Source organism: Artibeus jamaicensis, unplaced genomic scaffold (genome assembly GCF_021234435.1).
Source record: "Artibeus jamaicensis isolate MK-2021 breed Jamaican fruit bat unplaced genomic scaffold, CSHL_Jam_final contig_866, whole genome shotgun sequence".
NCBI classification, from domain to species: Eukaryota; Metazoa; Chordata; class Mammalia; order Chiroptera; family Phyllostomidae; genus Artibeus; species Artibeus jamaicensis.
In genome coordinates, this window is record NW_026521994.1 from 759,644 (window position 1) to 891,180 (window position 131,537).

A 131,537-nucleotide genomic window follows, 5' to 3' on the forward strand; every position below is an offset into this window, starting at 1 on the left:
AGCATTTTCTTTGCGTGTGTGTGTGCCAGCAGTGATGCTGCCAAATTGCTGTGAGATGGGAGAACTGAATTGGAGATACCACTAACAAGTGGTTCCATTTGCTTTCCCCAGGACCACAGATGATCCTAGAAGTCTGGAGAATTCTGGACATTTAAAGGCCTTATCATGGCCTCATCGGCCTGACTTGGGTAGGTAAACCTTTGCTCACAACTGGCTGAGGCACAATGGCCCTGGGTGCCTCTGGGGGCCTGTGGAGGGACACTGGGGCATAAGCCAGTTTTGCAAGGGGAGGGGCTGAACATCAGTCAGTTTTTTTCTAGGTTGTGTTGTGGTAACAGACACACCATAGTGTGCCCCAAATAGGGGCTTTACAATAACAAGTTTACTTTTCGCCCACATTATATTTTGTCTGTGGTGGCTGTGGGTTGACTGTGGCTCTGCTCCACGTGTCCTCTTTATTCCAGGATCCTTGCAAAGCAGCTGTCCCTACTTGGGACATGACATAACCAAGGCAGAGAGCAGGAAGAGAAATGACAGAACCACACAATAGCTCCTAATGCCACTTTCAGTCACATCCCATCGCCCAAAGCAAGGCTCCCTGCTGAGTCAATGTGACCCCTCCCACAGGAGGTGCGGCAGTGACCTGCCAGTGGGCAGTGACGCAGACATCTCTCCTGGGGAAGGGGCAGTGACTAATCTGGACCGAGAACACAGCCCGTCATGGGCCGGAACTGTGTGGCAGAATCATACCAGCTCCCCCTACTAACCTTGTGTGGTTTAGGCACATGCTTTCTAAGAGTCTGTGATGCCTCTGGAGAAAAAAGCTCCCCAAACTGGATATAAAAGTGTGGCTGAGGCTGCAGAAGTTCTATAGGAGTGCAGAGAAAGGAGGGGTAGGTACAGGTGAGCTGGTCAGAAGACAATTCTACCCCTTGCCCAGCAAACTCTTACTCTTTTTTCAGGCTCCAATTTTAAATGTTACCTCCTCTAAGGAGCTCTGTGGGATTGAACCCTGTGGGACAGGTTTGTGCTCTTCCCCATGCTCCTATGCCTTTTGCTTTTCTCATTTCATATCTACCTCCCTGTGTGTGATGTCTGTTCATGTGCCTGAATCCCCAGAGAGCAGAAGTAAGCTGGAGCTGGCTCCTACCTGCTCGTGAGAGTTAATAGCATACATCTCTTCCCAGTTCCATGTTCATTCAGTGGCACTACGTGGGCAACCTGGAATTGGCCATGGTCAGAGTATTTGCATCGCCAACAGCAGCAGATGCTACAAAGAAGGCAGAGGCAGTTGTTAAAAACTTGAGGTCAGCCATTGCCCTGTGGCATGAACAACACGGGGGCTGGGGTTTGCCTTCACCCCAGTCTTCCTAGAATGTCTGGCGGGGGCACTGGTGGCTCCACCAGGAATGCCTGGCTAAATGAGCGGCCGGGAGAATGAGTGAGGGAGTGGGCAGTGGAGTAGAGCAGTGAGCAAATGGATGTTTAGCTGGACGTCTGCCTGTTTTTCCTCCCCGACCTCCCGCTTTTCCCAGGGCCCTGGCGGGTGCTCATCGCCCAGGGGAGGCATGTGACAGGGCAGACACGGGAGGCCTGCAAGTCGTTCTGGCTTTTGTTCTCCACCTCTCCTTGCTTTTGGAATTGAGAGTGTTTACAGAGGAAGTCAAGGAGAGGGAGGGATAAACAGAGTGTCTGGAAGAAACTTAAAGGGGAGGAGAGGAGAGGCGAGGCGAGGCCAGGCTCCCGGGTCCTAAGAAACTTTGCTGGGTGGTGATGGGATCCCCAGGAGGAAGGGTTGTGGGTACACACAGGACCCAGTGCCTGGCGGTAGCAGTGGGCAGCCAGGTGTGCAGGGCCCTGTCCCCAGCCCCACACCTTGATATCACGGAAGGTCCCCAAGACACAGGGGTGAGAAATTAAGTTATAGGGGAAAAGAAGCGACAGATCTTGCAGGGCCAGGTTTAGGCATTGGCACCTGTTTCCTGTAAGGGGCTGCGGAGTAAGTAGTCTCAGCTTTGTGGGCTGTACGATCTCCATCACGCTATTTAACCCCTCCAGTGCAGGGCAAACGCAGCCACGGGCATACGCAAACGAATGAGTGTGGCTGCGCGCCAACCAAACTTTATTTATGGGCACACATTTAAATTTCTTGTAATTTTCATGTGTCTTAAAATATTCTTCTTTTGATCTCCCCCTTCAGATCTCCCCCATCCCCGCAACCGTTTAAAAATGTAAAAGGCAATCTTCACTCACTGGTGGGTGGCTGGTTTGATTTGGCCTGTGGGCTGTCGTTTGCTGACTCTGATCCAGAAGACTGAGTGTGTGGAGGAGCTAGTCCGACAGCAAGTGCCCAGGGCGAGTGTGCCAGGACAAAGGGGGTGGATAGCACGAATCTGTCTGGAGAGAGAATGTGCCTTCCTCTCTGCCTTTGCAGCCTCTGCCCCCTGGCCCTGCCCTAGCTTCCTGGGCCCTGGGGCATTCTGCAGGCATCCAGGTGCTGGCCTGTGAGAAGCTGGGTCCTCCGTGGGTGGGTAGATGGGTGGCTGGGTAGCTGGACTCAGCGAGGCGGGAGGCTGGCTGTGTTCAGTCTCCGGGAAATGAGTGTGGACACGGCTTGGGCCCAGTGGGGCGGCCCACCCTGGTCTGTCCAGATCAGGTTCCCGGCGGCGTCTGAGCACTATAAACATAATGGCTGGACAGGCCACCTCTCCTGAGGCCCAGTGGAGGCGGCTCTGCCCAGGAGGAAGGCAGGATTGGGGCTGACAATTTGACATAAACCACGGGGCAGTGTCCAGTGGCTGGGGGAGCTTGGAGCCCCCCTCTCCCATGCCCCCATGCTCACTTTAGTGGCAGCTGCTCCCAATTACTTTCCCCAGTGGAGCCAGGGGTCTTTGGAGTGGGGAGAATGTGAGGGATCTTCCAGCTTCCCCTTCTGAAAGGGGTGGTGAAACTGAGGTCCAGAGAGAATTGGACACTTGCTTAAATGGGCAGTCATTGCCAGACTGGGGCTAGAAGCTTGGTCTCCAGCAGCATTAGACAGGGCTCTGGACCCCTCCCAGATGATCTGGAGATGCAAGACTCTTCAGTGGCTCCTGGGACCCTGTCCCTTAGCCTTCAGCTGCCCTGAGGCCAAGATTCTTTTGGACCCACTGAGGAGCACTGGAGTTAGGAGACCTGCTCGGCAAGCCCACCACTAACTGAGGGGCCTTACACCCCGTGAGTCTGAGCATGTTCATTTCTAGAAGAGAAAGCAGGCTGGGCATGGTGAGGTGACTTGCCCAAGGTCATGCAACTAGTCAACGGGAAAGCCAAGATTTAGTCAAACTCAGGCCTGTCGGATTTCTAAGTCTACATTCTTCACAGTGACCCCTCATTCCAGCTCCAGCCCCGGACTTGTTGTGGAACTGCAGGCAAGTCCCTCCCCTCTGAGCAGCTGTGGGCGGCCTCCAAGGGCCCTCCAGGGAGAGCACGTCTGTGACAGATGCAGGCACACGCACACTGATGTTAGCACACAATTGCATGCATGCACGGACATGACATACATGTGTCAATACTTGTAGCCTCTTGGTGACATGCACATCAGCTCCCGTGTCCAGGTATGCTCTTCTCCGAGGATGTGCGCATACTCTGCACGCACTCACATGTGCATATACACACGCACACCCCTACACGCACACTTTTCCACTACAGCTCTGGCGGGCGTGGCGCCACCCAGACTCGGGATTAACAATCCTCTCTGGGGTTTTTACACTTTCACCTTCTTGTTCCTGACACATTTCAAAGTTCTGTTCAGAGTAAGATCTGAGGATGGGGGGCCGAGGGGCTGGAGAGTGGAAAAACAGGAGATTTGGAAAATTCCTGTCATTTTTGAGCTCTTTCCAAAGACGCCCACGGGAGCCACAGTGAGGCCTGCCGACGTCCAGCCTCAGGCTGGCCCCACTGCCAGGGAGCAGGCCTCCCGCCTTCACCACCCCCGCCCCCCACCTTCCTGGCCTGTTGAGGGGACCTGCTGGAGAGCACTGTGCATGCTCCGCTCAGTTCTCCCCAGACCAGGCCACCCTGGCTGTGCATGCCCTACTGTGGGCTGACGACCACCGCAGCTGACATGGAGCGCTTGCTGAGTCCCACGCACCAAGTGCAAGCTGAATGTTCTAAGTGCTTTATGCCTATTAATTTATTTTTTCAATGAAGCCTATGGCTATGTCTGTCTTGCAGAAAAAGAAACTGAGGCACAGAGAGATGAAACAACTGGCCTATGTCACACAGGCAGAAAGTGGAAGAGCCAGGATTTACATCCCAGCAATCTGGCTTCAGAGGCACCATCACGTGCTAGGAGTGCCCCCTGGTCTCCTGCCGCCAGACTGACCCCACTAGCTCTCCTTCCGCTGCAGCTGGAGGGTCTTGCCTAAAGCCCACATGTGTCCCCTGGATGATGCAGCTTCCTTCAGGGTCCTGGGCCCTATGTCACAACAGTTCTCCCTGGGGGCAGCCAGGGCTGTGAGTGAGAATGCTGCGCTGTGCAGTCGACTGAGGTCCTGCAGTAGCTGGCGCAGCAGCCAGCAGTGGACACATCTTTGTCTCCAGCCCTGCTTGGCTGCCTGCCCACCTCTCCATCCACATGGTGGAAATGCTGAGGAACAAGGGCCTTCCTGTCTTCCTCTCTTTGCCCCTTTTCTAAAAATAAGCTGGAAGCTTCTCCTTATCTGCCCCCAATTTTCTCCTGCTTGACCCTAATGACCCTATGCCCTCAGATGAGGCCACATGTGTGCCCACTGCTGGACAGATGGGTTGACCCCTTGGTGCAGATGGTGGGAGCCAGGAGCCTGCCCTGGCCTCTGCCCCAGCCCAGCCGGCCCCTCCAGCTATGCCCTGCCTGGAAACAAAGCACCAAGCCCGCCCTGGTCTGGGGTGGGGTGAGGGAGAAATTGTTTGTAACAGGAAGCTCCACCCAGGTTTTATGAGCTGTCATGATAACAATAATCATCACCCACATTTGTAAACACTAACCACTTGCACATGTTATCTTCTTTAGTCCATGCAAATCAGATTGGTATCATTGTTCATACTCAGAGCACAGAGAGGTTTGTTTACTTCCCTGAGGGTGCACAGGGAAAGGGCGGAACCAGGATTCAAATGCAGATGCTCTGATTTAAAATTCTCCCTCTTGTTTGCTGACATCTGTATCAGGGAGTAGTTTTGCAGTTTTGTGCCCAGTGATCTGTGTGCTGTTCTTTTGGCTCCTATTGTAGAGGCTTCTGTGTGTGTCAGGTGCTGTGCTGGGAGCTCCGCCACGACCTGGGAGGCAGGGGTCGTTAAACTCACTCTGAGGAGGAGGACACTGACATTCAGATGTTGTCACGCATCTTGCTAAGGCCGTTCCGCAGGAAGAGCTAGCATCACAGTTTGGATTGAAGGCTGCCTGACTTCAAAGTTTTTCTTCTGTGAAACAATTCACGGCAGTTGGCATTATGTGCTTCATTTTAATTAACTAATTTGACACAACAGCTTCCCAGTGTCTACTCTTTGCCAAGTGTAGGGACGCAGGGATGAACAAGATGCATGGATCTGCCCTCGTGGGCTTAGTGATCTGGCAGGAGATGGATGGGTAAACGGCAATTATGGTGCAGGCTGATAAACCACTATTAGCTGTAATAGTTAGCTTTGCACGCTGTTTATAGCTCACTGAGGGCCCCAAATGGAAATCTGGCCATTTCCATGTCTGCTACAAGTGGTCTAATGGCTTCACCGTTGCTGTAGCATCAGTTCTGCATCTTTTGCCTGGGACTCAAGGCCTCTGTGACGTGGCAAAGCCACCTCTGCACCCTCAGCCCTTGCTAGCCCCCTGCCTCACTGTGCTCCAGCATGACCATCCTGCGGGGCCTCGGCCTGGGTTGCCCTCTTCCCCACTCCCAGCTTTCTCCTGGTTAACCCTTGCCCTGTACCACTCAGCTCAAATGGTAACACTCCGCCCCCTCCCCATCCCACCAGGCTAGGTGGGAGGGAGTTTCCTGTTCTTGAAGAACCAAGATGGTTATTGTGAACCAAGGATGGAAGATCAGGGCGAGGAGACAGATCACTTCACCTCTACAGGCTTCAGTTTCCTCTTCTGTAAAATGGGCTCAAAAAGCAGCCCAACTATAGGGAGATAAAGGCTTTGCTCGAGGGAGGCCCAGTGACCTGTGGGGGCAAAGAGGAGGAGCGTAAGCAGCCTGTGAGGTCAGGAAAGCTTCACCGAGGACTTGATACTGAGGATGAGCCTCGGATGGTATTTCTTTAATAGTAACACCCACTTCGTGCTCACTCTGTGCCCGTGCCGTTTGCACATGCTAAGCCCTTTAGTCCTTGCAACAGCTCTGTGAAGCAGTTACTGTTGTGATCCCCATTTTACACATTAGGAAACTGAAGTACAGAGAGATTAGGTGACTTGCTTGGGGTCACACAGCTAAGAAGAGGTGAAGCCTGGATTCTAACCCAGGCACTTGGCTCTAGCGTCCACACTCCAACCACCTGGTCATCACAAGGGACCAGAACAGAAGTGGAGGGCATGGCTCACTTCCACCCAGGACGAACATCGTTGTATATAGTAAAACAAAGTAGGGTGCGTGCTCTGGTCCCTTCATGTTCCGGTGAACAGGGCAGTGCCTCCTGGGCCCACACATGCAGGGATGCTGGCTTCAACTCCACCCACCCCTGGGCTGCAGAGCCCATCTCTGTGGGCCCCTAGGCCCCGGGGCACCTCCTGCTCTGTGTGGGTAGGAGCCTTGTCTGACCAGCGGTGGCCAGGCCTGCACTCTCCCTGGGGGCAACTGCCCAGTGTTGGAGGCAGGTGGAGGGGGGCCTTCTTCTGCTTACTTCACAGTGAGGGACCTCAGACCCAGCCAGAGGGTAAAGGACTGGTCAGTCTCCAAAATGGCAGCTTGAAGCTCAGCATCTGTGTAGCAGTGGGGGTGCCCATCACCTCTGTTTCGTGTGCACTGCCGTGTGCGGAGGATTGGTGGGAAAACCTCGGCTGAACCTCTAACACCAGGCCTGCCTGCAGTGTGCACTCAGTGCCGGGCTCAGAATTCAAGGCTTCTGACTCCCATCCAATACTTTTTCCACTTCGTGGTGCCCATCTAGTCCATTCTTTCTCCAATTTCCTCCTCCTCCACATAAATATTTGTGGGAACAAGGAAAAAAGGAGAGAGAGGAGGGAGGGAGAACAAAGTGGAGGGAGGAAAGGGATCGTCCTGATGTTGCTCTAAGGGTCCTGAGTTCTGGTTCCTGATCTTGAACAAGTCATTTCATGTGTCTTGGGTTTTTTCTGTATCAGAAAAATGGCCCATGAAAACCTCCTTGGGGCCCAGGCAGGAAGTGCCTTTCCTTCCCTCAGGATTTGGGTGAATGCCTGCAGAGGTCACCTAGAAATGGGGTGGTGGGGGAGGGAAGTGGGGTGACTGTCCCGCCTCTGTCCCACCTGACCTGGCCGTGGAGAAGTGGCCGTGCCTGCTCCATGCTGCCCTCCGCTGCTGGGGAGCTCAGGACCCAGCCCCGGGGCAGCTTATTCTCATTCTTCGGTCAGCACCCGTGTCTCCCTGCACCCACTTCCCTGCCCCCAACCCCCCAAACCCGAACTGCGGCAGGGGCCTGGATGCTAAGTCAGTGGAATTATTTTTCTGACTGGCCCCCTGACTCAGGAAAACAAAAAAAGTGCTCCACATTGTAGGCACTTTTACTGCCTTCAAAGCACTTTTTCTGACTGTGCCCTAAGGAGGTATTCACAGCCCATTGTTCTGATAGAGAAAAGGACCAAGACACACAAAATGACTTGTTCAAGATCAGGGACCAGAACTCAGGACCCTTAGAGCAAAATTAGGCTGATTCTCTTCCTCCCTTCATTTTATTCTCCCTCCCCCCTCTTTCTTTTTCCTTTTTTCCATGAATATTATGTGGAGGAGGAGGGGAACAGGAGAAAGAATAGAGTAGGTGGGCATTAGGGAGTGGAAAAAGTATTGGACGGGAGTCAGAAGTCTTGACTTCTGGTCCCAGATTTGCCATCGATTTACTAGGTCACCTTAAACAAGATACGTTCTCGCTTTCAGACCCAGGTTATGATAATACTTTGGTTATATATTACATAAAATATAAATACATTTGTTTGTATTGGGCTTTTGGTTCATATTAATAACTTGGGGAAAGGAGTTGTCACTTCCATCCTTTTATTGTACTTGGAAGAATTGTTGTAAGAATCTAGTCATTAAAACTTTATTTTTTGTTCTTATGTCTGCCTGCCCATCTGACCATTAGCATCCATCCATCCATCCATCCATCCATCCATCCACCCATCCATCCATCCATCCATCTTCTGTCTCTCTGCTCTGTGTCATTCACAACAAGTGAAAAGACCATGCTATTTAATTCCTGGCACAACCTTCATCTACTCCAGGAGATTTCCCGGCTTTTCCTTGTGGAGACCGACTACCCATCCCGGTTTCTCCCCGGACAATGTCTGTCCCTCCAGTATCACACGCGCCTGTTTGCCTTTCGTGACTATGAGTCTTTAACCAGACTGGGTGGTCCCAAAGCTGGTCCATCTCAGTGTTGTCAGCGTTGCCCAACCCTGAGCGTCCGTGAACGTTCCCTGAGTTCACGGCCGTCGGGCCCATCCCAACCCCACCCCTAATTCATCCTCAGCTTTCCGGAACACAGTGAGGAGCGCAGAGGGTCTTCATAACAAACGATCGCCTCTAATGGCCTCTTTTCTTTGGAATCTCTGTCTTATTCTTCTTATAGAGAGGCCTTCTCACTCCCCCTGCAGCAATTCAGAGATCGAGTCCCACCCCTGGTTACAGAGCAGGTGGAGGAGACTTGAACAGAGGCGTCGTCTTGTGCCAGTAAGCACTCCACAGGGTCTGCCCGCAGAGCCCTGCCGCACTGGCAGTGGGCGCTGCATCACTGACCTCCCTGCCCACTTCCCAGCCTCTTCCCAGCCTGCCCAACCAGGCCTGCCAGCCCTGCTGTACCAAGGCTCGCTGGCTGTCCTGGCCAGACACCGGGGCTGGGTGGGAATTGGAGGGTGGGGAGTTTATTTTCTGCCTCAGGCCCGTTCCAGAGCTGCCAGACTTCTGCTGGCTGGCTGGGCTAACCCATTCTTTCCCGGTTCTGGCCAGCTGTGGTGGTCCCCAGAGCCACTCTGAGTGACAGGGGTCAGGTGTCCCCCTGGTGCCTGCAATGTGTCACTGGGAGCTGTGAGCTGGCCCCCCAGCTTCTCCGCTCCCAAGGGCCGGTCCCCACAGGGAAAGGGCACTTGATGGGCGGGCCATAGACGAGCTGTCAGCAGAGGTGGTCCCACTCCTCCTGTTTCTCCCCACCCCCTCCCTCAGAATCCTGCTAACTCTCAGCCACACTGGAAGAATTAAGGGCCGCTGGCAGAGGGAGATGGCTGGGTCTCATGGTGGGGACCGTGCATAAGTCCTAACACATTGGCACTGTGTGTGTGTGCTGGCCGCGGGGAGAGGACCCTGGCTGGGACGTTGTCCTGGGGACTTCGTGTGCAGGGCCTGCCCAGAAAGCCTTCCTCCCTGACTGGCCTCATAGCCTTTCTGGACCAGGGAGAGGCCTCTAGTATTTTTCTTTTTCTGTTTTGCATCTGTTATAGATTCTGCTCCTCGAGTGTAGAAAGGGTCCAGTTTGGGATCTGGTTCTTGGGTCTTGGTTTGACAATTCTCTGCACAACCTTGGAGATGTCCTTTCCTCTCCAGGTTGCCATTTCTTTGTGGGGCTGCAAAGGTCCGAAGAGCCACTGAGTTGGTCACCAGAGACACAGATCTTCACATTTAGGAAGGGCCTCCGGTCTGCTCTCTTTTCCCTCTGCAGCCATCCCGGGAAGCTGGTACTCTCACACCCACTTCACAGATAAGGAGACAGTCTCAGGGAGGGTAAGGAGCGTGCTGGCAATCACACAGCAGGGGTGGAACCCAAGTCTGTCATGGTGCAAAGCCATGCTCTGTCAGCTTCTCTGTGCCTTTCCAGAAGTCCAGTGTTCTACAGGTCACGAGTGCCTGCTGTGAACCTGACCCCGCAGGGCCTGTGGTTCACAGTCAGTTCTGCCAGGCGGGGTCTCCTGTGCCTAGCGGAGTGGTTTGGGCAGCCAGGGCAGCAGGAGTGGGCACAGCTGGGGTCCAAGGACTGCTCTCTCAGGGAGCAGGGCTCCAGATAAGAATCTTGGGGACAGGGCTGAGGGGGACGGGGATCACGTAGATGCCCCACCGCTGCAAAGTCCAGGCACAAACTTCCTGCCTCCCCCCTCTTTTTGTGATGATTTAATTGGTCCTCTGTTCCTCTCATTGAGAAGTAATAATAGTTAAACATTGTCTAGGGTGCCAGCTGCTTGCCATGTGCTGTGTGAAGGCTTTTTTTCACACGAATGTTGTTATGGAAGTCTCACAGCCGCACTGTGGACATTCAGAGATGAGGGAATGGACTCGGTGGGGTGGAGGCCCTGGATCAAAGTCTCTGGCCATGAGTGGCTGAGCAGGGATTTGATCCCAGTGCTGTGTGGGACTGGGTTGCCCTTGCTGCCAGGCCACTTTCTGGGGAAGCAGGAGAAGCAAAAGCCACCACCCTTCCCAGCCCAGCCCAGCCCAGCCCAGCCCAGCTCAGACGGGAGGCAATTAGATGGGCCCTGTGAGACATGGGAGAACTTGGGTCAGGACATCGGGGCATGCCCAGCCCTCTCTCTGGTCCTCAGGTGGCAGAACTGCCAACAGACCAGTTTCCGGAGGTTCCTGGGAGGTGTGGAAGGGCATGGAGGTATCTAAGGGCTGGTCTCAGGTAGAGTGAGGTGGACAATTTGGTGCACGGACCACCAGAAAAGGCATGGCTGCTCCAGTCTGGACGGGACACTCATCTTTCAGTGGTGATGGCGCCTCCAGTGCTCACCTCGCAAAGCACCAGGCCCGGAACTGGCGACACATGGATTCGATTGCTTGGGAAGTCTGCCTGGGGGGCCTAGGGTAGGGCAGCGGGGGTAAAACAGCTGATTGGCCCCAAAATAGCACAGCCTGGAATTCTGAGGGGCTTGAGGGCGCCCCACTCCAGATTTGGAAGCGATCTGGAGTGTTCTTTGTAGCCAGCACCCTTCGTGGGTGGCTCTTCGGTGACTGAGCAGGCACCTCGTGGTAGCTGCACCAGGGCAGGACAGGTCAGGGGTCTGGTCCCAGTGCAGCCTGTTCCTGGCTGAGTGACCTGGGCAGGGCAGGCCACCTTCTCTGGACCCCTCCTCTTCCTTCTGCTCTGGCTGTCTGATAAATCCTGCTCTGGCCATCTGGCAAGATGGTTCGGAGGATGCAGTTGGACAAATGTAAATTGTCACGTGCTGTGTACGTGCCTTTTGTTGCTACAAAAGGGAGGACACCCTGGGAGGGCCTATTTCACGATAGTCTCTGGGTGTTTGTGACAAGCCTAAACTCTCTTTGATGAAGTTCACAGCTTCCAGTGCCTTCCTGTGTCCCAGCCTCTTATCTTCGATGGTCCCTGTCACTTCTTAGTAGAAAATGCTTCCTTTGAGTGAATTAAAATCAGAACAGTCCAACCACAGAATGAGCTGCATGGAAGTAGTGAGCCTTCTGTTATTCAAGAAAGAGTCAGAGAAATTTCCCTGACAGGGAAATCACCTATGGCCTAGACTAGATGTTGCTGAGCTTCCTCTGACCCTCAGAGTCTGGCCGTCTGTCTGTAGGGGCGGCACCCCCCTGCTCCCCCTGCTGTGGGAGTGCCTTGTCCGGATCTGAGGCAGACGTCCCACCCCCCACACCTCTGCACTGCTCTAGATTAAACAGCCTCAGCTCACGGGCTGCCCGTTCAGTGCTCAGGGTCTAGTCCTTGCTGCACCCAGGCCTCCTCTTCTGGGTGTTCTCCAATGTGCTGGTCATATAAACCTCAGGCTCACAGTTTCCTCATCTTCTAAATGGAGATGCTAATGCCTGGCACTCCAGTTTTGCAGAGCTATGTAGGGAGGAGATGACATCAATTCACGGGTGCCTCAGAAACTACCAAGTCCAGTTCCATTTCAATGATTCTTTTACTCTAGAGAGAGTAGGCTGAGGTCTAGGGAGAGTAGACAAGTTCAAGGGCACAGATGAGTCAGTGAGAGCTAGTTCTTGCTTCCAGGTTTCTCAGAGTTAAGTACTGGAGGGGTCTGACATCACAATTAGGACCCCGAGTTTGAGTCTTACCACTTACTGGCCGTGAGGCTAGAGGCACACAGCCTTTGGGCTGTGCCCATTCTGCAACCCCAGCTACTCTGCTATAGTTTTCCTATCAGGACATTAGAGTGTTGCCTTATGGAGTTGCTGGGGCAGGCAGGGGGGGATTGGACATAGTCGCATGGGGAGGAGGCCAGACTCTAAGGCCTGAGGCTGTGGGTGGCAGCACAGGGTGGGCAGGTGGGAAATGCTGAGTGCTCAAGGTGGGGAGTGGAGGGGCTGGGAAGTCAGGGACGCCTCTGGAATGGGAAGGGAACAAGGTCTGCCTTCAGCAGGGCTCCTTGTCAAACACTCATCCTTCAAGTCTTAGCTCAAAAGAGCCACCTCCCAAAGTCCTCCCTGGGTCATGAGCAGAGCCGGCCCCTTCTCTCGGGCTCCCTTACGTTTTGTGACGCTTGCTGACAGAGAAGCTTTTTAAGACTGTAGGGGAGACAAACAAACCTGGGATCAAATGCTTTGCTAATTGTATGACCTTGGGCCTTAGTTTTCTCAACTGTGAAATGGGCACTGCCAGAATCAACCTCATGGAAGTGCTGTGAAAATGACGTGTTTTGGTTAATATTAAGAATATGCCAAATAAATGGTAGCCATTATGATGACGATGATGATGATGATGACATTCCTTCACTCACTCATTCGAAAACCCTGGACACACCTCTCTGAGCTCCAGACAGGCACAGGGACACAGCAGGCATCCAACAGTCCCTGACTCCGGGAAGCTTAGAATCTCGGCCACCAACCTGCAACCCCAAGGTGGGGCAAGCTGCAGTGGGCTTCTCTAAGACCCTGAGGACACACAAAACAAGGCTCCCAGGTTGCTGGCAGCAGTCAAGGCTTCCTCCAGAGGTTTGAACTGAGAGCTGAAGGTTGAGTTGACTTTTGTCAGGGTGGCAAGTTGGAGAAAGTCACCCCAGGCTAACAGCACAGCATACTCCAGGCCCCTGCGGTGGGAGGGTCAGTGGGGACCCCTAGGCAGATTGGGGTGGTTGGAACATAAAGTGGAATTCTACCAATGTTTGGGGACTGTCTGCTCACCCAGGTGGCCGTGGAGAGTCAAGGCCGTAAGGAACCTTTAGGAGGGGGCGAGTTTGGATGATGATGAAGATGTGTGACAGTGATTTGATGTCTGGGAGGCACTGTTCAGGCCCTGTCCCCCAGAGAGCTGCCTGCAATGGGCTGGCAAATAGCCCCTCGGGTCAGGATGTGCAGGCCCTGGGAAGTGAGGCCACTCAGTGCTCCAGGTAATCAGGATGGCACTTTACAGTCAAGAATGCCCAGTCCCTGATTTCCAGCCTGGAAAGGTCCAGCGGTTGCTGAGCTCTCCACTATGGGGCTGTGTCCTCTGTGCCTAGCACAAGGTGGCACTGAGCAGGTGTTCATAAATGTCAAAAAAGTCAGACTGAGGTGGCCATTCAGATGGAGAAAGGACCCACAGGGAGGGGCAGGGTCTCACAGTGAGACAGAGTGGCCCCGCCCGCCAGCAACAGCTGGCCTTCTCTGTTCTATCCACTTGGTCAGGCTCTTATTCTTCCTTCAGCTCGGTGCACAGAGTCCTCACAGAGGAGAGTCCGAGCAGGCTTAGCTGGTAGTCACCTCTGCCCTCCCCAGGTTCTGAGCCCTGACCCTGAGGACTGCCCGTGGGCCAGCAGCAACCTTCCAGGGCCTCCTGGAAGTCATCCTGGTCTTCTTGACAAAAGGCATCTGAGGCCCGCCAGCTCCTCCACCGCCCAAGCGGGAAACACAATCCGCCGATAACGATCTAATATTTATACAACGCCTTTCTACCAGATGCATCCCAACAAAGTTTACAAGCTGTCCAGGCTGACAATGTGTTCCAGACCCACTCCCTGGCCCCGCCCTGCCCCCAATCTCCAGCCTTTCATCCTCGGGCCCCAAAGCCAAGCCAGCAGATACTCCTGAATCCACCTGAGGGATGGGGAACCCAGCTGGGCATGGAGGGGCCAGCCATTCCCATCCTCTTTCTGGGCATTGCATGACAGAGAGACATGACTGGGGAAAAAAGCTATCCAGGGGAAGGTAGGCTGCACTTGGGGTTTGAAGTTTGGCCAAGACTCACAGCACCCAGCCCTCCACAGCCTCAGACTGCGGGAGGGACACAGAGAGGGCCTGCGCGAATGTACCTCCTCAGTCACTTCCTCCCGGGCCAGCTCCATGAATGGGGATTTGTGTTCATTCCTGCCCATAAATGGCCCCTGGTCACCAGGGCCGTGTTCTGTGTCAGAGTCCCTGACCACCGGCCTCAGACAAAACCTGCTTTGTGAAGTCTGGGTGGAAGACAAACAAATGATTATTACCTTCATTTATCCCCTCCCCGACCTTCTTGTCTTGGCCTGCAGTTAAGACCTTTTTTCTCTGTCAACAATCTTGACTTTGTTCCCTGAGAAGGAAACAGCTCCCGGAGGGACTCGCAGAGATGCTGCTTGCAAGAAAACCATTTGGGAGCAGGGCGAAAAAAGACAGAGGTTACAGGAAATGGCAGACATTTTTTGTTGAATTAAACCATTAGGAGTGACCCCCAAACCAGAGCGAGGCAAAGGGAACAACTGGATACATTTAGGTCAGGACAAGCAGCCAAGTGAGGAGCTGAAACCAATTACCATAAATGAATGTTTCTCTTTTATTCACGACCACCATGCCTGTTCCCAGGATGCTCTTGGGCGTCTTACAAAAACAGATGAACTCTCTGGTTTTGTTCGGGGAGTTATTAGCTAATGCAACTGTTGGGCAATTTATCAAACATTAACACATGCTGCAATTAATGACCAAAAGTTGTCATTGGCTGCTCCAAGGCCACAGGGGCAGTCTGGACTTCAGAGCTCAGGGTAAGGTCTTCTCCTTGGTGGGGTCACTTGCTTAGGCTGTTGGTGCCCTAAGAGAAGCAGCTGCCCTTAAAATCTGCCCCTTCTGTAGGGTCCTTACAGCCATGACACTCCATGGCCACCTGGGTGAAGAGATGGTCCCCAGACCTTGGTGGAATTCTGCTCTATGCTCTGGCCACACCAATCTGCCTGGGGGTCTCCATTTTCCTCCCACTTGAGGGCTGTGGAGTATGCGGGGCTCTCAGCTGGAGTGACTTTCTCCAACTTGACTACCTGGCTAAAGTCATCTCAACTTTCAGCTCTCAGCTCAGATGCCTCCTTCTCCAGGATTCCTTCCCCGACTTCTGCTGGCAGCATGGGGGCTCCTTCTGCATGTCCTCTGGGTCTTAGAGGACCCCACTACAGCTTGTGCCATATTGGGTTAGAATTGTGGGTTTGCAGGTTGGGGGCCTACGTTCTTAACTCCACAGGGTCAGGGACTGTTGATCCCTGCTGTGTCCCTAGTGCCCGGCTAGAACTCAGGAAAGGGGTGGGTCTAGGGTTTTTGAATGAAGAAACGAATGAGTGGATGGTAGATCTATGTAAGCAGTGCCCTCCTGGGACTCCTATAGTCCTAGGCTGTCTTACTGTCCACCAAAGAAAAGGGATCATGGTTCTCCAGCTGAGAGCCACGCGGAGGCACCACATGGGAGGAGGAAGACCTGGGTTTGTGGCTTGATGCAGTTGCTTTCTCTTTGCAGGCCTCAGTCTTTTCATCTGTGAAATGGGTGAGTAACCCACCTCTGGAAAAGCTGCAGTACATGGTTTTGGGGGCATTCCCAATCCAAAAGTGGGGGACAGGGAGCAAACTGATATAAAGCTGTCTCACTGCTTGCCCTCGAGTAATTGTAGCTCGAAGAAAGAAGTAGTTCAGCTTCTTTATAGACTTTTGGATAAAGACACTCTGTCTGGGGTGGGGAAGAGCTGATCTTCAGACTCATGAAGAGTTGGGTCCTGCTCACCTATGCCCTGGCTGTGTGATCTCAGGCAAGTCCATCTTTTAGAGTCTTGCTTTTGATTCTGAGAAATGGGACAATAATGTCAGTGTCTGAAAAGTGCCTTGTCTAGCCCCTGACCCAGAGCAGGGACTCCTTACGTAGTAGCTTCTATTGTTGCCACTAATTATGTATTAACATGCTGTGGGGTGAGGTAGTGGGCTGAGAGGCTGAAAAGGCAGCCCTCAGCCCGTCATCCTCTCTCTTGTTCCTTGCCAGCAAGATATTTTGTAGGAGTTTCAGTGTTACAGAATTAACATTCTCCCTTTCTGCTAATGCCACTAAAATGTGTTTCCAACCTAGCAGCGGCCCCTGTGCCAGACTGCAGCAGGCCTTTCCAGGCAGAGCTGTACTGCCCCTGGCCGGCTGGGGCTGACATCTGCCAGCAAAGCAGACCACCTTCTCGGATTTTCCGTTTGCAGCTGGGAGGGCGGGCTGACAGAGCAAATTACAAAGCAGTCTCCAGCTCCAGCTCCTGACGGGGTGGGGCAGGGCCCTCCTGGGGTGGGCAAGGCCCTGCCAGCAGCTGGCTTCAGATGGACCTGGAGCAGCAGGTACCCACGGGCCAGGAAACACAGGAGCCCCAAGTGCCCCCGGGGCCAACAATGACAGCAGGGAAGGATGCAGGGGAGGCACAGAGGGAGGGTCCTCCTGGCTGGGGGAAGGACTAAGGTGCGAGTCCTCTCTCTGGACTTCACACGGGCTGCTTTGCGGCTCTCAGTCTCAGTTTTTTCTAACCGTGAAATGGTAACAAATGTACACCCCCAGTTCTTTATCTGGCATGCTTGGGGCCAAGTATACTTTGGAAGACAGAGTTTTTCAGATTTTTAGAAAGTAATGTTGTATATACTGTACTTCATAAAACATGCGGGGGGGGGGTGGGGTAAAAGGAGACCCTGTAAACAAACCCGTGGTGATTTTGCAGTGAAACATATGAATTGTCATGTTAAGTGTAAAGACCATAAACAGCCTCATATAGATTTGGTTTGGGTTTTTTGACACCCAATGCATTTCCGAAAATTTATGGGACAGCCCTCCTTTTCCAGAGCGTCCAGGACTCCAGAGTTACGGGCAGGAGGCTGCGCCCCCACAGGGCCTGTGGGGCAGGGTCGTGGTACGGGCGGCAGGAGACAGCGAGTGTGAGGCAGCTGGCAGACTCTTCCAGGAAATGGGAGGTACTGCTCCCCCAGACCTGCAGCTCCGGCAGTGATGCTTCAAAGCCCTTTTGGGGCAATTCTTTTTTTGGCAACAGCTTTATTGAGATATAATTTATATACCAAATAATTTGCCCACTTGAAGTATTCCGTCCGATGATTTTTGGTACAGTCAAGGAACTGTGTCGTCATCAGCATAATCAGTTTGGGGACATTTCGCCACCAGCAGAGAAGCCCCGTGCCCTTCCCTCTCGTCTTCCTACTTGTCCACTCCCCCCAGGCCTAACCGTGACCCTCCTCTCTGCCTGTACGCGTTGCGCATTCTGGACATTTTATATAAAGGCAACAATACAGTATGTCATCTTTTGTGACTGGCTTACTTCACTAAACATGGAATTTTCACGAATCATCTATACTGTGGTATATGTTAGGACTTTATTGATTTTTTATGCCCAAATAATATTCCATTGAGAGGATATACCATTTAAAAAAATCTATTTGTCCGTTGCTGAACTTTTGATATGATGCTGCTATGAACACGTGTATGTAAGTTTTTGTGTGAATGTATGTTTTTATTTTTCTTGGGCATGTGCCTAGGAGTGGGCTTGTTGGGTTGAATGGTGACTCTGTTGAGCTTTTTAAAGAAATGCCAGCCCGGTTTGTGTAGGGACTGCTTCACTTTACATTCGAACTCACAGTGAATAAAGGTTCTGTTCTCTCCACATCCTTGCCAATATGTGTTTGTGTCCGATGTTTTCATCATCCTAGTGGGTATAAAGTGATATCTCATTAAGGTTTTGATTTGCATTTCCTTAATGACTAATGGGGCTGATATCTTTTTGTGTGCTTGTTGGCCATTTATATATCTTATTTGGAGAAATGTCTTTTCAGGTCCTTCATTTATTTAAAAATAGGGTCATTTTAATTTTTATTACTGAGTTTCACAGGTTCTTTATGTGCTCTAGATATGAGTGTCTTATCAGGTATGACTGTAAGCTCCAAGCTATCCTTCCTCCTGGTGACGCGGTGCCCTGGGCGGGGAATGCTCTGCCTCACCCCCAGTGTGCAGCAGAGACTCATCCCGGCTCTGTGCCTGTGATCTGCCATCCCCATCCCCCATCCCCAATCCCCCTTCAAACTCTGGGCTTCCCACAATATCTCCAGCCTGCCCTCAATGTCTTTATTGACAAAATTCTGACCAGGCAGTGGGTAGAGAGGTGGAATCCTTAGTGTTCATTCTAGACCTTGTCCAGCCCAAGTAACAATCTTTCAAGATTCTGTGGTTAGTTGGGAGCCCCAGTGATATGTCTTGTCTCTGGGGCCCGAGGCACCACCCCTGGATGTTGAAGAAGCTATCACCGCAGCACCTTCCCTTTCCTGGTACTTGGCACATCCTAGAGCATGACCATCTGGCCCAGGCACATGGGACCTGCCTCCCCATTCTGAGGAGTAGTGGGCTGGGAGCGTTGGACAGATGGGCACTGAGATGGACCAGAGCCAGAGCTGGGCCTGGCTCTGCAGCCTTGCCCTGTGCTCTTCCTCCAAGAAGGCACACACACCCCTGTTGCTATGCCGGCCGAGTCCCTTACGCTGTGAGCAACTTGATATCAGCTTGCAGAGCCCTTAGAGACCTCTAAAAAGAAGGAAGCTACTTGGAACCATTTTGCAAGTTCATTAGACACAATTTTAAGACCCAAATGGGCTTCAGGAGGTCACAGAAATAGCTGGTGGTTTATTTCCAGCCAGTGTAATTTGACCAATTCACTTCAATTTATTATAACAAATAGATAAACTAGATACAATTTCTGCCTTATCATCCACTCATTCATTTATTCGTTCAGTGATTCCCTCACTCACTCATCACTGCCTTCTGTGATTTGTTTGTTCATTGGTCCACTCATTCACTGCCTCTTTCATTCATTGCTCAGATACCTGCATAGGTGCACTTCCTCCCCTCTTTCAGGTCTTTTTCTCAAATGTGACATTGTTAGAGAGGACCCTCATTCCCTCCCCCACCACAAGAAAAACCCTGTTCCTGCTTTATTTTCCTCCATAGCATCTTTCAAAATATTGTCTGATTTACTTGTCTTATGAATTGTTTGACTCTGCAGACTATTATCAACAGGGATTTTGTCTACTGCTTTTATTACTAGAGCCTCAGCGCTTAGAATAGTGTCTGGCATGTAAAGGACTTAAGAAATATATATGAAACTGGTGAATCCACTCATTAATTCCCTAAACCCAGCCCTGAGAGTCTGCCGAAGAGAGGGTTGCTTCTGAAGGGGGTCGGGATCCAGGACGGGGGCTTGGGGTGGAAGCCTGTGGACTGAGTGAGCTTTGAAGGCTGGAGATGCTTGTGTTAGCAGAGACACTGATGGGTAGTACCTCCAGGTTGGTGGGGCAGCTAGTGCAAAGCAAATGGAAAAGCCCAAATGGTGGCCAATGGCTGAAGTGGTGAGTAATTGAATGTGAGGCTGAGGGCGAGGGAGCTTTGGGGATGACTCAGGTCGTGTGTGGGAAAGTCTGGGTGGAAGGTGATGTCATCGACCAGGGGAAACTTTGGGGGCTTCAATAGGAGGAGGAAAGATGATGGCTTCAAGATCTCCCTTTCAAAAGCAACTTTCAATTACAATTTTACCCACATTTCTTGTGTTGGGTTGATTTTATTTTTGGTTCATGTTGCCAAGCGCCAGGAGAAGAGGGTGTTTTGGCCGCCTCATTCATCTCTGCTGTCTTGCGTGTAGGTGTCTGTGAAATGTGGCTTCTTGGTGCAGATGCACAGGGGGTTACACAATGGAAGACCCGCCCAGGGGCTTTCCTTTGCTGCAGTCAGCGCGGCTCGGGCTGCGGCGAGACTTGTCCGGGAGATGAAGCATTAGCATTTGACACTTGGACCCGATTGCCTCCAAATGATTGTCTGCCTTTTGAAAATTATAGGTAAGCCTGCTTTGGAATTTTGAGCAAACATCAGTCACGTCTCCACAGCTATGGATTTTATGTGAAATTACATAAAATCCCCCAAAGAGAAGAGGGAGAGGAGCAACTAGGAAGACTTCTTGGGGGAGGAGCCTTTCAAGGGCTGTTCCCCGATGGAGTGAGCAGACCTTTGTGGGGAGCCCCAGGGGTGGGTACCAGGAGGCATTTTTAAAGTATCTTTTATTGATTATGCTATTATAGTTGTCCCATTGTTTTCTCTCCTTTATCCCCCCTCTGCCCTGCACCTCTCCCTCCAGCATTTCCCCCCTTAGCTCATGTTCATGGGTCATACATGTAAAGTCTCCCTGCAGGCAGACTTTTCCAAGGATGGGATGGGTGGACGTGAGAAGTAGTGAGCTTTCTGATCCATCCAGTGCGCAGGCAGAGGTCAAACGGCCGACTACTAGAGAGGCTGCAGAGTGGCTTCCTGTTCTGCGTGGGTAGCTGGAATGGATTTTTTCTCTGAGGTACTTCTGAGCTCATATTCTATGCTGCTTAGAGATTACAAGGTTAAATATGCCACATCACTGGCACTGGCCGATGTGGCTCAGTTGGTTGGAACATCATCCTGTAAACCCAAGGGTTGTGGGTTTGATCCCTGGTTGGGCCACATACAAGAGGCAACTGATTGGTTTTTCTCTCTCGCATCAGTTTTTCCCTCTTGCATTGATGTTTTTCTCCCTCTCTCTCCCACCCTTTCCCTCTCGCTAAAATCAATAAGTGTGTCCTAGGGTGAGGCTAAAAAACATGTCACATCATCACCCCTCTCCTGACCCTGAGACACCCAGTCTTCCCAGACCCAAACCCAAGACTGTGAATGATGGAAATTAAGGTGTCAAGAATAGGTCATAATAAAAATGTTCCCACTAATGAAAACAACAACGAAAAGGACAGAGCTGGTGTCACCGCCATTTTGTAACACCCAAGGGGTGAATGGATCTAGACACTGGGCAGCAGTGGCTCTGACAGTCGCAGGAAGAGACCCAACCAGACGCTGCCTGTGCACAGTCCCACCTATGGTCCTGGCAGAGGGGTCTGCGCCTGTGTCCCACCTACCCGCCGACTCCAGCCAGTTCGAAGGGAAAACAGAGGACAAATAGACATGACGCGTGCACCATGAATATGCACTCAGCAAACTCCAGGCCGTGGAATCTCTCCAGGCCAATGGGCCGGGGGTCTTCAACAGGTAGGGCATCAGGAAAAGTAAGGGATGGAAGTGAAAAGCTGGCAATCAGGAGAGACCTGAAAGATTTGGTAACTATAGAAAAAGGGCAAGACTCTATCACAGTGCCCAGGGATGTAGATTGGAATGGTAAAATTCTAAGGAAAAGCAAGGAAGTTATAATGATAACAGTTAGGGCTGTGGTTACTTTCAGGGAAGGGAGGGGCTTACGGCTGGGGTGAGGCATTCAGGGGGCTCCTGGGGCGGCTGGCACACCTCTGTTTCCTGATCTTCATAATGTTACACGGGTGTTCACCTTATAATGATTCACTAAACTCTATGTTTGCTTTGTGTGGCTTTCTGTTTTTTGTTTTTGTTTCTTTTACAACAAAAAGGTTTAAAAAAGTAAGTCGCATAGGCAATGATTTGTATTAGTCCTCACAGGCCAGTATGTGGGCATCCCCTTGTCTGCTCTGAGTTAGTGACCTTGACGGGTTGTGGCCTGTGTGGTGCAGCCTCCTGGACACTCTGAAATGCAGAGATAAAGACCTACGGAGAACGGAGGGAAACAGCTGAGCAGAGAAAAGCCATTGCTTAAAAACAGAGCGACAACAGTAACAAGAAAGAAGTCCACGTCTGAAGTTTGCATTCTCCAGTTAGCCTGCCTCTGGTGGGAATCGGTGGGAGTGCAGGTTGGGGAAAGGAGCATGCGGTGGGGGGGGGGGGGGGGGGGGGGGGAATTGGGGGCTTGTGAGAGGCCCGAGGCTGTCTCATCCTTCCCATCCCAGGGGCCCCCACCGCCTGGCAGCATTGCCCTGGGAAATTCAGCATGTCCCCTGAGTCTCACAGCCTCCTGGGAGAGGTAGTAATTGGTTTCCTGTGAGATAAGGCGAAGGAACATATTTAGATAAAAACAAAATCAAGTTCAAATCCCTTAGGGGGCAACATGGAAAGGGCCTGGAGCCCACTTAGTGGCGCCAAGGCTTACAGTCTGGTGAACAGGAAGCCTGGCCATCTTGTGCCAGACACAAGCAGACTACCAGGCCACCACCAAAGTCATGTGTCCTTGTGTGTGTGTGTGTGTGCGCGCGTGTGTGTTGGGGGCCCTCGAAGGGTCAGGCCTGACCCCTGCTCTGAGGGGCTTAAATAAGGGTTCCCTAGGTTGGGCCAGGCAGAGAATATAGTAGAGAAACTCAGCTCTGGGGGATGGGAGCCCTGGCATTGTTCTGAACAGTGCTGTGTGACTTCAGGGGAACCACATGACTTCTCTGTTCTTCTGTTGTCTCCTGTGAAAAAGGAGGAGGTGGAATAAGATGGCTCCAGGGATCCCTCCCAGTTTTAACAGTAATGGACTCTAAATTGGAGAATTTCTGGGCTCATATTTATTTGACCTTCATCCTGGGAACCAAAGAGCTTTATTTTCTACAAAAACTCTCCTGCTTATGCTCACACCTCTCTCCTGGGGAAGATGCTGAGCTGCCTTGCCATCTAACCTTCTCATGCCTTACCATCTCTGAAGAAAAGTTTTCTTGACTCACTCCCAGAGTCTGAGGGGCCTACACACCTTGTGCAAATCAGAAAAAGGTGCTCTGAGCAGGCCCAGTGCAGTGGTATCGTAGTTTGGCTGGTGGAGAGTAGTAGATAGTGTTCCTGTGTAAACTAGAAAGAAGAGCCCCTTTGTTCAGAGGATCCAGCCTGATGGCCATGCACACAGCTTGGGGAGCAGAACAAGCGCTGAATTTCAGCCCTCACTCTCCTCCTGGACAAGGTGTTTTGGACAGCAAACCACTCGTACAACTGCACATGATGGACTGTTTTACTGACCTATGTTCCTGAAGGGACCAGACCTGCGTTCTTGCTCCTATAAAAACAAACAAACAAACAAACAAACAAACAAACAAATGTCTTCAGAGAACTTCTCATATGACCTCCAGTGCCCAGTATAGGGCCTGGGAGAGTAAGAACCAAAAGGAAGCCTTTCACATGTCTCAGCAGCCCAAATGCAGGCTGCAGCCACCTGGGGGACTGTCGGAACCTGAACTGTCCCAGCAGATGCCCTCACCTCCTATTCATGGGGAAACAGAAGCCAGTATGTGGCATCTCCCTCAGCTTCCCGCCACCAGAGCTGAGTCTAGTAACGTCCTGGCTGTATTCTTCCTCCCTGGTGGTCTCCAACCATGCTGCCCTCTCTTTCATCTCTGGCATTTCTTCCTCCCACTTTCCCTACCAAACTCATCTATTCATCTTTCGTGTCTCCCTGAAGCATAACTTCTTCCAGGGCCACGGGGAGGTGGCAGAGGGCTCCCCCGACACCCACACCCCTCACCCCCTGTTATGAACTCCAGTAGTTTTCTGTACTTTTTCATAATACTTGCATTTGTAATTTATTCCTTCAGTTTCTTTCCTTCCCCTGTCAGCTGCAAGCAGCCTGTAGGCAGCTATTCATTTGCTCCAACTGCAATTGTTAGCCTCCAGCCTGTAGGTGGAAAGGGCTCTGGGGGAGGGACATGGTCTGCGGCTGAATAGACGAGTGACCCTGTCCGTGAAGCGAGGTGTACTTTAATTCTTGAGTGAATGCTCTGAGCTCCCTGGGCTCACTTCCTCTGGCCTCATCTGCAACGTGGCTCCCTGGGCCCCACACATATAAAAACGGAAGGGACAGTGCAGATGGTCCAGGCCCATCTCGCTGCCCTGCAGTTTAGGAATCTGAGAGTCAGAGGGAATACGGGAGGAACGAGCCTGCCTGAAGTCAGGTACTTATGCCAGGGACCGGGGCCTGTGCGGGAGACGCCGTCCAGGGGACAAGTTCTTGGTAGCTGCTACTAATTACAGCGCACGATGCCTCCACACGCACAGCACTTCGTAGTGTCCGAGAGCCATCGCCCACCTCACACCGGCTCTGCGTGAGGCAGTCCACGGAGAGCTGGCTATCTTGACGTTCGGTGGGAGAAGTGGAGCCCAGCGCCTCTTGTGTGTGGTTGGGGCTGCTGCTTCCCTCTCAAGTCCCCAGAGAAGAGCACCTCAGGGGCTGTGCCATATAGGGGCCCCCAAACCAACTTCATGGAGAGCCAGGTGTGTGTGTATGTGTGCACGTGAAGGGGAGGGGGCAGGGAAACAGCATCAGCTGAGATGGAAGAGGGAGGCGGGGCCAGGCGTGGGGCGGCCCAGAATGCCAAGGTAGGGAGTTTGTGTTTTGCCCAGCAACAGAAGGGGAACCATGGACAGTGTTTGATCCAGGGAATGACCTACTCGGAGTGGGTTTTGGAAGGCTCCTCTCGTATGTGTCAGGGTAGCCTGGTAGGTGTGAATGTGAGGCAAGGCAGGGGAGGTGTGAGGATGACTTCTGTCCTTTGTGGGGTGGGCTCTGGAAGGCTGCTGGGCAGGGCGGGATTCGAACAGTGGTGGGGAGATGGGGAGGAATGTCACCAGCTTTGCCTGTGGAAGAACAGTGTGCTCACAGTTTGGAGCCGTAAGGCAGTGGGCCAGCTTCCGGCCTGGGTCTGGGCTGCCTGGCCCACACTCTGCTGCAATGAATCCCACCCAGACCTGTCTCCACAAGCACCAGCCCTCTGGCAAGTGGAGAAGGCTGGGCAGGGCCAGGCCCTCTGGGTGCTGGGAACCCACAGGGACATCAGGGAGAGGCATCAGGGTCCCTTCACCGTGCTGGCCGTGGGCACCCAGAGAGCTGTGTGTGCAAGGTCTGTGTATGTGAGAGACATGTATAAGAGTGTGAGGCTGTGTGTGTGAGCAAGAGGACATGCATGGGACTGGGTGTATGAGGGACATCGTGTGAGACCATGAGTGCACAGCATGAAACGTCATGACAATGATTGTGTGTGTGACTGTGTGGGTATAGCTGTGTGTGGATGTGTATAAGTGTGAGTGAGCCTGTGATGTGAATGTGAGTTTGTGTGTGTATGTGAGTATCTATCCAATATCCTCTCAGGATGTTGGATAGATTAACATGGATGCTCTCTCATCTTACATTCAGAGCATGCAATGAGGCCCAACTCATGACCAAGCTCTAGAAGGAAAGCCCTGTGACTGAGGTGAGCAAAATTATTTCTCAGAGTTCCCAGGATAGGTGCTGTGTAGGGTGTATGGGTGGGACTGTACCTTCTATGTGCACAGCCAGGAGCCATGTGCAGAGAACACACTTGCTCTCTGGTGATAAGGTCCTCCCCAGTAAGCCACTTTCTGCAGAGATGCATTTGAAATAGGCCACAGGCAGGTGGGGGAGACTGAGGGCTGAAGGTGAGGGGCCAGGGGTCCTTGTGTCAGCCTGCAAAGGCTTCAGAGGCCCTCCCTCCTTGACCAGTGTTCACCTCAGTCCACAGGCATGGCATGGGGCTGAGAAGAATCCCCATGCCACCTCCCTGCCGGGAGCTTGGCCCACTGTGCCTGCTGCCTGTAACCCAGGCTGCCCCCTTCTCTGGAGCTGGGCCCAGGGCTGGGGTCAAGCGGCTCAGGAAAGCCTTGCCACGTGAGCAACTCTGGGATCCTGCAAAAGCCCTGGCTGTCGGATGGGACAGCAACTTAAATCCCAATTTGGCTCTTTCGGTGGAGACAGCCCAGTACTCAAAACAAAACAAAACCTTGACTGGAGGCCAGGAGACATGGCCCAGAGGCCCAGCTCTGTCACAGACCTGCTGTGTGACCTTGAGAAAGCCCTTTGCCCTCTCAGGATGTTGGAGAGATTAACATGGACGCTCTTTCATCTTACATTCAGAGCATGCAATGAGGCCCAACTCATCACCAAGGTCTAGAAGGAAAGCCCTGTGAGACTGAGTTGAGCAAAATTATTTCTCAGAGTTTCCAGGATAGGTGCTGAGTAGGATCTAGTACAGGACCGGCACATAGTAGGGCCTCAGGAAGTGCTTGATGAAGTGGAGTGGGGAGTCATGCCTTCTAGAAAAAGGCCTTGGGATCTAAGCTCCCAGAGACTAGGGTGGGGGCAGTTCTCCCCAGGCTCCGGGAGCCAGGGAGCCAGGACCTCCACTAGCCCTCAGGGTATCTTTGTGTGAACTAGAAAAAGGTGCACCTGTGGGCGGATGCATCGTAGCAAAGGTGGAACCATTAAGCCCTCATGCCCATCCCCCCCCCAAAGTGGGAGGCATTATTAACCTCACTTAAGGGATGAGGAAGCGGAGGCTCCTAGAGAGAGGTGAGTGCTGGAACAGCAGGTAACGGGCAGCAGTGGCCACCTGACCTGCCCGTGTCCGCCCAGGGCTGACCTTCCCCGGCAGGGTAGAGGATTTTCACAGTGTCGCTTCCTGAGAGAGTGGGATTAAGGGGAACTACTCGGGTGGGCCAGAGCCGGGGGCCAGGGGAAGGCCAGGAGGAAACCCAAAACCTCCGCAGCTGTTTCCAGTTTGCCAGCCGGACTGCGTGGGGCGCACGGTGAGGATGGCGGTGTGCACCTCCCTGTCCCCTTCTGGGCATCTCTGTCGTGTGTTTGTTCTCTTAGGCTCTCAGTTTGTCTCTCTCTTGCTTAAAAAAATACTTTTTTATGTCACAGAATCAAGGAAATTGTCAAGGTGTCTGATCCCCCTGAGAGGGGGATGTACTGGGTTCCCCTGGCCCCAAGTTCTTTTCTGGTCTGCACTGGATGCTGGTCCACCCTCGAGGTGCAGGGAGGCAGCTCTGCTGCCAGGAAGAATGGCCATGAAACTCAGGGCTCAGAACTCAGCGTCAGGACAGTAAAGGGCCAGCACCCGAAGTCATGCCAAGGACCTTGGGGACATCCTTCACCTCTTGTCCAGGCTCTGCTGCTCCATGCTCCAGACCTTTCTTTCCTGGGCATGTCTTCCATCCGCTTCCACCCTGACTCCCCAGTTTACATGGGGAATCTCCTTGAGAGGCTGGTTCCACCTCTGACTTCATCTTCAGGCTGAAGGCAGGAAACATCTCATCTGAAAGCCTGGCTCCCAGGAACTGACCCCTGGAGACAGCTCAGACAGGAATGGGGTGAGGGCGGGGAAGCAAGAGTCTGGGGGTTCCAGAGTAGATGGACCCAGGTGCAAATTTCACTTGGCTGTTTCCTGGCTGTGCTCCTTTGAGCAGTGTACCCTGAACCTCAGCTATGGAATGTGGATGTGCTTGGGCAGGCAGCATGCACAGTGCTTGCTGCAGAGTAGGCTGTGGGATGCAGGGTTGCTGCTCCATCCCCTTCCAGCCCAAGACTTGATATGACCCCAGCACTCTCCTATTCTGATGCCTTCCATGGCTCCCCAGCGCCTGTAGAATAAAATTCCTCCTCGCCCTTTGGCAGTACAGGCCTTCCACGTGGCTGTCAAATCTGCCTTATCCCACAAGCACTTGAGAGAAGCCGGAACAACACACTCTGCATCCCCCCACAGCCATGCCTTTCCTCAGGCTGCAGCCTTCGCCAGGGACACCTGTGCCACAACCTCCCACTTGTCCACATATTTATGCGACTTAAGGCCTGCAGGTCTCCCATGATGTCTTCTCTAGCCATTCAGCCAGAAGAGGCTCATTTATTTGTTGCTTCCCTTGACTGTGCAGCATCATGAAGAGTCAACATGAGTGTTAGGTCCTGAGTAGAAACTAGGGACAGAGAAAGAGCCAGACCAGCTGTGTACTTGCGAGGCTTCCTCTGGTGAACAGGGGAAGGAGCTTCGCCCCTGAGCATCTGGAGAGGAGCCGGAGGGCTGCTGGCGACAGGAGCACGAAGGGAGGAATGGCTGGGGGCGGCTGGTGGAAGCGGCAGCAGGCACACTTCTGTGCTCCCCGCAGCAGGCCTCCCCACCCAGCTTTCACCACTTTTCAACTCACCGTCAGTAGAGTTCCTTGGTCGAGACTTGGGGTTTAGACTCCAAGTCACAGGCCAGATGCCAAGGCTACTGGGTTACCACTTAGGCAGGAAAGCCTTGCCAGCTCCCACTTGTGCACCTTGAGTCCAAGAAACTCCAGATTGCCAATGGGGGAGGGGACTGTCAGTTACACCCACACTGGAGTGTCTTCTGTTACTTCCTAGTTTTAAAACAATGGGCAAAATTTTTAACCCCTTTAAGCCTGAATTTCTTCCTAATAGAGAACAAGGGTTATCAAACATTAGTGTGTATCCCCTGGAGGGCTTGTTGAAACAGACTGCTGCGCCAGTGGAAGGCTCCAGAAAGAAATAGAAGGCCGGGGAGAAGGCCAGGTGTTCATCACTTCCTCCTCTACCCACTCCCCGCTGGGCACTGGCATAGGTACTGCTGCGTCTTCTAGTTATGGCCAGAGCCCGGCAGCCCCTCTCCCAACAGTGGCCATGACTCTCATTAGTAAATCCCTTGAGGGGATGGGGTGGTCATGGCTGGTCCCTGGACACTTTACTACCCCATGTTGGTTCCCCTATGCCTGCCAACACCTCTGTAAATAGCCCTTTATTAAATTCTCTCGAATTAACCCTCTGGTTGAACCATCTATTTCCTGCAGGGAACCTAATGGACACACTCACACATCACTCACCCTGGTTCGATCTAGTGCTTTATCCCTGTAGAGAGCTACCAAAGACATGGAAATGAATCAATGGATTTGTGGGAGCTCAGATTCATGATTGAGAGCCAGCTACTCATTTTGCCAGTGGGAGGAAAAGAGAGCCAAAGTGGAACAGGACAAAGTCATATCATAGAGCAAGAGAGGGACCAGATGGCAGAGAACTTGGGGCTCCTAACTCCTCAGCCCCACAGATGCTCAGCCCCAAAGCATGGATAATGGCTTTAGTCTTTCATAGAAACTTGTGTGTATGTGATATGTCTAGTCTCTGACAATATTATAAATTATTTGGGGCAGAAATCTTGACACATATTCTAAACATCCCCAAGCTACTCAATACATGTTTTATAGATTTCACAAACATTTCTGAGTACCTTATAACAATAGTTATCATTTGTTGAGAGCTTCCTACTTATCAAACACAAAATTAATTACTTTATATACATGTTCTTATCTAATTCTCATTTTATATATGAGGAAACTAAAGCATAGAGAAGTTAACCAATCTTCCTGAAGTCTTGGAGTTAGTGAGTGGCAGAGTGGGCTTTTCTTAAGCAGCTTGCTCTCCTGCTCTCCCAGATGCTGAGAGTTCAGGGACTCAGCCGACATGACCTCCATTCTCAGGGAGCTCGGGAGTGCATGGGAGAGATATGTGTGAACAGATATTCCAGGGGCCCACGAACCTAAACGTACAAACTGATATCTGACAAGACGACACAGTAATGCTGGGTTCAGGACCCCACTCCAACACTGAGCCCTGGAGATGCCACAGATTCAGAGATATGTGGATTAGTTTCAGATAAGGACTCTGAGGGGCTGCAGAAGGTGGTGGACTCCTTGGGATATGAGGGCTGTGTAGAAACCTGAAGCAGAGGAGTGCAGGGCTCATGGACGAGGCAGGCTATGGAGAGGATCATGTGGCATCCTTGTATGTCCCCCACATTGACCTTGATGGGTCACTGACCATCTTGTTGCCACTGAAGGAAAGCACACCAGTGATAGTGATGATAATACGTGAGGGAATGGATCAGCCCCTGAGCACTGCACCTCCCCAGTCTCCATCACGCCTCTCTCTGAGATGTAGATGGCTGCACTTGAAGAAAACAGCATTCCAGGAGGGAGAAGAACATAAAATAAGCAGAAGTGTCCCCATAGTGATTAAGTGGGATATTGAGAACATGACGTAGGTCCTAGTAGTTGTAGAGGAGAAAGACAGAGGTATTCTGGATATAAGAAAGTTTATTACCAAAAATCCGAATAAAACTTCTAAAAGGTGTATGTGGGAAGAAGAATACTGAACCCAGAAAAGAAGATGGTGCAAAAAGCAATACTGGGAAAAGAAAAGCAAGTATGAAGATAAATTTAAGCCAACACTGACTGAATCAAGGAGTTCATCATCACCAAGCCCTTATTATATGAAATGTTAAAGGGACTTATCTAAGAAAAAGAAGATAAAAAAGATGAACAGTGAAAGGACAGCAAACTCACAGTTATTAACAACCACACCTAAAACGAAAGCAAACTAAGAGGACAGCTAGATCAGGAGTGGAACCATAGAAATGAAGATCTCATGGAGGGTTAGCAACAGGGGAGTGGGAGGAGGAAAAGGGGGGAGAAGGTACAGAAAATAAGTAGCATAGACGATAGGTAGAAAATAGATAGGGGGGCAAGAATAGCATGGGAAATATAGAATCTAAAGAACTTGAGACACATGGTCATAAACTAAAGGGGGGAATGGTGGGGGAGGGATGTGCAGGGTGGAAGGGAATGAAGGGAGGAAATAGAACAATTGTAATGGCATAATCAGTAAAAAAATGTTTTCCCCAGAAGCTTGTTGACAAAATGAGTTCACAGCCAGTCTAAATGGTAAAAAAATTAAAATAACTCTTAATTAAAAATTATAATATAATATTAATTGTGATAATGAATTTGAAGGTCAAAAGTCAAGGTAAAATTAAATTATTGGATACTAATATTATTTAAGGATGGAGGAAGAGTTAAATTGAATAATTCTAAAGTTTTTGCATTGTTGGGAAGGAAGGAAAGTAGAATTTGATTTTAGATTTGGTTAAGTATCGATGTTAAAAATTTAAAAGTAACTAGTAAACAAGTAGAAATAAAATGTGTAAATTTTAAGCCAGTAAAGAAAAAGTAAGTTAAAAAAAGCCTTGGTTAATCCAAAAGAGGACAAAGAAAATAAAAAGAGAAATAGAGGAGAAATAGTGTAAGCATAAAGCAAAAAATCAGATGGTTGACATAAATCCAAATAGATAGATGAGAAACTTCACTAAGTGTAAATGGACTAAAATCTCCAGTTAAAAGATATGAATTGTCATATTGAATTAAAATGAGCAAAAGAGTCTCTGCTCCTATTCTGCATATATGCTGCTTATCCAAGACACACTTAAAGTGTAAGGACTCTTAAGGTTGAAAAAAGGTTTGAGAAAGATATTGTGAAGGTAAATGAGATTGATAAATGATTTCTGAATTGCCAAATCCAGCAATGTTTATTAATAACACATTGTGACCTGTTGTGTTTTTTTTTCTATTAATGCAAAGATAGTGTAACATTTAGGAATCTATTAACTCAATCTCAAATATTAACAAATCAAAAGAAAAATACAATTATCTCAATAAATTCAGAAAAAGCATTTGGCAAAATCCCATGGCCATCTATAAGACTCTCAGTAAACTATTATTGTAAATGATATGCCTTAACTTGGAAAAATGACTCATTAACCAAAAAGTCATAGCAAACACGGTATGTGATGGGGGAAATTTTGAAGTACTCCCTTTAAAACCAGGAATAAGGTAGGGATGTTTGCTATCACTGTTTTTATTCAATATTAGCTAGTAGGCTAGTAAGGCGAGACCAAGAAATAACAATCAGACTGTGAATTATTATGATATAATGATTTATGCAGAAATCTAAGAGCATCTACAGACAAACTATTAAAATTAATTGGAGCTCAATAAATTTGCTGGATATAAATAAGATCAATATAGAAAAATCAGTTGTGTACCTATATGCCACAACAAAGTGTTAAAAATGAAATTTTAGAAAGGTAGCATTTATAACATGAACATACAACATAAGGTACTTAGGAATAAATTTAACAAAAATGTAGGAGACTGTTGGGAGAAAACTATAACACTTTATTTTAAAGTATTAAGGAAAATCCAAACAAATGGAGTTACACATCATATTAATGGGTAGGAAGAGCCATAACAATAACTTTTTTGTAAATTAATAAATTTATTGAAATTAAAATAAAAATCTCAACAGCTTGCGTGTGTGTATGTGTGTAAATTTAAAAATTCAAAGGACCCATAGACACAATGGGGGGATTAAATATGGAAGGTGGGGGCTGGGTAGGGCAGGGGAGAGTAATGGGGGGAAAATGGGGATGACTGTGATTGAACAACAATAAAAAAATAAAAGCTGATTCTCGGACTTATATGGAAGAGTTAAGATTCTATAAGAGTTAAGAGATAATTGAAGAAAACAAACAAGGTTGGGCTAAATTTTCCCTAGCAAAATGTAAGATGTTTTAAAACCTTGGTAATTATAGTGACATTGTGTACATCTGGAATAGATATGGCTGGGTAAGTCAACATATTTCTCCTCCTAGAAATCATCCAAAAGCAACAAAAAGAATTAAAAAAACAAACTCTATTTTTGGCAAGACGTGAGGACAGGTATTATCCAAAACTCCCAAATATGTGTAAGAACAGCCCAAAGAAGCTAAGATTAGAAAGAAAACAAACAGGAGGAAATGAAGGAAAAGTAACTCAGAGAAAGATTTTTTTTTTATGAGATTGGCAAACTATTCTTCCTCAAGTTAAGGGGTATGTCCAAAGATGCAAAAACAATATCGCCTGTTTTTAAAACCAGATGCAATGACTGAAGTAAAATGAGCTAAAGAGAAATCCCTTCTTAGAACTGACTTAGTTGAGGAAAGCTAAGGAGTCAGGGCTGCACAGAGAATGATAAGGATGATCCCTCTGTAGAGGCAGCTGGTTTCCATAGCAGCAGAGAACAAAACCCTGTTTGGAAGCAGCCACCTGAGATTCTTCCTTGCTACCCCCTTTTCTTTCCCTGACCATAGCATCCTTCTGTCAAGGGAAGTCCAGGAAAACCAAATCCAATTTAGTTAGTGCTAATGAGGATACTTAGTGCTATTATAAAGATAACAACAAAAATCTAATGAAGCATGATGTAAGATACTATAGGAGAGAAAAGAGAAAAAAATATTCAGGAAAGTTTATTTTTCTTGAAAAGGGTAAAGACTTCTCTTAAGGAAAAGTTTCCAGAGAATAGATGAAAATTGGGAGCAAAGATTTTATGAGTTAAAAATATCTTAATGAAGCAGCACTCTATGAAGACACTGAAGCAAAAATGAAAGGACACAGGGAAGAAAGGACAATAGCATAGGAGGAGATAATACACAAGCTGACAAAGATCAAGAGAGAAGTAGAAGGAAAGAAGTCATCCAGAAATGCAGAGAACTCAGAAAGAGAACAAAGAAGAACAGACATTGAAAAAACACATTCAGTGACCTGGAGAATCAACATGAGAGAGGCAAACAGGATGAAACAGAAATAAAGATTTTATAAAATAGGGTTTGAGAGAAAATTATTGATATAGAAAAGAGTCAGTGAAGATCCAATTTAGGTGCTTTGGGAGTTCCCAAAGCAGGTAACCAAAAGAATAGCACTGAAGAATGTTAAAAGGTTATTCAAGAAGGTTATTTCAAGAAGATTTTCATGAAACCAAGTACACTGGACTCTATACATTTATCTGGAATGGTCACACCAAGACATAGCCTAGTGGGTTTATTCTACTTCACAGATAAAGGAAGAATTTTTTGGTTACCTGGTTCAGTTTAGGTCATGTAATAAGAGGATAAAAGCTTAGAACAGACTTTGATTTATTCAGATTAATTTTTAATGTTATTAGGCATTGGAATAAATCTACAAGAGCCTCAAGAAAAGAAAATGAGACCCAGGGATTTTTCTTTCCATCCCAACTGCCCTTCAAGCAGTGTTTCATTTTAAAGGCTATCATCAAGCAATATTTAACATGCACGATTTTAGATGATAAACCAACACTGCATTAGAGAGATTAGAGTAAAAAACTACAGAACCAAAAGCTGTGGAAATTAAGTTGAAGATCAGAAAATAAATTGCACTCTTAAAAATATAGAAATCAATAGAAATGTATTAGGCACAACAATACAGACTGAGGGGAATAGGAGTAAGGACATTGGATGTGGAATATTGACTATTTGCCTCAACGTTTATAACAGAGTAAAAGCATCAAATTTGAAGCTGACAAATCAAGTAATTGAAATGTAAGCCTATTGAAGAGTATGTAGCTATACACTAAAACATAATGTCATTGACAGGAATTGAGGAGTAGAAGAGAGGAGGGGAAGAAAGAAAGAGGGGAGGGATGATTTTATCATCATTCATAGGAGGGAACTAGTAGATGTCGCCTAAAGAAAGAGTACTAAAGGATGCATATAAATTATAATTGTAAGTGTAATCACTAAAACAAAAACAAAAAAATTCTATCAGGAAAATTTCACATGCAAAAATAAATCAAAGAGATGACATAGTAAAGAACTTGAAAATGAGTTTCATATTGAAAGATGTGCAGAAACCAAGACCAAATATACCAGTCATATCCATAAATGTGAACAGGCCAAAATCACCTATTAAAAGAAAAAGATTTTCAGATTGGGTCACAAAGGAAAAATGTTATGCTTTATAAAAGAGACCCACGAAATAAAACTATTTAGCCATTTTAGATAGGCTAAAAGTAAAGTTTTCACAAAGACATGCCAGTCAAATCAAGCACAAAGAAAGGGACACAAGCCAAAGAGACTTAAATGGGTAAAAGGCGCATTATCATGTAAAGTTTGCAGTTTACAATTAGCATATTTATTAGGCATCTATTGCTGTATACCAAATCACCCTAAAATTTAGCACTCAAAAACAGCAAACATTTATTGCTACACAGATGAAGAAGTCTGGAGCGGCTCAGCCTGGTGGCTCTGGCTCAGGGTCTTGAATGAAGTTGCAGTCCAGCTGCTGGCCCAGGGCTGCAGGCAGCCGGGCTCACTCACCTGGCCATTGGCAGGAAGCTTGGCCCGCACAAAACATGGCAGTTGGCTTCCCTCACAGCAAATGACAGGGTAGGGTGGGGATATCAGGTGCAGAGAGAGGGCGATATTGAGAGAGAGAGAGAGAGAGAGAGAGCACACCCAAGATTATACTCCCCCCCTCCTCCCTTCCCCTCTCTCTAAAAATAAATAAATAAAATATTAAAAAAAAAAGAAAGTCATGGTATCTTTTATAACCTACTCTCAGAAGAGATATGTATCATCACTTCTGCCATATTGTATTGTATTGGCCATGAAGACCAAGCCTGGTATAACTTGGGAGGGGACTACACAAGCATGTGAGCGCCAGGAAACATCATCCATAGCAGTTGTGTATATTGATCTACGCACAAAATAATATTGGATCAACATTCATAAAACTGAAACATTAGGAGAAATGAAGAAAAATAAGTCATAAACACACTAGTGATGGGAGACTTAATTTAGCAATTTTAGTACATAATAAGGCCAGTGGATAAGTAAGAATAGGGAAGACTCAGTAACATCGAAAAATCTGCGTTCTAAAAATAGTAATCTACCTTTTTAATTCAATTGCCTATAAAATATGCATGAGAATTAGTATTAGGAAACAAAGTAAACCTGGATAAACTACAAAAAGTGAAATTGGTTTAAATAATAAGTCTAAATGAGATATTTAATCCTAAAGTCAGAAAAAAATAGTCCCCCTCCCTGGAAACTAAAAAAAACAACAACTATACCAATAAAAGCCCTGGGTCCAAGAGGAAATAAAAACCAAACTTGCAGTGTATGTAGACAACTAATTGTGATGGAACACTACGTGTCAGAACCCACGCATACAGCTAGTTGTGCTCCCAGGCTGGGGCTACTAGCCAATGAGTGGTAGGTCTGATGGAGGCCATAGTTTCTTTTCTTTTTCAAGATTTTATTTATTTATTTATTTATTTATTTTTAGAGAGGGGGAGGGAGGGAGAAAGAGAAGGAGAGAAACAGCAATGTGTGGTTGCCTCTGCCATGCCCCTTACTGGGGACCTGGCCAGCAGCCCGGGCATGTGCCCTAGACTGGGAATCAAACCCACAACCCTTTGGCTGACAGGTTGGTGCTCGGTCCACCGAGACACACCAGTTATGTGAAGCCATGTTTTCTAATACCTAAATGTTATCAGCAATAAAGTGATATTTTGTCCTCCATCTGTGTTATTCCCAATTAATTCAGAATTTGGGCACAGAGAGGGGTTATTTGTTGGGCTTCCCTGAGACCCCCATACTACTAAATGATCCAGTGGGACAAAAGAAAAAAAATTAGAGCTATAAAATCTGGGAAAAGCATCATAAAGCTATCAGTATTCACAGATGATTGTATTCCTGGAAAACCTAACGAACCTACTGAAAAACTGTTACCTGCAGTAAGAAGATTTTGTAAGATGTATATATAAAGTTCATAAGCAAGAATCAAGTACTGTTATGTATCAATATAACCACTTGGAAGATAAAAGGAGAGAAAACATCTCATTTACAAAGACAATACAACAACAGCACAGGAAACTACTTCGCAGTAAAGTTAACCTGCAGGAGCAAGACCTACACCCAGAAAATGTTGAAACACTGATAAGGCCACGAAGAAGACCGGAGTAAATGAAAAGGCCATGTTTTTTGCTAGGAAGACTCAACACCACAAAGATGTCATTTGTCCCTCAGTTAATTTCTAAATTTAATGCAATCCCAATAAAACACTCATAATTTAGAACAAAAGACAAGCTAATTCTGAAGTTCATGTGAAAAAATAAAGGAATGATACATTCAGGACAACTCGGAAGAGTCACATCAAGGGACCAGCCCCACCAAACACGAAAACATATAAAAGTCCCAGTGATTTACACAGTGAGGAACTATTGCATAAATAGCAGGCAGGACAACAGCCAGAACAGAAAGCTCAGAAAGAGAAGTGAATACACATAAGGGAATTTAGTATATGAAAAAGCTGACCTCTAGACTCAGCGAGGAAATGATTCACTGTTCAGTAAACGTGGTTGAGAGTCATTGGTTGGCCATGTGGAGAAAAAGTGAAGTTAGGTTTACATCTTGCACTATGCCCTAGAATAAAATTCAAATGAATTAAAGATTTAGAAGTGAAAATAGTGCCACAAATATGCTATTTAAAAATGAGAAAATCCTTTTATAATTTTGGAATAGAAAAGATTTTTTAAATTATAGCTCAAAATAGAGAAGACAGAAAAAATAGAAAAATTTAACTGCATTAAGGAATTCTTTATGACAAAATATAAACAAAGTCAAAATAACTAAATGAGAAGTAATATTATAATAGTCATATTTCATTGAAAATGAATTTCCCTAACTTAGAAAGTGGTCCTAGGGATCATAGAGATAAAGAATCAAATACTCACTAGAAAAATAGGCAAAAGATATGAACAAGTGGATTACAGAAAAAGGTTCTAGCTCACTCATACTAACAGAAATGTGGATTAAAACTGCACTAAGATATTGTGTCTGCAGGCTGGAGAACCAGGAAGGCCAGTAGTGTAATTCAGGTCAAGCCCGAAGGCCCAAGAACCAGGATGTCCAAGGGCAGGAAAAGATGAATGTCCCAGCTCAAGGAGAAAAGAGAGAATTTGCCCTTTCTTTGCGTTTTTGTTCTCTTCAGGTGCTCAGTGGATTGGACGATGCCACCCTGCACCTGATCACCTGAAGGGTGAAGCAAATGCTAATCTCTCCTGGAAACTCCCTCAAACACCCAGAAAAAATGCTTTACCAGCCACCTGGGCATCCCTTAGCCCAGTCTAGTGGACACAAAATCAGCCATCCCATCCTCGGACCTAGAAGTTCCATTGCTAAGAATCGACTTTAAAAATGGGTTTGTACATGGGAAATGACATATGCAGAGTTCTTTGTGGTAGCGAGGCTTAAAAGCAACCTAAATTCTCATCAATAGAGAGAGAGAGAAAAAAAAAACTACAGTATACACATTATTTCCAAACAGAGGAAAACCATGCAATTGTATAAAAACAATGAAGTTCTCAATGTACTGACATGAAAAGATGTCCAGGATGTAGTGTTAGGTGAAAAGTCTAGCGTATAAGATGCATGACCATTTGCGTAAAAAGAGAGAGGAAAGAACATATATTTATATTTGCTTAAATATAATAAGTGTGTGTTTCTCTGTTTATAAGTGGGATGAGGATGAATGTGGGAAGGAAGCTTTTTGTTTTATACCTTTTAATTTTGTCCTATACCAATGTGTTACCTACTCAGGTCATTTAGTGTAATTTGTAAAAAAAAAGTTATATATATAATATTTAGCACAGGTTCAGGTAATCGGGTAATGGATCAGAATAGAGACTAGAAACAGACCCCCACTTACCTGGAAACTTTTAACACAAGAGAGGTGTCATCCTAAAGCAGTGGGAAAATGGTGGACAATCCAATCAATTGTGTTGGAAAAATTTTGATCTATATGGAAAATGTAAAACCGTACCACTAACTCTCATTCCGCACAAAAGCTAATTTTAGAATCAATATGGAAAAATACGGGAAACAAAAACTTAACACTTTTAGAAGAAAACAAAGGAATATCTTTATGGCTTCAGGGTATGAAAGGATTTCTTAAACAATTCACAAAAAAATACAAACAATGGTGGAAAAAGATGGATAGATTTGACTACATTAAAATTTAAACATGTACGTGCATCAAAAGACACTATAAACAAAGTAAAAAGAGAAGTCACAGACCAGGAGAGGGAATTTACAACACATATAACCGAAAACGGTGATTTCTAGCCAGAATATATAAAAAGACCTACATATCACTTAGAAAATGCAAAGGACCCCACTGAAAAATAGTCAAAATACAGGAAGAATCAGTGCACAGGAGAGAAAGCCTGAATGGTGAATACGTATTTGAAACAGTGCTCAATGTATTACTAATTGCTGAAAAGCAAAATAAAACCACAAGGTGGATTATAGTACACATGAATCAGATTTGCAAAAATGTGAAAACCTGACCGTTTCAAGTGCCAGAGAGACTTCGATGGAACAATGGGAGCGCTCATACACTGTGGGAGGCTCACACACTGTGGATGGGGCCTAAACTAGCAAGACTCCTTCGAAGAGCAATTTGGCAGTATCCGATAAAGACACACATGCATTTCCTGTGTGTGTGAAATTCTCACACAGGAATAGTCTCTGCAACATTGTTTGAACGAGTGAAAAAAAATTGGATGCAACTTACACATTCAAGAGCAGAATTGATGAGTAAGCGGTGGTTACATTGAAAGGGAACTATATAGCCTTGACAATAAAAGAACCAGAGCTACATAAATCAATGTGGATAAATCTCAGAAGTACAAGATTGAACAAAAACAAAAACAAAGTACGCACAATGCAAAATACAGTTGATGTATTAGAGAACTGGACACTTGGAACCTATACAATTTTATTAGCCAATGTCACCCTAATAGACTTAATAAAATTTAAAAAACAATATTAAATAAGCAAATTGCAAAAGGATCTATCGTAGAGTAACATTTGTATAAAGTTTGGAGGCTGGCAGAAAAAAATGCCATATACGTTTCTGCTCACATGAACTCTGTATAAGGTGTGGAGGGGGCGTTCCCAAAGACACGAATAGAAAGGGTGGAGCATACCAGAGAGTGGGATTACCTCTAGTGGGGAAGAAATGAAATGGGCCTGGGAGAGGTCCTCACCGGCCTCCACTGTTTGTGTTGTTTTATTATCAATCAGAGGGTGGGTATGTGGGTGCTTGTTTCTGTATTCTCTCTATCTTCTGGTAACAGACATATTTTAAAATTGCAAAAGATTACTCATGCTTTAACAACAGAAACAACTAATAGAAAATATTTTTGTGATAGCTACAGAAACTATTAAAGATCTAGATGTTAACTTATTGTAATGCCAAACTCAGTGCCGCACTAGTCAACAAAATCCACCCTGCCCCTCCCGCCCCCCGTTCTTGTTTGGGGGCAGTTGACGGTGTCTCAGTTTTTGCAGCCAGCGCCTGGGAAGCTCTGAGCACAGATCTCACACACGGCAAACACGGATTAAATGGGATCAATTATGACGGTTTCATCCACCACCCCGTGAGGTGGCCTCTCGCTCTTTGACTTTGTTGGGGATTTCTTAAAGGTCAGGGTACTCTGAATGTTAACAGAATAAACAACACATCACTTTTTATTCATCAGGGGTGTGTTGCATGTGTGTGCATGTGTGTATGTGTGTGTTGTTTCAATTTATGAAAGAAGAAAAGGGACCTAGAGATGAAAAGTGTGTGAGCCACGTCACACAGCAGGGCAGTGGCTGAGCCAGGGCTAGAGCCTGGGGTGGGGCTCAGAAGGAGGAGGAGGGAGGTCGTGAAAGAAGAGGAAGAGATAGGAAGGGAGAGGGGGAGAGAGAGAAGAGGGAATAGTGAGTCCTGAGGAGGCAGGACTCCACTGGAGCCTGTCTGCTGGCTCGCTCTGGATGGAAAGATGGAAATGGAGCACCTGTTCTCTCTCGCTCCCGGTCGAGGATACCTCGGCCTCCTCTCCTGGGGGAATTTACTTGGCAGCCTTCACGGTACCATTTCATTTTCTCAGTGCAGTGGAGTCCTTTGGCCAGCTGGGCACTTCCAACTCTCATTGTATTTCCCTGCATTCTCATGGAAAACCACGGGGTTCCTAACCTGTCCCAAATACAATGTCAGTCCCTGGGAGTTTCAATCAGAAGCCCCGGAGTTTGGTGAGAGATGAGTGCATGCCCCCTGCCTTCCCGGGTCAATCCTGGTGAGACACTGAGTCCCAGCAGAACAAGATCATCAGAGAAGTGAAGTGGGTCTCCAGCTGGGGAAAGGCCACCAAGGATCTCAAGACCCGTGGGAAGGGCTCTCCCACTTGCTGTTGTAGACATCCCCACTGTGCACTTCACCTGCCCCGCCAGTCAGACACGACCACACCTGCACTCACGGGAGGTGAAGGGCCGCTCTCGGAGATAAGGTTGGAGACTCCTGATGGAAAACACTGCACCTCTGTTGAGGGCACTGCATCACAGATGGAGAAGAGACAGGTCAGCTCACATGATGCTGGGGATGGCCTCTCACTGTGGTGAGGCAGGAGGAAGGACCAGAAGGTGGGAAAGGGCATTGGTCCCCTCCAGAACTCTGCATCCTGTGTTGTACAGCCTTCACACAGCCACACAGTGGGGATTTCTAATTCCAGTGCACAGAAAAGGAAAGTGAGGCTCCAGGAGGTGACGGAACTTAGCAAAGAAGCATAGTGAGTGTCTGGGGCCAACAGTGGCAGAATTGAGACGAACCTAGAAACAACTGATTGCAAAACCAGCTCTTTCTGCTAATGTTCCATGATGCCTTATGCTGAAATCATATGGAATGGAATAATATCAGAATTGCTGTCTGAAAAAGAGGAGTGCAGAATTCAGGGGAGAAGGTTGCAGCCACAAAGACAGCAATGAAATCCTGTAGCAGGATCCTAGAGGCTGCTCTGGAGAGACTATCAAGAAGTGATATGGTCCAGGTCTCAGTCTTCAGGCTGCTGCCTAGGGACATGGGTCATCTGGTCTTGTCTCTAAGTTCCTCTCCTAGGTTATGAATACTCAAGCCCATGAGCTCTCTGAAAAACCACTGCTTCACGTCTAAGACTGTGTTCCCTGCATTGCGACCGTCATCCCACTTTGGAATGTGGAGGTTGACCCATGGCATGACTGGTGATGCTAATTTCAGGCATGGACATCTGTGGTCCCCCCATGAAACCCCTGGGAGGCAGGGGCCAATTCTTCAGTAAAGGGAATGGAAGTATAGGGTGGGTAAAAAGTAGGTTTAGAGTTGTGAGTACATGAAACAGAATTCATTCTTGTATTATTATTATTTATGAATCGTTGTACTGTTTTCCACGTGAACAACTGCAAACCTCCTTTGGCCCCTCCCTGTATTTTAGCAGTATGGTGGCCAGGGCACGTGCCTCCAGGCTCAGGGCACAACCCTCAGTTGGAAGCGATGGTGCTCAGGGGAGCAGAAGCAAGAGTCACTTAAGTCATCATCTCTAGACCATGGTTTCCACAGTCATGTTCCGACTTCAGTGCCTCCTGGGTATGTGTGTGCATGTGTGTATGTATGTGTGTGGTGTGTGTGTTCAAGGTGGGTGTGTATGTGTAATTTTTGCTGTGTGCAATGACTTTATTCTCCCTCATCCTCTTGTGTTAAGTCACCAAATTTTACAATCTTAGAGGGAGAGCTGTAGGCCCTTCCATGAATCCCCCTGTGTCTCAGACAATGCCCAGGTTCCGCTGCAGAGTACACTGATTCTCCCTGGCCTGATTCCCATGGCTTCTTGGCCTCTTCTCTCACCATTCCTAATCAGGACCCCCACCTCCTCTTTCCCCAGGCGCTTGCCATTCTCAGATTGTTCCAGGCTCACTTACATTGTATGCTTTTGCACATAAAATCTCTCTCCTTGAAATGTTCTTTTACTTTCATGTGTCTAGCCAACATAGTCAAAGTCCACTTCTTCCAGGAAGTCTTCTCTGACCTGACCAGGGTGGGTTCGCTGTGTGTACCTTGCCATGGAACTTTCCCATGCTCACCGTTGCCCATGCCCCACTGTAATTATCCATTTCTGTGTCTGTTATTCTTCCACTAGACTTTGACCTCCTTGTGAGAAGAGGGGCTAATCTATCAGTGCATTTCTAGAGCCCCACCCAGGGCCAGACACAGTGTGGGTGTTCAGTGAGTGTCTGAGGAATGAATTAATGAATAAACAACAATGTCAGGGTTATGAAGGCTGGCCCCGAGTACCTGTTGCCGGGATTAGAATTCTAATTACTATACTCATTGTGTGTGACTGTGGGCAAGTGACTAATCTTCCTATGCCTCAATTTCTCATCTGTAAAATGGAGCCAAATGGGGTTATGAAGACTCACTGAGTCAATATATAAAAAGGACTTAAAATGGTGTTTGACACATGGTAAGTAGCATAGTAAATATTAGCTGTAATTATTACTGCAACGAAGTCATTTGTTCATTTATTCAATCATTGCTAATTTTCTTTCCATAAAACATTTTATCTAGCACCTTTTCTGTGTCAGGCATTGGGGTAGGCACTGGAGTCATGGATGTAAATCAGGTAGCTCTCGTCTTCAACACGGGCAGGGATCAGGGGAAACAAATACAGGTATCGGTAATTACATCCCCAGGGAGGAGCATGGCTCTGGGCAGCAGACAGGCCTGTCTCCTCTTGGCGCTCACTGAGGATGAGGCAGTTCCAGGGAGAGGCACCTGCATAAATGAGAGCTGGACCTGGGAGGTCCTCCGGGTCTGGGAACCCCCGAAATCCAGGGCCTTTGATTTTTCGTTGACTAATGCTGCATTTCATTGAATGGAAGCTTCCTGTTAAATCAAAACAGATGAGGTTTTAAAAATAATTCTAATTGATTCCATCCCCAGAGTTCAAATTGGTAGCTCTCAGCCCCAGCCAAGAGAGGAGTCGTGTGTGCATGTGTGTGCACACCCAGCTTTGCACAGACAGGTGACAACAGGGGCCACTTTTCAAACACTTATAGTGCACCTGTCACAGTGCTAGGCATCTGTCCTCCTTGATTTCCTTTAGTCTTCATTCCACCTGTAGGAGGTAAGCACTGTCACCAGCACTGTTTAATAGTAAAGAGACTGGGGCTCAGAGAGGTCAAGACGCCTACCCTAGGTCATAAGGCTGTTAAGTAGCAGAGTTAGGGCTTGATCTTGGTTCTTTCTAACTTTAAAGCAACACATAATGAGGGATTATGAGAAGAGTGAGACCAGAAGGCAAGAGAGAGTTTCCAGGCTTGTGCTGATGACACACGGGATCTGAGAAATGTGTGATAACAATATAATAATGACAGATGCCATCTGGTGAATCCACCTACTGCATAATGTCCTTGGCTATTTACAGATACTAAATCCCCACACTATTTCCGTGAGGTAAGTATTGTTATTCCCAGTTTACAGATAAGGAAATTGAGGTTCAGAAAGATTAAAATAAACTTCCAAAGTCATATCACCAAGAAGTGTTTCTGGATCTCAAGCCCTTGTTTCTCTGTGGATATTATGTACATTATATGTATGTTTATGTATGTCAGGGACATATGAATTATGACTGCTTCTTCAGAATATTCTACTTAGTTCTATACCGTAAAACACCTGTGAGCTGTTTCATTCCTTTATCCACTTGGTTACTCGAGACCTGCCCTAAGACTGACTCTTTTGCAGGTGCTCGGGACACCTGACCACAAGTCCGAACAGAGACCAAGACAATCAAGGTCTCTACTATCCAGGAGCTGTGGTCAGAGACAGACCAAAGGCCCTGAATTAAGATACAGGGAGGGCTTCAGTTGTTGGGGAGCAGCTATTTTGGTAGGTTGATTTAGGAGTGGGAGACATTTGCGAAGATAAGAGCTGACCATGTGATGTTTTAGGGGAAGAGCATCCCAAACATAGGGGGCATGCCAAGGTTCTGAGGCTGGAATAGGCTTAGTGTCTTTGAGGATCAGAAAAAGGAGGGGGTAGCAAGGAAATAAGGTAAAGGCAGGTGCCTGGATTAAACAGTGTCTGGTAGAGCAACACAAGGAAGTTGCATCATATTTTAATTGCAGTGGGAGCCAATGAAGAGTTTTAAGCAAGGGTATCACTTGAGCTTGTGAGCCAGACTATAGTGGAAGATGTTGGGGAAGGAAGGGGGCAATGTGGCAGCAGAGAACCCTATCAATAAGCTACTGCAGAGTCCAGGGGAACCATGGCAGTGACTTGAGTGAGATGTCTGCAGCAAGGTGGAGAGAGGTGGAGAGACTGGGGACATGTTTCTGAGGAAAGAGCTTTCTGATAAAGGATGGAAGGATCAAAGATGAGTCCCTGGGTGAACAGTGGAGCCTTTGCTGAAAATGCTGGAAGACCAAGGAGGAGATGGGTTTTGGGGCCAACTGAAAGTTGAATGGTGAAGTGGGAGCTGACAATTAGATGTCCAAGACCATGCACCTGGAGTTCATGGCTTATGGGTTTAGATTAGGGTGTCATCAGCACATGGAGAGACAACATTTAAAGCCAATGGACTGGCTGAGATTATCTAAGGGAATGTGGAGGACAAAATTCAGATGAGCCAAGGTAGAGTGGATGAACCTTCCCGAGTTGGTCATGGTCCTCTTTCAGACTGGCGGGTTGGAAGTCTGGCCTCATTTGGATCTTTTAAGGCAAGCAGGAAGAAAGCAATGGGGCTTCCATGAAGGTCGGGGTTTTGTTCAGAGCTCTGTTATTTCTATTATTTCCTAACTTAAGTGTTCAGTGAGCCCCCGTTTATTTACCTGTATGATGGAACAATAATGTTCATCAGAGAAGGGGATGAATGAATGACTGTGAAAACAGTACAAACATGAGGGGCTCTGTTGTTGCTTTGGGGTGTCCCAAAAAGGAAACAAGATGGTTCAGATATGTTGATGTTCAAAACTGGTTTCTCTCAAGATTTCAATAGACCATGTTAACTGCAGATCCCAAACAACTTCAAATCCATCCTAACGTGCCTTCCTTTTGATACTTTCTCTGGTTGCTCATGGATGCGCCTCTCTTGGATGTTCCCTGGGGAGTTGGGGGAAGAGGAGAAGGGACTTACCTGATTGCCAAGTTGGGGAGAAAGAACTAGGCTTGAGTGATTTAACTTCCGCCTTCTCTGAGGGATCAACCTACTTGCAGAACAATTGTCCAGGCGACCCAGCCTCTTATCTGCCAGGTCCACACTCATCTTACATATGAGAGAGCCAAACCCAAGCCCTGTGGGCCTCTACTTTCTCTCCACTCCTTTGCCTTCCTCCCTGAAGATGACAGGGAGTTGGCTAGAGATATAGCTAGGCACCTACTCAACTCAAGTTCATGTGAATCTCTGAGGAGATGAGACAACCACATAAGAAACCACTGGGAACAGATCTAAGAGGAAGGGGAACCCAGACTTGGAGTGTGCCACTAGGACCCCCCCTGGGGTCAGGGTTTGGGTACACAGTGGAAGGAGACAGCCAGGGACACACCACGACAGACCTCTCCTCTGGGCCTAGACCCTCACATCCCAGTTGCAGAGCAGATGTCTCCACTGGAGCCACCAGGTTCTCGGCCCAGCCAAGCCCACCATCTTGCCCACACACCCCAGTGACCACTGTGTGTGGAGATAGTGGCCACTCTTCTCTGTCTCTTTGCAGACTGTGGGTGCTGTGAAGGTAGGGAGGGTGCCACACTCACATCTTTTCCCTCAGTGGGGAGTATAAAGCTGAAACTAGAACTGGCCTGCGGAGGAGAAACTGAACGAGGGGACCAAGGCGGCAGGCCCCGGGGCTGTAGGAGCAGTGGGGAAGACGGGAACCAACAGGTGGGCTCGAGGTCCCAGTGGGACACAGGGGAGAAGTGACTGTCGGGCCCAGTCCTGATAGCACAGCCCACACAAATGGCTCTAGGACTTTTTGAGAAGTGTGGGAGCATTGTGTGCCTGGTCACCCCTAATTCTAGGACAGGAGTCAGAAACAGGACCGGAGGAGTTGGCCATTTACATGGGGAAATTGTAAATGGGAAAGATAAACATTGGAAAATTAGGCACTGACCCATGGGCTCACCGCTGGGACAGGGAAATTTGAGCCGAGCTCATGGAAAAACTATAACCAGAGTAGGCCGAGCTGCACCATCCCAGAAAAGCAGATGGGGGCAACCATAAAACCTGACCCCTCTGAGTCAGCCAGGCCAAGCCAGGTGCTATTTTTAGATGCTAGTATTATTTTAAAGCATTCCTCCTCCTTGAAACGCTGCCCTTTGCCCTGGCATGCAGTGTGGTCAGGGCACGTCTCCTGACTTCCCTGGGTCTCCACCTCTCAGTCTGTGGAATGGGGTAATCTCTCTCTCTCCCTATCAACCGTCAAGGGTCTGCTTGGGATAAAGAGAGGTGATTTGCTAGAACATCCTAGAACTCTGTGATTTTGATTCATTTTTAGCCCTGCATTGGGAGGGAGAAGACTATAGGCTTTGGAGCTAGCATCACAGGTCTCAAATGTTCCTAGCTCTGTGACGTTGGGCCAGGTTCTTCAGCTTGGACATCTGTAAAAGGGGGATGCGGTGGGAGTGAAGAGCCTTCTCCAGCCTCACCTTAATCTACCTTTCTAACCATCTTGCTCAGTCTCCCCATCTGTCCCCATCTGTGATGACTCTGGGGTGCTCTCTCCCCTTCCTTCCAGTGTCCACACCCCCTCAGCCACTTCACACACGTTCACTGGGCACCTACCTACTCTCTCCCAGGTCATGCACTGGGAGATAAGTGCTGGGCTGTGGAGCCAAGCCTGGGGACCCCAAATGCTTCCCACAGGTGTAGTGCCTGCATGGAGCCCGAGAAGAGAACAGGGGTTCACAGGAGGGGAATCTGGGAGCAGATATTCCAGTCCAGCGGGGCGGTGCAGGCTAGTGTGCAGAGGGAAACATGCAGCCAATGAAACAGCACTTTGGGGTTTTGGGCCCATGAAGTGTAGGGGGAGGTGTGGGATGGAGGGGCCTGGGGAGGTACTTTAGGAGTAATGAGTTTGTACTTATTTTGCCTGAGAGCAGTGGGGAGCCACTGACTGTTTTTAAGCAGGGGAGTGACAGTCACATTGCCATCCTCCCTCCCTGTGGGCTCCAACCTGACCAGAGGCCACGTGCAACTTTTCTCTGGGTATCTCAAAGCCACCGTGCCCAGCACGAACTTGTTCATGCCCATTCTCACACGGCCTCCGGGTCCTTGTCGTAACCCTCTGTTACCATGTCCTCAAGGGTCGGACAAGTCCTTGAAGATTATTTGGTCCAAACTGGCACTCACAGTTGGACAGATGAGATCCAGATAAGGGTGGATCCAGGACTGGAGCTGGGCCTTCTGACTCCCAGTCAGGACCCTGCCCACCCCATGCCTTGCCTCTCAGAGTCTGGAATGTTCTGGGCATGGTGGGAGAGGGTCGTGCCTGGAGATTTGTGTGAGCTGTATCACTTCTTGGGATTCAGGCATTCTCTTGAGAGACCCCCTCGTATCCCATCTCCTCCTATCCATTTTAAGGGCAAGTTGCTTGTAAAACAGTCAAAATTAAGTCATTTATAGCAGAGGAGTTTGAAGCGAGTTATAAAAGCCTATGGCTCGGGGGCAGGGCAATTGTTTTTCTTTTTCCATCTCTCTTTTGACTTTCTTTTCCACTGGTAAACTGGAATTGTCTGGAGCCCAGTAAACTCCTGAGAGGTGAATGCCAGAAAGAGCCCGACGTGGAAAACTGTGGGGAGCGGGCATCTCCCAGGCACTTCCAGAAAAGGCTGGGCCGGTGTGCTACACTCCCCCATCCCCCAGAAAAGGAGGCCAGGCTTTCTGACCCTGGATTCCCAGGTCGGTGGTCTGGGCAATGTCTCTGAGGAGTTTCTTAAGAAGAGAAGCTGTGGAAGAAATCAAGGGAAACTAGGTCCTTGTGTTAACCCTCAAATGTCATGGATTCTAGAGTAGGACAAGTCTTTAAAGATTATCTAGTCCAAACCCCTTCTATAAATGGACAAAATGAGATCCAGTGAAGGGAAGATTCAGGGCTGGAGTCTGGGGTAGATTCAAACTGAAACCAGAGTTTGGGAAAGAAAGATCCCCACGGGGACCGGGAGGGGTAAAGTCTGGCGGGAAGAGGCGCTTTCAGGACTGTCAGCACCTCCCCCTCAGTGCCCTTCTTCCCAAATTCGGATGCTGTTCCCTGACCTGCCCCTTGGTGGTGAGGGTCAGAGATTATGGCATGTGTGACGGCATCCTGAAAGGTCTCCTGAAGAAAAGGAGGCATTCTGAAGGTCATCGTTACTGTTTCCGACAGGCAGTGAGGCTGGGTCCTGAGCCCTGGAAGAACCTGAGCAGACAGAGAGCCCAGCCTGAGCTTACCCAGAGCAGGCACCCTGGCCTATGGTCCTGTCCTGAGGCTTTGCCATCCAGGATGATTACTGACCTATCCTCCCATGTGGGAGACCTACAGGCACAGCCCTTCTCCACGTCAGGTCTCCATCCATCACCCTCTCTTTGGGTCCTTGCCCTGGGCCTGGGAAGCAGGTGGGGCAGAGAACATTTTACCATCACAGAGCAATTTGCCCAAACCCAAGCAGCTACTAAGCAGAGGAGCCCCAACTTGCACAGGCCAGCATTCTGGCCATTAAGATCCCAGGTTTCCTGGCAAATGAATGCAGCCTGCAGCCAGAGTTAGCATCACTCAGTGGTACTTGCTAACATTTCTCCATACCTACACTGGGCCAGGTGCTCTTTTAAGCACTGGAGGAGCAAAGCATTGCACTTGTTTAGTCCTCAAACCAACCCTGTGAAGCAGGTGCTTTCATCATCCCCTGTTTTTATCCCCATGTGAAAATGGAGGCACAGAGAAGGCAAGTAACTTGCCAGAGATCACACAGCCAGGAAGTAGCAGAGCTAGTATTTGAACCAAGGCAACCTGGGTCCAGACTCCGTGTTCTTAAACACTACTTGTAGGCAAGCAAATTCTCAGGGGGAAATTTCCTGGAAGAAAGTGGCATGTGATGAGCATCTTATTCTTTGTTGAGATCAGCCCTTGTCAGGGGGGCTGGAGAGCCCCAGGCCTGTGGGGGAGAAGGGCAGCAAGTCAGAGTTTGAGCACCAGCTTGTTTAAGTCTCTTGGTGCTGGGGCACCTCATGTGTCATGTGCAGTTGACAAGAGTGGGGCATCTCCAGCCACCCCAGGGCTCCTTAGCTCCCTAAGTGGCACCACCATCCACCAGCTTTGAGAGTCAGAAACCTGGGCATGACCCTGGTCCCTCCCCCTCCCCTACAGCCAATCCATCTGTGAGGCCAGTCACTGCTTCCCCAGAGTACCCGTTGGATTTGCCCACCTCTCTGCCTGCCCTGCTGCCACCCTCCTGGATGAATAGCCTCTCAGGGGGCCTCCCTGCTTCCCCTCTCACCCCACCCACAATCCATTCTCCACACAGCTGTTGGAGGGATTTTCTTAAAATATAAATCAAATCACATCAGTCTTCAGCTTAAAACCTCTTCATTGCATCTAAATGAAATCCAGATTTCTGGTCATGGCCTAGAAGGTCCTGCATGACCGGCCCCTGTTAACCTCTCCAGCCTCACCTGTGCTGTTTTGTCCCTCGCTCTCGATGCCCCAGCCCAGCTGCTTCAGTTCCTGTAGCATACCAAGTGGTATTCCTCCTCAGGGCATTTGCACATGCTCTTTTCTCTCTTTCCAGAATAGTTGTTTCTCATTCTTCCTGAGGTTAACTTCTCATAAATGCTACCTCCTCCGCAGTGTCCTCACTGGTTACCCTCTTGCTGGTTTCCTTCGTATCACTTGCCATGACTCAGAATTACCTCAGGGCCTTGTTACCAGGCTCAGAGAAGGCAGTGTCTGCCCTGCGCCTTGTCAGGGTCCAGTGTGGGGACATGGAGGGAGCAGGGAGAGCGTCCTGAAGAGGGGCTGTGAGCTTGCCTTGAAGTGAGTCGTTTAGATGGGAGGATGGAAGGTGAAGAGGGAGTCCAGGGAGAGAGAACACATTTAGAAAAGCTTGGAGGGAGGGGATCTGTTTGGCGGGCCTAAGAAGTGGCTGGGGTGGGAGGGGACTTGTGGAGGAGGATCCTGGCAGGAGGGCAGAGCCAGGTGTGAAGCCCTCCTGCTTTCCCCCCTGCACAGCGTCAGGGCCATGGCACTATTAATAGTGCTGTCTGCAGGGGCTGCGGTGTGCCTGAACTTGGAAATCGGAACCAGGGAGCCTGGTGAGGCCTGGCAGCTGCGACTTTCTGGGGCACATCCTACCACCGACCCTTCCCAGGATCAGCTACAGGAGCCTTCTCAGAGGTGACTGACTGTGTGAAGTGAGGAAAAGCTGGTGTCCTGGTGAGGCAGCCCGTGAGGGCTTCGTGAACTCATGTGGCAGGTGTGTATGTGGTATGGTTCTGCTTGCGGGGTGCACATCATCTGTGAGGTGTGGGGTGAGTGTATGCACGTGTGCACACACGTGTGTTTCTGGGGGACCCACTATGTGTTTGTCTCTTTGAATGCTCGTGTCTGTGAGTCCCTGCAGGCAGGCGTGTGAGTGTGTGTGCTATGCATGAGGGCTGTGGGTGTGGGGCTGTCCTGTGCACATGCGCTCCCTTCAGCTGGTGTTAAACACTCTTTGGACAGCTCACTGGGTAAACATTCAATAATGTAATTTGGAAACCCTGCCCCCAGGGCCCCGCTGTGTGGCCAGGCAGCTGGTGGGTGGTGGCCGGATTAAGATATTAGCGCATTAATGCCATATCAAAGCCCAGTGCCCTGGGCCACGGGAGTGTCTGCTGACAGCCGCACAGCGCCCAGGGCTCCGTGGGCCGGCAGCCCCCGCAGCATCCCTCTCGGAATCACAAGGAGGCCTTGTGTTCAGAGCCCGCTCTCAGAGCCGCAGGGCTCTGCAGACATGAGCTCATGCCTGCCAGTCCCTCCAGGAGGTGGTGGGTGGCCTGCAGAACCACCAGGCCCATCCCCACCACAGGGGCCAGGACATGGGAGGAGTGGGGGCCAGGCTTTGGGTTTGAGCTGATCTTTTGACCTGGCCAAAGTAGGCACTTAAGTGTTTGATGAATGAACGAATGAATGAATGAATAAATCTCTTTCCTGGAACTTTCTCCAAATTCTCTAATAGCACCAGCCTAGTTCCTCTCACCTTGATATTCCTGCTGCCTAGTTGTGCTTAGTACAGAGTTGGTGGTCAGTTACTGTGTACTGGATGGATGGACTGCTGACAGAGAGAGGAGGACAGGACTGGAAGTCAAGAGACCTGGATTTGAAGACTGAGTTTTGCTTTTGATCTGCTTGGTGGCCCTGAGGGGAACACTTTACCTGTCTGGGGATACCTGGCTCCCATGGAACAAAAGTTAATGCTGAGGCCAGCCATGAGTGTGAGCCTCCACGGGTGTGGAGGTCATACTGGGTCTGGAACCTTTTCCCTGGGAACTGAACATGTTGGGGGTTCAGAATATTGATGCCAATTTTTGCCTGAAGAGGCCCTAAGGTCTGACCAGAAGGGGCAGGAGCCAATGCAGAGACTTCCACCAAGCCCAGAAGGGAGGAACATGACCCTCGGATACATGGCTGGGGTTTCTGAGCTGGGTCCCTTGTGGAGACAATGTAGCCTGATTCTCCACTCTATAGCATGCAGCCCAGAGAGGAGAAGGGATGTGTCCAAGGTCATTCATAAAGCACTGTCCATACCAGGACTAGGATCGATCCTGAGCAGAAGGAGCTGGACTTCTGAGGGCTGGCTCTCTGAGGCCTGACTTCTGAGTACAGCAGGGGGAGACTGTGTAAGGAAGGGAAGAGGTGAGAGAAGGAGACTGGGACCTCAGTGTGGATTAAGGCCTTGGGCTCAGAAGTGAGGGAGCATTTTCTGACCAATCACTGATATTGCCAGTGGTGATAGTAATAGTCAAAGGGAAAGGATTGGTGATGACGATAGAAACTATTTTTGATGAAGGCCTCACTGAATGCCAGTGTTATGTTCAGTGAGGGGAGGTGATTTGTCCCCGGTTAGAGGCTAGTAAGCCAAGGAGCAAGTGTGAAATTGGAGTCCAACTTCTTTACTGTTAGATGACACTGTGGTCTCTTGAGGTGGTGGGTATCCTGCCTCTGGTACCTGAGCAGAGGCTGGTAGTCCCATCAAGGGAGCCATGGAGTGGCCCTGGCTTTGGGGATGATGGAGTGAGGAAGACTATTCGACCAGATGACTTGTGAGTCTATTGTCCTATTGCTGGAGTTGTCTCAGACTGTTGTGAATATATTGTCCTGAGAGTCGAGGAATCTAAGGATTTGCATTGACTTCTACCAGATATCACCATCATTTACTCCTCCAACCTTGAAGGGAGCTACTGATAAAAATAAGGAAAGTGTCCCAGAGGCCCATGGCTACTTTGCAGCCTAAGGGGGAATCATGTCCAACAGCCAATGAGGGACAGAATAAATAGGGCATCCTCTCTGCTTCTGGGGACTCTTGATTTTGGGGATCCTAGTTTTTCAGAATTGGAGGGTTGCCTGGAGGTTACTGACCTGAGGCTTGTCCACGTCACTCCTTCAATTCAGTTTTACTCCAGTCAGCTCAACTTACTTCAGCTCAACCCAGCTTAACTCAGCACCATGAAATTCAAGGCATCTCACCTCAACATTCCACAAATCAAACTCAGATGATGCAGGCCAACCCAACCCAAACTAATGAATCAAACTCCAGTCAACTCACCTCAGCTCACTGCATCTCACCTCACATTCCAAGCGGGGAAAAGAGCCTAAGCAAAAATTGGGAAGCCAGAGTGCTTGTATGGGGGACGCCGGGGACAAGAAAACACAGTAAGCTAGGTCAGCACGTCAGGACAGAAAACGTGAAGATGGCAGGGATTTGGAGGGACCCGGGGCCCTCATTGCCACAGCTGCTATGCCGGGTTTGCCCACATTCACTGGCTGCTGCTGAGAGTTCCTTGGAGGACCTTGACTCCAGAGAGAAGAGAACCTCAGATCTCTGCCTCGGAGTTATGAGGAGACTCATGCCAGGACCCTAGTAGGGCCATTAGGGAGTACATGGTAAGGGAGGCCCCACCGCAGTCCCCTCCCACACAGGTTCTCCTGGGGGGACCACTGAAGCTCCTCACAGCTCAGTAGAAGCCAAGGTTGCCTTCCTTTTCTAGGAGCTCCAGAACAAAAGGAAATAAGTGCCCTAGAGCAAGCTGGGGACCCGCCCCGCCCCCACCACATGTATAGCTGCCATTTTGACCCTGCTGTTTTGTAGCTCTGTGTGTTGTCCAGCAGGGCACTGTGTTTCTCTGGACCTCAGTCTCCGCATCTGTCAAATGGAGCTCTCACATGGTATTATTCTGTCAAATGAGGTGATTTGAACTTAGCATCAAGCACAGTGCCTGGCACCCAGCAGCCAATGACCAAATGACTTCCTAACCAATGGCCAGGCACGGGGCTATGAAGAGTGTTGACTCTGGCGAGTGTCCCAGCTCTGCTACTTATGCCATCCATGTGACCTTGGAAAAACGACACACCCTCTTTTCAGCTTCAGTTTTCTCCAGTGAAGATAATACAGCGTTTATCTCATAGCATTAATAGGTCAGTTGAATGCACTTAACATAGATCCTGGAACTCAGGAAACAGTCAATAAATCCTTTTATTATTACTTAGCCCCTCCTATCCTAGAGGTAAATTGATAAAATGACAAAGCTTGTTTTCCTCTGCTCTGGACCTCAACTTCTCCACCTGTCAAGTAGGTGTGCTCCTCACTTCTCTGATATTCTGGGCCTCCCAGGTTGCGCTGGCTCATGCGTCTCAAGGTCAGGTAAAGGCAGGGGCACATGGGTTGCGGGTGGTTTTCAGTCTGTTGGGGCGAGGCCCTGAGAGTTCCCGAACCACAACCCCAGAAGGCCCTGGGGAAGCCCCTGGCCCCTCTTGCCTCTGCCCTCCCCCAGCGCTGCCATGGGAACCATGCAAGCCAGTGTGCAGCAGCTTGTGATAAATATGCATGAACGGGCTGTGGTCAGGGCCCCTCTTGGAGTCCATTTGGGGCACCTCAGTGAGCTAATTGAGGGCGGCCATTGTCCCTGCACTCCCAGTGCCTAGGCCCCGTTTTCACATTCAAGTGCCTGGCCTTGGTTTAAAGTGGCCGAGTGGCGGGTGCTATTTTTATTCAACAAAAGCCCCTTGAGAGGATGGATGGAGAACTCTGTGGGCCGGCCCATCGCCTGAGCCCACTCCTGTCCAGGGCCAGGGGAGGGGGTCACAGACCACCTGATTGCAATTGAGGTGGAGGCCGCAGTATAGGCACAATGGGTATTCAAGAGGTCCGTTCAGCTATTGGGATGAATAGAGTAGACGCTTTCCCTTCAACCCCCCATTAGAGCCTGGTATAATTTCCCCCGACTAGGGGGAGGGTGGGCTCTTCAGGATGAGAAGGGGAAGAGGAGAGGATGGGCCACAGTAAAGCCAGAGGCTCTTTGAAACCCACCCAAAAGGCCCTGGCTCTTTACCTACGCCCCTGCCGGGAAAATGTCCATTTAACTTGATGATGGCTCAAGTGCCTTCACAAAGGGCAGGAGAGCCTTGGGGACCACAGCGTGAGAAGGAGAGTATAGTTAAGACTTGGGGTGTCTCACCCACACCCACAGTTTTCATCAGGAAGGGCTCTTATCTAAAAGGTAAGGAGGAAGAGAACAAGGAAAGCCCCCATACACATATGTACCCACCCACTCAGTGGTGGCCACTTTCAAACACAGGGCTAAAGGCCAGGGTGGTCCACAGAGGTCAGCTCTGCATCCTAGCTATAAGAGAAATGACACTAGTAGGGAGGAAGGGTGGGAGAAGCTGGGGTGGGGTTTACTCTCATTCTACCCCTCATCTGGGAGCACAAAGCTTATGGCAAGGCTGGTGTCCTGATCACCTCTACCAGCACTCCCTAAATCTCCCTGGCCCATAGGGGACGGATCACTCCGCCAGGTTATCAGTGAAGAGAATGAGCTCAGGAAGCTGAAACAGCTTGCCCAAGATCAGGCACCAAAAGGCAGCAGGGCCCAGCAGAGAGGACAATGGCCTTGAAGGCATCTACTGGCTCTGACTGTGAACCCTGTCTCAGCCACCAGGTTTAGCCACCAGAACCCTAGGAAACTGAATATGCTTAGAAATCAGAAAAGGAAGTGGCCTATGATGAGGACAGCAGGAGAACTGGAATAAGCAGTGTCCCAGAAACCAAGAGAAGAAAGAATTTTAAGAATGAGGAAATGATCAACAGTAGTTGCTACAGCTAAGCTGAGGTACTAATTCATACTAAGAAGTGGATGGTTGATAGAGCCAGGAGGACATTTAGAGATTACTAAGCATGACTTCCTTATTGTGAGGGGATATGAAAACTAAGGTCCAAAGAACTGAAGGGATTAACCTAGGATAGCACAACATTCATATAGGGCTGTAGCTTGAATGCCATCCAAGGTTCCCATGAGTGGCAGTCCTCCTGGAGACAATTTTTTGAGGCCTTCTACACCTTTCCTAAGATAACGACTATTAATATCTTGCTTCGAGAGTTCTCTGTGGTTGGCCCTGACTGGTGTGGCACAATGGGTAGGGTGTTGTCCTGCGGACTGAAGCTCACTGGTTCGATTTTCAGTCAGGGCACATGCTTGGGTTGTGGTCCAGGTTCCTGGCTGGGGGTCTTGCAAGAGGAAACTGATCGATGTTTTCTCTCTCACATTGAGGTTTCTCTCCCTCTCTTTCTCCCTCCATTCTCCTCTATCTAAAAATAAATAAGTAAAAAAAAACTTTCAAAAAAGTTTCCTGTGCTGGGATTTGAGTTGGTAATGAATATTTGGTGCAGGAGCAGACCATGAGAGGCATATTGAAGCTTTGTCTTCCAGTCCCCCAGCCTTCTGGGCAGTGGCTACACAGAGGGCCAGCCCATATTTCGAGGCCAAAATACACATGGACAAAAATCCCACAAATGGTAAATTCAGGGAGTTTAGTCATTAAATCTCGAAGAGAAAGAAAAAAATCCGGATAGAGGAGAAGGTTGAGAAAGTTTTGGAGAAGAAAGTGAGGGGTAAGGGTGACTGAAGAGTGTCGTCTCCCTGCCTTGTGGAGTTGTCACAGTCCAGAGAAAGGGGGTCACAGTCTGTGTGGTTCACGTCCCCCGAGGGCCAGGATGAAATCACACATACTTAGATGCCAGCCATACATTAGGAAAAGCTTAGCGATCAGAACTACCTTATGGTGGAGCTAAAACTCTTTAGGTAGTGAGGCCCCCATCAACAGGGGTATGCAGGCAAGAACTGGTACCTGCTGGGATGATATTTACAGGATGGAGATAAGGCAAGATGCCTCCATATTCTTTTTATCAAAATCTAGAGTTTTCGTAGGCACAGAGTGATTTGGGTTTGCTGAGTGAAATGAAACCACCTGGAACTGCTTGGTAAATAACCACCAGGGGAAAGGCCGCCCATTGTGCCAGGCCAGGAGGAATGTCCACAAGGGAGCCTTGGTGGATGGGCCAGACCACAGTCTTGGCAGGACCAGTTTATTCCATCACAACTGACAGGCGTTGCTAGGATGGAAGAACTCCAGGGGCTCTTCAAAAGAAACTGGGCCATTGGGATTTATGGCAGTGCACAGGGGTGGTTCTGGGCACAGCTAGATCCCTATCACCCACCAGTGGGGACATGGCCAGGTATAGGGGGTATGTGTGCTCAGCAGGGCTCCTGTTGGACCATCAGCTGGTAGGTAGGTCAAAAAAGTATCTTATTGAGCAACTGCTATGTGCTGAGTACTAGGCCAGGAGCTGGGTTATGAAGTGAATGAGAGAAAGCTGGCCCTTGCTCTCCAAGTTTAGCAGGCAGGCACCTAACATAGACCTTATTCTCTGTCAGACCCTATTCTAAATGCTTCTACCAGTCTGGTTAAGAGAGGTATGTTGCAGTAACAGATAACCCCACAAATCTCTATGGTTTACAACAGCGAAGGCTTATTTCTGATTCACATCACATGTTCCTTATGAGTTAGCACAAGTGCACAGCACTTCTTCCTCACTCGGGGACCCAGGCTGGGGGAGACACAGGACAAAGGGATGTTGCAAATTGCGGTCTCTTCTAAAGCTTCCTCTTGGAAGTGGTGCACATACTTCGGCTCACACACCGACCGAGGCTCACATTTCATCCGCCAAAGCAAGCTATGAGGTCCTGCTGGACTTCATGGCGACCGTAGGTTCAGTGCTACCATATGCCCAAAGAAAGAGAGAACTGGGGACCTGTAAACGCCCTGGGGACTGCCATCTGGCTGTATGTCCAGTATGAATTTTAACTGTACCTCAGCCTAATGGAGTAGGTAATTATATTACCTTCACTTCACGGAGAAGGAAACTGAGGTGTGGAGAAGACAAAGGACTGTCCCAAGGACACAGAGCTGGTAAGTGACGGAGCTGAGAGGTGAAGTGGGCAGTCTGGCTCCAGGTCCATGTTCTTAACTGCTGTGCCTCACTGCCTCTCATAGAAACAGGGAGGACAGGAAAATGTAATTACAACGGCCAAGGGGAAGGTCACAGGGTTATGGGAGTCTGTTGCAGGGACCCAGCCCTGGGTGGCGTGGCGGTTGAAGATGCCTCTAAGGAAGTGCTCTTTGGCATAAGCCAGGAGGGGTGAGCCCGTGCCAGCTGGGCGAGGTGAGAAGAGTGGGCCTCCTGGCCTGAGGGAAGGGCAGCTGCGATGCCCGGGGAGGAAGGAACACTGGAGAGCCGTGCAGCCGGAGCTCGGCGGGTGAGGAGCCAGCGCACCCTGAATAGGGTGCCGCCATCAGGGAATCAGTGCAGTGATTTAGAGGAGCTGGAGTAGGGATGAGGGGTGTGGGGGGACGTGAGAGCATAAAGGTGGCTCCAGCCTAGGGCACCAGGGAGGGTTTGTCAGAGGAGGAGACATCTAAGCTGGAGAAACAGGTAGGGGGACATGACCATGATCTAGGAAGAAGGAATAGCATGAACAAAAGCCAGGAGGGAGGAGGGGCTTGGAGGGCCCAGTGAAGGATGGTGGGCTCTACCCGCATGGTGGGAGATGAGGCATGTGTGAGCAGAAGAGACTCACTGCAGAGGGGGCATCTCTGCTTCTCTTTGTCCAGGATATGGGAGTTTGGGCCCTCAGGCCAGAGAAAGGACTGACCTGAGACACTGGGAAACTTCTGTGTGCTGGCCTTGGACTTGGAGCACTCCCAGCCCTTATCTTCTAGGTGGAATCCGCTACCTTCTGGGCTAATGGAGGTGGGCTGTCTCCTGCTGCCAGTGTGCTCTGTTCTTATCTGACTTCCTCATACAGCTGCTGCTATGTGGCTCTGGGAGTCAGCCTGGACTCCACAGTCTGACTTTGGGGCACCAAGAATGCCATCTCTTCCCTTTCTGTTCTCTGTCTGTGAGGGCCACCAGGACCTTTTTCTTGGCAAATGAACTGGGAACAAACCCAGTGTTCCATCAGAGAATGAAGCCTGGGTCCCTCAGAGGGCAGCTTGCCCACTTTGTGTCTTTGGGCAGAGCTACCTATCCGACCTCCGGGGGGCACGCCCACCTCCGCTCAGGCCCCTCCTTTTCCCTGAGCTGGGACTGACGGGGTCTTCAGATGCGGGGATATCTGCCCGATTATGATATGGAGACAATCACCTCAATTTAAGTCAATTTGTCTTTTTTTAATAGTAAATTTTTTATATTTAGAATTAGCCAGCTGGATGCAGTTTAGATGATCCCGATTCTGTCGGCAGCATGCAAAGCACCATGGTCTGAAGCCGTCGAACATATGCCTTCTCCTCCCCATCAGGCCTGATCAGGGTGTTGAGCTTGGCCACGTGGATGTCGCAGAGCTTCTTCACAGCCTGTTTGATCTGGTGCTTGTTGGCCTTGACATCCACGATGAACACAGTGTATTGTTATCCTCTATCTTCCGCATGGCTGACTCAGTGGTTGTGGGGGAGGGGAACTTGATGATAGCATAGTGGTCAGGCTTGTTTCTCCTGGGGGCCCTTTTCTGAGGATATTTAGTCTGCCTTTGGAGACAGTGTCTCAGGCCTCCGGAAGGTGTTTTCTTTTTCTTGTGGCTGTGGACATCTTTTAGCATTGCTTTCTTTATCTTGGCTTGGGCTTTGGGAAGGGCAGGGACTTCCTTCTTAGCTTTGGGTGCCATCTTGGTGAAAATGCTAAGTCAATTTATCTTAACTGTACACCTACTATGTGCTCTGGCCCTTGCTAAGCATCAAGGAGAAGCGATTGCTTAGTGGCCATCTTTACCCCTCCATCCCACCTGATGCTTCAATATACAAGGTGTCCAGAGAAAAACAAAGCCTTGTTAGCATGGACTAGCCACCCAGCTGGGAAAATTCAGAAGCATTCTTGATTCCATTCTCTCTTCTCGCATCCAATGAGGTACCGAGTCTTGTCGATTCTTCCTTCTAAGAGGGTCTCATACTCATCCCTTGGTTTCATCCCGTGTGCTCCACCTCAGTGCTGGCTGTCGTCATTCTCCTACAGTGTCTGTGACATCCCCGTCGCTGGTCTCCACACACTACACCACAGCCATGGAGACCCTTCTAACATAGAGATTTCATCATGGTTTCATCATAAGCTACACCCTATAGTCTGCTTAAAATCCTTTAATAGTTCCCTGTTGACCTCAAAATAAAGTCCAAACTCATTAGCTTGTTATTTGAGGCCTTGTGTCAACAAGCTGGCTGCCCCTTTCCTGTACTTTATTCTTCCCTTAATGAAACCATTCTTGTCCTGCTAGGATCTACTCTAGCCACTCCTCATCCAGGAAGCCTTCTCAGATCACCCGGCCCTCAGAGATTTCTCCCACGTCCTCCAGCCTCTGTGTCTTTCCTACTCAGCTCCGTCCTGGATGGATTCAGCTACTTACCCGTTCCTCCCTCTCATCCTTCTTCCACAGATATTTTTGACCAGCTAGATATGAGATGCAGGTGAATAAATAAGTGAAAACATGTTATGATGATAAGTGCTATAACAGAAGAAAGCCTGGGAGGCTGTGGGGACAGAAGAGAACATTTGACTCTTATGGAGCAGGGGTGCAGGCAAAGCTTCCTAGAGGAGGTAAAGAGTGAGACAAGTATCAAAGAGAATAGCTATTTTCTAGGAGAGAAGAATTCTAGGTAGAAGGAACCTCATGTGCCAGGCTGGGAGGTGGACGAAATATTGTACATTTGTAAATGTACATATGGCTGGAATGTAGAGTGTGAGGGCAGAGGGGGCAAGAGATGAGACCGGGGTGGGGACCACGGAGCTAGGACTAGAACACGTATAATATTGGAGACCTTAATATTGACTCCAGAAGAAGGCTTTAAGAGGGTGTGTGACCTCAGCTCTTTTGGGCTTCAGAAAGATGAGTCTAGCTGCATAGTGGAGAGTAGGCTGGGGGCAGGGATGCGGGTGAGGGGCTGCTGTGGTAATTCAGCGAAATGGATGAATTCCAGAGACATTTAGGAGGTAGGCCTTGCAAGTCCTGGTGATTGATCAGATTGGGGAGCTGTGAGAGGGAGGGGAGAGAATAAGGATAATCACTGGAAATCCCAGGCCCCTGGGCTCTGACCACAGTCCAAAGTGGATCCCATCAAGTGCCTATATACTATCCCTGGGGCTCTCAGCTTGGAGTCCCTGACGTCATTTACACTGAACAGACCCTGTTTTCTTGTCTGGCCAAGGAGGCCTCAGAAGGGATGCCCTGGAGGCTGGCCCAGTGGCTTTATATGGGACAGTAACTTGGCTGAGATTCTGGAGCTGGAGGGGTGATGTCTGGGCACTCAGTGCACATATCCCTATCTGCTCCTAGGGATGTCACGGTGGTGTGGGATGGAATGGAGGAGGCAACAGAGGCCAACATCTTGGTAACAGAGGGATAGCAGATACCAGGCAGGCTGACCTCTCCTGAGGGCTTGGAGAATAGGAAGTGGATCAGAGTAAGACGCGGCAAGCAGTAATTGAACTATTACTATATGCCAAACACTGCTAATTGCTAGGGAGTCAGAGAGACATACGTTTCTGTTCTTGGAGAGTACTAGGTTCAAGAAATGACGTGTACTAAAAAGTTTCTCTGCATTTTAGCAGTTCTGGAGCAGGTGAAGGAGTCTGGAGGAGGGGAGAGAGGGCTCAGGAAAGTTGTGGGGTAGCAGCCTTGGCTCTGGATTTGCGGGCATACTCTACTTCAGTCAGCTGGGTACTGGCCTGTACCCTGCACTCACCCTTGACTGCTGGGGGCAGGGAGTCCCACAGAGTCTGTGATGGACTTCTTACTGCTGGGGCTAATGCTTAAGTTGTCATTCTCCATGGAGCATATCCTTGTTTCCTTGGGTGCTGTATCTGAGACCCTCTTCTCCTCTGTTCCACCAGCCCATGGATGTCCACCTTCTGAAACTCACTTAGCATGGACTGCTGGTTTTATTTCTGAAGCAGTCAGGCTGCCTCTCACTTCTGATAGTGGGATCTTGGTTTGTTTCTCTTATTCATTCATTCATTCATTCATTCATTCATTCAACAATTCTGATTATCTTTTCATATGGGCATGTGAGCAGGTACTGGGGATACAGCAATAAGCAAAGTATTCAAGCCCCCATTTTTATAAAATGTAGACAGTAGCTAATTATAATGGAGTGTGAATAAAGCCTTGAGACTCAGAGGAGGGGCTTGTACCAGAGTACGGAGTTCAGAGTCAGCCTCTCAGGGCAAGTAATGTCTAAGCTGAGATCCTGGGATGGGTAGTAGTTATTGAAGTGAAGTGTGGGGATGAGGGTGACAGGCAGAGGGAACAGCCTTTGCAAAGGCACAGAGGTAAGAGAGAGCATGGGCATTCAGTCATCAAAGGAAGCACATGACTGAGGTACTATTTCTGGCTTTCCCCTTCTAAGCATACGAGAGGGTGGCCCTCCCTGGCCTCCTTGTAGTTGCATGGTTTCATATGACTACTTATGGTCAAGGAGTTGTGAAAGGAAGTGGTGTGTGTCACCTCTGGGCTTCCATGGATGTCTTTCTTCTAACACAGTGACTGTCAACTGTAAAGACTATGGCTGCTCCTGCAGCCTGGGACCCTGAGTGACTATGATGGCCAGAGGCCCCTGTCCACCCTCAATGGCCACACAGTATAAGTGAGAAATATTCATTCTTTAAGCTTCTGAAATTTCTGGCATATTTGTTAACTATAGCATAACCTAACCTACTTGGACCAGTACAGTGACAGACTGGGGAGTATTTCCTACACAAAATTAATGAAAAGATTTAAGCAGAAAGAAACAAATTAAGACATGAGTTTTAGAAAGATGGCCCTGGCTGCTGAGTGGGCGCTCAGGCCATTGGTCCTAAACAGGCTGCAGTGACCCAGCTGAGGCCTGAGCCAGGGCTTGATAGTGGGGGTGAAAAGATCAATTTGAGAAATCTGTGAGAGGAAGGACTGACAGCTCTTTAGGTCTCGGGAACTGGGGGGAGAGGGCAAGAGAGATGTCAGGGACAACTTCCTGGCCTCAGTGTGGGGCACCTGATGGATGGCAGTGCCTTGTCTGATGTGGGAACTGTGAGGAGGAGCCACTTTAGGGGAGGGAGAGTTCTGGTTAGGACATTGTGGGTCTCAGAGGTTGTGAGAGCTCGGGGAGGGGTTATCTGGTAGGCAGTTGAATACAGGGGTCTCAACTCAGGAGAGGGAGAGACAGGCTGGAGGGAGAGATCTGGGGGTCAGAAGCACGGACACTGTGAGTGAAGCTACCACTGGGGAGTTTGTCCTGCAAGGGAGAGCTCAGAGTGAGCAGAAAAGTAAGGAGGTAGACAGGCATTGAGTACCCCAAGGAGAAGCACACTGCCCTTGGGGTTCAGCCCAGCACTTTGGGGCAGGGACCCCTGCCCAGGAACACTCCTTGCCCGGGATGGAGGGCTCTTCTGCTGTCACACGGCTCTCAGCTCCTGGAGGCTTGGGGGACTGCAGCAACTCTAATACCTCTTCAGCAAAGCTGTTCAACCAGGGCCGAGATGAGTTCAGCATTCAGAACCCTCTGTTCGAAGGAGGGAGGCAGGAAAAGTGTAAAGTTTCCAGAGTTCTCTGCTGCTAAGAATCTAAGACCTTTTGGAAAGTTAGAAACTCAGATCTTCAGATCCTGTTATTCTAAGGGCCCTGTGACTGGGGCCCATGCTAACCTCTTCCATTGCAGAACTCTGGTTGTCGAAAAGACTGAGTCACCCAGTGTGGGCCTTGCTAGGTCCACCTTAAGTCAATGTGGCCCACGTATGTGAGTTCATCTCTTGTCAGGTTTCCCAGGTGTGGCAGATGCCACCTTTGCTGTCACCACCAAAAGTGCTGTGAGTTCATGGCAGGGAACATGGGGACCTGGAGAATCAGGGCCCCAGGAGGAACTTTGCTGCATTAGGTCCAGTCTTCTCTGAGCCTCTGAAGCTGGAAGGCACAAGACCCCAAATGAATCTCTGCAAATAACTTCTTTCTCTTTCTCTTCAGGGCAGCAAAAGGCTGGCTAGGAGAAAAGCCTAGAATCTGATCTGAGCTTGCTTCCTGTGAAGAGGTGGTCAGGGCGTCCAAGGATGAGAGCAGTGGGGTGGGCCTGGACTCTGGTCCTGGACCTCTGGCCTGTCCCTGCTGTCCTTCACCTCTCCATTGGGGCTCAGACCATACTGATTAAGGAACAATTATTGTAGGGCCAAGTTTCTTCTTACAAACGCCAGTGTTCCCTCCTGCAATGAATTCCAGATGGTGGGAGCTCTCGGTGAGGGAACTGGCTCCTCCGAGGATGGCCTTCTCCTTGCGGAGTGACAGCAGGCCATGGACGAGCCAGCAGTCTCCTGACACTCTGGCCTTTACAAGTTACTCGACCCCTTTCCAGTTTGTTTAAAACCTTTTTCTTTTTCCATGCAGATGTTCCTCTGGGTGAGCGATCTTTATAGTTTTGAAAAGATTATATCAGTTTTCCATGAGATTGTGTTACTGTATTTCTTGGGCTCCCCCCTTCTTTAATAGCACTAGAAAGGCCATTTCCTTCATCAGACATTACTAATGGAATGTAGAGAGGGAGGTCGAAAAGCAGGCAGGCTGGGAACGCTAAGCCCAAGGCTCAGAGTCATGCAGAAGGAAAACAGACTTTGACCGGCCTCCTTCCAGAGGCCTCCGTTATGGTCAGAAAGCTGAGAAAACTGCTTGAGCTGCGCATTTTTCGATGATTATCAAAGGTGTTAAAATAGAGACAGAGGCACATGTTTGGCTGGAGGGCGGGAGGGGCCGCCACACAGTTTTGCAGGCTTCAGCTGTCTTGAATCAAAACTATCACTTTGATACTGGAAAATTATTATGAAAATGTTAGTTTTGGGCCTTGGAGCACAAAGCAAAGATTGCTTGGAAGGCTGAGGACTCTTCATTTAGCATTTGTGTCGGGTCCAAAAATAACCTCTCCCAACTGTTGGATTTCACCTTTATCCAGGCTTAGAGGCGGCTCCGTCCTGCCCCAGAGCCTTCTAGGGTGCTGGAGCAAGCCGGAGACAAAGACGGGAGGGGCAAGGTCAGGAAGGCTTCCTGGGCAAGAGGGATTAGCTCCAGGATTTGGAGGAGAAAACAATTTATTCTGGGAGAGAAGGCAGGAAAAGGGAAATGGACATTTTCCTAAGGTCCGTTCCATAGCTGGCTCTTTTATAGGTGAGGTTTAGAGTGGTTCTGTCATAACCCAAGGCACCTGGTGATTGAAATGAGGTTCAACATGCTTACCTAACAACACTGGCCAGGAGGGAGGGAGAGGAGGAAGAGCAGAGAGGGAGGCTGGAGATGCGTGGGCCTGGCTTGTGGTCTGGACTGCAGCGTGCGTGGGGTTGGGTGCGGCGGGGGAGTGGGCAGCGCTGACTCTGGTAAGGGCCTCCAATGCCAGCCAGCCAGGAGGACTTCGTTTTAGTAGATACTGGGAGATTTTTAACAACTGCTATGCAAGTTATACATTAATTTTTTTTAATAGACCAAGGCCCTTGCTGTATTTGATTCCTGGAAAGGAAGAGGAAGAGGAAGAGATATAGACACTTACTGACCTCCTGTGTGCTAGGCTCTGGGAGACAGAAACAAGGAAGGCACAGACCCTGCCCTCACAGAGAAGCAAGAGAAAGGAATCGGCTGCAGGAGCCCAGAGGAGAGGCTGCTCACTCATTCTGCAATCAGGCAACTTCCTGGAGGAGGACTGGACGCCTGCTCCGAGCTTCAGAGAATGACTAGGAGATGGCTGAGCTGAGTCTTCAAGACAGATGCTCACCAAGGAAGAGGCTGGGAGGGGCATTTCAGACAAATGTTGCTGTTAGGGGAGCCAGGGCTGCTGCTGGTCCAAGGAGATGGGGAGAGACTCCCCCACTGTGATATGGCTGCTGAAAGAGCTGAGCCTGGGCTGCAGCAGAGATATCATTAGAGAAACATGGGTGACTGCCCCTGTGGACCCCGACCTGCCCAGACGACACTGAGGAAGCTTCTGTGGCAATTGTTGGGAGGGACCTCTCCAGAGGTGGTAGGGAGGGGCTAGGGGCTCCGCGTCCTGGCCTTGACGGTCACAGGAGTTGGCAATCATGCCAGGAATTCCTCAGATTGAGGGCAGAGCTGCTGCTTTTTAGTCTCATCAGGTGCATTCTAGGCCAAAGGGAAGACCTGGGTCCAGGAAGAGGTGATCAGCATTGTGCTCATAGCCGTTTGCAGTGGTGAGTTGTTGGTGGAGTGACTCATATAGGCTCTCTCATTTCATCCACAGCGCTCCCAGACCTTCTGTTTGCCACTTTGGGCCTCATATCTGTCCTTGTCTGGTGGGACTTCAGCCTCTAAAATATCCCTTTTCCACCCACGTTCTAGCTCCATGTTTGAGGCTGTCCATCTCTGTAGGGCAGGGATCTCGATAAAGTGCTCATTCTTGGGAATGATCTGACCTAATTTCAGGTGAAAGGACTTGGAATCAAGTCACTAACTTGCTGCTTGACTCATGGGGAGCTCACTTCCCTCTCTGGTCCTTGGTTTCCTCAACTGGGTCAGGGAACTGAGGATCCCTGTCCTATCTGCCTACCTCCCCAACGGTTAGAAGGACCAAATGGGGTCAAGGATGGTGCTGAGCACATTACGATTATTAGAGGCAGCCTGGGGCCAGAAGGGCTACATAGTTTCTAGCCCCCAGCACTTCTTGGCCATGCCAATCCCTTCTTTTCTGGAGCCTCAGATCCTGGAGGTTTTTGTAGGCCCGAGGCGAGGAAACTTCACCCATGACCTCAACTCCCCACTGAAGTCTTCTTCTAAAGCTGTAAGTATAGAATCAAGTGGAGGGCCCTTTGGGAAACACTTTGGGGGCCTTCCATTGTCAGCAGACTAAAATCTCCGGTGTTGCCTGCTCTCTCTGTTCTCTGCTCACAAGGAGGAAATGAATTGAACACTCCCCTGCCTCAGGGCCTTGGCACATGCTGCTCTTGTGCACAGAGCACTCTACCCCATACCTTTTTTCTGGCTTACTCCTATGCAACATTCAGGTATCAGCTTAAATATTATTTCTTCAGGGAGCCTGCCTTCAGCCTCTGCTCTGTGTATGCCTTCTTTGCACCTAGCATACCCTTTTCAAAGCATTAACTCAATTTGTAAATTATTTATCCATTTGTGTGCAGGTTTGTGTTGCCTGTTTACTTCTATGGACTGTGAACCCTATGAAGTCAAGAGTAATGGCTGTTTTGTTCACCACTATATTCCCAGTGCCTAGTCCAATTCTCAACCCACAATAAATGCCCAGTAAATATTTGTCCAACTGAATGAATGTACTATCCAGTAAACTTGGAGGTAATCATAAATATGTCCGTGTTGCTTATAGGAAAACCAGCTTGGAGAAAAGAGGCAACATGCTCAACTTCTTGTAGCTAGGGAGCATATACTTCATTCATTAATAAATTCTGACAGCCTGTACTGGGAACTGAGAGAAAAGGAAGAATAACCAGACTGGTCCAAGAGAGGTCTGTGGCCTTACCCCTCTGGCCCTTCAGGGCCTCCACGCTGGCAACCCAGTGGGGCCGAACTTGGTGGGCAGCCTGAAGCTGTCCTGTGTTCCTGCCGCCTGCAGGTGCAACCCACATGAGCAGGTGAAAATGCAGTGGTGCTGACAGCTCTCAACCCTGCACGCCCAGGGGCATCTGGTTTGGATTTGGTCAGGGTTTTTACTAGTTGTTTTAGAGACACTTAAGCTTGCATGTTACACCTTGAGCCCACCACATGGCTCCTCCAGGGCCTCCCTGAGCCACCCAGGGGCAGGGAAAGGGCATTCCATAGATCTGCCATTGGGAGAATAAGAGGTCCCTGTGAGCACCCTGTGGGGGACCAGGCAAGCAGCAATCACCGCTAGTCTCTGCCTGTGCTGTGGGCCATGCCATGCAGAGATGCGGGAGATGTACAGAGCACAGCCCCGAGCCTCTGGGACCACTGTCATTTGATGCCAATGTCTTATTCCATCATCATCATCTCAATGCCCCTTACACCCTTGATATTTGAGATATTCACCTCCTGTGAACATTCCTTAAGCCTCCTACCACTGCTTATGTCCTTGACCCTGCCAGGATTGCCCTTGCCTATGTGGGGCAAAGAATCATAAATCCTCTTCCATTAGCCTTTGCAGAAGGTAGACCAGGACAGAATAGGAATGTTGATTCCAGCTCCATCCAAGCAAACTCTTTCCATCAGAGCTGCCCAGCAATAGGCTGACCTGTCTCAACTTTGAAATATGAAGCCAGTCCAGGTCTGCCTCCAACTGTGGCCTTTTCTATCCTATCAGGAGTCCTTCTGCCCTTGATCTTCATTTCAGAGGCAGCTTCATGCCTCACCAGGGCTCCTGCCATTTATCCCCATTCTCATTCTTTAGGTCAGTTTCCTCTTCCTGGCACTTGTCCCAGTTGCTCCCTTGCCCCTGACATTGGGGTGGAAACTTTGCCTTTTCCCTGAACTTGGTTGCCTGCCATGGGGCTGGGTTGGCTTAGTTGAAACAGCACGAAATCTGGAGGCCTCCAACAACCCCTACTGCTTCTGTGGGACCCTAAGTTTCTGGCTTCCCAAGGTCCTGTGACTCCAGATTTTATTTGCCTAATGTCTTATGATTCTATTATTTAATAGTTCCGGTGATTCTGACCCTCCGAGTCCATGACAGTAGTTTGTGGCATTCTCTGCCTCTAGACTCCCTGTACTTACAAGTCTCCAGGACCTGACATCTCATAGGTATTCAATAAATGCTTGCTGTATGATTCCCTGATTATCTGACTCTGAAATTTTATGTATTTCCAAATTTCCAGGACTCCCTGAGCCTATAATCGATCATTTCATTCATTACTGACAGAGACTCAGCTTTCTGCTCCCTAATCAATTGTTGCAGAGGGAGCTTAGAAGAGGTTTCAATGGGTCAGGGTTTTGGGGGTGGGAGGTCGAAGAGGTTGGCTTGCCACATGGATGGGCCAGTTTCCTTTCTAGCTCATTTCCTCTCTTTAGATATGGGTGGTTGAATGGAGTCTCTGGGGGCAACTTTCACTGGGGTAGACTGTATACATGACAGGGCGTGGCAGGAGTTAGGATCTGTGGCCTGAAATCACATATACACTGTCCTGTGCTGCCTGTGTCTCAGGCATGGCGTGGCTCTAATGAGTGTCCAGCCAGCACAGGCCTTGGGAGTGTTACTAGGTGCTCCCCACACCCCTTGGGACTCTCATAAAAGTATATAGGAAGCTTTGGGGTCTTTAGCCCCTCAGGGGATGGAATAGCTGAGTGTTTAAATATAGAAGGGAATTTCACTGCTTTCCCCAGAGGGAAAGAAAAACACAAGTGGCTTATAGGTTGTTTTCTGATTCTCATGCACTAGAGGTGAGCTTTGCCCTGGGTGGATGGGTGGAATTCCCTCTTACCAATCAAGGTACAAGGTGTACCTGCATTGGCTCGAGGGGATCTGGTAAGAGTGAAAACAAGGCCCATCTCTGGGGACTAATTCCTTAGGGGTAAGGATCCTGAGGACAACAGAGGGACTCTGCCCAACGCTCATGGGGGAAACCCTTGGAAGGAAGATGCTAGCCTGAAAATCAGAGAACCATTTAATTCTGACCAACCAAGCACGGAGGGTATCCCAGGACTGCAGGAGTCCAGGTTGCTTTGGATGAGAGGCTAGCCACAGGACTTCAGAGGTTCCTTTCTGTCGAAGGGGTTTGTGATCAATTCCAGAGTGTCAGAGTAAGAAGTGGTCTTCAAGATAACTGAGGGTCTCCTCCCTTATTGTATGTATGGGGTAACAGAGGCCCTGAAGAGGAAATTTCTCACTACATAAGTTGATTGCCGAACTAAGACAGGATACCCGCGATTTAGTTTCTCATCACTGGAGGACCTGGGTTGGAGGACCAGCTATACCACATGGCTAGTTGGACTTGGGCAAATTAGTCACCCCAAACCTCAGTTTCTTATGTATAAAGTAGCAATAATAAGACCCACTTCAGAAGCTTCCATGCCCCCACTTCTCAAGCTATTTGTGATGAAACACTATTTTTTAATTTTCCATCTTTTTCTGAGCACTAATACTTTTATGAAATATAATAAGTCTTGTCACAGCAATGCCACCTATCTATAAGCATTTCTAATTGCTTTTTTTCAGTTTCTGCAAACTTTCCACAAACTGGTAGTAATCAAACAGTCAGGGACCTGCGGGGACCAGGCCCTGCTGCCTGCTTGGAGGGGAGCTGGTCTCGGCTGTGTGTATTCAAGAACGTCTTGAGTCAGTTCAAGGTGGAAGAATGAATCAGCATGAATCACAACATTATAATGTGCTGTCCAGTGCCTGGTGGGCTGCATACATTATTCTGTGTGAAATCCCTCCTGGGTGGCATGATGACCTCATCCTGGAAGCTTCTCTCGGTCTCTAGGTTCCTTCCCTTGAGAGAAATGCCCTGGATGAAGATCACATCCTATCACATCTCCACTCCGGAGACGGCCTTGCAAGGGTTATTAGGGCTGACAAAGGGAACATTTCCTGTCGCTGTTTGGGAAAATGCCTCCTTGGCCCTGGTGCGAAGCTGTGGTCCCCATCCAGGGCAGATGGCACAGGCCAGGCACCTCCCCCGGTTCCTCAGGTTAGGCAGCTTGACCTGCAAGAAGCCCCCAGGCACTTCACCCTTGGGTGGCTGGGCACAAGACTTCAGGTTGGCAGGAGAAACAGACCCACGCCGTGCCCTGCCGTTCTGTGTGCACACTGGAAAGGAGATTTATGGTGGCAATCTGGGGGAAGGGATAGTTTATCTTCTAAAGGAAAACTTTGGGAAGCCTCTGCTTTGGTCCCAGACCTCACAAGGATCTAATTAAAGGCCTATTAGTCAAACTAATTCCCAACATGACATCGGTTTGCATTAGACAAACATCTTTGACTTTTCAAACGCTCTCTTGGGAGCCAGGACTTGATCGTGTGACATCTATTGATACATAATCGAGGAAATGGCTGACAAGAAATTGGGCTGTCTGATGCCAGGGGGGTTGAGTGCTGGAAAATCATGAGGGCTGGTTTTGTTTGTTTGGCAGGTGTTCAGCTCATAAACCCCGTGGGGCACCATTTCTCTGCAAGGTGATCCCTTTCATTGGCTCGTTGATTAAGTGAATGATTAAAAGCCTAATAGTGCCCTTACTCGTGTCTGTGCCAGGCTATAGGCTGTTTGTCTCTGTGTCTCTGCTACCAGACTAGGACCCAGCACACAGTAGGTGTTCAGGAGTGGGGAAGAAGAACAGGCTCAGTGACAGCAACCCAGCCCACAAGCAAATAAACACAGCCCTCCAGGAAAGCACAGACCAGTGGGGTAAGCATGCATGTGAACGGTGGCATGCTGTGCCTCGCATGGTGCTATAGACAGACTTAAGTATGTCTGTCTCAAGTGTCAAGGATTTGAACATTGTTCCAGACACACTGAGCCATTTACACATTCTCATTGGCCATTTCCCCTATCCCACAATAATACGGACCTGTGAGTGAGGCCCTGGGTCAGAGTTAGGGCCCAGGATCAGGACTCAGTGTCTAAGAGGACTAGGATTCAGGCTACATCTAGGCCCAGTCTGAGTTGGGCCTAGGGCTTAATCTATAACTAGGTTCAGGGCTCAGTTTGCCACCCAAGATCCGGGCTGAGTCTATAGGGGGATCAGGGCTCAGGCTGTGGTCAGTGTCAGGGCTCAGTCAGTAGTCAGGCTCATGGCTCACTCTTTTGTCAGAGTCAGGGCACAGTCTGCTCTCCCTCTTGGAAGTTCTTGGAGGCAGGAGCTAGTTCTTAACCAACTCTCCCGTAATGTTGTTGCGCAGTGAGTTCTCAGACAGTGTTTACTAAATTGAACCCTGCTGATTTGAATCAAGAATGATCACAGTCTTTGCAAGATTGTCCTGTAGCAAAGAAAATAGACAAAAGGCATCTTCTCAGTGATCCTATATGGAGCGCAACTCCATAGTCTTTATAGGTAGTGAACTTACCATTCCTGGAGCACAGTCCCACATAAAATTGAGGGAACAGAGGATTCTGGCCCCAGCAGGCAATGAGCCACAGTTTAGAGATTTTAGACTGTGGGCATTCAGCTTCAGGACACCAACCACTGCGACAAAGAATCTGCACAAACAGCAGCTGCCCAATCCACAGCCAGGGGCCAGTCCCAAGCTTCCGATTGTTCCCCTTGTCTTCAGCTTGCGGGGTCAGCCTCATCCATCAGCAACGCTGCCTGTCATCAGCCCTCTGACGGGCCTCTGGCCACCAGGGTCTGCTGCCTGGTGAAAGCCCTTATTAAAATTAATCTCATTTTTACGACGGCACCATCTATCTTCTGTCCAGTGGGAACTCAGGGGTCACTGTATTTTTGTTTACTGTCAGCCTACTTCCTTTGGCCATAAATTGCTTTCCTTCCCCACTGAGCTGGAGCCCTAGAGAACAACCCAGTTTTTTTAAAAAGTCAGCCCAGCCTGTGTTGCCTCATTTCTCTGGCCTCTGCTGCTGCCCTCCATCTGCTCTCGATTTGGGAAGTCTGGTGATTTCAGTTTTTACGTCTCTAGGTGGCAGCCACCCACACTCTGTCATCTGTTTCTCTCTTCTTGTCTACAGAGTCCAATTTCTAATGCAAGTTCTAGAGGTATGTGCTGAGCTTCTGTCATGGGCAAGCACTGTGCTAAGGCCACCAGGGAACAAAATCCAGCAGGAGAGATGAAGAGGATTCACACATGGTGCTGCTGTTCCTTCCACCTAGAGTGCTCTTTCCCCCAGTGAACTCCTATTCATCCTTCAAAACCCAGCTCCAGTTGTGCCTACTCTGGGAAATCTTTCCTGGTCCTCCTCCAAGACTGAGTTACATGTCATGTCTTCTGCGTTTCCACAGAAAACTTTTTTTTTTAAATCGCTGCATTCCCATGGTGTTTTATAGTTATCTGTTTATGTATTGTTCTTCGAAAACGAAGAACATTTCTCTATCAGTTTGTTAGGGCTGCCATAACAAAGCACCACAAACTGGGTGGCTTGAAACAACAGAGATTTATCCTGTCAACAGTTCTAGAGGCTGGGAAGTCTGAAATAAAGGTTTTGGCAGGGCCATGCTGTCTCTGAAGCTTCTGGGGGAAGATCCTTCCTCGCCTCTTTCAGCTGCTGGCAGCTCCAGGCCTTTCTTGGCTTGTGGCAGCATCACTCCAGTGTCTTCCTCTGCTGTCACATTCTTCTTCTGTGTCTGTTCTTCCTGTGCCTCCTCTTCTTAGAAGGACACCAGTCGTATTGGATTAGGGGCTCACCCTGCCACACCATGACCTCTCTTCAACTAGTTACATCTGCAGTGACCCTATTTCCACACGGGGGGATGTCCTGAGGTGCTGGTTGTTAGGACTTCAACTTCTCTTTTTGGGGCACACAGTTCAGCCCATAACAATTCCTTATTCATTACATTCCCAGTATTTATTTAGCACAACCTATAGCATATAGTAGGTACTTGGGAGATTATGTCAAATTAACACTTTCTTAAACAAATATACAAAATACAAAGTAGCAAAACACATAAACACTAGTGAGAGAGATCAATAAGTGTCTCATGTACCTAGTGGAAAAAAGACTAATTCCACCCTCTTCTGGGAGGGCATTTCCATGGGGCTTTGAGGAGTAAGTAGAAGTTCAAATGATAGAAAACTTGGGTTAAGGTAACAAAAGAGCAAAATCATGGCCCTTGAGTAAGGACTGTTCACACTGACCTGGTGGGCCAAACGGACCTGGGAAGACAGGCTTTATTTTGTAGTCATGTGTCCAGGAAGTGGCAGAACCAGCACCGAAACCCTAGTCTCTCCATTCCTAGTCAGATTTTCTCCATTATTATGTTTCTCTTTTGCATGAAGAATTGAGTTCTTCCTGTGACCTCTGAAAGACCGTGGCTCCTTTCTTGAGAAGATCTTACTTGCCTCAAATGGGCAAATCACTGACACTCCTCTCTGAGACGTGTTTAACTTATGTTCTTACTGTGGGTCTGCGGGCCTAGGTTAATGTCCACTTTAAAAGCCCACTTTTCAGACTGGCATGTGGAGGCAGAGAATGCTTCAGTGTCTGGTCCCTTCAGGCCGCTATGGAATATCAGGAGCAGGACATAGAGAGGTGCAACTTACTGCTCCTCCAAAGTGCCTCACATTCAACAATTCCTCCTGTGGTTTTTTTTTTTAGAGCATGTATTCATAGGACTATCACACGCATAGAAAAATCACCCATTAACCTCTTTCTCAGGAAAGTCTCGTGAGCAATTAATTCCACTGACGTAGCACATTCGTGAGAGCGTGGGAAGAAAAGAGCTGGGTCTTTAATTACAGGCAGTTGAGAGTTGGGGTGAGGGACCTGGACCCAAAGACAGACATCCTGGGCTTGCATCTTGGCTTCTGCATTTACTAGCCAAGACCTGTGCCTCAGTTTCACCATCTGTGACATTAATGTTAATACCCACCCCGTGGGGATTTTCGTGAGCACTGAATGAATTTGTATTTATGTAAAGTGCTCAGAGCAGTGCGTGTCACATTATAATAACAGCTGTAGCTGCTCTTATTATTATGGTGTTGAATCAAGCTTTAGATACGAGGAAAGAATGGGTTGGAAAGTTTGGCCCTGTAACATGTATCTGTGATGCTGATAACTTTGGGCTGGACACCCTTAGAAGACTCCAGCCTTGTGTCCATCACTGTCACTACCTGGGAAGGTGGCTTCCTGATGAAAGGGGCTGGTAAGAAAGAGTGAGGGGACAGGGTTTCAAAGCAGAGTCTTTGTGAGCAGAGGCCTCGAGGCAGCTGGGTGGGGCAGTCAGGTCAGAGAAAACCAGAAGTTTTGGAAGCAATCACTGAACATGAATGAGATGTGAAAAAAGTCATCAGTTTGTGCTTCTTTGTATTTATTCCAGTCTGGCTCATCTTTTTAAAATCTTATCTTGTTGTATATGTTATTTTGCTTCAGTCTTGTAACTGAATTTAATGTAACCATTTGAAATTCACTGTTATTTGAACATACAAAATGGCCAATAACAGTCTGGGGAATATCAGAGAATTCTCTGAGGATAGCTTCCTCCTCACCATCCTGCTCGTGAAATCACTTGCCAACTTCTTGACCCCCCTTCCCTCCATCACATCTGTCCCCTTTCTCCATCCACGCTTCCCAGCCTTGTCTACTTGAGCCTCCCTCACCTCGGGCTAGGCAGCAGCTCCCCTCACAGAGGTGGGCGGGCAGGTTGGCCCTCACCCTCTCCTCCCCACGCCGGACCTCCCAGCCGCTGCAGAGCTGGGCTCGTAGAGATTGGCATTTGAGACCCCCCAGGATTTGGCTTCAATCTCTCTTTCCAAACCTCTTTCCCACCCCTGCCTCGAACATATTCTTTCCTCTCGCCAAAATGGACAGCTTGTATGGGAAAAGAAAGGAAAAACCATTAGGCCCTGAATGCAAAACCACAGTTTAAAAAAAAGTTCATGTCTCTCTAAAGTTCGTGATTCTTTTTCTCACCATGTTTCCTGAAATGACTTCCCAGCTGCCTCCCCGCTCTATCTGCAGAATCTCTTCCCCTCAGCCCCCGGTTGTCCCAGCTCTGCTTAGCCGGCCATTCCACCTCCCCAGCCTTGCCAGAGGAATTTATGTCTACTCAGAGTTTCTGCAGCTCCTTATTTTTCCATTTCTTTAGACTTTCATCATTTTATGCCTTGTATTATACTTATTTCTTGTGTATCTTCTCTACCAAGCTCTGAATTCCTTGAAGAAATAAGCCATTTGCCTGTCATTCATTCATTCATTCATTCATTCATTCCACTGACTGTCCAAAATACTGTCTTTCCCTATGCTGTGATAATACCAAGACAAATGAGGCAGGTCCTTGCCTCTAAAAGAGTTCAACTCTCATTAAAAAGTTAAATAAAAAACCCAGTGGTTCTTAGCCTTTTTCGGTCTTTGATCACTTAGAGTGAATGCTTTCATTCACAAGCAAGAGTGTGGGCACAAACTATTATCTAATATGGAGGATGCTTCCAGAGCTTCTGAAGCCACAGGGCAGGTTCAGGATCTCTGGATCTAAGGGAATAGTAAGGAACAGAGCACCTACTGTGTGCTAGTTCTTGTAGAATGGACTTCGCCTCCTCTCAGTCATTGAACTCACCAACCTCCCCTGCCACCTAGAGCAGGATGGCACGGCCAAGGCTCTGGACAATCAAACAGGGGGCTGTCCGAGGGCGTGGTTCGCTTGCCACAGCACTGGACTGCCGATCGGGACACGCGGGGCTTCTCTTCCCTGCCCTGCTGTGGGATGGACAGCTGGAGTGGAGGCTGTTCTCAAGGCAATGACTTTGTGTTTCCCTACAAAACAGTTTCCTATTTTAGGAGTTGTCACTGGAACGGGATGGCCACTGGCCAGCGAGCCTTACTGTGGGGAGGCGACTGTATTTGTGAGTTAAAATGCCACAGGCTTATCTCAGGAGGGCCTCTGTCTGGGTCTCACTGACATTCATGCCTGTGTCTGCTCATGACAGTACCAGAGCAACAGGAACAGGCAAGGAAAGTTGCTCCGACTCACCTTTCCAGAGGGGCTGGGGAAGCGAGGAGAAGAGATGGTTCGGAGGATGGGAAGGAGAGGACCCTAGTCTCCAAGGAGCTGTCTGGAGGTCTCCTTGCTGCGGCCGAGACCCAGGAGTGGTCTTGACTGTGGCCCTCTTGATGCATGTTTGCATGGAAGAACAATCTAGGCTTCTTGGTCACTTTCCCCCCTTTTTTTTCCCCTCCAGCAGATTTGTGGTATCTGGAGGGGAAAAAAAGGAAAACTATTAGGTCTTGAATGTAAAACCACAGGACTTTTTAAAAAAGTGTTTATTTTTCTGCAAAGTTTGTTTTTCTTCCAATGAGAGCCAAGACACTCTCTAACGCCGGCCCCTGCTGGCAGCTGGGAGCAGAGGGAAGATGTGTACGGAAGACATTTGCTGACGGGGGAACAGCGGGCCCAAGTGGAGCAGGGGTCTGATTCGCGGGTCTTCCTGCGAGTGGCTCGTGTGGCAGCAGGAAGTCTTGTCTGAGGACAAAGGACCAAGAAGAGAATGGGACAACATGCTGTCCTTCCCACTGGAAGGACAGCTTTCCAGACTTGGGGGTAAAACTAATGGCTACTAACTCGTTCCGGAATACCTGCTATATGCCAAACACTGGGTTAGGGGCCTTCTTCTTATATCATTTACTCCTCACCACAAACCTGTGAAGCTGTTACTATTATTACCATTTCACAAAGGGAGAAACTGAGGCTAGAGAATATAACTAATGACCCCACAGCAAGTATTAAATAAGCAGTACAGCTGGGATTTGAATTGAGGTCCAGTGTGATTCCCATGGCTTTGCTTTGTTAATGAAATGTCTCTTAAGTGACCTTGGCAAGTTATTTAACCTATTTGTGCCTCAGTTTTCCAACCTGTGAAATGGGAGTAATGGGATTTTTTTTTGAGGATATGATAAGTGTAATACACTTGCGGTAGTGCCTAGCACATAGTCATTATGTAAATGCTACACTTACATTGTTTGCAGGCTTGTGCTTGGCAGCTTAGTGTTGGGGGACAGGAAGGAGAAGGAGATTGGCCCCTGCCATCAGGGGTTGTTCTGTCAGGTCCTGAGTACCAAGGACTTCATGCTGGAGATGTTTGGTCCTGACCTTCATTCACAGATGTGTGTTCCCTGCCCCATATGGGCCAGGCCTTCTGTCATCGCTGAGTTCACAGGGGAGGGTTGTATGTAGTCATTCTCCTGGAGGAGCACACGGCTTGTTGGGGAGAACAGGTGGGTCAGCAGATGATGACAATGCAGTGTGGTCATCGCTGTGATGGGAGGGACACAATATGACCATGTCTGGCCTGTCCTCAGGTCCATACGACACTTTACCTTGGCTCTGGCCAAGGCTGTTTCCTCTTCCTGGAGTGCCCCTCTGCCCCATCTCTCAAGCTGACTCAGCTACCGCAGCCTCCAAAGAGAAGACTCACTCTCCTTCCCGACTCGCTGTCCCCTCTTGGGCATGAGGACACTCCTCTGCTCTCTGTGCTCCCCCTGCTCCTCCTTGCCAGCTAAAGCCTTCAATACAGTTTTGCTCGCACCTGCTTCTGGGTCATTCTAATCACAGTGGGGTCTTGAATGCCTCACATGCGTTCTATGACTCTAATGTGTTCCCCTCAATGAAGGGTTTGCCTTCTGGCTCCGGTGGGAGGAAGCAGGGGTGACTTGGTGGGTGGGAAGGCTTTTGGACCATGGCTACTGTACCAAGCCATGGAGCACATTCCTTGGAAGTAGACAAACAAGATCAGAGACCAAGCTCATCCACTTTCACTGATGCCCTTGAGTGACATTCTGAAATGAATCTCAGCCTCCACATGTATAAAAGGGATAAGAACAGAATCTACTTCACAAGCTTAAGTTCCTTGTCAGGAACTTAAATGAGATAATAAACGCAAAACACTTAGCATACAGTGTCCAGCGCATGGTCAAAGTTCAATAAATGTCCATTGTCGCTGTCAGTTCAATGGCAATGACAATGGCCAACCAATGCTGGCAGGATTGACCCAGTCAACTGGTTTATCTTTTTAAGACTGATTTCCTCACAAAGTGCTACGAGAGCCACTGAGGTGCCATCCTCTTTGCTGGAGAAAAGAGAAATGTGTGTCACTATGTAATAGTCATGTTTTAAATGTCACAGCCCCTGGATGGGGCTCCTCCTCCGAGAAGCTCTCCCTGACCAGCCAGCTGGGCTATTCTCTCTCCTCTTTGGGCTCTCACGGCACGTAGCATCCAAGCTGCCATTTAGCACTTGATTACAGACTGTCTGGTTCGCTCTCTAATTGCTTTCTCTGTGTATGGGCTTGTCAGCTCAGCTAAATCACAAGATCTGTAAGAATAATGATCGCATCTCATTTGTATCTCTCAAAACACCTAGCTCCGTACTTTCTGCATAGTAGGAATTTAATCAGTGATATGTCGATTTGACCTGCCTAAAAATATCGGCTGTTTCACCTGGCACCAGAGACCCGTTCAGAGAGGAAGCATGGATAAAAGACAGAATTCAGAAAAACAGAAATATAAATGGCCTAGGAATAAAGGTTAAACCTGGCTTATGAGAAATCAAAGAAATGTAAATGAAATTGAGATCCAATTTTCCTTATTATAGGCACTCATTTAAAAATTTTAAAAGTGCTGGGGAGGAAGGTGAGGAGGCTCCTGTGAGTGCTGCTGCTGGTGGGAGGGTTTGTGTGATGCTCTCCATGACAGTGTGGAACAATAGCAAGTGTCTAACAGGCCGCACCCTCTGCCCTCAGTTATTCTGTGTTTAGAAATCTTTCCCAGGAAAGACGGAGAGACACAGACAAAGACTTATGTACAAAGGTGTTCATCACATTGTTATTTTCAATAGTGAATTTTGAAAGACGGGTTAAGTAAATTCTAGCACGGGGGCACTATTGGGGCAGTAAGATGAGGTTTTTATTTGAAAAGACGTCAACTCCTTTCTCATTGTGAAAGCAATGAAAATTAAAATAGAACTATTTTTAACTACTGAATTAAAAGGAGTAAAAATTTTGATCAAATGCAAACTAGAAAAGCTGGCACTTTGATATACTGTTGAGATAGTCATCAATGACAATTTTGCAAGAGCAAAATTGTAAAAAAAATTGTGCAAATTAAAGAAATGCACATAACTTTTGACCTAAAAATTGCACCTCTAAGAATCTAATTCATAGATATGCCCACACATATATACACAGAAAATGCACAAGGTTATTTATTGTGACATTGTCTTTAATGGCAGAAGAAGAAGAACAAGAAGAAGAAGAAGAAGAAGAAGAAGAAGAAGAAGAAGAAGAAGAAGAAGAAGAAGAAGAAGAAGAAGGAGAAGAAGGAGAAATGCAAATCAGTGGAAGACTAAAGAATGAGGTAGCTCTTATTTTTAAAGTTATTTCTTTGAAGAATTTTTAGTGACATGGAAAAACATATAACACGATGTTTTGTGTTAGAAAAACATATGACACTAAAAATACTTAGTGTCACTTATAAATGACACTAAAAGAAAAAAGTTCAAAATTGCATAGTGGTTCTAATTTCCTATTTGTGAAAACCAACCAGCCACAGGCTCCCAAACTACACTTCGCGTGGGGTAGAGAGACTGGGAAAGTGTCTACGGAGTGTTGGTCATAGGTGTTTCTGAGTGGTGAGATAGCGAGTGATTTTAAAATGGTCTCCTTTGTACTCTTCATATTTTACGAACATTTTACAAGGAGCTGTATTGCTTTTACAGAGAGAGAGAAAGAGAGAGAGAGAACATTTCTGAAAGAAAACATGAATGAATTACACCTTCAGTGGCTCTTCATGGTGCTCTAACAGCAATGGTGCTCTACTCTCAAACACGCGCTGTTAAGGGGTGTGGTGACTAACTCTGTTTGAATATGAGGAAACTGAGGCACAAAGAACCTTGGTTCCCAAGGCTCCTCCCTGAATGACCTCACCGTGTCCTCACCTTCTTAGTCCATAAAGTATAAACTTGACCTGAAGCTGCCCACATTCCAGCCTCACTTTGGGCCACTTTGCTCCTTCCCCTTATATCACAGGGACACCATCTCCCAAGACCGGCAGCACTGACACCACCCTAGCCCTGAGGACAGGCTGTTCTCACTATGGTACCTGGCTCACATGTCTTCATTCTTTAATACCCAACCCCGATGCCACCTGCTGTGAGGAGCCCTCCCGAACCTCCTTAGGTTGGTCAGGTGCCTCTCCTGGCTCCTAAGCCCCTATGCTGAATTTCTCCTGCACTTAACTCTCTTTTAAACTGTCGTCATCATCATCGTTGTCTTCTTCTTCATCAGTGTTGTTGCTGTTTTGTTTAAAGTATTCCCTTTCATCCAGCTACGAGTTGTGAGTGAAAAGCCTGTGAACTGGATTAGGTTGCAGATGCTCATCCTGCATAGTATAACATAGTGTAAAAAGAACTAAACTGTCCACATTTAAACATTGGGAGATCTTGCAAAGATATCCTGAGTTTTGGCTTCTCTTTAAAACTCTATCTGGCAACACCAGGCACACATTGCTGCATGAGAGTCTTTAGAAGGAGCTGATAGAGGCTGTTCTGTTTGGGCAATTCAGTTTGCCATCCTCTCCACTACGCCCTGTTGCCTCATATCAGCCAGTTTCCCTTCTTTACTCATCGGCCTAACTCCTGAGATAGACTCTTTATGAGTAGTTCCTCAGTGAGTTTTTGCTGCGTTACACCACCCAAACCTTACTGTCCATTTACTATCTCGCTATTCCATGAGCCAGCACTTGGGTCTGGGCTCTTCTGAGTGGTTCCCGTGCCGGTGTCAGCAGTCTGGCTGGCTGTTGGCAGTGTTAATTAGATGACATGATTGTCATCATCCCCTAGGCAAGCCTGGTGTGGCAGAGGGTTTCCAAGAGCAGGAGGTGGTCAGGTCTCATGATCCAAGTGCTTCCCAAGACGTGTGCTTTAATGTCATGGGTAATAAAGTGAGTCACAGGGGTAGTCCAGAGTCAAGGGGTAGAGAAACAGATTTCATACTCTGATTGGAAGAGCCGCAGAGTGACATTGCAAAGACTCAGGTAGGCAGAGGTGAGAATTCGTGGTCATTTTTGCAATTTACCACAGGCAGAGGCCTTGTCATGCTTGTCCATCACTCACAGCAAAAAACACAGGGTCTGACCTATGGGAGGATTAATCAGTAAACGTTTGTTTAATTAAATGAAAATGAATGCAAATGAGCCTATTTACCTCTGGCTCTGAAATCTCTTCTCACAGAAGAGATTACCTTGCATCCTCCTGTGCTGAGGTGAAGCAGGGAGGGTGGGACCTCTCAGGACCCCAAAACAAAGGTCCAGTTAGGGCATGCTTTGGGTTAAGGCACCATGCCAGACTGAGTTGTCTGCAGTGAAAAGGTCTTGTATCTGTGGCCACTCTAAACAAAACGCCAATGAAGCCACAGCCAAAATGCTGGTTTATTGGAATGGTCCCCTGTGGTTTTAAAATTGTGGTGAGGAGATCATCTAATGATCTTAGTTTTGATGGGGGCTCGGTGTGTGTGGGTGGGGAGTGGGAGAGTCCTCTTGCTAATTGGGGTTGTGCCTGCCATGCAGTCCTGCCCTTGCCTTTGGCATGGCCTGTGGCCCTCAGCTGAGATGACAGCCACCCTCAAGGCAAAGCTGGAGACAGAGGCATGGACGATGATGGAATTGCTCAGCCCTGGTGATACAGGGTGACTTGGATTCTTGCCCATGAGGCTCCCAAGCCCTGGGCCAGTGAGTTCTCATTTCAGCTCAGTCACTGCCCTGCTATTCCTCTGACTTCAGATGCCTGCAATAACCTGCAGTAACATGGGAGGCTGTGGGTGCAGTGCAGTGCTCCCTATGTGACCTTCGGATGCTGAGATTCAGAGGGCTTGTACACATGCACTTGTGCATATTCGCCCAGTCCCAGGATACTCACTCACAGACCCAGTTACATCCCCACTTTCTTTCCGGCTTTCTTATTTGCTCCCATAACTTCAGTTACTCACCTCCTTCAAGCCTTTGCTCAAATATCACCTTCTCAGTGAGACCTATCCTCTCCATCCTGTTTAAATCCATAATCTACTCCCCTCTATACCATTCCCCCTCACCCTAATCGACTTTTTCTTTTTTATCATACCTGTAATCTTTTAGTATACCACATAATTCATTTATGTATTGTTTGTTGTTAATGTGTGTCTCCCTCTCCCAGAATCTCCCTCTCCCTCTCTCTACAAGTACCACTGGGTAGAGATCTTTGATTTGCTGATATATTAGTACCTGGTACTTCAGTAAATAGAACAAATGTGATGAGTGAATTCATAAACCTTTGTGACAGTAACTCCCCCATCCACACCTCCAGCTCACTCCTGTGGGTTGAGGTCCACATCCATCTATTTAATTGACCACTAGTTCTGCATAAGGTCTGAAGCAGGATCTTATTGGGCTCACTGTCTTCTTTCTGGTGGTGGTTTTTACTCCCATTCTATAGGGGTGGAAACTGAGGCCCAGTGATGGCGAACAGGGCTTGTCTAAGGTCATATGACTACTTCACTATGAATCACCCCTACATGCGATGACATTTTGGGGCTCTTCTGAAGTGAGCAGGATCCCCCTGATTCACCTGCTTGGACCACTGTTCTTTCTACAGGTCAGGGAGAGAGAGACACTCAGAGGAAATGATCCCAGCCAAAATAGAGTGGGCCAGGCCAGATCCAGTGACATCAGTCATAAGAAAAAAGAGTAGCTTCTTTGGGTGTGCCTGACATTCTTCCACCTTCTAATGGGAAGAACACTCCCTCTTCCTACAGGGAAACTGCTCCTCTTCCATTACATGAAAAAGGTGTTACCAGGCAGAATACTCTCTTCCCTCTGTGAATAGAGTCTTTTACAATAACCCGTGTCTTTGAGCACAGTGATTGGCTCAGGGATGGGCACATGACAAAGCTAGACCAATTAAATTCTTTCTTGAGATTTTAATATGTGGACCCTAGAAAAGCCAAAGTGTGGAATCCCTAAAATATAAGAGTAGAGCTAAGGTCACCCCTTCCCAATCCCTCTACTCTCTGACTTCAAGTTCTGAAGGACAAGTTCTGAAGGACACCTGTAGAGACAGGAAGACCATCTAGAGTAGGACATAGTGAGGTACAGAGTGAGAACAAATGGGAGCAAGAGTGACAGCAGGTATATGTACATGAGTAATCTGACACCATCTTTTGGGTCCTTGGAGTTTCTGATTCTAGTGCTACTCCTGGACTTTCTAACAAAGTGAGTCAATAAGTTCTCTTTTTGGCTTAATTAGTTTAAGTAGGGTTACTGTTACTGCAACTGAGAGTGCCCTACAAAATGCCCAAGGTCAGGTTGGACGGAAATCAACAAAGGAAACTCAACCCAGTGAATCCAAACAAACAAAACTAAACTGGTACAATCCAACCAACTGGTACAATCCAATCCCAATGCAAATAAACCCCACACCAATGCAACCTAATGAGGCTTTTGAGCCAGTGTAGCACTGAAGGAGCTCTGGCTTCTCATCAGAAGGTCCAGAGTCCAGGCTTGTTTCTGGGCCACGAATGGGCCTTGGATGTGCTGCTCTCCTTCCATGGAGCCTGAATCACCTGCCACATGAAGTATATATATACCTGATCTGAGAGTATCCAATGAGGAAATAGAGAGGGGAAAAATGAACAAAGTTGAATGGGTTCCCCAGCCTTGATGATGTTCCCAAAGTCCTTTTCCTCATAATAAGTCTCCTTACCATTCCCTAAATTAAGGACTTCCAAGTACCCCCTGCAGAAGAAGGCCAAGAAAACCTCAGGTTGAGTTCTGCCTAAGCTGTGGCTGAAGGCAGCATGGGGGAGCTCTGGGCACGGGCTCCTCTGAAGCAGATCAGCCTGTGTTTGTGTCTTGATTCCAACCCTTCTTAGCTGAGTGAACTTGGGCATGCTACTTACCCTCTACAAGCTTCTGTTCCTTAACGTGTAAAATGGAGCTGATCATTGTAACTACTTCCTAGGACTCTAAAGATTTGATGAGATGATACTCCTGGTGCTGTCTGACAATAGAAAGTGCTCAGTAAATGTTTTTCACTATCATGATTACTGCTGGCATGTATACAGCATCTTGCATTTATTTCCTAAAGTGAATATACATGCATAATTTTACTTAATGCCATCATTGCTCATGTGAGAGAGAAATTCAAGTCCCGTTATATGCAGGAGGACTTTGAGATTCAGAGACACAAAGGGACTTATCCCAGGTCACAGGGTTGGCAATGACAGAGCCCAGAGCCAAACCCGGGGCATATATCATAGCACAGCTCTAACCAACATTTGCTTCTGCAGATTTCTGTTTTTCCAGAACTGAAAGAGGCAGGGTTCTGTTGTTATTTGTTTGTTTTTAGGTGACATTGCTGCATTAACCTTGAATTAGGGCTGCTTCTCTTCTGAAACAGATCACATTTGTCAAAGGGAGAGAGTTAGTGAATCAATAAGCTTTTAATAAAGGCCCAAAGACCTTCTGGGTGCCCAGCCTGGTGCTAGGGTCAGGCTGGAGATAAGAGGAGGTAGGGGTGAGGGGAAATCTCTAGAGGTGAGCCTCTTTGGGGATATCCTCTCATCCTTCAAAGCCCATCCCAAACCCACCCCTGGAAATCTTCCTGGTGGGGAGAGGGAGGGAGCAGTCCTGTTGAGTACCTATCACATGTCAGGCATGTACATATGTCAACATATCCAGTACTCAAAAAAACTTTTGGCAGAATTCTCATTTTATTTATTCAGAATCTGAGGACAGACAGTATATGGAACTTGCCCTAGGTCACTACTAGGACACAGTGGAGCTGGTTATGCACCAAGTCTGCCTGAAGCCAGCCTAGGCCAAACCACACTCTACTGCTGGGCCAACATCAGCTCCTGTTGCAGAAGCTGGGATCTCTGACACTTTCTCTTCTCTGCCACCTCACTGAGTACATCGCATTATTTTTTCACTGGTTTCCCCTTTAGACTAAACTCCTTGATGGCAGGGACAATATTATTTTTTTGTACTTCTGCCTAGCACAGGCCTGAGCTTTGTTTTGTGAATAGTGCTTTTGTGTCTTGCTTAAGAAATCTTTCCCTGTGCCCAATTCATGGAAATATTCTCTTGTGTTATCTTTTAGGAGCTTTACAGTTTCTTGTTTTACTTTAAATGTACAATTTATCTTGAATTGATTTTGTATGGTATAAGGAAGAGGTTAGTTTTATTTCCCCCCCATATTTTAAACATTTGATGAAGTACTATCTGTGAAAATGTGTATTCTTTCTCCAGTGTGCTGTGGTGTGATTGTGGTTTTAACCAAGCACTCAAAACAGCATTAGTTTATTTCTGAATTTTCTTTCATCAGTTTAGTCACCTGTCCTTGTAGTTAGTACCAACTAATTATTTCAATTCCTAACTATTCTAATTATTTTATCTTACTAGACCTATATGATAAGTTATTCTATCTGGTAGAGTATGTTTTCCCATGTTATTCTTCTTTCTCTCAGTAGTGCCTTCACTATTCTTGGCTCTTTTTATTTCTATATGAATTTTAGAATCAGCTTGTCAATTCCCATAAACCAAATATTGGGACTTTGATTGGGATTGAACTGAATCTACAGAGCAAATTGGGAGAGGCGACTTCTTTGCAATATTGAGTCTTTCAATCTATGAATCTGGAATATCCCTCCACTTATGTAGGGCTTTCTTCATTTCTTTCAACAACATCTTATAGTTATTAGTGCAGAGTATTCATCAATGATGCAAACAAATTCTTTGCTGAATCACAAAATGGTTTTTGAGTACTGGAAAAGTATTTTCTCAATTTTTTGTGTTACAGACATGACCTACCTGTAAGTTTAATTTGCACTGTGGACAGTTTCTCAATCACTTTCTTAAACTTAGATATTAAGAAAGGGATAAGTAAACCCTGACTGGTAGCTTTGCCAATTTCTGAGGGGTAAATATTCCCAATATGGCCAACTCTTGCTACCAACTTGACATCACTAAACTCGGAATAAGAAAGGGAGGCCCAGGAGCACCGCTGTACGGTTTCCACCATATAGAAACAGTAGATGTCCACAATCTCAGGGGCTCAGATAAGTGCAAAAAGTAAATCACTAGGAAATGATGAGTTCTGACTATTATTATTGTTTAATATATCTTTAATTGTAAGTTTATAGATATTTTTTTTTTTTAAGGAGGAGAGGAAAAAAAACCACACCTCGAGACCCCCCAACCCCCCACGCCCCACACACTATAGATTTTAATTTTTAATAGTGATTTTTAACAAGTGGCTCATACAATTTCTGCAAGTTTAACCATCAGCTCACAAGGTGATGAGTTGACTCTAACATGCTGCTCAACCACCAATAGCTGTACTTCTTCTGTGTCAGGCACCACGACCAATGCTGTACATGCAGCATGTCATTTAATCATAACAACTGTAGAAGGGCCGTTTGCTTATTCTTGTCCTAGATGGAGGCTGCACTGTCTGGCTTTCAAACACAGTTTGATTCTGTGGAAAATGCAGTGGCCTGTGGCCCCAGAGAAAGTGGGAATCCACTTCCCTTTCTTTTCCTCCTGTCTGGCCCAGACAAATGTCCTGATGCTTCCCTCTCCTCCCTGCCCCTCTGTTGCCATGGTCACTGAAGCCTCCCTACCCCAAAGGGCTGTTCCTTTCTCCAGCCTGGGACCTACCTCATGCTACCCCACCCCAGGACTCCCACATGGTTCCCGACCTGTGGGGGCCCCAGAGACTGGTACCCTCACCCTGAAGTGGGATCCCAGGACCCATTGTTGTCCAGGAAGGGTGTTTGTGTGCAAGGTCCTGGGATTTGAATGGTCCTTAAATCTCCCCTAAATTAATGGGTAACCAATCCACGTCTTTAATTTGGGGTCATGGCAATTTGATTTTCTCACCATAGTGTTCGTGCCTGGGCAGCATGGGCTCCCACCTGTCCTGTCCCCCCTCCTCCATTGCTCCGCTCCTCTCCCCCTGGGTCTTTCTCCTTCACCTTTTCCTCCCTCCTGGCCTCTCTCCCTGATCATCTTCCTGCTGCTCTGTCTCATGTTGTCTCTTGTTCTCTTTCTCTCCTTGACTTTCTGCCTCTGTACGGTCCCCATCCCCGCACTGTGGCCTTCACTGCAGCTGGTTTTATCTTGTCTTCTCTCTGTTCCCCTCTGTGTCTTGCCCTGTTTCTGAGACTCTCAACTCCTCACACGTTTTTGCTCTCAAGCGTTTTCTCTGTCCCCATTCTGTCTCCATCTCTACCTGAGTGTCTTTCGCAGTCTTCCTGTCTGACTCTTGGTCTGTCTTTGCCTCCATGTCCACACCCTCACCTCTCTCCATCCATCTCCGCATCTCTGTGTCTCTGTCTGCGGTTTACTCCCTATCTCTGTGCCCCCCTCAGTGCCTCTGCAGCCCCTGAGACTGAGAGAGTCTGGGTGGGATCGGAGGGGAGCCAGGCCAGCTCCCCCTCCCGAGCTTCAGCACACAAGAGCTCCATCGCCCTCTCAGCACCTGCAAGGCCTCTGCACACCGCAATGTGCTTGGCTGAGGTCTGGCGCTGAGGAAACCCATCTGTCATTTCTGATGGAAAGGGCCCCTTCTCAGGAGGTCTCTGCCCCGCCTCTGCTCCCCCTCGCCTGCCCATGAACTCTGCGAGCACCTGAGGGTGAGCTGCCGGGAAGAGGGTTCTACATGGGAGCAGCTTTCCAAGGAAAACACCGCCTTGATAGATCATGTGTTGGGAGAGAGCTGGTTCCACACACCGTAAATTGCCAGCCTGACCTCCCCTGTGGGGCCCTGCAGTCCCCAAGTTGAGGTTCTCCTGCAAGGCCAAGCTGGGTTGGCACAACCTGACTTGGTGCCTGGAGAGGAGAGGTCAGGAGGCCTGGGTACAAGTGATACTCCCAGCCAGCAGCCAGAAACTGGGCCAAGCACCCCACCTGCCTCCCATCAGACAGAGAGCTGAGATCAGGGCTCATTAGGCGCAGGGATCTGGGGCAATACTTGGGGACTCCCTTGGGATTTGTAGTTCCAAAGTGTATTCATAGTAGCATCTCTTTGTTTTCAAATTTGGTGGGGGCACTGGTTAGCTCCATTTTAGGTAAAGAGGTGTTAACATTCAGAGAGAGGAAATGGCTGAGAAAGGTCCACAGCCAGTTAAAGACAGGATTGAGAATGTTTGACTTAAAATCCTATTTCTACTCCCCTCCCATCTCCTGTTTATTGTCAGAGAGGATTCCTGCAGGAGAAAGGCATTAGGTTGGGCCTGAAGAGTGAGCACCATCATCCATTCCTTCACCATTTACTAGGCCTTTACTTCGTGCTCAGTATTCAAGGGCCACGGGGATGAATCTCACATGGTTTCCACCTGCTACAAGCTTAGTCTGAGGGTTGACATACCTATGGTAAAAAGCAAATAGAACTATGTAGGAAGCACCAGTGGGAACTGCAGAGACCTAAAGGAAAATCTGGGGAAACCTAAAGACCACAGTGCAAGAGCCTAGAATTGGGCGGAGTTGAGTCCGGGAACACCTAGGGTCACATTTCCTACCAGCTCAGTGAGAAGGAGACTCAAACATTAGATTCCTGTTTAGGCAGCACAGGGACTCCCTCCCTCAAGCACAGCTGCATCATGGACTAAGGCGCACACCTGCTACAACCTTATAGCCACTATCAGCCTTTGCGTAATTTCATCTGGTCTTGGGGTGGCTCTAAGAGGTAGGTAGTAGCTGAGGCATAGAGAAGTTAACCTGTCCCGTAGCTGCTTTGCGGCCAAGGCAGGAGTCTAAGCTGCCTTAACCACTACCCCATGTCATAAAACCTTCCTACTGTCATCTCTGTGATCCTTCCATATATCCCAAGTCTACGGTGCCAATCTGAGAGCGTATCATCTGTGCCGTGCTCAACCCTCCTCTAACATCCTTGTCCTCAGGATAAAGCTCGGCCTCACCTCCACTGGGTCTCCCCGAGAACCTGGACCCTCACCACCCTTTTCTTTTCTCTGCTTCTCACTCTCCTTCTCCCTCCAGCCAGGCTGGCCAACCCCCATTTTCTAAACACATCCTGCTTTCATGCCCCTGTACCTGCATTGCCACCTTGCTTTTTCCATTGCCGGCGATACCCTTCTCCCAAGTACAACTCACAGACCACTTCTTCCAGGAAGCTCTCCCTAACTGCCCTCCTCCCACCTATGCACCTGCAGCTGTGCACGGCAGAGCGAGTCCCTGTGCTGCCTAAACAGGAATTTAATGTTTGAGTCTCCTTCTCACTGAGCTGGTAGGAAATGTGACCCTAGGTGCTCCTGGGCTCAACTCTGCTCAATTCTAGGCTCTTGCACTGTGCTGGGGAGGGGGCTGCCCTGGTTGTCAGTCAGCTATGTCAGAGCTGTCCCTTGCCCCTGCCACATGCCCCCCTCTGGCCTGGCTGCCGTGGGAGGCCCTGTACATTTTGGGGTGGGGCTGCTCAGACACACCCCTGGCAGGCACAGCCTTGCCGGAGCAGCCCTAAGTCCCTCCTGCCTCGGGGAGTTTGCAGGTTTGCTCTGCCCCTCTCTGCAGCTGGGTCTTTGGAAAACCTTGCTGCCCTTTCTGTATCTTCCAAGCCAGTCTGTCTCATTTCTCTGTTTCAGCTTCTCCGCACAGCTCTATTTCTCTTTTGAAAGAAAGGCTAGAAACACTTGCTGGCCACATTTTTTTCCTTCCTACCACATACCTTTCCCGAGGCAGTGAGCACCGGGCCCTTCCCTGCAGGAGTAAGGGCAAGGGCAAAAAGAAACTACCAGTAGAGGAATAAAATATTGCTGTTATCTCAACATACTATTCAATACCATCACCATCTCAATGTCAGTGAGAGGAACAAACCAAGGAGCAGGGAAGGCGCATGGGAGGGGGGACGGTACGCAAGCATGGGCCCAACGGTCCAGCTAGCCAAGCCGTCTGGATGCAGACGGGGGTGGGGAACAACCCACCCCCAGGGCAGCGGGCCTGGGCCGGGCTCTGTCTTCCCCTCCGCTGCCCAACCTGGCATGGCCTGTGCTAGCTGGGCTGGGAGCACCCCCGCCCGGCCCTGGTCAGGGAGCTCTTGCTGTGAGCCTCAGGAAGAAGCAGCATCTGAGACCTCTCCCCAGCACTCAGACACGAAGGACGGGCACAGCCTTGCTTTCATGTGTGTGTGTGTGCGGATATGCCCAGATGCACACCTGGGTGGAAAGCTCACAGACACACACGTAACACCTTCTACACTCACACTCCCTCACCCCACCACACCTCTATTTACAAACATTCAAATATATGTCCACTCACAACCTACTGCCTTACATACACATATATACATAAACACGTATCCACACCGAATCACAGGTACAGAAGTCAAAGAGCACACATGTGGACACATGAATTCACCCAGACACAAATGTGTACACCCACAGATCCTTGCTTCCAGAGACATACATGTGTTGCACATGCACACGCACAGATAAGGAACACATGCTCACTGGGAGTATAATCGGGGATGTATGGTGCTGAGCCCTGGAGAACAAGACAGAGGGCGTTTTCAGGGATGGTGTTAGTCTGATGCCATTACAAAGTACAACAGAGTGAGAGGCTTAGATAACAGGAGTTTATTTTCTCACAGTCTGAAGGCAGGAAGTCCAAAATCAAGGTGTTGGCAGGGCTGGCTTCCTCTGAGGCCTCTCTCCTTGCCTTGTAAATGTCGTCTTCTCCCTGTGTCCTTGAGTGGTCTTCCCTCTGAGCTCCTCTGTGTCCCAACCCCTCTTCTTGTAAGGACACCAGTCATACTGGATTAGGCTACACTCACATGACCTCATTTTATTTATTTCCATGTAGAGACCCCATCTCCATTAGGAGATACTAGAGGTTAGGACTTCAACATGTGAACTTGGGGGGAGCACTGTTCAGCTCATAACAGGCAGCTTGCCTCCAATGGGGAAGACAGACCCAAGCAACAGAAGCGTAAAATGATTCCACCCTGACAAGGATTATGCACAGTCAGGAAGGGGCTGAGGGAGAGAACAGGATACAGTGGAGTGGCACCTTTAAACAGGTAGTTGGGGAGGAGTCTGCAGAGCACAGGCCACCTGCCCTGTCCTGGGCTGAGTGCACTTGGCCCCGCCAGGTCTGTCCACCTCTGTATTCTAGGCTCTACCCAGGTCCTGGCTGAAAGCACAGCTCAGCACGAGTGTTGAGAGGTGGACACATGGGTGAGTGGATGAGCGAGTGCAGTGCCCCTTCGGTTGCAGAGACCTGGCTCTTGTGCAGGAAAGCCCTGAAGGGGCGGCAGGCAAGAACCTCCGCGCCTGAGTGCCTGGGCGATCAAACAGGGTGTGGGCGGCCTGGCGGGAGCCCAGAGCCTCGGCCTGAAGGGAAAACAGGAGGGCGGGGAGGAGAGGAATGCTGAGGACTGCTCCGAATGCCAGCCCTGGGTCTGCTGTGTGATTTTGGGCAAGTTACCTAACCTTTCTGAGTCAGTTTCCTCACCTGTAAAACGGGGAATAAAATGGTAGCTACCTCACAGAATTGCCGTGAGGATTAAATGAGATCATCCGTGTAAAATGCTTAGCACAAAGTCTAACCCATAACCGATGCATAATAAAGGCTAGCTAATATTGCTACAGTTGTTGGTATTCCTTCTGGAAAACAAACACACCAGGTGCCTGACTCATTCTTGGCTCCACCTCTCCCTTACCACACACATTCACCAACCACTAAGTTCTTATTGATTCTGCCTCCTTTATGGGCCTTCTTCATCCCTCGTGCTTCATCCTTCATCCCTTCTTCATCCCATCATCTTTCTCCTGGATGCCCCGCCAGCCTCCAGCCTCTCACTTACCAGCCCAGCCTCTATCCTGGCCTTCAGAGAAACTCTCAAAACTGCAAAACTGATTGTGTGACTTTCAGGCTTAAAATCCTCCAGAGCTCAGTCCCACACACAGGATAAAGGGCATTCAGAGCCTTTTTGGCTCTGGCCTCAAATTCCAGCCACAGCCAACATGTACCAGACCCCACTGGCGTGTGGGACTACTTCCCAGGCCCCAAATCTCTCAAGCTTGTTCAGACTTCTGGGCCTTTGTATATATTTTCCCTCTATTGGAAGGCCCTTCCCATCTTCTCTCCCCTGGCAGCTCTTATTAACTTTCCTTGAGATTGAGCTCAAGGGCCAAGAAGCCCTGACCTCACCAGAGTCAACAGATCCCCCTGTGGCTCCTGGGCAGTCAGACCACTCTGCTGCACTGCCCCCTTGAGCACCGTGAGAGCAGCAGTTTGCTGAGTCCTTGGGATGTTTCTGGCACCTGCACCAGGCCAGGCTTAGGAGGCTCCCAGGACATTCCTTGAATTGTTGGACAAAGGCTTGACCCTGTGAGGTTGAGACTGTTCTTTTAGTTTTATAGACAAGTAAACTGGAGTTCAAAAAAGCTAAGTGATCTGCCTAAGCTTACATAACCAGGCTAACCCACGTTCAGAGCCCTTTCTACCCACAGTGTCCTCTGCCTGGAATTCCCCCTCTTCTCTCTCTTTTCTGACTCATTCTTCAGACTCAGCGTAGATAACACTGCCTCCGGGAAGCCCTCCAGGTTCTATCTTCTGGGCCTGCCCGGTGCTGCTTCTCTCACAAACTGTAAAGTAGACTGTTTCTCACTTTTAGATTGTGACCAAAGGGACCAGGGGTGCTTCTAGGGTATTTGGGGTTTTCCAAAACTAGTATGTCAGTAGCATCCTGGAGACCCAGTTTCGTGGGTACCTATAAAAGAAATATCACACCAGCTAATGGAAGTGATCCATTTGCTATGCTGCTCCCTTGGGACTAGTGTCTGGCCGTGGAGTCCCAGGACAAGCCCATAGAAATGAATTCTGGAGCTCTTCAGGGCATCTGGTCGACATTCCGCATGCAGTAGAGGTAGAAAGAACCTGAAGGGGGAGAAATGGACCAGAGCCTATGCAGGTCTCAGTCCAGGTTCAGAGTGTCCCACCTGTATGACACTGCGAGCCCCAGGCAGTCCCAGACATCGGAGAGGGACATGGAAAATTTTGCAGAAGGCACTACAGTAGAGCTACCTGGGCGGGAGGGGGCAGGCGCCCTGCTTGCTCAGGTCAAGAAGCAGCACAGTTAGGGACTGCACCCATCCTGTGCACCCCTGGGACAACTTAACCTGGGGACCATTCATAGAGCCTGGGTGGTTTACACAGCCCACACCCAGTATGAGCCTATGGAGTTACCCAAAGCATGAGTGACATTAACAGAAGAATGGTTTCTAGATCAGGAGGGCTCAGTATCTGCTGTTTTCTGCTGACCAATCCACATCTAGAACTAGGTGTTCAGTGAGGAACTTCGTGTTTGAAAAGGAATGGGGAGGAATTGGATTATGTTTAGCTATTAGAAGGGTCATTACATGGAAAGAAAAGCAAAAATAGTATTGCGAGACCCCAGAGGGTGGAGGATGAGAGTGGGGAGATTTCGGCTAGATTTTCGAAGGTGTAGTCCAACAATCCCGGCTCTTCAGAAATGACCTAGGCTGCCTGGTGAGGCAGTGAGGTCTCTGGGCCCCGAGGTGTGCGAAAAGTGGGCGGATGGGCCTCCCTTTGGGGGGCTTCGGGACAGACTCCTGCCCTGGGAGTAGTTTGCTTCAACTCCCCATGAGGCCCTTTTCAACCCTTTGCTTCTGAGACTAAATCTTCATTTAGAGTCTATCTTGTGTCGGGTATTATGGACATGAAAAGAGAAGAGAGATGGGCCCCAGCCACCAAGGGCATATGTCATTATGGGGGGTTGTGGAGGTTCTGGGGTTCTGACAGCCCAAAGGGAGGAACCACCTGGTACCATAACCACAGGTATGTCTTCAAAGGCCAAGGATGTCAACCCTGAGAGCAGTGCTGTCCAGTGGAAACTTCTGTGATGATGGGAATGTTTTACATTTGGGCTGTCCACTGTGGTGGCCTTTGATAGGCATATGTGGGGAGTGCCTAGTGCACAGGGCAGCACAGACGTAGAACATTTGCAGGAAGCTCTACTGGGTGGTGCTACTCCAGAGAGTTACAACAGTCAGCCCCATGACCCTGAGGCCCAGAACGTGCCTCTGCCCCCGAGGGCCCTTCCTCTCCTTCCCTTACGGCATCGGCAACACAGGAAAGGAGGGCTCCAGAGCACCTAGCTTCGGCACTGGACAGGCCAGCTTGCTGTGTGATTTTGGGTCCAATCCTTCACCTCTCTGGGCTACAGCTCTAATAACAGGAGAAGTTGAACTATAATAAGGCTTGAAAAAAATAGACTCAGTGGGTTTGGGATTTGGAAGCTTCAATCTCTTCCCTCCATAGAGCCCAACCTTCCACCACCCAGATCTCAGCTCCTAGCGACCTGAAGAACTTTTGTATTTACCGCTTAGACTTGGTGTATGGGTCTATGACCTTCCTTAGAAACTTTTTCTTTATGAGTTTATTTTGGCATGCGCTGAGCATTCATAAAATTCCTAGGGAACTGGAGGTTTAAAAGTCGGGCTTGTAAAAGGAGTAGGTGGGAGGCGGTGGGAACTGGGCAGAGAGGGAGAGGACAGCAGCCAGCTCTGGGAACTGGGAGGAAAAGGAGAAGCCTTCCACTCTCCACCCTGGCCTAGCCGCTTATGAGCTCTGGGTCTTTTGGGTCATGAAAGGGGAGAAGAGGTGGAGGAGACAGAAGAGGCTGGGGGTGGAGCTGGGGGGAAGCAAACGGAGGCACCGAGGCTGGGGTTTCCCCACTGGGCTAGCAGAGCTGAGCCTGGTTCTGATGAGGGGTTCCTTTGGCTTGCCTGAGGCTTTTCTTGTCATTCATCTCTTCTCTGGCCCGGCCACTCCTCAGCAGGTTGGAGGTGCTGGTGAATGGCCCAGAGAGCGCAGGGCATATGAAACAAATTAGGTCTCCGTTACAGCCACCCAGAGGCGGGTGATGGATGGGGGCCTGTGTTCACGGCAAAGCTAATTGGCAACACACAGAGACATCCAAGAAAGTATATTATTTTGCCAGACTTCGGAGTCATTGGGCTTTTTTTTTTTTTTTATTGTAGAACATTATATAGCCAGAGATAAAAAGCACAGTGAAAGTTTTAAATCTAATAAAAGCATTTGACTGGAGAATAAAAATAACATACACAGAGAAGTTTGATTTGGATTCGGGTTTTATTAATGTTCTTTCATTGCAAAATGTTTCCAATTAAAAAACAATTCGGTGAGCGCCACATTAATAAGGTGCTTGTCTTTCAAAAGGGCCAGAGATTTTGAAACACAATGGTGGACAGACTCACGCGCATACACAGACAGGTCTACCAGAAGGTTATTACGACAGCTGACATATTCCAAATTGGGGCTGGCAGAGCTCGGACCCGGAGAGAGGTGAGAAATCTCATGGCTGGACTTGGAGAAAAAGCAGCTGAAGTTCATTCAGCATCACCTGATCCAAGGACCCGCCAATAATACATGACCCTGGCTTCCACGTCACCAAACAGGGATCAGCACGGACTGGCGTCTGCTAGGCCTCAGTTTCCCCATTTATCAATGAGGCTGTTGGGTTCAATGGTCTCTAAGGATTTCAGCATTTCTCCAGGGATTGATTATCCCCAAAGATTGCTTAATCCTTGCTTTAGGAAAAGTGAACTAAATATGAATGAAGTTGATGAGCAATGAGGAGACCAAACCACGTTTAGACCCTGTCAAACCAGGGGCTGGTGTTTGTGAAAGAGTAGCTAGTAGTTCGACTGGCTCCAATTGGAAGTCTGCAGAATAACCAGCCATAATGTGGGGATTGGGGATGTCGCATCATTTGTAATGGGTGGTTTTCAAGGGAACTTCATTTTGCAAAGTGAGTGTTAAGCAGTTCCTTGACTAATGCCTGACAAGTTGCTTTTAGAATAACTGGTCATTTTCCATTTAAGCACTTAACTATATCCAACTGTTTTGTTTTTCCCCCCACACAAATGGAGGTTTAACACTGGTGAGGAAATACAATTCTAACTCAATGCTTTTTTAGGTGACCTGAGTGGTTTGCCCCCTGCCTTCCCTGAAGGCCTGGCCTGTGTGGCTCAGTTAGGGGAGTTAATATCTTCTTAGGAGACCACTCACACACCGTGGGGGCCCAGGAATGCTGACTATATAGCTGAAGATAAACCCCTCAGCTCTCCAAAGACAAGGAGCGGGGTCTTTGTTCCAGGAGGGTGTCAGGGAGGAGTGGGCTCAGGTTTCCCTCTTGGCAGATTTGGAAACTGAATGCAGTCCTCATCCACATGCCCAGACTTTTCCACAGGCCTCTCTCCCGGCCAGCCTTGCGATGGGGCTCCTGGGGAAGGGCAGAGGCAGCCGGAGCCCCCAGCCACTCTGGGCAGGTTCCCAGCACACCAGCCCCTGCAGGGCCCAGTGTAGCAGGCCCAGCACTGGCTTAAAAGCCTGTTCTTGGGTCAGCTGTTCAAACTGAAGAGAGGAGGGGAATTAGCTTATTTTCCCCTTGCTTTGGCTGTTGACCGTACTCTCGTTTGCCTTTCTCAAACCTTCTGTGTCCTACACTGACTTACAGCGTCCTGGAGATAAGAGCTGATGGCCAGTGTCGAGTCTGGGCCTGGTCTCCGTCTCCCGGGAAAGTCGGCTCACATCTCTGTCCCTCTGCACGACCCAGTGACCCAAACTATCCCCTGGTCTCCACCTGTACCCACGGTGCCTTCGGAAGCTGGCTTGGTCTGTCTGTTGGTGACCACTGCCCCCGGGCCCTCTCCTCTGCACCTTCCCAGGGCCTGGATGGCCTTTGAGTAAACAGATAGCCCAGCGAGGTATGTGATCAATTAGCTTTGCTGAAAATACAATCATTCTGTTATTCCAAGCTGATGAGAAGGCCTCTTTGGCCTGCCTCTCCCAGTCTCCACACGCCAATCAGCCTGTGTCACCGATATAATTTTCCACATAAACACAACCTTTGTGCAACATCTACTCTTGTAAATAGATGTAATTCCCAAACCAAATAACGCACTTGGAGGGGAAATGGATATTATGCATGCAAAAGGAAAAGCAGCAATTTTTACACTTTCTAGGCAACAAAAGATTACCCCTAATTGCAAGGGGTGGGGGGAACTGTGCAGGGGTGGGGAGAGGGGAGGCGGCTGCTGGGAAGCAGGGAGGCTGGCTTCCAAATGTTTCTCTCTCTCTCTGCACATGTGTGAGAGCAGACCACCAGGAACTGCTTAACCCAGGGTTTGTCCTGTTTAGGCAATGAGGAGAGCATGGTTATTGTTGTTGATATCTTAAAGGAAACAGCGAGTTACTTAATTATAAGGCTGGATCTCCGTTGCCAGGAGGGGCCCCCTTCCCTGCTCCAAACCTGAAACTGCACACATGCCGCTGCACCAATGTCCCCTACATTCCTGGTCAGGAATGACCTCAGTGGGCCCGCGACTGTGTGAGTTCCCCTGAAAGGCACTGGTGTGCCTTTCTCAATGTTCTGCTCGCTTAAGTCAATCCCTAAATTAGACCTTGAAAGCAGCGGAAGTTCCCAGACAGCCGGGAGGGAGACCGCTGCAGAACCCACTGTGTAATCCTGGCCAGCTCCGGGCACGGCTGCCTCCCGGGCTCTCCAAAGCCATGGAAGTGAAGGCTAGGACGCCGTCTTCTGTGTCTCTGGTGTCTCTATGCCCCTTCTGCTGGGGAAAAAAGCCCCTGCCCTGTGTCAACGAAGGCGGCTTGGGGGGTCCCAGGCCAACGGAGGGGCAGAAGGAGTGCCCCACAGGGAGAGAGCAGCCTGCAGGAGGAAGTGGCAGTGCCAGCCCCACTCTGGGCCAGGCAGCGTGGCCCACGTTAGAGCCAGATGGCTCCAAAGCGAGCCTCTGAGCTTCAGCCCTGTGCATCCAGATGGTTACAGTCACAGAAGATTGTCTTTTGCAAAGACGTTTCTGTTAGCAGGTAAGTCATGACATCTTGACGTCAAGCAGGCCTTGATACTGTCATATAATTTTTGTAGGTCTTACAGATCGTCCAAGTTTAAAGCGGGTGAGGAGTTAGAGAGGGGGTGCTGGTCTGTGTGTTGAGAGAGAAAGCACTGGGAGCAGGGGAGAGCAGCAGGGACCACAGGGCTCCTGTCCAGGTTCCATCTCCAGGCCTGGATGGGAGGGGTGGGCGGCCCCAAACACTTCAGCTACAAAAGAGTTTTCTCTTTGACCCCCGCCCCCATCCCTCCCCCCTGCCCACGAAACTCGGCCTAAGAACCCTCATCCCCCAGCTTCCATCCATCCCGGGCTCCTGAAGGCCATCTGAAACTCATTAGCTGCTTGAAATGATTGTCATGGGAGCTCTTGATGGAGAACAAGAAAGGGAGAGGGATACTTTTAAAGGACAGCAATCGGGACGCAAATGCTGGCAGATGTTTGGAAACCTGGCTGTTTGAGGCAGGGCCTCCTGGAGGCGTGGGGGCCAGCTCCTCCGCCTGACCCTGGCCAGGCCCCCACCCTCAGTCTCGGGCAGCTCCTGCAGCCCAGGCTGGATCAACTGGCCGCTTTCTGGTCTCCTTCATGGGGGGAGGACAGAGCAGCGGCCCTGGGACAGGCATAGATGGATTCTGAGGACAGTGGTGGTTATTTTGGGGTCTTTTTCAGTTCCAGTTTAACCCCTGTGCTTTGCAGATGAAGCAACGTTCTGTTTGTCATAACAAAATCATAAAGTGTAGAAATGTTGGAATTAAAAGAGCAGACAATATTAAAATCCTGGACTGAACAGGCTTAGAAGTATAGATTCTTCAAAATATGAAACTTGGAATTAAAAAAACCTTTGCATTGTAGGATGTTAGAGACCCAGACTATTAGAATCTTAGACTGCTGGAATTCTTGAAAAAATGATTTAGAGAGTCCCAGAAACACTTTTGATTTTTAGGAGCGTGAAACAAAATTACGGAATTTTAGGATTATGGAATCAGATTTTTCAAATGCTGGCATTATAAAGTATTAAAAATATAGAAAAACAAATTTATAGAAATCTAGAATCATGGTCTCTTAGGATCATAGAACACAAAAATGATAGAATGTTAGGATATTAAATTAAGGAAATGTTGAATGATATGATCTTAGACTCACAGAATATTAGCATCACGGAATGGTAGTATTAGATAACCATTGATTTTTATGATCATAACAGCTTATAATTACAGACTGATTGAATTACAGATGCTTAGAATTATGGAACATTAGAATCTGAGAGTGTTTTGTTAGAGAAGTATAGGATCTACAAATTATAGAATTTTGGAATTATAGGCTTTTAGACATGGCCTTGAAGAATTTCAGAGGCAAAAAAGGATTTAGAGGTCAGTTGGCCCGGCTTCTGGCCCAGCTGAAATCTGCACCTAAGCCTTTACACACACACAGCCCCTTGGCAATCCTGCGCTCCTGTCTAGAAAACACGGCTAATTCGATCACTCCCTATACCTCCTGGAGCTGCTGACCTCCTTTTCTGCTCCCTTCTCATCATTACAAATTCCTACCACCCTCTGTTTTTCGAAGGGACAGTTTGCTTTTCTTTTTGCAAGTCACCCAGCATCGTAATCCCCCATGCCCGTGCCCTTCGGGACAAGCCTATTTCAATGATTAGCATATTAGTGAAATGACACTTTGGCCCCTTTGAGGTGTGGGGGAGGGGAGGAGGGCGAGACAGGCTCCTGCATCTCTGTGTGTACGTCCGTGGCCTCTGTCCCACAAACAGCAGCAAACAGGTCCAGACTGAACCTGTGCAGCCTGTTCCTTCTGAAGGACCCGGGAGCCATGGCTAGGGCCCAGACCAAGAAGCCTGGCCTATTTACGTGAAAGGAGATTGGAAACGATAAACCATTTTATGCTTATTTACTTTATGATCCTCACGGGTTGGGGCTTACACACAGCGGACGTGTGCATTAGATAATTTGCTAGGAGTTAACAGTCTCTGATGGTTATCAGTCCTGGGGGTGATGGAAGCTGGGTGGAGGGGGATGGCTCAGCAGTGAGATGATGACATCACTGTATCCTCACCAGCATTCAGAGAGATGTGGGGGCTCGTCGCCCGCCACAAACCCCCAATGACAACAGTATACACAGTGCATGGGGGCGATGGTAACACTTTGGATTCTATTGCAACGTTTAGGAATAAACCAGAAGCAAAACAGCCAGCCTCGGGGTCACCCTTATCCTTTGGAAAATGTTCACTTCCTAGTGAATTCATCCCAAATTCTGTAAAGGGGCTAACCAGAGAGAAACAATTTAGTTATAGAATCTCCTGCTTTTCATGCCAACACCATACAGACAGGGGCTATGCAGTGGCTGCTTAAATATGAGGCTGTCTTCCTCCAGTGATCTTTTCTCCGGCTCAGCTCAGGCTCAGAATCTCCCAGCCCAGGATTCCTTAGGGAGGGAGCAGCTCGGGTCACAGCTGAGATCAGACGGTTCTCCCTGCGGATGAAACTCTGAAACTCTGTAGACAGCCCCTTTCACCAGTTTCAAATCTTTTGTAAAAAGCCACTTTAGTTTAGAAACTGCACAGCACCCAAACCAGATTGCAGGGTCCAAGTGGCTCTGGCAACACTGTTTCGATGGAGCTGAGATTTTTCCAAAACTGAACAGCCTGCCTGAGAGGTGGAGCGTGGCGGGCGCAGGCCTGCCTGCTCAGCCCCGTGGGGATGCTGTGTGCCTTGAGGCAAGTAGGCCTCCTTCTCTGGGCTGCAGTAGGTCCACCTACGGATAGGAAGTTGGATTAGATAATCCGAAGGAGGGAGCAAAAAGATTAGAAACAGGAAAAGAACAATTTGGTTTCGTTTCCATTTTGCAAGTTGAATTTCAAATTACGCCGGCCAGTGTTTCTATTTATTTTTGAGGTGGTTCGACCAAGACTTGCTCTCTTCGTGGCTCTAGCTTTTGATTTCAGATGCTAAACAACAAAACCCTGACCCAGACTTGCTCCACCACTGGCTGCGTCTTTTGTACACATTTGTAATGGAGCAGCAGATTGGGGTAAAACAAATGACAAATGCAGCTGCCCTCCTAGTGCCGGAAGAAACAGAGTGGACTGAGCTACTAGGACTGCAAACTGGGTGACAAGAGGCCTCGCCGTGTGACTCAGTTCCTGCCCCTGTGAAGTGTGGAGTGGAGTGAGGCAGGGAGAAGTCTCCCTGCTCCAGAGCCAAGCCCGAGTTTCTGAGCCCCCAGCCCTGATTCTAAGCAAGGCTGCTGGGGATATTGTGTCCTGCTACATCGCAGCCCCTCAGGGGCCACCCCGATGATCACAGTGATGGGAGGGGTGGGGCTGAGGGAAATGAAGGGCCTTTATAAAGGGGACAATGGCAAATCCCCAATTTGTGGACAAGTCCCTTTCACTGGGAGTCTGAAAGGCCAAGGAGGGGATGGGCAGAGTGAATGGGGCTGAGGGCGTGGGGTCCCTCTTTCTGTGGCCCCACTGAAAGGCCATGGACACGTCGGCGTGGAGGGAAGAGAGTTAAAGAGGCCAGTGAGGGGGCTGTGCTAGGGTTTGGAAGTCCTCTAAGAAACAGGGGATGTGGCCGGAGGCTTGAGGCCACGTGGACGGGCGGCCAGGCTGGGGGGACGGGCAGGCAGGCATGTGGGCTGCCGGGTCCTCGGTGGCCTTCCTTCTTTCTCGCCGGGAAGCCCAATTTGTAACACATGACAGTACCGCACGGCTTCTCCTCTGCATCGGGGCGGGGTCATGATTGGGGCATTTGAGACTGGGTCTCTCTGGAAAGGCCAGTGCTGGCAGTAAGGTTGAAGGGGGCGTTGGTATCAGCTGGTTCGACTGCAGGTCCCAGACCAGTCCACTCAGCCAACACACCCTGTGATGACAGCCCCCAGCCAGCTGCCTGGCCCTGCAGACAGTGAGTTTCTCCATCAATGGGTCAGTTTGGACAAACAACAGGTTGGTCCAACCCAAACAGCTGAGTTCAGTTATCAAAATGGTCAGGGTGGGAGTAGGGCAGGGAAACAACAGAAAAACAACAACGATAGTTCCGTTTTTAAAGAATAAGCGTGCACCTCCCTTGGCTATTGTATCAGGGAACAACCGACCAGCTGACCGACACCGCTGCCCAGGGCTGCCCAGACGCTGGAGGACTCCGCAGGTCTGGGAGTGGGAGCGCCGAGAAGGGGGCCTTCGGTCCAGCCCGGCAAGGCCGTGGCCACGGGTTTCCCACCGGCCTGCCCACACACAGACCCAGCCAGGCTTTTTCCCCAGCAGGGGGATGTTCCGATTCTCTGGGGGGCTACTTGAGGGGACCTGGAGCCTCCACAGGCATTTCCCAGTGGCCCTGCTACCTGCCTGGGCCCGCTCCTATTAACTGTCTTAAAAAGAGAGAATTCAAGCAAAACAAAAGAAAAACCTCTCAATCTCCACACAACGTTTCTCAGTTAATTGGCTGGGAAGAAGAGGGGACAGGCTAACTTTCCCTCTTAGGGAAGGGAAGGAAAGAAAGGAAGGATCAAAAGAAGCATGGGGAAGGAGAAGACGGAGGGAGGAATGGGGAAAGAATCATGGAAATAATAAATTCACTTCCTGCATATGTAGTGCCTTACAGTTAGAACATAGGGCATAGTGCATTTTGTACCTGTTAATTCGTAACTACCCCTTGATAATCATGCCCATTTTAGAGATGTAGAGACCAAGGTCTAGAGCAGCAAAGTAACTTAACCCATGTTCCCACAGTCAGTTGATGGTGAAGCTGGGACAGAGCCTGGCTCTCCCCCTCCTCGTCACACTTACCGATTGTATGGCTATAATATTGGGAGACTTCGGGGAGTGGGGCAGGGAAACCACGTGGTCTCATTGTGGGGGCAGGGAAAGAAAGCTCTGACAGAAGACCCCAAATCCTTACCAGGGGGGCTCAGCACTTCAGAAGATCCTCCTTCCTCTGAGCTGAAGCATCTTTCAGTGGCAGAAAGTTCGTCTCTGTGTCTGACCGCACTCTCTCTTGCTGCTGGGCCAGGCTGGATGCTCCTCCTTGTGGCCAGTCTCTGGAGGTGAGCAGGCGAGCTATGTGGAGCCTGGCAGTGGTGGTCTGGAAGCCCCTCTTTCCCTGAGGTGGCAGAGGGTCTGGATGGCGGAGGAGAGCCCAGAGGGCTGTCTCTGTGTTTGGTGAATAAACATTGGAGTCAAGTTTCTGGCTTGTCACTTTGCAGCCTTTCAGCGAGTGAGAGGCCAGGTGGGCAGGAGGGAGTTCCCGCAGGCGGCACATGAGAGGCCTGGCCTGGGGGTCTGGGGATCAGGCTGCCCGCTCTGGACAGCCAGTCGAGTCAGCCTTTGCAGGCCACGGAACTTCACACCTTTGAAAGGCTCCAGTGCGACCCACAGAAGAAAATAAACCATTCCTCCCATCCGCAGCAGGCGGACCATCCTCAGGGGCTCCCTGTCATGCACACGGAAACCCTGTAAAAGGGCCCAGTGTTTCCTTTCCCACTCCTCGAAAGGATGCATGCTGAGCCTCGTGAGGATGGCTGGCATTGAGCGAAAGTGTTTTATCCACAGCCAGCGAGGCCTGGTTCTTACCCCTCTCCCCCTGGGGGTAAGCCACCCTGTCTCTCTGAGCCTTGGTTTACGCACCTGAAAAACAGGAATAAAAACACCTCCCTTAGAATTTCCTTCTGTGTGTTTGATGGTGCAATAAGGCATGTGTGTGAAAACATTTAGCATGTACTACATGCTTCATCAATGGCCTTCTCTTTCTTTTACTAGCCACCTAACCTAGAGCAAGTCCGAGTTCCTCTCAGAGCCCCAGTTCCCTCCTCTGTGAAGCGGGGTTACTGCCTGCATAGGTGGGGGCAGAGGAGGCAAAGGGTTAGCACATACCTGGCACACAGAAGGTTCTCCAGTAATAGTTCCCTTCTCTCTTCTTTCTTCCCATTCACCCAGCCCCCTGGGCCTCAGGAGTATCACATTACAAATGGGAATGAGAATGACCTTCGGGGGAGAACGCTGTGTGGGCACATGCAATGCCACAAGGACTTGATGAGCATTGTGATGCCACAGAACTGTGGCAGAGGTGGACTTCAAAATGCCTTGAAAACACGCAGGAAGAATACAAGGGTTAGAGAGTCCTGGGGTTATTATTGAATATAACAACTCCCACACTAGGGCATGGCTTTGCTCTCATCCAGCGATAGTCCAAGCAGGAATGTTGGGACCCATGAGGAATGCTGGGAGCCGAGGGGCACCAAGGAAGGCTTCCCAGAGGGAGGGTCTGTTCAAAAGTGTGGAGCTTAGTCTTTCTGTCCAGGTTTAGTTTGTTGTAAAGGCTTAAAGCCCACAATACTGCTGACTCCCAGCAAGTTGGAAACTGCCCCCAGAAGTGCCTTTGTTCTCCCACCTGGGCGTTTCAGAGCTGGGAGAGACGGTCAGAACTAGGACCCAGAGGAGGGTGAACGCAAGAGCAGATCCCAGAGTGAGCCCTCCAGCGACACGGCCCGCAGCCTCCGGGGCAGCACGCTCCCTGCCACAGCAGGTGCCCAGCAGTGGCTGGAGGATTGTGTGACAGGTACTAGGTTAGAAGACAGGCTTTGGGGTCAGACCACCTGGGCCCAGTTCCAGCTTTGCAATTCTACCGGGGAGTTAGTCTCCTAACCTTGGTCAAGTCCCAGTTTCCTCAGATGTAAATCGGCAGCAGTTCCTACCTCAAGGAGTTGTTTTGGAGATTAAGTGAGATAATGCAGGAGAGTCCATGATGTGACGAGCTGAAATTTATAGGGCTTAAAACCCTATACTTTGCCCTGGCTGGTGTAGCTCAGTGGATTGAGTGCAGGCCTGCAAACCAGAGGATCTCAGTTCGATTCCCAGTCAGGGCACACGCCTGGGTTGCAGGCCAGTTCCCAGCAGTGGACGCATGAGAAGCAACCATACATTGATATTTCTCCTTCCCTTCCCTTCTAAAGATGAAGAACTAAAATCTTTAACTCCCCCCCAAAACCGTATACTTTGAAGGTTCTGAAACTATAGGAGATTGAGTCCATTTATTTAACGGAACACTTACATAATGCTTGCTCTGTGACAAATGCTTCTCTAGGGGCTTTATAAATATTTACCCAGGTAATCTTCACAGCAACCACATGGGGTAGGTACCGTTATTATCCCCAGTTTATACTCGAAGGAGCTGAGGCCAAGAGACAGTTGGGTAGCTGTCCCTGTCACACAGATGAGGGGGTGGTGGAGCTGAGATTGAGCCCTGCACATATGATTCTGAGACCACAAGATTCTAAAACAGCTCCATCCATGTTCCTAAGAATCCAGAGAATTTAACTGTATGGAAATATCATTAAACAAGAAGATTCTAGAACAGGAGTTGGGAAACTTTTTCTGTGAAGGGCCAGATAGGAAATAGTTCAGGCTCTGCGGGCCAGGAGGTCTCTGTTGTGACGGCCCACCTCTGCTGTTACAGCCAATGGCTCAGTGAATGGGCATGGCTGTGTGCCAATAAAACTTTATTCACAAAAGCAGGTGGCAGGTGGATTTGGCTTTCAGACACAGCTCAGGCATCTTTCTGCTCTGCTGAGCACTTGCTGGGGGCTCCCTTCAGAGCTGAGCCTTAAGGAGACCCAGGCCTGCCCCGCTTTGGAGAGGCAGAGGGGCCTGGGGTGGCCAGGGCGGCTTCCCCGGGTGAGGGTGCCTCTGAGTGTGGCTCTCCCTTTCTGTCCTAGAGAGGCTGTTGAAAGGCTCCTCTCTCCAGCCACAGAGCCTCATTACTCTCCCGCTGAAAAACAATGTTAATTTCCCCCAAGCGGGAAGCAGCTGCACTTGTGAGCCAGGGCTCATTTTGCTACATGAATATTTATGGCATGTCCACTAATTAAGCCCAGAAATAAAATTTACCCAGCTTACAGGGGCCACAGAAGACTGTAAGGCAATGACAGGAACCAGCCTCTTGTGCCTGTGGAACAGGGTTGTCAACGAAATACTTGTGTCCAGAGCCACTTGGCCGGGGCCAGTATCCACAGGAGTGGTGGGGGAGGGCATTCTCTAGAAGGGCAGCACCCTTGGTGTGGTCACATGCTGGTGCAGGGGGACTCCTGGTCACCTCACTGACCCTGGTGGTGGCTACTGTCCCAGAGGCTATTGTCTCAGATCTGTATGGGGTGACACTGAGGTGACGTGAGGCCTGGGGCCTAGCAACATTGTTTCACTTTTGGCCAGAGGGACGCAGGCATTTCACGACTGGGCCTCAGATCTCACTCTAGTAGCAATGTCTCCACCTGGGAGAGGCCCTGGCAGGGAGCTGGGTTTGAGCTCCCCTCTGACACTGATTCTGTTTAACTGGGCTGGCCTGCCAGCTTCCTAGGCCTGGTTCCCACCGTCATGGTGAAGGGGGAGATGCCGCTGCATCACGGGGCTGTCACCGAGAACATGGGAGCTGACGGAAGAGAAAACATTTTGGGGAATGGTTCCCACCACAGTTCTGGGGTTTCCTTACCTCCAGGCTCTTCTCTCTGTCTCTCTTTCTCTCTTAGAGAGAGGGGAAGGGAGGGAGAAAGAAACATCGATGTGAGAGAAAAACATCGAGTGGTTGCCTCTCGTACGTGCCCCAACCGCAGACCAAACCTGCAATCTAGGCATGTGCCCTGACCGGGAATCGAACTGGCCACACTTCACCTTGCAGAGCAACATCCAACCAACCAAGCCACATGGACCAGGGCCAGGCCCTCCTCTTAACCTGGGTGCTGAGGAAAGCTGGCTCTGTCCAGTCAATAACCTACTGTAAGGTTTCCCAGACACCATAAATCTTGGCTGTTCCACGGGGGGTCCTGTCTCCAGAAAACAGCTTGGGCCCTCATATCGTCTTCTTTGGAGCCAATAAACCAAGCAAATACCATAAAGCTCCTGACTCGGGCCCGAGCCCTGAGGGTCAGAGTCAGACCTGGACTGCAGAGGCGAGGGTTTCGGAGCATGGCCATGAAATTGAACACGGATCCTCCATCTTTCCTTTCTGGAACGAAACCTGCCTTTGATTCTTTTCTATTATTTTCCTCTTTAAATTTTTCACAGCACCTGAGAGGTCCATCGTGTGCCCCACCCCTCTCCTCCGTCTGCTGGGGGGCCTGGATAAGGAGGGTGCTTTTCTAAGGTGGGCCCAGGCGTGTAATCGTCCCAGGGCCTCGGCAGTCAGCACACCTTGTAAATCCAAAAGTCAATAAGCTGTGGAAGTGGAGGAGACGCCGGCTGGAGAGGAGGACATGGGGGAGCGAGTGAGGGTAGAGTGGGTCAAGGGTGGCTCCAGTGCGGGTGCCTCCCCAAGGCTGGGCCTGCCCCACCCCTGGGAGCCCCAGGACCTCCTGCTCTCTCACGGTCCGCCTTCACATCCTGAGCTCAGTCTGTTCGCATCAACAGTCCAACAGCCTCGACTCCGAAGGGGCCTCAGAGGCCTTCCCTCTCACACCCTCTTGTAGCAGACAGGGAGGCAGCGAGTATGGGGAGGACCTTGGCCAGGTCAGTGTCGGGGCAGGTGTAGTGGCAGTAACACTGGGCTGGGGGCGAGAAGCCTGGACTCTGGTTCTTTTTCTCAGCTGAGCCCAAACCCTGTTCACACTGAGCCCTGCTCCCCACCCCCACTGAACTCTGACCCACTCCACTGCCCCCCGCCCCCCAGATTGTTGCCTTACCTTCTAACCCACAGGTCAGCATGAATGTGGGGGAAAGAGCACAGCTTCCTATGGCCCCTCTCGGCTGCAGGAACACTAACTACTATTCGCACCCAGACACCATCTTCACAGAACCAGGATGCTGCGCTCTTAGTGGTTAGGAAGTTCAGAACACTTCAGCAGAGGTGTGACTTCGGGAAAAGTCATTTGACGGCTCTAGGCATCAGTTTCCTCCTCTGTAAAATGGGAATTATAACGTGCCCCTCCACGGCCTGACCCCTCTGGCTTCTTAGGGAGGGTTAAATGAGATACTGATTATAAAGCTGTTAGTGGAATGTGTTTACGTATGAGAGAATAAGTATTGAAATTATTCCTATTCTTTTTGTTATTATTTGATGTTTACTCTCCTTTGTGTCTAGCCAGAGGACCAGGTGTCCTCCTGGGACCCAGGTCTGGGAGCCAGTTCTGCCTGGTCACAGGGGCCAAGTGGAGGCCGGGAGCTACCAGGGCTCCTGCAGGGCCCAGAAGACTTGGGAGCTGCAGAGTAGGGACATATTTTCCTGTGTTTAGGTCCAAGCCCATCTGCTGGAGCTGTGGCACCCACACAGCTGACACTTCTTCAGCGTGTCATTTGGTTTTGAGACAGGTTTACAAACAAGCACAAGGGACCTGGGGCCCAGGCCTGGGCCCTGCCTCCCCATGGTCTCAAAGGAACCTGTGCTCTCTGCCTGAGAGGCCCCAGGAGGCTCTGGTGGGTGCCGGACACTCAGGTGCCTCCTCTTAAATGTTCCCTGTTTGATTTCCTCCGGCTGGCAGGTTTTAAAAGGGAAATATAATCTGTATACTTTTAATTCATTTACATTAGAGCCATCACGAAGCTTTGCAGGAGCCAGGGTGCTTGTGCCCTGTTGGGGAATCTTAGCCATCTCGGGCCTTTTCCTCCCTGCTAGGAAAACAGGAACTCACACTGTTCCAGGAGGAGCCGACCCACAGCCTTCTGCCGCTTGCCCCACCAGCCTCCCCACAACAGGAGACAAGTGCTTGTATGAGTGCCCCTTGGAGCTCAGCGCACTCCATGTCTGGCAATTAAAGCCATCCAGAATTTTCCCAAACTACCTTTCGTAAATTTAAATTGAAGTTTTCAATTACAGTTTGCATGCAGTATTATAATATTTATATTAGTTTCAGGTATATAGCATAGCAGTTAGATAATCATATACTTTACAAAGTGACCCCTTTGATATTTTCAGTACCCACCTGGCTTTGTACATAGTTATTACAATATTACTGATTGTATTTCCTGTTTTGTACTTCACATCGCCATGACTGTTTTGTGACTACCAATTACTTGTTAATCCCTTCACCTTTTTCACTCAGTCCCTCAACTGCCCTCCCCTCCGGCAACCTTTACTCTGTTCTCTATATCCATGAGTGTTTCTATTTTGTTTGCTTTGTTCTTTAGATTTCACATATAAGTGAAATCCGATGGCATTTGTCTTTCTCTGTCTGACTTATTTCACTTAGCACAATATCCTCTAGGCCTATCCATGCTGTTGCAAATGGTATGATTTCATTCTTTTGGATGGTTGAGTAATATTCCATTGAATATATGTACCACAGGTTTTTTCATTTTAATTGTTGTTCAAGTAAAGTTTTCTGTCTTTTACTCCCATCCCAGCCCACCTATCCATCCTTCCCCACCTCCCTCCCATTTCCACCCCCTTGTTTTTGTCCATGTGTCCTTTATACTTGTTCTTGTAAACCCTTCCCCTTTCCCCCTGAAATTCCCTCCCCTCTCCCCTCTGGTCACTGTCAGCCTGTTCTCTGTTTGAGTGTCTTTGGTTATATTTTGCTTGTTTGTTTATTTTATTGTTTAGGCTCCTGTTAAAGGTGAGATCATATGGTATTTGTCTTTCACCACCTGGCTTATTTCACTTAGCATAATGCTTTCTAGTTCCATCTATGCTGTTGCCAAGGGTAGGAGCTCCTTCTTTCTTTCTGCTGCATAGAATTCCATTGTGTAAATGTACCATAGTTTTTAGATCCATTCATTTACTGATGGGCACCTAGGTTGCTTCCAGCACTTGGCTATTATAAATTGTGTATCACAGCTTTTTTATCCACTGCCCCAAGCTATCTTGATAGCAGGCTTTCCCTAGCACCCTGCCAGGCAGGGCTATCTGTGGAGTTAGACTCACCTGGATGTAATGTTCCTCGAAGACTCTGCTCATACCGTTCCCTCTTTCTGACTACATTTCATCCCCACAGTTCCTGAAATTTGACCCATGATGTGAGGCCCACCTGCAGCCCACCCTCAGCCTTCCTTTGATTATCCTGAGTGAAGGCATTTCCAGCTCAAGATTTGGTCCTGAGTGATTTGAGTGCATGTTTATTGAAGAATGAGTAAATGAATGGATGAATGAATTGGGATGGATGCCAGGGGCTCAGATGACCCCTTTCTTCTTTTCTACTCCTCTGCTGTAAGCTGTGCCACGCCCATATTTTGGCACATGAAGAGGCCTGATGATCAGGAATAAGTGAGTGTCCGGAAGGAAGGACCTGAAGGAATAAGTGAGTGTCCGGTGAGTGAATGGATACACAATTCATTACAGAGCACGTACTACACGGGGCCAGATTCTGGTGGTAAAGCCGTGAGTAAGACATGGTTTCTGTCCTCACGCCCTTATGTTTTGGCTCAGAAGTCAGGCTTTCACAGAGAGCTGAACAATCTGTTACCTATTTAGTTAGTCTTGTGATAAATGCTACGAGAGAGGAAAACGAGTCAGTAAAGAAGTAAATGAGGAATGAGTGAAGACAGGAATAAGCAAACAGAACGAGGGAGGGAATAAATATATAGGTGAAAATCGGGGAGAGTAAGGGAAGGTACGAAGGAATGATGCATAAGGAAGAACCTGTGCCACAGGTTATGGACACAAACCAGAGTTGCCCAAAGCCAGCCCCTCTCCCACTTCCCCAGGGACAGGGCGGCAGGCAGGGCAAAAGAGGCTCCCAAGGCCAGGGTGCCGGGGCCCTCTGCGTCCCAAGGCAGCACCATTGCCACCACCTTAGTACCTCCACAACTGTAGGTCAGTCTCAGAACGGGTTGAAGACCTTCGTGTGTGGGATCTCAGGGCCTGCAGGACCCGAGTCTTGCTCAGAGCATAGCATGAACCTCAAAGCTCTCACAATGACACCCAACAGCACGTGTGTCCTCCACCGTGAGAAATTGGGCTCAGAGGGGGAGGGGGCCCACCCGGGAGGGCGTCCACCCAAGGCATGCCACCAAGGGCCCTGACTTCGAGGTGCCTAAAAGGGTATTTGCTGGCACAGACAGGGCCCCTTACAATCCCGACCCCCTTTCATCTCCGACCTCCACTCCCAATCCTCTCTGCTTTGGGGCCTCCTCCAGCCTCCAGACCTCCTCCTCACCCCTGGCCCGTGGGAACCCTGGACCCCTAGTTCCCTCCACCTGGTGTGCACCTCCAGGCCTCTGCAGGGCTGGCATCTCACTTCCTGAGGGCTTTCCTCAGAAGTTACCCTAGGCCTTCTGTGGCCTCAGCGTCTATAATTTTACCCCTGACTCTTCTTTGGGTACCCCTTCCTTTGCTTTAATTTTTTAATAGCACTTAGCCTTATCTAATACACTGAATATTTCTCTTATTTACTTTGTTTCTTATCTGTTTCTCCCACTAGGACGCAAACTCCAGGAGGGAAGGGATTTTGTATTGCTTTGTCCACGACCGTGTCCCAGCAGCTGGAAGAGAGCCGGCCTACAAAACATGGACTGAGTGGTAGGTACCCATGAAATATGTGGTAAGTGGGTAAATGAAGCCAAGCCAAATCCAATCTCTCCTCTGCACCCAAAAGGCACTGCCACTGTCTTTTCTTGCCTGGACTGCAACAGTCTCCTCCCTGAACCCCAGCCTCCTCCCCGAACCCCAACCTCCTCCGTGACCGCCAACCTCCACCCTGACCTCCAGCTTCTTCTTCTCTGAAGACCCTCAGCTTCTTCCTGAACCCAGTCTCCTCTTTGGCCCAGAGTGATCTTTACAATAAATGTGACCAAATCATCCCCCTTGTGCAAACTCTTTACTGTTCTCCTCCTTTCTTTCTCTTGATTCTGTCTTTCCTGACTCTAGAATAAAAACCTAAAATGAGGTACTAGCCGTGGAGACACCTGGCGCACAGTAAGTGGTGGCTGCAGCCATCCCTGAGGACAGGGGCATACGGTGGGAAGGAGCAGCGAGCAGGGAGGGGGCTGTTTTCCAGGTGTGCTGGGTGTGTGCAGTAACAGGGACCAACCCATGGAGGCGGCAGCGGCAAGCTGCGAATGGAGGGGCCACGGACAGGCCAGACTTGCTGACACACTGACTGCAGCAGGAGAACTCTGGCCACTGGCTGACAGAAGGGGTTGGGTCAGATCCCAGAAAGCACTGCCGGCCAAGCGAAGGAGCGCTGCCCCATTCTGCAGCCGGGGAAGCCTCCGTGAGCCCCTTCAGCAACAGTAACACATTTGCAAGCACCATGTGGGGGTCCAGTGCTGCAGGGGGCACTGCCGTACACAGGCTTCGGGGGGATTCTCATAACAGTCCTTTGAAATCTGTACTGTCGTCCCCATTTTACATGTGGGGAAACCAAAACACAGAACTTTGAGCCAGTCCTAGGTCACCCGACATCTTTGTATCTTTTCATTACCCAGAGGCCTAGCACTCATCAAGTGTTTGTTGATCGAATGCAAGATTTGCCAGAGAGCAACCCCAGCTGGAGCCCCTCTCTGGTTCCCAGAGCAGACTCAACAGCTCCAAGCTGTGAATGGAGTCTTCACACAGCATTTCATGCACTTGGAAGTCAAGAAGCGAATTCATGGTACTTTGGAAAACACATTTTCTTTTAAGGAAGAATTTTTTGTTTTCATTTCAAACAGCCCTGGCTGGTGACGAGTGGTGAGGAGAGGTGCCCTGTTTTCCATCCCAACACCTATTTCCAGGTGGGGGCAGGGAGGGCTTCAGCCCAAAATGTTATTTCAAAACCTTTCCGGGCCTTGCAGCTCCATTTCCAGGCCGCACGCCGCAAAGAACAGCACAGTTTCCCATGACGTCGCGTTGCCCTTTCTGGTCTGAGCACCTTTCAAAGTGGGAAGAGCCAGCCGTCCCCAACACTCCCCTCCTATCCCCATAAATAAATCTCACCGCCCGATGTGGGACTTAAACAAATAGCCTTGCTGGGCATCTGACGACCACACTCCTGAGAGGCGAGCTTGCCGAGAACAGAAAACCGAGGCTGCCCCCTCCCAGCCCCTCGAGAGACAGAAGACGAAACTGCTGTGCCCCAAACCCTGTCTGCCTGCTTTCTGCCGTCCGAGGCACATTCAAAAAAGAAGCAGGCCAGCGAAGTCTCCTCATCTGATGGGGTGAGGACAGAGATGGATGACATGCTCCCTGCCAGGGACGGCCACGTTCAGACACTCCCAGATAGCCAGCTGCCACTTTATTAACAGCAAATGTCCCCATCTGAACTGGGCTGGGAAAGAAAATATTTATACTTGCCTGTCAGGAGGGCCTTCATTTTTCTTCTGGGGGAGCCCGCCAGGGTGTGGGCCGGGGCTGGAGGAGGGCGACAGGCCCCCAAAGCTGCTCCAGGCCTTTTGTCAGCCCAGGGGCGATGAAGACTCCAGGATATCTCGGGACAGCTCTGGGGGGGGGGGGCACAAGCGGCATCAGGAGGGATGGACACGAAAGCCCGGGAGGGGTGGGCAGGGCCCATGCCACCGGAACATGCCTGAGACCCTGTCAGGGAGAGTGAGACAATCTGTGCGTGGGTGTGGGGGGCACAGTTAGATACTGAGACCAAACGCACCACTAAATAATCTCATTCTTAATTAAAAGCGCATAGCTCTATTAATCAGAGGAGTGACTCCGTACTGAGGATAAAATAATCTTGTATCGTCGGAAAGTGCCAGCACTGAAGCAGAGCCCATCATTTAAGTGAGGCATGTATTAAAATCAGTTTATGTCATTATTCTTATCACGGTCATTGTTTCGAACGGAAGTTGCAAGCCGGTTGTTTAACCTTTTCAGGGTTGCCTGTGGCTCTGTAGCCTAGGAAGAGGGGCGGAGCTCTCTGGCCCGCCTCTGGGGACAGCTGTCCCCAATCATGGTAACTGAGTTACAAGACGTGAGACTGAACAAGTCAGGTGGCCTAGGGAACGGAGGCTTTATGGGCACAGCAGGGTTGCCCTGTTCTGGCCCTGGCGAGGCCCCTCCCCCAACTCCAAGTGCTACATCACTCATCGTCCCTACAGAGGGACACCTGGGTTCAAATTCCCCTCTACCACTTAGTGATTGCGCAACCAACTCTGAGCACCTTACTCAAGATTTAGTTTCTCCGATAAAATGGAGCTAATAAATGTCTCCCTCTTGGGGCTGTCTTGAGAATAAAGTAAGGTGAAGTCTGAATCAGCGTAGAAATTCATAGTGATAACGAGCAGTAATAGTAGGAGTGACACGCACGACATGATTCCCTCTCTTTAGGAATGTGTCAATAATTTTTTGGGTATGTAAATTGCTATTTGCAAATGTGTGCAAGTATAATTCCCAGCTCCTGTATTAGTCTGCTTGGGTTGCTGTCACAAAATACCATGGACTTGAACAACAGACGGTTATGCTCACAGAGCTCTGGGGGGCTGCGGGGGCTGGGATCAAGGTGCTAGCAGATTTGGTTCCCGGCGAGGGCCCTCTTCCTGGCTTCTACACGGCTACCTCCCCACTGTGTCCTCACATGGCAGAGAAAGGGAGCTCTGGTCTCTCTTTGTCCTATGAGGACATTAATCCCATCACGGGGACCCCACACTCATGATCTCATCTTGCCTGGTCACCTCCCAAAGTCTCCATCTGCTGCCTTCATCACATTGAGACATAGGGGTGTCAACATACGAATTTGGGGGGATGCAAAACGTCAGTCATAGCAATACCTGTATGTGTTATCTGTTTACTTCATATCTGCATCTGCTTATAAATCTGTGTGTTAATGTCTATTTGTGTATTACAAGTTACAACAACACAATGATGGTATGGGGTTTTGTGAATGCCTCTGTGTCTAGACCTTTGTGTACCTGAAAGCCTAGAACAGGTTAAAGTCATGGGCTCAGGCCGCAAGTGTGGTTGTAGCCACATGTACACATGTGTGTATATAAGCAAGAGAAGGGCATGACTCTGACCACAGTGGGCAGCTGCCCTTCAGCCCAACCTGGCTGGGCTTCTGCTCCCACCAGCCCAGAGCAGCTGCTAAAGGGACCTGAGAAGAGTGCCTCAGAGGCTGCCTGTGACTGGGGATCTGTCAAGCCCAAGATCCTTGGCTGCAGGTGCCTGAGGATTTGTCCTGTGCTGTGGAAGAACCCCAGCCCCGAGAGCACAGTTTGCCTGGGGTGGGGATGTGGAGCCTGTCCTTCACGTCGTGGGAAACTTTAAAAGCTCATCTTGATCCAACATGGGACCTGTCTTCATCTATTCCAATGGATCATTTATCTCATTTAGAGCCATCCAAGTTCAGCCCAAATGACATTTGCTTAGTAGTTGGCCTGTTTGAAAAAGCCAATGTGTTAGAACCAAGGCATGCAAATGCCGTACCACCTTTCTCGGCTGGGGGTGCAGGGAGACAGGCCCGTGGGAGAGGGCAGGGGGAGGTGGGGGAATTCAGTTGGTCAAGGATCCCAGAGAAACAGGCAAACACATTATCCACTCCAACACAGGCAATTTTTCCCCGGGGTGGCTAATTAGCAGGCAGCTGCCCGGGCTGTCTACTTGACTTGCAGAATTAGAATGCTCAGCACAGAGATCTGTGTTTATGCTCAAAACATGTCCTCCCGCTTCCCCAGCCAGGAGGGGAGTTCTGACTGTTGGCTCTGAAGCACAGAGATGGCTCAGCTGCCGGCCGGCCTTTCAGGGGCCTGGATGGAACTCCTTTTCCATAGGAGCTCCTGCCCTGTTGGAGGCCTCAGAAAACGGCAGGCTCATCCATGCAGGCACACAGGACGAGCCCACATAGAGGAGCAAGCGTCTCCCCACTTAGATAAATGCAACACAAAAGCACAGATACACTTGTTTGCCCAGAGGCATAAGCACCTACCCTCAGAGACACATAAATGCACAGAGAGGTACCGGCCCTCAACCAGCACATCGCTCACACAAACACCCAGCGGTAGCCTGAGACCTGTGCCCCCTCACACACACAAGGAAACACACACCTAGATTTATATGCATACAAATAGGCACACCTTCACAGGCTCCCCGGTGTCCGAGAGCACTTGAGACAGGGAAGCTGCTGGAAGAAATCTGCAGAAACAGAAGTGCCCAGGACACAGCCTCCACAGTTCTGAGCCGGGATCTCAGATCAGAACCAGACATGAGAACAAGATATTCATCATATGAGGAGATATCGGAGATCTTATGCGAATCCAATTCTCTCAGCAGGATCACCGGGGAACTGTGGGTAAGTGCCCATATCGCACTCTCCCCGCATGTATCTGGCGAGAGGCTTGTGAGTCAGGTGAATTTTGAAGGGCCCCCTTGCATGATGAACACAGAACACTTCTATCATTCAAAATAAAATAAAACAGCTCACCTCTGATTATTAGGAGGAAGAACAATTTGACTGGGTGAGAACTATTAGGCTTTTTTAAGTGGTGGGTTTTTTTTTGTCGCTGTCTGTCTTGTTTTGTTGTCTCAGAAATATAGAATAACTCAGAGCCAACTTTTGACTGGCTTCTTTTTGTCTTCATTGAGCAGGGAGGAACAGGGACAACAAACGCAGCTTGACCAGAGTTTCATTCAAACACGGTGTTTCAGGCCCTCTGTCTAAACTGGAAGGCCCCACCCCATCCTGGGGCAGACAGGGAAAGCCACTGCTCAGTGTCTGTGAGTTATATATGGATGGCACACAGTAGGAGCTCAGTAAGTGTTAGCTGCTGTATTATTCCGTTGCTATTGTTCTCCTAATCACAAGTCATTGTCATCAGCAGAGAAGGCTAAGAACCCAGATCTCCCTCCCATCTATCTGGTTTATGGACTCAGGAGCTCCTTCCCAGCTGAGAAGACACTGAGGGGCAGTCCCAGCTTCCCTAAACTCCAATCCTTCCACTTCTAGAGAAAGGGGTGAAGGAGGGTTGTTGGGAGTGGAAAGGGAGGTAGTAGGATGAACTGTGGGGGGGAGGGGAGCTTCCTCTTCTTGAGCGACTTCAAAGGACAGCAGCCTACTTCTGCTACCTGGAGAGGCCGCCTTCAGCGCACAGTTTCTGGTTGGCACCTGGCAGGACAGAGCAGTTGCAGGTACTGCACTGGGAGCGAGATACTGTATGCAGCTCCCTGGAGTCTCTTCAGGCCGAGGAAAGCTTTGTTCTAACCATTTCTCTCTGAGCCAGGGCTGCTGGGTGGTCTAGGGGCAGGAGGGCGGAATGGGGGTGGGGTGGGGCAGGGCCGGGCAGGGCCGGAAGGAGAATGGGGTAGAAATCTGGGGTGGTGGGGGGTCAAACCTGTGTGTATGTGTGGGGGGCGTGGAGAGGGCTGGTGCGGAAGGATAGTTGGAGCCCGTGTAGGAGCTTCGGAGGCACTGGGGGAGTGACAGCGATCCGCAGATGCCAGAACCTCCGAAAGGGTCCAGGGCACCAGGTGGGGGTCCGCGAGGGTGAGGGCGTGTAGACCGGGTCCCCTCCCCAGACCCTGTATCCCAGGTGGCTAGTGGGAAGGGGCCTAAGCGAGGCACTGGGCCCCCAACACTGTGTCTGAGGCTCCAGAACATGTGGCCGGCACGCCTCCGCCCCCTCCCAACCTTGCCGAAGGGCTGCCATTTGGAACGCATTTGCAGACACATGGATTGTTTTTAAGTTAATGCTTTTTAATTCACTCTGTTTCCCAGTTGTCGTTTTTTATTGAAAAGGCGGATTCTGCTGGTGTGTGTTCCTATGCGGGGGCGGCGGGGGCGGCGGGGGCGGCGGGGGCGGTTCTTCACGCCAGAGATCGGAGGAGAGACAGAGACAAAGGCACAGCGAGACCCCGGGGAAATAAGTCACCGGGGTCAGAGAGCAAGACGCGGGGAGGGAGATGCGCAGGGAGACAGAGGCAGGGAAGGCTGGGGGCGGGGCTCGGGGCCCTGGGGACAGGGCGAGTGCGCTGAGAAATCTTGCTCCGGGGGACCGAGGCGGACCCCCCCCCCCGAGGGTCTAACTTAAGCCCCTGGGGCTGAGCTTGCTTTCCTTTGCTCTCCGGTTCCTTGCAGCCTGGACGAGGCTGAACTGGCCTCCGGGAGACGGCTACGCAACCGACCGAGTAGCCAGACCCGGGTCGCCGTGGGCTGGGGATACGAAATCGGGCGGAGCGGCCGACTTGGGAGTCGGAGGCGTTCCTTCCTCGGCTCCCCCCACTCCACCCTTTTGTTTTCGAGCAGAGGCGAACACCACCCGCGGCTCCGCAGAGTGGCCCCCCTGGCCTGCTGCGCCGCCCAGGCGCGCGCCCTAACCTCTCCGAGCCGTGGCTGAGCCACCTGCAGAAGGAGAGGACCGCTGGTGGCCCGTTCAAACGCGCGGCAGCGAGGGGTCGAAACGGCTCGGGGGCTCGGTCGATGGCACCTCGGCTTGGCGGTTACAGCAGAAACCCCGGGGATTTTCGGCCCCGGCCGCTGCCCCGGGTTCACGTTCACGCAGGACTCGCGCGGACCCAAGAGCCCGGCGCTAGCGCTTCCTTCCCTCGCGGCCGACAGCGGCTTCGTCCTCCCCCAGCCCCGCGACCTCTCCTGTCCTCCTCTGCGCCGGGTTCTCGCGAACCTGCCGCAGCGGCGAGTGTAGACGCGCCGCCGCGGACACACACAGGTGCCCCCAGGCCAGCACGTGGTGGTCACGCAGACAGTCGGGCCGCCACGGACACGACGTGAGGTATCGCGGACGCAGGGAGAGCCGTCCGGCCTCCGCGCGGAGGCTCCCCGGGCGCACTCACCCGGAGCGCTCGGCTCTCAGGCCCGGCGTCGGCGAACTGAAAGCCCGGGATAATTAGAGCTAATTACTTGTGTGCAAACAGCCGACGCAGAGGGCGCGGGCGGGCCACCCCTCCCCCCGCCTGACCCCCGCGATCCCGCTCGGACAAAGGGGTTTTGCTGGAGCATCTGGGGCTGCGCGGGGGCAGCTGTGCGGGGCGGGGGCGGGGAGCGCGGGAGGGGGCGCTCAGGCGTAGAGCCCCGTCGGCCCAGGGGTTGGGGTGAGCCCTCCGTCCCCAGAGCGACCCCCGAGGTTACACACTCCAGCGCGCGCTGAGGCCTGGGAAGCCCCGGGGTGGCTGGCCGTGGCCGGGTGAGGAACTACGACCAGAACTTTGTCCGGATACCCCTTAGCCTTGTGCTGAACGGGCCGGGACGGCCTGGGCCCGAGCATTTGGGTACTTAGGCTTCTATTATCTCGGCCCCCCGAGTGCCCCTTTCTCTGCCGAAGATTCGAGGGGGCTCTCCTTGTACTCTGTCACCCGAGGCCGGCGATCCCAGGGAGTGCCTGCTTGGAGCTAAGGCCACAGGACCGGTGCTGGCTTCGAGTGACCAGTTCGTCTCTGCTCGGATGAGCCTCACGACCCCTGAAGGAGTGACTTTACTGAGCCTTTGTTTGCACGTCCATACAATGTGAGTGCGGGGACCGTGCATGCCTCCTCTGAGATGCAGAGTCCAAGGGGAGGCAGGAAGGCGCTAATTCTTCACGTGTGAATGGGGCTTCACACTCTGCACTGCCACCCTGAACCTGCGGTCTAACTTTGTGGTTTCGGGGGCTTTGGCAGGTCGAATTGGAGTGGTGGCAGGGTAGAATTTTATTAATTCTATATTTATAGATGAAGCTCAGGGAGGTCAAACGTGTCATTAAGGTCACACAGCAGAGAGAGGCAGCCTGTTTTCCGGACTTCGAATTTCAAGTTCAGACTCTGCTCAACTCTCCTCCACCCCTCCCGGACGCCCCTGGAAACCCAGGCACCTACAGAGATTGGGCGAAGCCCCGGAGCTTTCAGCAGGAGTGCAGAGCGCGAAGGGCTGTCGTGGTTTGTGGATCCCGCCGCACGGGCTCGCTGTGGGCCCATGGCGCCCCCTTGCGCTCCTGGCCAGAGGCGCACCCTGCTTCTGGCCAGTCCCGCCCCTCGCCGTCTTGCCAGATTCCTCTGCCTCTGTTTGCTATTGTCTCAACAGGAGGGTTAACTGCAGAAAGGGTGACAGGAGGTGACATGGGGTTGCGCATTTTGTAGCGGGGTCTCAAGGGCACCTAGTGGTGACACAGTAGAAGGGCTGAGGGCAGGAGACATGTTGGAGCAGGGTAATAAGAACGGAGAGGACTGTGGAGCTGTAACTCCTCCCCCGCAGCAAGAGGGGCTCTGGGGCAGGAACCCTCCTCAGGGTGAGCCAAACCCAGTGCGCCGAAGGAGGGGCGTCCTGCGATCTGGCTGGGAAGACGGGTGCCTGGGTGTTAGTGCAGGGAGGTAGAGCAGTTTGAGCCCAGTGGTTCTCAAACTTCTGGGATATTAAAATCACTGGCAGGGCTTGCTAAAACACGGATTGTTACTCTGCGCCCTGGGATTTCTGATTCAGGGCTGATGTTAGAACTGGCATCCCTAGTAAGTTCCCAGGTGCTGCTGACGCTGCTGGTCCAGGGATCACACTTTGAGAAATCACTGTTCTGGCCCTTCAGAAACTTCCCCTGAGGCTCCAAGGCTCACCAGCTGCACATTCACAGCACACCTGTCTGAGTAAAATCTTGTTCTGATCAGTTTCGATTCCTGGCCAGTCCTCAACATCTGAGGTGCAATGTGGTTGGGCCCGCAGCTTCTTTCTCCTGGTCTTTTCACCCCAATGGCTCAAAGAAGAATACATTTTCCACCTGCCATATGGGGCAGTCAGGCAGGCTTCCTGTAAGAGGTGGACTAAGCTTGAAGCACTGCTAGAGTGGAGTTAGGGGAACAGGTGACAGGAGGCTGAAAGGTGGAGACTGAGAGAGTCAGACCCTCCAATGGTTGTGTATAACATGGCAGGGACTTGAGATTCTGGTCTAATACTCCCCCCGAAAAACACACAGCCCAGGGCTGGGAGCAGGGCAAAGGGGGACTGCTAAAAGTACCCAAATGAATGAGCCCTGCGGGTTGGTGTGGCTGGAGCCGCCCTGGTGGCTGCAGAGTTCTTTAGATGGTGGGTCCAGCAGAGGCAGGGCAGGGCAGGGCAGGGCAGGAGTCGCCTTAGTGGCTGTCCTCCTGCCTTGGTTTCTCCATCTGAGGAATGCGTGCCATGTGCCTGCTGTTTCCTTGACCTTCCCAAGCTGCCAGCAGGATAATATATGGAAATTGCTTTGACCTCCTGAGAAAAGAGGGTCTCTAGGAATAGAAAGTTCAGCCACTAATCCCGTCCCCCCAGACTTCCCACTAATTCCTGCTTCCGATGTCAGACTGGCAGGTTGAGTTTAGCAAAAGAAAGAACAACTTAGAGGGATGATGATTTTTCTAATGGCCCCAGTTCTTCAAACACGTCCACACACAATACACATGCACACACAGCCTGATGATAGGCCCACCCTCGAGCACACCCCTTCCCCTGCTCTCATTCACACGCGTACCTCCCTCGGAGCAGTCATAATTGTGAGAATAATTAGAACTAACATTTGCACAGCGCCCTGCCATTGATAGAGCAGTTCCATCCTGCACTTCCGCTTAATCCTCACAACAACCAGAGAGGCAGGGATTATTGCTATTATTAACTGAGGCTCGGAGAGGTTAAGTGACTTGCCCAAGGTCACTCAGCTAGTAAATGATAGGCCTGGCTCCGAGCTGGGTCTCTTGGCTCCAAGTGCTGCCTTCTTTCTGTTGTTTTATGCTCCTTCCTCCATGTGTCATGCACATTCACTTGCTCATCCATACAGTCACTCAACAAATCTCTATAGCTGTGGGTCAGACTCTCTGAGAGGTGCTAGGTGCTTTACTGAATCTTCTCGCCTAATCCTCACGACATACTAATGAGCCAGTGCTTTCCTCGTCCCCACTTTACGGTAGAAGACATGAGAACAGAGAGACCGAGTGATGGAGTTGGGATTGGAGCCCACAGACTCCAGAGCCCTGGCACCTATGCTGTCCTGCTCCCGTGTACACTCACACCCACAGTCTCACACACCCCTCTGCCTGTGTGCCATCGGGTGCACTGTTCCAGCCCCTACTATCCTGGGCAGGGGCTGGAGCAGCAGGGCATCTGCTCAGGCCCTGTGTATCACAACCCCCAGTCTGTCCCTGTCACCCAGACATTTCAACTGAACAGGCCCAGGAAATCCAGGACAGGATTTTTTCCAAAATGCCATTGGCATCTCTGGGGACAGAGTCACATTTTCCTACTGATTACACAACACCGTAGCATTTACAATAGTCACTCTGTCCATCAATATCAGTCAGAGGCAGCAAGAAATGTGTACCCCCCATCCCCCACCCTCACCTGTGCTGACCGAGGCTGAGAGCAGAGGTAGCATGCCGGGAAGCGGGGACATGACCCTGCCCTTCACAGATCCCAGGAGTGAAGGAGAGATTTATCCCCAACACGTGGCCTGGGGATTACTGTCACCAATGCTCATGGACCTCAGGGTGAATAGACTTAGATTCTGATCCGGGCTTTGCACTCACTGGCTAAGTGACCTTGAGAAGTTCAGTTACTTTCTCTCTAGGGGCCTCAGTTTTCTTGTGTGCAAAATGGGGACAATGATACCTCCATGGAAGGGTTGTGTCCAGAACAGGAATTGGAAGAGGACCCTGTTCTGAACATGGGTGAGCAGGAAGACTACCAAGCTGGTCTACTTGAGCTGGGACATAGTCTGGGACCCCATCCTGTCCCCTCATGGAAGGGCAAGCCAACTTCCAGATGGAATTGCCTGGTGTCTCCTCTGCCTCAAACCCTCAAAGAGAGTCTAAGTGTAGACAGGAATGAAGGGGGTTGACATTTGTTGTCTATGCCAGGACGGTGCCAGGCACGTTTGGACATCTAAGTTCAGAGGTCTCTCTTCCCTTGACATTGAGCCAGTGGGGCAGGAAGTGCATGAATCTCTGACCTGATCCAGGCAACCCCAGGGGGCAGAGATGGGATAAGACTTCAAAGACTTGGGACAAGGGGCCAATGTAGCAAGGGTCCTGTGTGTGTGTGTGTGTATGCCTATCGTTGTGGAAAGAACGTGGGTTTCTGGGGCTTGGGCTTTTTTCCTCATTTATTTAGTGAATGTATGTGTATATTAAATAAATGTATATTGAACACCTACTATGGGCTAGGGGACTGTTCTGGATGCTGCAGCTACAATCATAAACAAGATGAGCAAAATGGCACCCCTCATGGAAGCTGGATTCTCTAAGCTAAGTCAAGGAGATAGATAAGGTTGATGTAGCAAAAAAAAAAAGCAAAATAATAAGAATAAGAATACGAATATATCCATGAATCTTAGCTCTGCTGTGTATCTTTGGGAAAGCACTAGCCTCTCTGATTATGAGGGTCTCCATTTGGGATACTACACAATGGCTCCTGCATCACTGTACAATTCTGAGTGAATGCGGGTGAACTGAAAATATATTGCAAACTGGAAAGCCTTGTGCCCACGTGCATTCTCTGGTGTGCGTGAACATGGGTGCTTGCCAGCACCCGTTTTCCTTGGCTCAATGAATACAGCACCTGTGGGACTCCGGAACTGGTCCCAAATTCCGTAAAATCCGCAACTCCTCCCATCAGAAACATAGGGAGGAAAGCATATGGCTCTGATATCCTGACTTTGGGTTTGGTTTTGCCCCGAGACAACACATCTTGCAAGTTTCTCTGCTTGGAACTTATTTCCAAAGCATCTTGCTCTAATCGGTTTCATTCTAAGGAGGGCAGAAGAGATTTGGGCTGAACACTGAAATGCCCTCAACCTGGAGACGGGGCTGGCTTGGGTGAGGGGATGTGGGCCCAGTTCCAAGTGGTGGAAAAGAAGCCTAATTGAGGAGCAATGACAGAGCTGCCACTGTCAGCAGTACTACCTTCCCTCAAGTCCTCTTTTCCTGGCTCCAACTGAGCTCCAAAACTAGCCACATTTTACTGGAATCAAAGAGCTTGACCCCAGAGTCCAAGTATCGGCCCTATAGTGGCTCTCAGCATAAATCATGCATCCCAGTCCAACCCTTGCTAACACCACCCAGCCCAGCTCAGTCCAGACCAACCACACACATCCCAGACCTTCCAACTCAACCCAATCCAATCCATCCCAACCCCTCTTTATCCAATCCAGGCCAACCACGCCCAACCCACCTCATTCCCACCCTCCCCACCTAACTCTGTGGTGGGAGAGACTGGGGACTGGCTCATGCAGTCTATATTCCTCTCTTATTCTGTTGTGCCTTTTTGTTCCACAGAGGTTGAAAAGCTAAAAACTATTTCCCATACTGTCCCAGAGTTAGAGTTTTGCTGTGATGTACATTTTGCCAAATGCCATGCACTCACACAAGTCAATTCATTGAAAAGTGAATTAGATGAAGAGAAAGACAGGGAATGAGATATTCATTCAAAACAACACTTGCAAAAACTTGCAAAAGTAGAGCAAACAATAGGGCATACCCATCACCCAGCTTCAATAACTATTAGCATTTTCCCTACTCTTGTGTTTCTTCATCACATTTCTTCCCAAGAATTTCTTCATCACATTTTTCTGAAGCCAGAACCTGTCTCTGCTTTCATACAGAGGTGTGCACTGAGCCGGTGTGGACAGAGGAGCATGTTCCTGGAGCTAGAAGCCCAGCTGACGGCTTCCTGATTTGGCAGCTGGCTTCCTGATGGTTGCAGATGGAGCAGCTGCCTTGGTGGTCTGCTTCTGCAGCGCAGCTTTGGGAGTTGGTCCTGAAGATGCAGCCTCCAATCTGTTCCTTCAGCTCTCCAAATATTTCTGTAAGCCATTAAATACCCATTCATACATTTATTTCTGCTTAAACTATCTAGAGTGGATTCTGCCTCTGCAACTAAACACTGGCCAATTTCCAATCTAACCTATCCTCAACTCATTCTAACCTACCTCAAACCAATCCACCCCCAAATCATTCCAACCCATTCAAGTCTGTTCAGTCTAGCCTGATGCTGATGAGTGTAGAGCAGCTGAACTCAGCCCCAACCCCCCTCACCCCACCTCAGCCCATCTAAACACCATGCAATCCATCCCAACCCAGCCGATGCCAACTCTCCCAATTCAAACAAGCCAGCTCAGCCTGTGGGATTCCATCTGATGACTCTCAGTCCAACCCAGTCTATGTGAACAGAGCAGCACAGCCCATTCAATTCCACGCATATGTGTTGAGTATCTTTCATGAGTCACCACAAGGGAGCAAAGTGAACTTGAACTCCTCCACAGATGTGAGGCTACTTTCTTTTGTTCACATTTCTTTTCTGCCTTCCTCTTTCCTGTTTCTCTCCTGCCAGGCCCACACCCACCCCCGCCCCACCATAGACCCTACCTCCTTGTCCTTGTCCATTCCCTTAGGCCATGTAGTGCCCTACCACAGTGTTTTCTGGGTGCTCAAAGCCCCCAGAGGAAGTTCTGCTCTATCCCAGTCCCCTCTGCCTGCAGAGCACCCCTAGAACTTTCTGCACTTCTGCAAAGCCTCCCCATTGTGGTAGGCAGACTTTCTGAAGTGGCTTTGCAAAGCTGTCCTGTCTTAGTCCTGTAACTTGTGAATATGATGAGACATCACTGTGATTACACTATGTTGCTTGGGCCAATTGATGTTAAGATAGGGAGGGACGTTATCCTGAATTGGCCGGCTGCCCCTGTAATTGCACAAGCCCTTAAAAGCAGTGAGCTTTCTCTAGCTGGAGGCAGAAGGGGAAGTCAGAGAAATGCAGTGAAGGCTACTCAAGGTACGAGTAGAAGCACGAGAAGGACTTGTCTCGCAGTTGCTGGGTCAGAGAATTTGGGGAGAGCATGTGAAAAGGAATGTCCAACAGGAGCTGACAGTCAGCAAAGAGACAGGGATCTGGGGCCACGGCTGTAAGAAACGGGGTTTAGCCAACAACCTGAGTAAATCTGCAGGTTCATTCCTCCAGAGCCTCCCCATGAGATCCCAGCAGGCTGACACCTTGATTTCAGCCTTGTGAGACCCTGAGCAGACGACTCAGATGCACCCACCTGGATTTCTGTTCTACGGACCATGAGATAGTGACTAGGTACTATTTTCAGTAGCTAATTGTGTGGTAATTTGTTACACAGCAATAGAAAACTGAAATGCCCATCCTATGCCCTCTCTCTCAGAATTATCTTGATTTTTTTCTTAATCAAGCTGAGGCATTAATTACTATGGAAGGGAAAGACTGAAATATTGGACACAGGTGCACCTGGGTTACAGTCCTGGCTCTGTCACCCACTTGCCGTGTGACTTCAGCCAAGTTATTTAGCTCTTCTAAGCAGGACTCCATTCATCAACAAACTATGGAGAGAATAACTTTGCTGGTCAGTTTCCTTGGAATGTTAAATGTTGGGTTGGCAAAATAGTTTGTTTAGTTTCTTCTGTACGATGGCTCTAGCAATGCTTAACTGTTTTAAATTTCATTTGAATCAATTTTGTTAGATAGTGTTGTGATAGCTGTCATATCAAAGTGCATCTGAACAAATCAAAATTGGTGAATTTTTGTGTAGCCATTTAATATTGACAATGGAAGAAAGTAAGCAACACTTTTGATGTAGTATGCCTTATTATTTCAAGAGAAGTAAAATGCACCTGAAATGTGTAAAAAAAAAAAAAAGATTTGTGTGGTGTATAGAGAAGATGCTATGACTGATCAAATGTGTCAAAAGTGGTTTCTGAAGTTTCTTGGTAGTATTGACATTTTGGCCAAATAATTATTTGCTGTGGGGCTGTCCCATGCATTAAGAGATGCTTAGCAGAACCCCTGGCCTCTGCCCACTAGAAGCCAATAGTGGGAAATAGCTAATACACTTAAAATATCCAAATCAATAGTTATTGGCAAAAATGAAAAGTGTGTCTTTTATTTTAGGAAAAAACCCCATCAAATACAGACTTTTTGGCCAATCCAATATAATACCTATTTACATGCCTAGTACACAGTAGGAGCGTAACTATTTTATTTGTTTGGGATAACGGTGAGGTAATACTAAGTAATCAGTTCATAGATATTAGAGTCGGTGAAGCTGTCATTTTTCACCGCCCTCAGTAACAGCAGGACAATTCCCGTAGAAGGCCACCAACTCAACCCAGAGGAACTGCCAACCATGGACTCGAGGGCACTGTGATGTAAAGGGTGCTCTGCAGAGACTGCCTGCTCTGCCTGTGTCAGAGGCTGGGTCTTGGATCGGTCAGCTGGGAGCACCAGGACACCAGGTGGGAACACGCAGAAGGGAACAAGAAGTGAAAAAGGACCCAATGTTAAACAAACAAATGAACAAACAAATAAATAAATGCAGGCACCTGGGCTTATCTGGACCGAGGAGACAGTGGAGCCCAGGCGCAGCCTCTGCTCAGGCGCAGGGACTGCAATGCAAGCAGAGCTATACTCGCACCGCGATGTATTGCTAATGATCAAGGAGGTTACCAGCAATACATTGTGAAGGAGGTCATTTCCCTCTGTGCCCCACCAAGTCTGAGCTTTAGAAGCCATCAGATGGTGCACAAGAAAGCAGATTTTGCTCCAGAGAAAGATATGTTGGCTAACGCCAAAGCCCCACTGTGCTTCTAAAGGACTGTGACTGCCTGAATGTATAGTGAAGAAAGAGCCTGTTTAATTACTCTAAGAGGGCTCCAGGGTTCTACATTTTGTCTATCTTCCTTTCTTCCTGTGCCCACAGCCTATGCCCCCACCTTCGGGGTCCCTGGGGCAGGTAACACATAAAGACCTCCAGACTTGTCAGAGAGACTGGACTCCAGTCAGCAGTCTCGGCCCCAGGGAACTGAGTAAATATTTCTGTCCACCTCTGCTACTCAGTGAGCTCCCTTTGGTTACTTGAAATTGGCCACCATGATGAGAATCTTTACACCACAGAAATTGGCAAAAGCTATGAATCAGCCTCCATCCTATCCAAGAACTGGTGTGAAACATTTACCAAAACACGGATGCTTCCAGCTTTGGTGGACTGGAGGAGGGGGGGTGGGATTCCTACCCCTGTCTGGGCCTCAGTTTCCTCCTTAGTCAAATTTGAACCACCTTAGCTACTCTCTAAAGGCTTTTTTCTTTTCCTTAAAAAAAACCCCCACCTCATTAGACACCAAGGAAAAGAGTGGAAGTGCTGATAACGGAACTACTGTTTTCATAGTAATACTTAAACATTAGAATCAGTGCTCATAAAAATCACATTTAGAAAGACCTTTCTCAGGTCCAAGCACCATGCTACATGCTTCATCTCAGTCCTTTGCCTTATTTAAACCACGCACATACTTTATTCAATCAGCCAGAAACTAGGGGCAGAAAACATTTTCCCCTTGGCTCTGATTGATAGAGATGGATGGAATATTAAAAAATAGAAATAAATCTGTGCTCAATCACTTTCTAGGTTACTTTGACTAAGGTACTTAATTTTTCTGTTCTGTTTCTTGATCTGTAAAATGGGAATAAGAATAATAGTTTCTATTTCTTAGGGTTGTGCTAAATGAGAAAATTCATGTAAAATGCTTAGGACAGTGCTGGTCACATAATAACACTAAATAAATATTACATACTCTCATCCTTGTATCTGTAGAGTCTACACAGGCCTGGTCCATGGTAGGGGCCCAATAAATGTTTGTATAGGAAAAGAAGAGAGGATGGTACATAAAAGAGAATAGACTAAAATGCTTTATATTAATAACTGAATGAATCTTCCACATTTACTTAATCTCGATCTTCCCCGTGTACTTTTATGTACTTCTCTCACCATCTACCAGTCTCACAGATGTTCTAGAAAGCACTGGGGAATTCATTCACTTAGTCACTCAGCAAACATTCTGGTGCCAGGCCCTGGCTAGATGCTCAGGAATGGGCTGCAGGTTTAGCTCATGCAACACGGAACCCTGTGGACAACCAGCGAGAAGGGTTACTGAGGAGGCTCCGGGGCTGCAGGCTTTGTCCTTGCTGGTGCAGAGTGGTGCCCGGTGAAAAGCTGCAGGGCCAGCCTCTGGAACTGTGCTATGTTCCTGCTGCAACCTGCTGCTGTGAACCCCAAGGTCAGATGGCCCTTCGTTTGAACCTGGGCTCTGCTGCTTATGAGCTACATGGCTTGTTCATGCACAGCTTCCCGCTAAGCCCTGGTTTCCTCATCAGTAAAACTCGGGTGAACCATCTGCTGTGCCAGGGTTGGGTGTGAGGAGAGAGTGTGGTGTTGGCACCCTGCACGTGGGGGTGCAGCCAGTGTGCACATTGCCTGCCTCTGGGCCACGTTCTGAGGTGAGAAAAGAAAGCCGAACGTTCATTAAGCACCTTCCACGAGCTGCGAATTGTAATTACGTGAGAACTGAATTCTTACAGTGATCTACTTAGTAGGTCTCCCATTTTACGGATGAACTGAGGCCCAGAGAGGTGAAGAGACTTCTCAAGTTCTCCAAACTTCCTCATTGCATGTATCGTACAGTATACCAGTCCTGCTCTGGAGTCCGAGTTCTGTCCACGGTGTGGGGCCCCCGCCCAGGCTCCAAGGGAAGCCCCTAGACCCTCTGGTTGGAGGAGGCCACCAGCTCTGCACCACCCAGGCTGGCGCAGAGCAGGGGGACAGGCCAGGCTGTGAGATTCGGCTAGTCCCACACAAACAAACCCCGGGCAAGGGGCCTGGCCTGGGTTCACTGGGGAAGGCTCTAGGGTAGGGCTTGAGTTTCGTTTTTTGCCCAGCTCAGATCGGGAGTGACAAGGCTGGGGGCTGCCTGAAGTTCAAAGAGGATATGTGGCTCAGGGGTCGGAGGTCAGCTGAAAAGTCATTCCCAGCCCCCTCAGCTGGGAAAAATGTGTTCAAGCTGTTCCCCTCTTCTGGCATTCTCTCATCTGTTCCCCTTTCTCTTCCCCTCTCCTTCCAACTAAAGTACTGAAGAAGGGGAAATGGGACCCCATGGGCCTGGCTCCAGCCCCTCCTCCTGCAGGAAGTCTGCCTTGAACACTCCTGCCCCCACCAAGCTCTTCATTCCCTTCACTCTAATTTCAGTGAGCACTTACTATATGCCAGGTTCTATGTCAGGCACGTGATGCTGAAATGGATAAAACTCTGTCGGGCCTGGGCAGGAGAAACAGACAAGAACAGGTAGTGTCAGTACGTGATGAGGGCTTGTCCGCGAGGAAAGCAAGGCATACATTTCCCAGTGAGGGACTGGCTGGGTATTTTTCCCCTCTGCCTTCTAACCCCCTCCTCCCCTGTGACTCACACTCATGCTGATGGCTGCTGCCCAGAACCAGACTCTGTCCTGTAGCACACGACACACCACAGGCAGCCAGAACCCACCAGCAGCACCTACCTTGCTGAGACCACCCTACCAGGGCTTTAATCCCTGCTCTGATGCTAATGTGCTGAACAAGCTGAGGCAACTGCCTATTCCTCTCTGAGCCTCAGTTTCTTCAGCTGCAACAGGAGAAACAAACAGGATCTTGAAGGAGACCAGAATGGATTACCTAACCATCCAGGTGATGCACACAGCACTTCCCTCAGCAGGGTGCAGTGGGGGCAGCATGCTTCGAATGACAGTTCCTCCACCTGCTGAGATTTATGGTTTTGGGCAAGTTGCTCCCCCTTTCCCAGCCTCAGTTTCCTATTTGTGACAAGTGTGATGAGGAACACAATACCAGTGTAGTGCTGGGCATTTCCTGACATTGATTGTATATTCACAGGACAACTGTCCTCCTTGTGAGGGTGGAGTTCATAGATAAAAACAGCCAGGCACCTCGCTGGGGTCGGGTGAGGTGAGAGGCCGCCTGGGCTGCGGGGCTCTCCACAGCTCCCAGGGGTCCCCAACAAAGAACTGCTCAGGCCTTCTGCTGCTGGCACCTGGGCACATGCCAGAGCCACACCCGCACCCAGCCCACTCGTGTCCTTGCCCTGTCTAGCTACCCACAAACACGGTGTGCACACTCCCTCTTTGCGCAGGACCAGCTCCCCCAACCTCTGTTTCAGGGATGAGTCAGAGGCTGAGAGGGGGAAGGGACCTGCCCCAGGAGACAGGGCAGCGGAGACCCGGAAATGCACTGGGGTCCTGCTTCCCAGGCCGGCTGGAT

General features: G+C 49.4%; 1 long non-coding RNA gene and 1 pseudogene across 1 annotated transcript; one reads left to right on the forward strand and one right to left on the reverse strand.

Annotated features, from left to right (window-relative positions):
- Window positions 1-59,358: 59,358 nt before the first annotated feature.
- Window positions 59,359-59,803, reverse strand: LOC128628604 (60S ribosomal protein L23a-like; annotated as a pseudogene).
- Window positions 59,804-65,719: 5,916 nt separating this feature from the next.
- On the forward strand, window positions 65,720-113,995 carry LOC119039832 (uncharacterized). The gene is made up of 4 exons (XR_005080700.2): window positions 65,720-66,336; window positions 79,952-80,076; window positions 112,011-112,108; window positions 113,017-113,995. It is a non-coding gene; the product is annotated as an uncharacterized LOC119039832 (long non-coding RNA).
- Window positions 113,996-131,537: the final 17,542 nt, after the last annotated feature.